The sequence below is a fragment of the Zonotrichia leucophrys genome, chromosome 6 (assembly GCF_028769735.1).
Source record: "Zonotrichia leucophrys gambelii isolate GWCS_2022_RI chromosome 6, RI_Zleu_2.0, whole genome shotgun sequence".
NCBI classification, from domain to species: domain Eukaryota; kingdom Metazoa; phylum Chordata; class Aves; order Passeriformes; family Passerellidae; genus Zonotrichia; species Zonotrichia leucophrys.
In genome coordinates this window covers 20,022,730-20,123,770 of record NC_088176.1, presented here as the reverse complement: position 1 = coordinate 20,123,770, position 101,041 = coordinate 20,022,730, and the positions used below count along the sequence as shown (strand labels likewise).

General features: G+C 39.5%; 1 protein-coding gene across 11 annotated transcripts; it reads left to right on the top strand.

Moving 5' to 3' along the window:
* Positions 1 to 1,575: 1,575 nt before the first annotated feature.
* On the top strand, positions 1,576 to 93,233 carry USP54 (ubiquitin specific peptidase 54). 11 transcript variants are annotated; one of them, XM_064717362.1, is made up of 24 exons: positions 23,174 to 23,285; positions 45,281 to 45,339; positions 46,218 to 47,065; positions 49,688 to 49,780; positions 59,588 to 59,722; positions 60,848 to 60,961; positions 61,124 to 61,206; positions 63,058 to 63,163; positions 65,053 to 65,199; positions 66,554 to 66,703; positions 67,945 to 68,113; positions 69,379 to 69,549; positions 73,528 to 73,659; positions 73,958 to 74,338; positions 75,357 to 75,591; positions 76,350 to 76,489; positions 77,476 to 77,649; positions 80,611 to 80,730; positions 81,867 to 82,059; positions 84,279 to 85,732; positions 88,061 to 88,179; positions 89,308 to 89,448; positions 90,927 to 91,113; positions 91,824 to 93,233. In XM_064717362.1, the coding sequence occupies exons 3-24, from the start codon at positions 46,919 to 46,921 to the stop codon at positions 92,480 to 92,482; spliced, it is 5,250 nt and encodes a 1,749-aa protein (XP_064573432.1). In that variant the 5' UTR covers positions 23,174 to 23,285; positions 45,281 to 45,339; positions 46,218 to 46,918; the 3' UTR covers positions 92,483 to 93,233. The 11 variants fall into 11 exon arrangements, with proteins under 11 accessions (XP_064573431.1, XP_064573435.1, XP_064573438.1 ...); XM_064717361.1 differs by lacking the exons at positions 23,174 to 23,285; positions 45,281 to 45,339 and adding an exon at positions 1,576 to 1,897; XM_064717365.1 differs by lacking the exons at positions 23,174 to 23,285; positions 45,281 to 45,339 and adding an exon at positions 16,243 to 16,259.
* The last annotated feature ends 7,808 nt before the right edge of the window (positions 93,234 to 101,041 follow it).

Here is a 101,041-nt window from a genome sequence, read left to right as displayed (position 1 = left end):
CGAGCAACTTTCTGCTGGCCTGCCTAAGGACACGCCATGGGCCCTGTGGCATAGGACCCCCTGCTCACAGATGCTACACAAATTCAATTACACTGAGGAGTGCTTCAGTCAAACCCCACAGTGCTGGCTCAGACATGCAATTAGTTCCATATTCTATTACAAAAACAGCCATACTTTCATGGGCCTGAAGCTAGCACATATTCAGGGCTTCATTATATCTACTCTCTAACTGTTCCTCTTAATTATCTTTGGTCCCTAAGAGAGGCTTGAGGCCTTCCTCATCTGCTCTTTTTTCCATTATGGTTGGTTGGATTCCCAAAGCAAAAGACTGAAATGGGATGGGAAGACACAAGTAAACAAATATTCTCCCAAATGCACAAACTTATTCTTAGTGGTGTTAGAAATGCCATATTAACAGCAGCATGAACACTACTGCAGATGCATATTCACAGACTCTATGCTTTGTTTGCTGTAGGCAGAACCAACAACAGTCCCAGACCCCCAGGCACACTCTGTGCATCTGGAACACCACTACCAGGATACCTGAATTATCAGAAGCTGCAAATTCTGGCATACATCTTTTAGATACAGAACACTATGCATCAACTCACTTCTCTTATGTAAAAATGGGCTCAGCAATTAAATAGAAAGAACTTCCTGTACACTTACAGAGATGGTGGCACTTCTCTAAGCATTGTCACAGAAGTTCTATCTCTCAGATGCTGGGAACACTGGAAACAAAAGAGCAGAAAAGAAAATGTATTAACCCTCGTCTTCACGTTTCTGTCTGAGTAATTACTATTGTTGTTTATCCATGTGCCACTGAGGTACCAACTGGTCATGGAAATGGTGCTTGCTGCAGTTATCCTCAGATTCTCACTACATACATGGTCCTGAATTCATAGGGAAACACCTATTTCTTTCAGTGGGCTTGAAAAGTGTTTCTTAGGTGTCACCAAGAGCACTATTACACCAGAGTTAATATTACCATCAGTCTGCACTGGTGACAGGAAAATCAGAGATTGCAATGTACAGTTGACACTGACAGTTGACAGTTCAGGGAACACGAGACTTATAATAATTTTACATATTGCCTAGTATTCAGAAAATCACACTACAAATTTCTAAAACACCTTAATCAATTTTCCCTCATCGTGAGATAGTCTAATTCACACCTGAAGTATGCACGGTGTTGAACACCCCACGTCTCGCCTCTAGCCTGTCAGCCAACTCAGCTCACACGAACTACAGGCAAACTTTTATTGGACACGAACTGTCTGTTTCCTCCAGCCGTTTCACGGCACCGAGCACTGCCCAGGTTTTGCAGCTGCGGACAACCCCGAGGTGTTTCCCGGCCGGCAGAGCCGTGCCCCAGCCGGCAGAGCCGTGCCCCTTCAGCAGCAGCAGCAGCGCCGCCGCCCCGCCCCGCGCTCCCTCAGCGCTCTCGCCACAGGAGGCGCCCGCCGCCGGCGCAGCCCGCGGCTCTCGCGGGAAGATGGCGGCTCTCGCGAGAGGCGGGCGGCGCGGCTGCCGGTAGCTATGGCAGCGAGGGATGAGCGCGCCCGGCGGGACCCGCGCGCGGAGACAGGTGGGGACTGAAGCCACTCCCGGAGTGCGGGGGATTCCTCTCATCTCCTTCCGTCCCGTCCCGTCCCGTGCCCTCGGAGGAGCCGCGGCCAGACCCAGCTGTTCACTGGTTGCTCGGCCGTGCGCGCGGAGCCTCGCCGGTGGCGACCCCCGCCCTGCGCTGTGGCGCAGCCCCCGCCCGCCTCGGCCGGGCCGCAGCGGGGTCCGTGCGGGACTCGGCCCGGCCCCAGTCCCGGCCCGGCCTCCGGCGGGGCTGGCCGTGAAAGGCCCCTCTGCCCTGCACGCCCGCAGAAGAGAGCAGGAGTAGCAGGTACGAGAAAAAGAGAATGCTATAGGCTAAAAAGGTATTTTATTAGCGGGGGTCTTTGAAATAATATGGGATGTTGTATTATCCTGGTTAATAACCCAGGCGTGATCGCTGCCGTCAAAAGTTAAACTTGCATGGGAGCTGCTGTTGGTTAGCAGAACCTCCTCAGTATTTAATTGACTGTGTTGGTCTGAGGTTGTTAAAACCATGTGCTTTCACCCCCTCTTTTAAAAGAAAGCAGAAGCTCTTTGCTTTGCCAGAGTCGGATTTCTCTTAAAATCTTTCTTTGAGTAGAAGGATTATAAGTGGACATTCATGAGGATTGCAGCCATAAATAGAAACCATAACAATATACACCCTCTGCTTTCAGAAAGTTGCAGGCACAATGGCATTCTGGTCTTTCAGCTACGCGAACTTCTTGTGGGTATTGTAATGGCTGATCGTGTGTTAAAAAAATTCAAAAAGCTTTTCAGATTTCAGAACAAATTCTGAAGGTTTTAATCATGGAAGAAAGATGCATATGAAAAGGGAGGGAAAATAGCTGTGTGTTTCTCATGCAGCTTGAAAGAAAGACGTGTGTACTGAAAAAAAAATTATCTGAGCTTGTGCTACTTTTCAGACTTGGAAAAAAATCTCCAACGGAAGGATTTTGTGCTGCAATATACTTGACACTGAGTAGCAGATTTGGAAAACAGCAGCAGCACAGATAGTCTTGTGTTTGCTTCAAGAGTGAGGGAAAGTACTGCTGTGCTGAGAACTCAGCTGGTGAGGTAACACATGACTTGAATATGACAGCTTTTAAAAATAATTAGAATAATGTATTATGAGCTGAAAAATATTTGTCAGCCTGTTGAAATCTGTTCTCATTTAGGAAGTGACGGGAATAGCAACAGTTAAATTAGATAGGATAGTCTGTAAGTTCTATTCCATCACCTAATCAAAACTATATCTAATCAAGCATGCTGCATATCATTCACACTGGATTAAATAGAAGCTTTATTTTTTGCTTGTTTGTTTCCTTCTCACCTGGTAATGTCACCTATGAAGTCTTTATGTTCTTGGGGTGCAGTGAGGAGTAAGGGTGTGCCAGATTTGTCCGGTGCATTTACAAATTTGCATTTATAAATTTACAGTTATCCCAGAGAATTTAGATGTTTTGGAAGCTCTAAAACATTTCAGTTCATTTCTTTCAGGCATTGCAGGTAAGAAATATGCCAGTTCTTCTCTCAGTTCTGGGTTAAGTGTCTATTTTGAGACTGTAGTCACAAGTTCGTTAAAAAGGATAATGGGAATTTAAATCCTTCTCTGTCTAGTCTTGGAGATGTTATTAGGGATTAAGCCTTCTTAGGCGAGTTTTCATGGACAGTACATAGAAGAGAAAGTGTGTTTATTTCCCAGTTTGTGGAGCTTCAAAAAGTTTGTTACCTTGAGAGGCTCATTGACAGAGGACTCTATGAACATATCTCTGTAAAAAACAGTTGTACCTGTCCAGAATCCCTTTTGGTCCAACTGTGCAAATTGCAACAGATGATATAAAAAAAAAAAAAGAGATAAGAGGATGAAAAAATAATAAAAAGTCTCAGCTATTGTTTGGGGTTTTTTTTTTGATCTGCTTGCCTAGCTTCAGAAGCAACAAAACTGTCTTGTAATTAGCATACCTGTTGATAACTGTAGAGCTTATAAGTATTCTCATTTTTTCTTATGCAGCCTTCTGAATACCTTACACATCCTTCAGTTTCCTGACATATGTTCCACAGACATTTATTCAAACAGTTTGTTTTAATTTGTTCTCTGAAATACTGCTTGTTTGCTTTTAAATTTCTTTATTCTGTCAATAATGGCTACAGGCACAATTCCAAAGCTTTTTTATATTCTGTCACTGACGGTCATTCCCTAGAAAAGATATGCAGTGCTTGATTGCAGAGAGAAACAGCATGAAATTTTATTAGTGACTGTCAAAGAATTTGGATTGGCTTGCTTGGATTCCTCTATTGGTCCTGTTAATTGCAGGTCAAGTAAGAGGCAATCCCCAGTCTTTAGGATTTTGCCTTCTTCCCTTCTGTAGGCAGCCCCATTGCCTAGGCTTATGCTGTGTGTGAGGCTGCTGGGAGGAGCCATCTCCTGGTGTAGTCTGGGCACTTTCTGAGACAAATGACACAGTGTGGTCAGTCTTATTGTGCCTCTTGACATACAAATTTAGTGTGCAGTTCATTTCTTTTTCTGTTATGTCACTTGATGCATGGGGTTTCTTGTTCTGGGACAGGGGAAGGTGGGTTTGGGTGCATGTCACCAGCCACTGTCTGTGGGACACTGTGGTTCTGATGTTTGGCCAGACTAGGATATGGCTGGGCTGTGCTACTCTGGTTTTATAGCAATAGGCTGTATATTGCTATAAAATATAGCAATATACAGCCTATTATATATATATAGCTCATATATAGCTCAGTTACTCAGCTTGCAGAACCTGTGTACAGTCATTCAGCTGGCAAGTTAACCTGTTGGGCCTTTCCTACAGTTACAGTAAGTGCTTTATAGCTGGAGTTATTGGAAAAGGAAGGAAAAACTTCAGTTTAGCAAAAACCAAGGAACCTGCAGGAGACTCTTTTTTGATACTTCCCAAGATTTGTGAGTTGTATGTGTTCTGTTGTAGTCTCCAATATTAGGAGTAATATTTCATGTTCACAGAGTGTAAAACTTTCAGTAGATTTTGTTGTCTAGCTTAAGTTCGTGATGTAAAGGTGATCTTAAAGGCACTGCATTAAAAGTTGGTGTGTCTATTCAGTCCTGTAGCAGTGATTGCTTAGCAAAATGGAGGACTGTGGTACCTACTGAGTGTTTCTTGTGATTGCTCCCAAGCTAGTAAAAGGCAAAGGAAAGGGCTGGATGTGGATTTGAGGCTTAACACCATTTCTGTTCAAATTAGGAAAGCATGTGGAAAATTATGTACTGTTATGTACTTTTTCTGTCTAACATGATTTTGAAGAAATACTGTAAAAATATGGCTTCTCTAGTATTACTCATGATAACTTGTAAATAAATCCATTTCTGAATTAAAACTTCAAGTAATAGAATATATTGTTGCTGCTGCAAGTGGTGTTTAAATATTTTGACTACAAAGGCATCATAACAACATACAAAGCAAATTTGATATTCTTTTTATAGAGTACTGTGACCATTTTCTTCAAAACCTTCAACCTCAAGGAACACACCTTTGAACAAGGTATCTGAAGAGATCTTTAAGCAAGACTATGAAGTTTCAGCTTTAAGACCTGCATATTGGTCTCTTCTTTATTAATGAAACCTCTGAAAGCTTTATATTTGTACAGAGGAAATTATAATTGGGTATCTGAGAGTCAGAAATAACCTTTATCCACAGAATGATGCATTGTGCTAGTGCTATAGTAGTGCTGTAATTTGCACTGTTCCTCTGGCACTCTCCAGAGGCTCTGGTCTGGAGATGCTATCTGAGGAGGAAGAGATTACTTCTGTTTGTTCATTTTTCTCTTCTGTTGCTGGTGTTGTTTTCAGAAAGGCAAATTGACGTTTTGAATTTTGAGTTTGATGGGAGCAGGACTGAGCCTGACAAATCAATTGGCAAAGGCCAGGGCTGTCAGATGGTAATAGCTTGCCTTCATTACCGACCAGTTTAGATTTGAACCAATGACCTAGAGGTGAAAAGCTCAGCATTGTATTATGAATCCTCTGATCTATCCCTATGTTCTCTTGTTTGAGGTCCCTGTAGTCCTCTTAAGCAGAACATGCAGTAAATATTGAGCATCGTTTGCACTTGTACATATTAGAGCAGTGTCCATTCCAGTTGTCTGCTGTGCGTGTGAGGACACTGCAGTTAAATATAGTAACAATTTCTTACACTCTCTGGCTTTTCATGAGAAACCCTCATACAAATCCAACCATATGGCAAAACCCAGCATTATCCTAAAACCATTAACAAAGAACCTTTTGCTGCCATTAATGGGAAAATGAATCTACAGCTCTAAGTAGCCTACTGGGAGTTATTAACAACGTCAGGGCACTGCTAAGAAAATGAACTTAAATAAAATATCATTAGGATCTGAGTCATCCCACCAACACTTCTGCATGTTGTATCCAAGTTGGTATTTATCTATGAAAGCCTTTTCAGAGTATATTATCTTTATTACTCCTCTACTTTTTTCTTCATTGAGTATCTTTAATGCTGTAAAAAAGCACAATGGAAAACCATTTGCATGGATTTCATAAAATAGATTCAAAAAGTATTTGGAATGTCCAGACGGCTCATAAACTATTTTCCCATTCACTCTGAGGTAAGATGTTCCTAGGCAACCTAGTGAGCAGGAGGACGTCAACAAATGTAAATACTTGGGCAAGTGATTGTTAGTTTCTAAAGCTGTTAAGTTACTGTCTACAAGTCACAGATTCTGTGAGCTACAGAAATAATAAAATTAACATTTGTATGTGTTTGGATTGTCTTTTTATCTCCTTATCCCTTCTCCTCCAATCCTTAATCTCATTCGACTTCATATCAACAGACACTGCTGTCTCTGTATGGATTGATCTGCTGCCAAATCAAATATAAAGAGGTAAATTTCCTACTGTCCCCTCACTATGAGAGCAAATTAGGTCTTTTTCCACTCCCCGACCATTAATTTTCATGTGGTTTAGAGGAACATAAGTTATTTTTGAGATCTCTGGGGGTTTTATTTGAAAATGTTGAAAATTGGCCAACTGATTCAAAAGGTATTGGTAGAAAACCTGTTTTGGTCATATGCTTCTGTGGGCAACAACAACAAAAAAAAAGCTTACTGCCAAGTTACTAGTGAAACAAGATATATGATTATGCTGTGTGATGTATCCTTGGTGCAATTTGTTTTCTCCCTCTAGAGAGTATCAGCTAGAGCATCCCTCTTGGGGCAGTATTTTCCTTTTTGCATAGCAATTTCTAGTAGAGAGGACATGAGCTGTATCTATTTTGTAATTTTACCCCCTCTCCTTTGATAGCACTGAACTCATCTTCAAGATTTCTATTGTTGAAAGCAAAAAATCTCAATCCTTGGAGGCTTTTGAGAATTGTAGAAATTAGGGTTTCAAAACTCATAGATAGAATTTATTTCCCTCTTTCAAATATCTCTCCAAACCTGAAACTATGCTTTTTTTTGTTTGTTTTGTTTCCTTTGGGTGTTTTTGTTTTGTTTTTGTTTTGTGGTTTTTGTTTTTTTTTAATGCAGATCAGACTTCATTGAATTGTGGTTGTCTGTAAAAGTGAGACAGAACATGAACCCTGGTGATCTTTTAATTATTTTGCAATAAAATCTGACTTTTTACATTCTGCCATAATTGATTTGATGTGTGCATTTGATCAAGCATGCAGTCCTTGAATTTGAAGGGTAGGAGTCTGGCTTTTGGAATTGCTTTTCCCTTTTGTCTTTTACAGCTCTGAAAATTCAGGCAGTTAAACTTCAGCTGCTCTCTCATCCTATTTAAATTGAAGCAGTGAGTGTGGGTTTATTGTGGATACCTGTTTTTAGAATGTAGTCAAGCTTGCTAGATGGTATAAACAATTTAGTGCCATAAACTGGCACAAAAGGGCAGGTTTGAATGTGTACCTAACAAATAAGCACTAACTACTGGTGCAAAGGTAGAAGCAGGTAGGATGAACTGTCATAACCAATGGTCACATGTTAGTGTCTTGACTAGAATGCTTTTCTTATGGAACAGTGTGGCTCACCAAAATTTATGCAGAGATACGTGCTGCATGTCCTGTGTGTGGTGGGAGCAGTTTGTATACGAGGAGCCTGCAGGGAATCAAGGGGAAATTAGCTTTATTTTTTTTATCCTACCTGCTTGTTTATTTCTCATACTTGGTAAATGTAAATCGGTATTTGTAGTAGATATTGTTTGGTGGATGTAATTAATATGATTTAGTTTTAAAAAAAAGATATGTGGTTTATTACATTTTGAATTTTGAAATTAATGAATGGACTACAAATGTGTAAGAGTGATTCAGATGTGGGAGACTGTTTGAAGAGGAGGAATCTTCTGTAAGTATTTCCACAAAACATGGAAATAAATGTGTTCTGGGAAGTAGTTAATCAGTAAAGTGTGTCACAAAGCAGAGGATAGCAAAAGACTTTATAATCCTCCAGTTTGTATTCCCATTACAGTGAACTTATAAATGGATCAATAAACAACAGCTAATGCCTCTCAGCGTGTTGATACATGGGCTGTCACTGTGACATGGAAACAGGTTAATGTCCTCAGTAGATCTGCATGTTATTCAAGAAAATAGGTCATGGTGTAGGGGAAGGGGAGGAAAAATAAAAGAGAAAAAAAAAAGGTTGATTTTTCTTTTTTACTCTTCCTGTTCATTAAAACTTTTTCATTATGCTGCATCTGAAGTGTTCTAATGAATAGACAGCAAAACTTCATAAACATTGGGATAGTAAACTGTGATGTCTGTTTTGGACAGTTACCACAACAATCCATGCAGTGCTTGTAACAGATGATATCTGGGGAGTTTGTGTAAGTACTGTTGAAGGATGTTACAAAAAGGCGTTGCCAGCAAAAACTTTAGGGTTCTTTGATTATGGATGCTTGATAGATTTTAAATAGAGATTTTTTTTTATTTTTCTCAAAGCAAATCAGGAAAAAATGCTGTGGTGTGAGTTTGGCAATGTTGCAGTTTTCATTTAAGTGGTGTTTTTATGATATTCCTAATTTGTTTAAATTCTTGAAGACAGACAACTTCCACAGATTTTTCAGGGAAGCTTTTCAAAACTTCACTTTAGGTACTTCTCTTAAAATGCATTGCTTCAGGAGAGCATGGAGAAGGAGAGAATCTCTTTCCTGTTAGCAAAAACTAGCTGGGTTTAAGGCTGTAGTTTTATTATGGAAATAGTCATCTTTTAAGAAATATCTTCTGTTGTGCAAATGTGTTTTCTTTAAGGGCTCTTCATTTTTGGGAGAGATAGAAAGGAGTTTAATAATTTAGTAATGTATCTCTTCAATCAGTCCACATACTGTTGTTAATAATTGTAGCAGTGATAGTCAGCTGTATAATTACCACATAAATGAAGATATTTACCACTTTCCCATTATGTTTTCCTCTGTTCCCTGTCTGCATGTGATGGATTCTCCTCTGCATGTTTGTCTGATATTGCAGCTGCAATAGCTGGAAGGTATTGCTGGAATTGCCCAGCTGGAAAGGTAGCAGCAACCACAGGCAGAAGATGGTAGAGTCTTGTTATCTCCACTAGAACAGAGCATTTTTCAGGCTCAGGGATAGAGAGGGATGTTTTCAAATTGAAGTTGCTTTTTCTGATGGCATAGCTGCATAAGCATTTCTAGACAAAAGCGACAGTACTGGGAAAATCTTATTTTTCCGGATTATTCTGCAAAGGAACACTTGAGATTATTATTCAATAAAACAATTGAAATACTGTTCTTGAGGTGAATTCTGAGAATTCTCAGTGGCATTTTCTTGTTTTCTGCATACTAAATTTTCACTCTTTCTGTGTAATGCCAGCCTATTGAGCTGATATGGGATTGCCAATATGTCTCTACTTTAAATAGGACATAAAAATGTCTTTACTTGTTCAGTCAAACTAATGTTCTCATTTGGTTTGTGAAAATCACTCATAAATATGACATAGGAACTTTCCTTGGGAAGCATGTGACGTCCATTATCAATTTATGGACATAAATTAAAATAGGAAAGGTTCTGACTGGTGGTAAGGAAGATTTTTCCCCACTCCATTGACAGCTGTGCATTTGAATGAGAGGCAATCCAGTCTACATCCCTAGAGGATTTAAGTCCCAACTGGATAAAGCCCAGAGCCACCTGATCTGACCTCTTAGTCATGCTTTTGGTGTGAGGTTAGGTGATAAACCTCCTCTGGCATCCTTTCTAGCCTCAGTTATTCTGTGGCTCTGATGTACTTGTTGATCACACTCATTTTCAGCATTCTTTCTTCCTAATTGTGTGAGCTGTTCATTTGGAGTGTTCACTAAATTCCTTTGGTAAGAATGGCATCCCATGAGACTGGAGAATTTGAGGCACCAGCTCAGGGGGAAAGGGAGCAGCAAATTGCTGTCCAACTGTCTTGATAAGCAGCTGTGGCTGCGGTCAGATTAACTCCTGCCTTAAAGAATGTTTCTGTCAAGATTTAGTCTAGATTAAGCCATTTTCCTAAGAGGACTTAACCAAACGATGAAATTCTTTGTTCTAAATTTGAATAAATTATGCAGGACCTTGACTAAACAAACATTAATTTTTGTACAAGAAATAGATGGTTCTCAGACATTATATAATATTCAGAACAAGTTCTAATTGTGAGTAGGACATAGCGTAACTTGAATATTATGCAGGCAAGAAGAAATAGAGCAAGGGAGCCAGCACATTTTTTCTTCTAATAAAACAGACAGAATTTCAGAAGAGTTTAGTAGGGTTCCTAAGGAGGAAGTCAGTGAGGCATTGTATAATTCCTCACTGTTGCTGAGATAGTTGCTGCAACTAAATGACTAAATGTGTTTGGTTTCCTTTTTTTCTTCTTTTGTTACTGATATAAACAAAGAAGAAGGCCAAAAAGAAATTTTGTTAAATTGCTGTCAGCTGTTGAGCAGACTGAACTGCATAAATGTTTTTCAAGAATAACATTGTCAGTTACTTTTGATTCTTTGATAAGACAGGAAAGATGTATTTAGGTTTAAAAACTAATCTCTTTGGGAGATTTTTTTTGAGACTATGAAAAATCCTTTTGTCTTCAGAGTCGGCTTTGTCATAAGATAGGAAAAAATATAGACACATTCATAATTTATGCCTCTAAGTATAACTAATAGCATTTTATGAAGAGGTTAACACCTGATTTAAGTTACAACGTGGAGGAAGAAGTCTTATTTCTCTATCTAATAGTAATATTTTTTTTATAAAACTGGTCCTAGACTTTAATTGGGTCACTTTTGTTTTAAATACCTGCTTGTGATTCTAGTGTTATCTTTTGGTGTGGGATGAGGATTAAATAGTTGATTTTCATGTGCATGTTTTAAGGAGATCTCCAGGTTGAGGGCCTGCCTGCCCCAGCAGAGCTGCTGGTACCACACGGGATGTTCTGCATTGCTGCTCTGCTTTGCCAGATCACTTGCACAGAAAGAGGTGATGGCAATGCTTTCTGGTGTGAATGCCAAAGTGGGACCCACCTGCTTGTTTTGGACTGCACACAGGTGGTACAAACTGAAAAACAGTTAAAAAATATCTTTCCCCTTACTTTCCCCAATAATGATCCGATATCTGTCCTCCCACATGATGACTATAGGCAATAAATAGAATTTTAGCACATAAATTAGTGTTTTTCTTCCTCTGCCCACTCCCATTATTTAGGTTTGTAGTCATGCAGTTTTAATTCTGCCAACATTCTTTTTTCTTAAAAAATAAAAATCCAAACAGCTACTGAACATAGAGGAAAATGGTGTCAAATGAAACAAAGGACCTTCAATTCTCCCCTTTTTTTATTAATATCAACCGGTTTGGTTTGTGTGGGTTTTAAAATATGTTTATTTTTTCTTTGTCAGGGTGGGGAGAAGTTGCCTTGGCTGCTTACCAAAGGAATTTTCCATCTACTGATAATATTCCACATAAATGAGAAGCAGTGATCATGATTTTGAATCCGTTAAGAAGTAGTGAAGGCCAACTCTGGGCTGCTCTAAAGAGGTTGTGGAAAAATTCTTGAATTTAATAAACCCTCAGTCTCTTTTAATGAAGGCCAGCATTTTTATGTTGTTATCCCTGGGTGCCCTAACTCAGGACAGCATGAAGACTCTTAATTACTAGTGCTGTCCTTGATAATGCTGTCCTTAACTCTTCCTCTCATAAGCAGTTTACCTCCTCAGAAGAAATAGAAAAGGTAGCACAATGATCACTCCTTGAACAAAAAGTGTGTTTGCAACAGTAGCTGGTATCTAGGTCTTTCTTGTGGTTTTCCAATCAGCTTTCACAAAGGATTTTATTATTGATCTGAGAGAAACATAATAATATGAATGTAACACTACATAGATAAGTCTAGACAAAGCCAATCACTGGAATTCTGGCTTTTGAAACACTTGTAACTTTGGACACTTGTAACTTTTTATGTTAGTCAGAACTTCCCAAAAAAGCTAATTGTCAAACAGGTGTTTGTGTCAACTTTTTTCTCCTGTTTGGGCTTTACAAAATAAATGGCAGACCTGCAAAGTCTAATTACTTAGTAGTTCCTTCAAGTGTTTAGCACTACTTGCAGGGTATAATTATCCAGCTGACTTTAGAGCAAGAAAATAATGTTCTTTGCCTCAAAGGCATTCACTTAAATGTCTTGGTTTCTGAATTTGAGGACAGAGGGTGAAGCATGTGTGTGTGTTTGCCTGTCATCTCCATGTTCTTTGGGAAATGCAAAGCCAAATCCAGTGCCTTCTTTAAACTTACCTGGACTTAATGTCATAACATATTCCATTTGCAGATTGAGATCTTTGAAATCATGGTTTTGAAAATTGAAAGTTGAAGTAGGAAAATTATCACAGCCAAAAATCCATTTGACATTTTTATAAAGAAACCTGTGCTGGAGGAAATACTTCATGTATTTTCAGGGCAGAATTGTTTTGGAGATTCTTTAAAAGGGTTGTTAGGGGAACTTTTCCTCTGTTGCACTAAGACTTTTAAATGCATGCTGGCGCTGCCAAAATTATTTGGAATTTAGACTAAGATAATGTATAGCAGGATTGTCTCCTCTTTAATGATGTCAGTTCTGCTTCCACAACTAGAGCAGCCTCTTTCTTGCAGACAGAAGTTTCTACCAGGAGGGAATTGTTGTGATTTCAGTGGCTGTTGCTGCCTTAGGCAGCAACCCATACTGGAATTACAGATGTATTTACAACTGGAATCAGTCCTGCTTTCTTAGATTGTTTTAATTTCAGCCTTGTAAGCTTTTTATTCCTATTGAATGGTATAACAGGAAGATATGTTTACTGGTACTTTTGGATTTCAAGATACAGCCAGGATACCAACACTAAAAGCTTTGTGTTATGAATGACATAAATTTTATATGTCACTTCATTGTATGTTTAGTTATGTTTTAATTAGAAATATAATTCTGCCTAGCAGATAATCAAGTAGGATTGCTAGGCAAAGTATTAGAATGCCTGTTTAAAATGGTGTATATTTGCAAGATATAATAACAAAAAGCAACAATATCTATTATGTGAGTAATTGGGAAATAAATTGATGTGCATTGCATCTTTACACTTTATGCAATTTCTACCTCTTTTGTGAAGTGCAGTGACATCACTTGCTTACTCAGCTCTTCTGTATCCTTTGCAGTAAGGAGAATTAGAATAGGAAAATTCAGAACTTGAGTCAGGTGTTTTGATTTCAGACATTTGTGAGCCTTAATACCGAGTTTGCTCATTGCAGGTTTTGCAACCAGTTTTTAAGTTGCCAAGCTGTTCATCTATCATAGGGGAAGCATATACAAAGGAGAGGAGGTTGGTGGACTGGTAAATACTTAGGAAAGGAGTATGCACAATTTCTTTTGCTTCAGTGCTGTCTTTAGGTTTAGCTTATTCATTCAAGTAGTAACTGTTGGTGGGCTGGTACTGTGGAAAAGATGATGACAGTTAACATTTCAGAGGAACGAGAACCAGGCCTGCAGTAGTTTCTGCTCAGTGCTTATTGCATCAGCATCCATTCCAGCCTTCCCTGTCAAATTGTACCTAGCTGTTACCCAGGCATGGTGATGCATGTGTTGTAGTCAGGGTCAGCTGCTTTTTATGGCACCACTCCTTTGCTGCTTGGGAGGGATGTCCACAAACAAGGCTTCCTCTGACAAGCAAGGAGTTGAAGATTTGTTTCTTGTCTTTGCTGCATAAGCAGGCAGAATTCTTTTTACTGTTTGAAAATTCAAATTAATTTCAAAAACTCACTTCTGGGCATGTTTTCCAGCTTTTCTTTTTTACTGGAATTCTGTTTGGAGTCTTTCAATGCAGATATTTCAACAAAATTAACTTTGGCATCGTATCAGAAGTAGCCAGAATTGATGGGCACAGAGGCTTGGCTTGTCAGAAGATGTTAGTGTAGAACTCAGAATAAAATTTGGGTGTTCTGGCTGTTCCGGTGCTGTCACATTCCCAGTTCAGTGAGAAGAGGAACCAGATCTTGAACTGTCTGTCTTCTTACAGAAATAGTTCTAAAATCTGTTACATTCTACTGGGGTGGAAATTCTTGGAGGATATGTGAAGTAGCATAATGAAACATTACAATAAAATCTTTTGAGTTAGCAAACGTTTTTGCTAGTGTAACTTGTACATGTACAAGTACATATCTATACACAAGAGACAAAAATTGGATTTCATTACAGAGATCACCTTCACAGAACAGGCTTTCTCTGGACAGTAATCAGCAGTAATTATTTCTTGTTATGGGTCCTGACCATATAGAAAGGATGCAACAGAGCTTGCAGCTAAAACTAACCATAAACAAGCACTGTAAATACAGACTGTACTAACTGTTCAAATTATGTTAAATGAATTTTCAAACTAAATATGTGTTTGTATTGAATTCCAGTGTGAATGTGAATAGAGCAGATGTGTTATATTCACATACTATCATGTATCAGACAGTGAACTAAATAGGGAGAGACTTCTTACTTCTTTTCAAGTTTAAAGGTAATATTAGGAGGCTGCATCAATGTGATTTTTTTTTCCTGTCAGTAGCTGTCACATATATGAGGCAGTAGTAAAACTCTGCAAGATGTGCCTCTTATTATGAAAATTTTCCTAAAGACATTAAGTTCTTGATCTCTGAGTTGAAATAATTTATGGGAACTAGTAATCAATCAACTTCATGTGAAAGAAAAATCAAATAGTTAGTATGTAATATCTGTTCCAAAATATACTGAATGCCAGCCCACTTCAAATTGTTATCTCATTGGTGATTTAGTTGTGATTAGTGATTAATATTAGTGTTCAAGATTAATATAATTTGTAATATTTTTAATACCTTCCAAACATTAACCCTTTAGTGTGCCTATAGCAAAAAAGCAAATAAGCAAACAAACAAAATCCTTCTCCAAAATCCCACCAGTTGAAATCTGAATATTTGTCCTTGTAAATTACTTTATCTCATCAGGAAAAAATGTGATAAGATGTAAAATAGTGACTGACCAGTTTCAGTGTAAGTTTTCTTTTGTTATGTTGTCTGAGATTTCACTGAGAATATATATGGTTAATTCACTAGTGGTTTATACTAAGTTGTTTTGCTTCTCAGGGTAATTGGACTAGAAATGCATTAGTTGGTTAATGCAGTTCAGCTGGTGGTCAGTATCTTGTTAAGTCATGATAAATCAGTGTTTTAGCCTTTTCCTTCTGTCAGGGATAAAGCAGGCATGTCAGGTATTTTTTCCCCTTCAAAAACATTTGTTTTTGCACTCTTAATGAAATAAAGTCAGATACTTCCACAACAGCTAAGCATTCATTTGCTACATTCACCTACACAAATAGTATTTTTATTATTTTTCTTCTAATGTTAAACTTGTTAGATTTTGCTCTGCTGTTTTATAAAGTATTGCCATAAAATTATACAATGTGTCAGATTAATGTCGGATAATCTTAGGGGAACTAATTAGTTTTGTAGATACTTTTGCATCCTAAGTATTTCTATTATTTTACAATTGTATTACACTATCTTACTTTTAGTCTCTGATATTTTTGGGAAGATTAAACTTCAATGAAGGGAAGGGCCAGAAGGCTATGAGTATGCTTACTGTACACGAAAGATAATGAGCAGTTTTTCAGTTTTATGTAACCATTGTATAATTCTTGTGAAAAGGAAATAAACAATTTGGGTGCATGGTGAATAACCTGCAATATGCTTAAGAAAACAGGAATTAGTTATCTTTAACTCATGTATTTTAAACTTCTTTCTTCCTGTTCTTTGTTACTATGTTAAAATAACGCAATCAAATATTTACATTAATATAGTACATGCCGCATATACATGTACTATAATAAGGGTATTATTATGCAGTTTAATTTTGGGCAAGGACAGCAAGTTACTAACGTTTTAAAAGTAATAGTACAACAATGTAGGAATGTACAGAAGGGTTGTTGAGTTTGTGTGCTATCAACACTGTGAGAGCCATCGTATCTGCAGGATCATTTGTGTCAGGCTTAATCCTGTTTTGTTTGTTTTTAATCTGCAATCCCTTTTTCAGTGTATATGCATGAATTTTGTGAACAAAGTACTGTGTGTGTGTCCCATCCAAGCCAGCTCCGTCTGCCCGGCTGGCTGTAGAGACGGATTTCATAATGGCCGCAGAAACGACGCTAATACGCTGCAAACGATCTGGTAATTGTTCTCCCTTGCTGGTGTGATTGCTGAGTGGATCGCAGAGCTCTGGTTCTGTTCCCGCCTCAGTGCGGCTCTGCTGGGTTGGCATTGCCCTAGGGGTGGCCGCCCCAGTGGGAAGGGTCCCGTCCTTCTGCAGGGCCCTGTCCTGACCTTGCCGGGGCTGCAGGGCCTGGGTCTGCCCTCCGAGCTGCGCTCACCGCAGTGCCCTCCGGCAGCCACAGAGCCGTGGCTCTTCGTAGGCAGCACGGTTTGTAAGATGGACTAGAAGTAAGAACTATGAAAATACTCTTAAGAGGAGTATAAATGAGCAGCAGTTAGCACAGGAAGGAAATAAAACACATACTTTTTAGTATGCAAAACCTACTGGGGTAGGTTATTTATTAGGCTGGATCCTGATGACATGCGTCCTTTGACTGGTTAAGGAAAAAAAAGTGATGGAAGCTATCTCAGTACAGCTGGCTGCCCTTTGAGATGCTTTAACACTTGAAAATGCAAAGAGGGTGGGTAAAGAGAGGAAAGGTCTATAATTTCCTGTATCCTGTCTTCCACATTTTGAACAAATTCTTGCAGAAAGCATAAGCCTCAGGGAGACAACGGGAACGTGAGGCACAAGTATGATGAATTTAGGAAGAGTAAATAGTCCTGCCAGTCTTAACAGTCCTTACAGTTTCTTCTGTAACATGGCAATAAGGCCAGCAAATTGACAGGAAAAGTGTGACTGTTAGTATTTTTCATGTTAGTGAGTTCTCTGGCAGTGTTTCTTGCTATAATATTGCAAACAAGGGAAGAAATGTGACCTGAAAGAAACTCTTGTAGAGTAGGAGCAAGACTTGGTGGATGACTGTGCCTGGTAGGTGGTTACTAATGATCGTCTGTCAGAATGAAATGGTTCTATTGAATGCGGATCTGCCACGGTCTGTTGGGTCTGTACTCATTCTGCTTCATTTCAATCTTCTTGTTAATGACCTTGATGATAGAATAGAGAATGTGCTTACAAAATTGATTCACTGAAAATGCCCCTAGAACTTGGAGGGAATATATATATGACACAATTTTCTGAGCACCACATTGTTTTGAGAAATTTAAAAAAATCTAAGGAGATAAATAGTGACAGATTGAAGTTTTACACCTAACAGAAATCATGAATACACAATTAGACTGTAGGGAACAAGTAGTTAGATTATAATTCTCCAGAATTTCTGATGTAAAAGGTCAAATGTTATACCAGGAGGGATAAAAAGATACAGAACAGTCTTTTTTTGTTGTTTTTTTTTTTTTTTTTTTAATCCATGGGTAAGTCCTCTCTTGAAGTTTTGCATCTCACAAGGGCATATGCCCTAAGGAAATAGAGGTCACCTGAGCAGAGTTTGGGAGAAGAGTAATCAAATAATTTGAGGTCTGGAAAATGAGGCCTAATTGGAAAGACTGAAATAATTGGAACTGGGGAGAGGAGTGAGTGTGCAAGTGCCAAAAAGAGAACCAGAAGGAATAATTTTGTGTGTATGTGGTAGGCAATTTCAGGAAGGTAGGAAGTTGTTTGGTATAAAGCCCATCTATGAGAAAAAAGGAAATCAGCAATCTTAAAATGTTACAAAAACCATAGCTTAGGTCTCTCATGAACAAAGGACTGGTTGCTGAGATAGCTGACTGTTCTTTCTCCTTAAGAATTTTATTTAGCTGGTTTTTTGAGCAACATCATTATTTTAAGATTGATCAACAGTACATATAGCTTTTTGGAATGTTACTGAGTAAAAAATTAACACTTTGTACGTGGCGACAATTTACCCTGTGACAGTATCCACTTGACAAAATTGTGATGCAATCAGTCTCCATATTGTCAGTCCTTTGAGTTCTAACAGCCTCTAACTCAGTAGCCTCATCGTTTTTTTGTTGCTATCTCACTATGCAAGTAAGAGTTGTACCACACAAGATTTTCAGCTCTTTTTTCCTTTTCAAGGGCCCTTAACAAGCCTGTCAGTAGTTAACTGTTATTTCTTTATCATTTTCATAATGACTTCAGTTGTTTCTCCAGCACTCTGGGTACTGGACGTGTTATTAGGCTATGAAAACAAGGAGTGTACTGTTGGTGATTGTTTTGTTTATAAAATCTTTCTCAGTTTCCATTGTCTGTTTCTCCACTAAGAAATGAAGATAGCTTCAGTTACCTGGGGGTGTAACATATGTTGTTAGTATACTTTGAGTCTGTATTTGCATCGTTCTACCCTGGAATATGTGTCTTTAATCATTGCAGTTGGAAATTACCTTACTTAGCATTTTTAGTTTCTGTTTGCTTAGAGAGGTTTTGTGAGTCAAAGCCAACAGCCTGTGTACAGTGTAGCCAGCCAAACCTGAATTTTGCGCCTGAGAATGGAATTTGTCACAGCTCCAAGCAATTTTTAATGGAGCTTCTTGTTAAAGTAAATGTGAAGGAAATACCAGCATTTCAGTATTCCTTATCTCTAATAACTTATTAAAGCTCCATTCAATGCCTACTATTTCCCTTCCTTTCTCCTATGAGCAGTTTTTACACACAGTCTGGTATGGAAGCATTAGGAGTTCAGCATCCTGCAGGGAGACACTGGAGCTTTTAAGAGGTAGAGGTTTTTGCATGTTACAGAAAGGATCAGGGTGACTTGAAAATATTTGTTTTGGTTTGGAGGGGATCTTTTGAACTCCTCTCTCTCTCTCCTCTGCTACTATTTTGCTTCTCCATCACATAGAGAATTTGGGCTAAGTGCTGTAAATTCTATTATTTTTACTGCATCACATATCTTGCTTTCCTAAGTTTGTGTTCATATTGTCTGCAAGAAAAGTTACTATTGACATTGATTATTTAAATATTGATAATAAGCTTTCAAATTTCCAGACAAATCTATGTGGAAAACTCACAGGTTGGTGCTTTTTCAAGCTCTGGCCACATTTTAATGATATTATTTTTAGCCAACAGAGCCAGAAACTCTTGCTTTAAAGTAGAAAATGTAGAGTTAGTTGTATGAATCTAGTAGGTGATATCAATACTAGGAATAAATAGGAGGACCCTTACTGTAGTGGAATGCAAAGTAAGACACTTATTGTCCATGAAGACTCAGTGAAATAATTTTTGAAAAATATGGCCCAAATACTAAGCCTCAGAGAGAATGCCAATAGCATCTGCCACTGGAACGGGAGGGTAAGACTGCTACGTAGGAGGAGTGTGTAATAAAGAAATGCTGTAGTATGGAACTTGCAGGATGTTGCAGCCTCATCAACCAGCTCTAAGTACTGGGTGTAGGAGGCCAAACCAGCATTTAGTGTGATTCAAATGATGCACTTAAGAAGGCCTGGGGTTTGGGAGTGCTGTGATGCTGCTGAGCTGGGAGCTGAGCTGATGCCAGTGCCCGAGGTTGGGGCACTACAGCTGCTTTTCCCTTGCACGGTTGCAATGAAATTTACAGCAGCAAACGGCTGCTTATCAATGGATAATTTCATTTTGTGTCTTATCTATTGTTTTTAAAAGCCATAGTAGATCAGAAAACTCATGGCTTTATTTTTTCTTAGACTTGGAATGTAGATGCCTTAAATAATGTAGGTTTCTGGAACTGGAGTTCCTTGTTTAGCTGCATTTGCAAATCTACTGAGGAAGCACAGACCTGTCTTACCTACTGTTTATGTTGCATCATGTCGTACTTTCTGTGCTCGACTTAATGAAGATAATTAACTTTGGGCCAACAAAAATTCCTTTTGCTTTGCTTTATTTGGTGGAGGAAGAATGCTGCTCATTGTGGAATGCTGGATTAGGCTAATGGATGTTATAGTGCCTAGTATTTGTCTGTCTCTTTGTAGGATAACATTAAAAAGCATAATAGAGGCTTTATTTATAAGCATAAAGTGCGGTGTTATGAAGACTCTGTAGCAGAATTACAACTCAGACTTGAAATTTAGTGAGACAGCTGCAGCCCCTTTCACTGTAGAGTGGAGTTTGAATTATCTTGTTGCAACAGAAGTAAATGAAATTCATGTTACATTAGAAACTTAGTAGCTAAATGATCCTAAGTGACATCAATTTATTTAGAGGACTAAAAGAACACTGAATTTATTTAAGCTAGTGAAATGTGGGTAAAAATCCTATGTTTATTTTATGCTCCATACATAAAATAAAGTCCAGAAGTGATTTTGTCATGATTTCACTGTGCAAGACAGAACTGAGCTGTAAGTTTACTTACTGAACTAAGTCTTGCTTATTCAACACAGGATAGCTGTGTTGGATGGTAATATGTGTAAATATGTTGGTTTAATTTAATAGTTCTAGAGGAAGGCAACAGGAAGGCAACACAATAGTCTGGATAAGCAATAGCACTGCCAACATGTGGCAGACAATAGTCGATCTGTCAGCTGTGAAGAGCTGACTTCCAGGCTCCATCTCTCTAAGGGTGGGAGCTCAGTGATCAAACAGACACCAAACAGGATGGATAACAATCTAACAAGGGATTATTTTTTTTAATGTGACATTTTAAACTGATTAAAACTACTTTTATTTAGGGAAAAGTGTATTTGAGTGTATTTAAGTTCCACATTTATTGTTTTCAATAATTAAATCTGTTCTGAATATACTTTAAAATAAAATGCCACTACGTTTGCCACTAAAATTTTAGCAAATAAGGTGCTGAACTGAAACTAGCACTAATGAACTGGAGGCCTAGCTTTTGACAATAAGTAGAGTTTTTTAATTATAGTGTAGTATAACTGTTTTGATTGTTCCACACACTTTCTCACCTTAGAATGAAAGATAAAAAAGCAAAAAATGTTCACATTTAAATAATAGCCTAGGGAGTGCAGGGGATGAGGTGCCTTAGTCTAGAAGCATTAAGCATTTACTTTTTTTTTAAGTACCTAAATAAAATAAGATTGTATAACTTCTGTCCACATGCAATCTGAGATTAGTATGAAAGGGAAATTCTGTTTTAGAAAACATGCCGTATCACATTCATCATTTTCTAGAAAATAGACCGGATTATTTAGTATAGTAATCTTAGGCAACTAAGCTCACTAAAGCAGAAACACAGATTTTATAAGTACTCAGGGAAATGGGGGTGGGGGAAAGAAAGGGTCTAAACATAAAGAAAATGTTTTTGGACATCTGGGTGCCTGCAAATGTCATGGGAGGGGGGAGCTGTAATCTCTTTAAGGGAAAACAAGAGTTGAATGGAATTGAAGTATCAGATTATGTATGTATTTATGGTATCTCCTTATTAACAAAGCAAGAAGCAAAAGCTTATGTATGAGGTTATAATATATTTTGTTGCAGTACAATTCAGCCTGTTCCCATATGCACAGCAGAATTGTCTCTCCTCTTCTCTGAATGCTGCACTTCCAATGGCCAACGTAGTTTTTGATGAGTGCTGGTGTAATTGATGATGGAACCCATACACAGAAACAAAGAAAAAAGGGAAATTTTGCAGAGTCAAATAATTATTTAGGAACAGCTGTAGAAGGTTAAATAAAAGCTTTTTGATAGTAGTTGGAGGATGAGTGACACTGTGCTCTATTTTTACTTCATCTGTGATATCTACAAGGAGGAACTATCCCTGGGAGCATGTGTGAGAATTAGGATAGTGTCATTTGTCCATTTTACAGATGAGGAATTGGAGCAGACAGAGATGAATTCATTTGCATGAAGTTGCTCTGAAAGTTGGAAGACATGATGGTTAATCCTGCTAGTCTGTCTAGACTGGTGGTTGATAACAGCAGTGAGAGAATTCAAAATGTGACTGCACCTTGAGATTCCCAGCATCCTCCCTGGGGTTTAGGTGACAGTGAAATATTTTCATGTCTGGCTGTGTAAGAATAGTGTTTTTCTGTATGGATTAGATATAAATAGGATATAAATAGATGTAGGTAGATAGAAATAAGAAGGATGACAGTATAGAAGCTGCCATGTTTCTGTTTAAATTTGGGTTTTGAATAGGAACTTTTAGTATTTGTATCTTCCATTTCATTATCCTCTCTTCCCCATTTCATGTTATTTGTCTGTCTTGAGTTGAAGTGATGCAGATACTGATTTAAAGGTCTTTTGTCCTCCAGCAAATTTCCTTAGTACAGAGGATCACTGAGCAGGGTAAGAGGACAATTGATTTTGATTAGGGAAGAGCATAGTGATAAGTTTGATTTGCCCCAATTGCATTTTGAGTGTCTTGTTTGTTGATGAAACAAACTAAGTGGTTATCAGTTTTGTACCATGTTACATCAGCTGGTTTCTTCTGGCAGAAATACAGCAGTTCTCGTTCTGTGTCTGATTCTGAACATGGTGCTGGGAATGGTCAAGCTGTGCTTTACCGATGGGCAGGCTGCTATTGTGGTTCTGGGGTAAAAGAGGAAAGCTGTGGCCCTCAAGTTCTTAGCAACTGTAGCTATTTGGATTCTTGGATAGGAAGAATCAGAGAGGCACATCCTACTATGGCCACGGCCGCCTCTTAAAAAGAGCTGTGGAAAGAACGGGAAAGGATTTGATGCGTGTTGCGAAAATCCACCAGGTGAGTGGTTTGCTCGCCCAGGTGATTTCCATACTCGGCACCCTGGGGAGTTCTTTCCGGGGAGGAGGGCTGCGGGCGTGCGAGGGCAGGGCGCGGCTGCCGGGCGTCTCGGCGGTGCCGGGAGGTGGCGGAGAGGCGCTGGAAGCCGTGGGGCGGCCCGGCGTGCCCCGCGGGGGAAGCGGGCTGTTACCGGAGCGCGGCCGTGGCTGCTGCCCGCCCTCCCCGCCGGGCTGAGGCGCAGCGGCCCCTTTAAGGCGCGACCTGCCGGGGATCAGGTGCGCGGCCGGAGCGATGACGTCATGGGGCGGGGCCGCGGCTCCCGTTCGCGCTGCCCGCGCCGCGGGACGGGGCGGCGGCGGCTGCGCACGTGCGCGGGGCGGCGGAGAGCGCGCGGGGCCGCCGAGCCGGGGCGGCGGGAGCGGGGCCGCAGCAGCAGCAGGTGCCGGCTCGGTGCGTGTGGCGCTGCCTGCCCGCCCTGTGAGCACGTGAGAGGTTTTCTCCTGCAGCAGGCTAGGTGGGAAAAATGTGCTGTGTGCAGCGTGTTTAATTCTTTGCAAACTTAATTGATGTTTTGGGGTTTTTTCTGTGATACAGCCATCCATCGTGTTGTATGTTTTATTTGTGTTTACTTGTTGAAGCGGTTGCTTAGGTAGTAAGTGAACAGCAGGCAGTGCCTCAGTTGATTGTGTTTTCCATGATGATGAATTGTGCTGTGTACCTGCTGTCCTTGATAGAAAGTGCTGCGTGAAATTTGACTCTTTATGCTTGGCTAAACTAAGGCAAATCCCAGCGCTAAGGTTTGGACTAGAGGAGGGATGTCAGATGTCTTCCTCCCTTGCCAGTGGAGGATTGTATCCCCCCTGAATGAAAAGAGACTAGACCTTTTGCCAGCTAGGTGGGAATGTGTAAGCCCATGTGGAATTTACACCGCCTAAATATTTGTATGCACAGGAGTTGTGTTTGCTGGTTCTGGAGAAGAAAGGCAAGGGATTGTTTGTAGCTTTTTTTGGGGCTTTTCTTTTTGTATTTTTTATTGGTTGGGTTTTTTTTTTTTCTTTGTAAGGTGAGGGGAGGCATTGAAATCTTTCTTTGAACATTCATTTAATCTTCATGGTAAACAGACTTCTATATTTGTAGTTCTAATTTCTGGCTAATAGGTTCACTTTTCACCAGATAAGTTAAAATTGGCAGAAAAAAATAAAAAAAATCCCTGCTCAGGGAAATCATCATGTGAAGATAAAGTTGGCAGGAGGACCTCTGTAATTTTCTGGGTGGCAGAAGGATATGACCAAGTAAAACATGGCTTTAGCAGGCTTGGTTCTTAAGACTAGAGAAAAGTCTCTTGGGCATTGTTATGCTAAAAATGTAGGCTAAGAGTTTCCTTTGAAGTCCTGATTTGGAAATGCCCATGTCTACCACATATAATTTTTTGCATTAGATTCCAAAGTCGATTTAGTCTCTTCTAATCTTGCAGAGCAGGGTTCTGGAGTAGGTCTTTGTTTAAATAAACAAAAATACTTGTATGAATGTATGTATATGCTCAGAAATGTGCTATTTTTGCTTTTGAATGCACACCTCTGAAGCCATCATTCTGCAGGTTTCTTTTTTCTATTGTCTTGATCGCATTTCAGTCTAATCAGTATTCAATGGGTGATGTTTTTGCTCTCTAAATTTAGCTGCTGATGTTTATATACTGCTTGGTATTCTGAATTGGTCTTTGTAGAGGGCATCCTGCATAGATAGATCAGCCCCAACAGCCTTTGTCCTGGAAAATGCATCATCCCAGATGACATATTAACAGTGGGCTGTTTAAAGGGATGGATATGTTAATCTGGCATCCCTTAAGACCAGTGCAGTCTTTAGGTCTGTTCGTGTATACTTGCTCTGTATCTTGTTAATGTATCCTTGTGCCTTCCACCTCGGGGAGGGGAAAGGGAGTGAATGACACATTTTGCAAGTGTTTACTACTCCTTTTTCTTTTTCTTCTCCCATATTTATGCAGACAGTATGGGTGTTGTGTCAGAAGCAGGTTTGTAGTCCAGGGAGACATTCCAACCATGGGACACCAGGCTGAGGTGAGCAAGTAGGTAATCCAGGGCATAGCAGGATTAGTCCACAGGGTGAAATCCAGTCAATTACTTTTCTACCTTAAAATCTCTTTAACTTTTAAGTATATTTTTTCATTACAGCACCTATTACTGTGACAGATGTGACTTTCCATAGATTTTTGGCAAGTGGCTTACAGTTTCCTCTCGATGTCATCACCTATTTCTTCCCCTTCTTGTTTGTATTTAGCATCTTAAGCCAGTTTAATTTCACTGGCTGTGAAATAAACAATAGTCATCATAAGATGTGATTGTGTATACTGTTGAAAAAGTCACTGAAATGTAAGCATCTGCAACAGCTTTTGTAGGTCCATAAAATTTTAAGAAGTAATGGCTGTTCTAATGAAATTATCAGAAAATATTTCAAGGTGAAAAGAAAGCTGATTCAAGAATTGTTTTTACTTCCCCTCTTCTTTCTAATGGCACATTTTCATAGAGGACTTAGTTTTATGAATTGCAAATAAAAGTTTGTTTAGGATACTAATTCCCCCATTGTGATTGGGAGGATTCCTGGAATCATGTGTGACATTGACTTTTATTTTCAACTCTTCAGTATTGTAGCATGGATTTAAATGCTCTTGGGAGTTCCATGCTATATATGTACATCCTGACTGCATATCAGTCTGCCAAGGTTCAGTCATAGGACAAAAATAAAACAGAACAGAAAATAATTAATGCAGAATGTGGAATTGTGGAAGAGAATATTTTATGAGTCTCATTACCTTCTCTATTACTATGGCTTTGTGATCTTGTTTTTTCTGTTAAATTAAGTGATACAAAAATAAAGTCAAACAGCCAGGCTTACTTTCATTTGGGTTTCACAATGATGCAAGATATTTTCCAAAGTGAATCTTACACCTTCAACCTGTCATCTCCTTTTTATGTCAGATAAGAGGCTGAAAAGCACTGGTTTTATTTGATGCAGGCATGTCAAACCAACTTGCACAATTTCCTTTCTCAAGATTTCTTGCAAGCCTTTTGTCAGGTACCAAAACATTGCTAAGATTCAAGGTTTACAGGTTGTGTGCTGTAATTTAGGGTCACAAAATTATGTAAGTTCTTGACTAGTGTAGGAAAAATGGATACAGATTTATCACTCCAGTTATGCTGGTTCTGTGCCATATGTGTGCTTTATGTAGGAAAAGTTGTTTCCTGACTTAATCAAACTATAAATTAATTCCTCAATAACGTGTGATCATATTTAAACCACAGGAAATGATTTTGTACCATGCATCTCAAGGCATTAAACTCTGTGTATGTGTGTCTTTCCCAGCTGCAGAGGTGACAGGCGACTTGTCTTTGGCTTTCAACACAGCATGGCATCACAGTCACTCAAAGAATGTGCTCATGCTTTGACCAAGAAATTTAATTTAGTGCTTTGCTTGATTAACAGGCATCTATAACCTGGTGTCTTACTTGCAGTCAAGAAGACCTTTTGCCCTCTCTTTTTGATAGGATATTTATAAAACATTCTTTGGCTTGGGTGCACTTACTGAGGTGGAAGTTACAAAAAGCAGGATGGATTAAATGCATTGCGCTGTGTTTGGCAGTCACTGGAAGGAAGTACGCAATAGAATTGCTTTTCTTATTTTTGTGGTGGTTTTGGGAGGGTAGTAGAAACAAGAAGTGCAGTAATTTGTGGTATTTGTGGTGTTAACCTCTGTGGTAAAGAGTGGTATTTAGATTCTTGCTTGTCTTTGGTAACTTGTAAACCCTGGCTTTTGTAGTCTTAGAGACTTCCCAGTGCTACAGGTAAAACTAGTTTGAGTCACTCTTAAGAGTTCCTAGATGTAGAAAGTCAAATTGCTAGCAGGATATGTTCATAGTAATGTGCTGAGGGTATTAGCACTTTGTTTTTCTCCCAGTATTTATTTTTTGGTTTTTGAGTCATCTGCCAAAAGAAAAACTAGTTTCGATGAGGAGCACTCTGCCTTCTAGCACACAAACATAAGAAATAAAATATCTTTTATCAATTAAGGGGAAAATATTGAGGGTATATACCAACTTTATACTCTTAAGATTATAAATGAGCGAGATTCATTTGTCAAGTATAAGGCTGTAATGGAATTATGACAATAGTACTCCTGATAGCGATGACTGGCCATCACCTATGAAGGAATTGTTTCCACTTTGATGCTATCAAGCTTGTTTTTGAACTAGTTTAGATTTTATTTGAGCAGATGTAGTCTAAACTAATTTAACTGTTTCTAGCACCCCAAGTTGCTCCACACAAAATACTTGTGGAGGCTATATAGGGAACACTGAGGAACAGATCTGACTTCAAACCACCCTGGCCTGTCTTTCCACCTGGCTGCTGTTTACCCTGACCAGGTTGTTGTGTTGCTGTGTTGAAGGGTTGCACAAGGATGAGAATGAGCAGTTGGGAGGCTGAAGGAAAATGGGGGCATAAAAGCTCTGTCCTCACTTTAGTCAGTGTCTGAGTATTGAAAAATATTTCTGACTCTCTTTTGGTAGCTATTACAACAGCTTGGTTTGGTTATTCTTTTACATGAGAAAAGGCAAAAAAAGATTTTTGTTCATCTTATAATTTAGAAGCTATTTGAATAGCTCTGGGTTACCTGACTTTAATAAAAAACCAAGTAACTGGGTTGGTAAGACAAAACAGAATGGATTTTTTTTTTTCAATATGAGTCCATTTGATTCTAAGGCTATGCTGATGAAGTAAAAGCAAGATTTTGCTGTGCCTCCCCACTCCCCAGACCTTATTTAAACAGTTGTCTTGCCATGTGGAAAAGGTCAGCTGAGTACAGCATATGTATTTGCCCAATATGTTTGAGCACATTGCCCTAAAGTTTGTTAAGACTGTTGTTAGATTTTTTTGGGTTTTTTCCATCCTCTTGAAAATTGCCCTGCTGATGTGGCAACATGAGTTTATCTTTCTTCACCCTCCTCATACCCTAAAAAAGAAATTATAGATGGTCATTGCTTTCTAGCCACAGAATTAACTTTTTTGACCTCAGAGATTTTCAGTGAAGAGGGCAAACATCTGTTTTCAGACTTCTTGAAAGTCCGGGGGGGGATGCATTCTCCAAGTTCAAACTTGAGTCCCAGAAGAACGTACTTACTTAAATGAAGGAGGCTAGAAAAGGTTAACCAGGGGGGTTAATTTGCACCAGTTGTTTTGAACTGATGTCTCCTGGAGTGCAGCTTTACTGTGGCTGCTTAAGGACAGGGCAGGGCAGGTGGCTGGGTCTGGAGTGGGTGCTCCTGCTCTCTCCTTGTTCAGCTCTCAGTGGAAGTGGCTCTTGGAAGTGGCTCACAGCTCAGTGCAGTTCTTGGAAGCAGTGGGAGCGTGAGGCTGGGGAAAGTACACAGAGTGACACAGTCTGCTGTTTCCTCAGTGCAGCAAAACTGCGCCTTCCGTCTGTGCTCCGGCTGCTGCTCAGCCTTCTGACTGCAGATGGAGGGGCAGCTTTGGTAGCTGGGTAGGAGGATCTAACTACAGGCCACTGTCAAGAAGCATTGTTCACTCGGCCTACTTTCCTGCTTTTGAGTGAGAAAGCTAATGAAAAAATAAAATTTCCATTGGTAGAGTTGTTTTTTGCCAACTGTTTTTTGCTGTCCTGTTTGTTATACGTCATTTTGCAAACTTACCACTGTTAGCATAAGGGGAGTGGAAGGGGCATGTGATGGTGAACAGACCCACCCTGGTAGCAGCTGTCAGCTTGGCACAGCTGTATCATAAAGCATACTGTAAGCTACCTGTGCTAGAAATTAGTGACTAGTACATCTGCATGGTGTCTTGACTTTGGTGGCAAAGCTCATAAAGAAGCTGCTGTAATTACTGTTTCTCTGCTCTGTAGTTTGCTGGTCTATGTTGTGCCACTTAAAAGTGCATACTGCAGGACTACTCTGTATTTTGAATAACTGAAATTTTAAAAGTAGCCCAACTTCATACTTCTATCTTCTGGTTATTTTCAACCTACATTATTTTCATGATTTGTAATGTGGTCCTACACTGACTGCCACTTGCAGAACAGAGCATCAGATGAGAATAGTAAGAATTGATCTGTGGAAGTCTGGCAGGATCTTCTGCAACCAGCTTCTTTGTTGCCAGTCAAGAAACTTCATCTTTACCATGTAGCATTTATTCCTGACAAACTTCTCCATGTAGACAAACTTAGGGTATTTAAACTGTACTAAGTGTGCTGACATTTACAGCTCGATGAGTGGGAGTGCTGTAGTGGATAATTATGTGAAGGTGAAGGGAAGGGCTAGCATAGCCTTTGCTAGGTAGGAAGCTAAAAGATATGCAAAAGCAGAAGGAAGCCAAAATCATGTGACTCTGCAGACATTTGGAAAATAACTCTTTTCAGTCGTAAGAGAATGGTTATTTCAGCTCTGTCATCTATACTTTGTTTCTTCAGGGTTTTTTTTAACTTTTGTTTTTGTAGTTTTTCTTGGCTATCTCTCTTTGTCTTGCCAGCTGTGAAGGTATGCTGTTGGCATGCATGCTTCTAACAGATGGGGTTATTTGCAAATACATTTGCTTCATATTGCTGTGTCTGAACCAAAGCAAAAAAGCAAGGAAGGCAGAGATTTCGGGCTCGTCTCTGTTGGTTTAGTCTGCCTGGCTTTCCTGCCTCATTGCTGAGGTAGCTGTGTGGATGGCTGTATAATTGCTACCATTGCTCTCCCAGTTGCCCTGAGGGCTGCAGTACTTGACCAGAACAGTTTGAGGGTTGCTGTGCTGTACTAATTTAGATGAAATGTTAGAAGAGTTGAAATGATTTCCACCCCCCCACCCCTTTCTTCCTGTTCTGTGCAGAAGTGTGGTAATTGCTCTGAGTTCTGTCATAGTTTGGTGGCAGTGAGTCAGATTCTTAGCTGGTATGTTTGGCCAAGTTTTCTTTTGCGAGTGCAGTAGCACTGTTGTTCCTCAGCTGGGGACCTGTCCCCCTGCTTCTGCTCAAGGCACGGGGCCCTGCTCGCTGTTTGAACTGTCAGACCCTCATCGGCACAGAGTGAACTCATATTTTCTGTCAAATGCAGAGGGATTTGTTTCAGTAGTAAAACACTATTGTCCTTTGCTGCTGTATGATTCTAAAAAGTTTTAATTATAGGTGTGATGGAAGCAGAACTGATCTTGCTTTCAAGAGAGCATTTAGAAATAATTTTCATGCTTTCATCAAGCACTGAAGTGTTGAAGAACTGGTTATTGTTTAGACAGGTAACTGGTAGTCTCCACTATCCACATGCTGAGGGACTGTGCAAAATGATGTCAAAACAGGTGTTTGAAAATGTCCAGTTGGATCCAATTGCCATTGGATCCATATTCCTTGCAGTTACTCAGGTATGTGTGGACTCCTGAAGCACTTTATCAAAAAGCTGAAATTGAGTTCCAAAATTATGGAAACTAAGGCAGAAGCAAATAGGAATTTGCAAACATCAATACCACAAAACTCTTGATGTAAGTGATTTAGATGCTTTTCCCCTTTTGTGAGCATTGGCCAGCATCACCTCATCAAGGAAGTCAGTGGAGTCATGGGGGATGCATGTGCTCTTTGTGTCTGAGGAGGAAAGGCAAATGCTTTGTGCCTTGGAAGGAGGAGGACTAAAGGAGTGTAGACGCCAGTGTTTTCTCTGCAAGAGTGCTTACCAACCTTGGGTTGTTGTTTTGTGGAAATAATGCCACTGTACTCTTGGTAAAATTCTACAGATATTTGAGAGTAAACATGCAGATCCAAGAAATAGGGTGAGACACCTGGAAGACTTGGTCACTCTTTCTGTATTTGGCATATTGCTTTTGCCTGGCAAAAGTCTGTGTTGGTGTTGCAAACTGTGTTTTTAAGTGATTTGGCTTCCTTGAAACAAGCTGTTTGAGGGAAGAGTGCTACAGACTTAACATGCTGTTTTAACCACGCACAGCTGTGGAGGAGGTTTGGAGCCCAGCATGATTACTGAACATTGGACTGGTTTTTGTTCACAATTATGGCACTGTCAGTGCACTTTAAAAAATTACTTTATTTGAAATTTGCTTACACTGAATCTTAAAAACAAAGTTGTGTAGAAGCATCATGAGGTAAAAGTGCTTGGAGTATTGTGCTTTTGCTGTATTTTTTCCTTTCTTGTTCTCCTATTTTTGTCCCTCCAAAAGTCTATCATTATGGAAAGACATAGTTAAAACTTGGCTCAGCCCCTTCTATCCTGCAAGACTAAATTGTTCTTAAGGCAAACCAATTTAATTATATTCCAAATGCTTCCTTTTTGCATTGTTTGTTTCTGTTAGGTAAATGGTCCCAGTAGGGATAGTGTCTTCAATTCCTTGTATGTCCAAAGCATTATTATGTTTCAATCTGATTCTGTTAGCAGTATATTGTGCTGGGGCAGCAAGACAATGGTGTGCATTGCTTTGGGGTTTTTTTTGTAACATAACCAAAGTTTTCTCTACAACTATTTTGGTCTTGGATGTACAGTAAGTCTCCCTGTCTGTGCTCGAAACGTGACTGTGTTAGAAGAACAAATTGATGCTGAATGCAGATGGCAGCCCTGTCCTGGAGCTGTAGTGTAGGAGTGTCTGGGAATAATTGTGTAGTAATGCTAATGCTGAGCTTATGGGAGGTTTTGGGCATAGGAAGCCGTTTTTTCTGAACAAATTTCTTTTTTCCGTGATCTGTATCACTGGCTTTGGGGATGGTTCCAGGAAGTGTCCTGCAGTAATTGTTCTTTGAAAAACTGCTCTTAAGTTTGTATTGCAACTGCAGGGCTGTAAACTGAGGGACCAAAACTGAATCTATCTTTCGAGTCCTTTCCATTTTTTTCTGTTAAATGGTGACATGTTGCTCCTGGTTATCAATTTCTTCTACAAGAAAACAATCCTTGACATTTAACTGCAGAGTCTGCAGGAGCCTCTCCAGTTCACTTGTCACACTGAGGGGAGCCCTGCCTTGCACAGGCAGGCTGCTGCTGTAAAATGAAGTCATCCCTTGCAGCCCTATCTCCCTCTCCTCTGCCCCCAGTCGGGTCTCTTTTATAAAAGGGTTTAGAAAACTCCTCCTTGCCTGGCCCTGTGTCCAGGGGAGAGAGCAGGGCTGGGCCTCTGGCCTTATCTCTGTTGTCAGAGCTGCCTGCCTGGTAGGTGGCAGCGGGGGCAATGCTTTTCAAATGAGACTTTCCTGTGCTTAGGGAGGCCCTTGTTTTTTTGTTTTAACAGCTTCCTATTGTTTGAAACAGCAGGTTATCCCCTCCCATGCTATTCTAGCTCTTTCCTGCTCCCTTAAATAATTTTTCTGTGCAAGTATTAATCAGAGCAGTTACTGTCACAGTGAGTCCTCAGTTTTCCTAACTCACTCTGATGTCCGGCTTCTGTTGTGATACCAGTGTGGAGTCCACACAATAAACAGAAAGCAGCTTCTGAAGGTAGGTCTTTCTGATTTTTAATTCAGCATCACCACCACTGTGTTGTGACTGTTTTGATTGAATTCAGGTTGTCATAGGAATTCTCTCCTACATATGGTACCGAAAGATAGAAAATTCTGCTTTTCAGTGTGGCTGACTTTTGTTTCTAAGATACAAAGAAAGAGTATTGCTTCACTTAGTTAATAGTTTGCTTTTCAGTGTTCCAGTCCTGCTAGCTAGTGGTGTTTCATGTGTACACTTTGTTTATGATTTTCTATCTCTGTGAAAAGTACTTTCTAAGGCATAAGCTGCCTCTGGTCTACCATACCATAACTTTTCTAATGGTATCCATGATAAATTTGAAGATAAAACCCATCAGAATCTCTTCTCACCATATCAATTGTTACAGCTGGAAAGGATGTTGGCAGTTCATTTCCCATCCCACTTATTGTACAGTTTAAGAATTACTTAGTCAGAAGCGCTCCAGACTGCTTTTTTGATAAGTTAGATGTGGTTTTCCTTCCCTCTACTTGTTGGATCCTGTGTAAGAAAGTTGCTAATGAAATGAGGTACTAAACATATGAGCTTTTCTATTATTTTAATGTACTGATTTGTAAAAGTAAACTTGCTTTATCTGTTTTCCTGATCCCCTGCCTTCTATCGAGTGTCTTGTTTCCAAAAATAGTAATAGTTTTGTGATTGTTTGAAGTCTGTCACTACTGTTTCATACTTTTTGCAGTTCAGCTTAGCAAAAAGTATGTATTTGTTTAAATTTCTAGATTGTAAAAAAAGAAACAAAAGCCCTCACAGTATTTTGATATATTTGGTTACACTAAGCAGAAGTTCTAATTCCACAAAATTATAAGTCCAGTTCTAGACTTTGTCATCAGAGAGGGTGAAGGAGGGGGAATAATCTATGTATCAGTTCCCATACTTGGCATTCAGTATAATAAACATTCTGCCTGTTCTAATGCATTCCAGATTGTTTTGAAGGAATGACTTCTCAGGCAGCCCAAAACAGACAAGAATTACAGAGACATTGATTATAATCTTCAGAGGCAGGATTCATCTGATCCGTACCTGGAAGATGAAGTCCCAATGTCCTTGCCCTAACTATAACTTCTTGATAAGCTGATTCAGGTCACTAACCTAGTAGGAAATAAAGCAAACCCCCTCCTCCTCTCTTGCCATCTCTCCAAATGTGCTAATCTTGTGAGCTGAATTTGCTTCTGTGAGCCCAAGTGTGAACTGCCTGCCCCAGAGCAGTCATGGAGGGATAAGTGCCCTCTTCACACTACTCTGGTGGCCCCAAGATTTTGGCTTCATTTGGTTATTTAATAAGGTTCCTCTCAGAGGCTGTTTGAGATTATACATCCTCTTTCTAGAACACTGTATTTCATGGGAGTTGGGAAGCCGTAGGCTTTTTCATTGCTATTATTATAACTGACAGTTCAGAAACCTCTTGGGGTTTTTTGATGGAGAAGTGCTGCAGTGGATATACAGAAGTTTGTGTTTTCTGAAGTTGTTAATTTATGATGTAGTTATGCCTATAGGTTATGACAGTGGTCTCAAGAGTTTTAGGTATCTTAAAATCCCAAACAGGATGATTCCAGGTTAAAGAGTTGTCTGTTTAAGGCCAGAGAAACATGACAAACAGCCTGAGGAGTGAAGGAAGCAGACTGTGGTGGCTGTCAGGTTGAACAATGGTTTTGGCACACCTGCTGCTTTGCTGCTGAGCTTCTCTGTGTGCTTGGCAGGAAAGGAGTGATTTGGAGGATAACCAGATAGTTTTGTAGATGTTTTTGGTATGTTTCCATCTTCTCTGAGGGAGAGAAAACAGAAGCACTTGCTTTATAATGTAACTAATGGTTGGTTGAAGACTGGAACCATAAACTTTTGGGGCAGGATTTAATAATGCACTTAGAAATGTGGAAGTCAACATTTTGCTAAACTTGAGGACCCTTAGAAGGGAGTGCAGGGAAACTGATTTACCATGGGAATAGTTGGATATAGTCAAAGCAATGTGTTAGAGAAATTTATACTCGTACTGCCCCTCTGAGTAGACATAAATATAATCAAGAAGAAAATTAAGAGAGCTGAAACAAATGCATTTGGAAGATGTTTTACCAGTATGACAGTTTTTCAACTCCACCATGTTCCAACTGATATTGTTCCCTTGATGCTTCTCCTAGAAGTTGACACAGATGTAAGCTGTGAGACCAGATTACCAGATTACAGTCATATTAATGGTCTTTTTAAGTGACTGAAAAAGCTGGAGAAATTTCCTTTTAGTCTAGCAAAGAAAATGCCTCTAATACTGTACCTGTTTGCTCAAGTTCAGAGCAGTTTAACATCAAATTGAGTGAGCTCAGTTCTGATGGATGAGAAATGTAAGATTTTTCCAGATCATCCACTTACTGGCACGTGTGCATGCACACGTGTGCATGATTTATTTTATTTTCTTAATTACAGAGGAAGGATGCATAGACTCTTAATCTGGATAAAATATTCTTATTTTTTCCTGTTTCCCTTACAGGTGTGTGTATAAGGAAGTGTTGTATGAGACTTGTAATGCTGGTTAAGCAAGGGATAATAATTATAGTAACAGTGTTTCTGAATGCTTTTGTCTAGTATTGAAGGAAGATTTTGTAAATTATTTCTCAAAACAGTATTTATCTTGGTGTAATAACATAACTGAAAATACCATTGTGGTGTGGTAACCCTTGATAAGGATAGCTGTTACAGATGTTGCTTTCCCAGATGTCAGGTGATTGTTCCTTGAAGCCCAGTTATTCTAATGGGAGAGGACTTCTAAACAGGACAGTGTTTGGTTTTGTCCTTTTGTTGCCTTGCTGGTGCTCTGGATCTGAATTGTTTTCTGCCCCAAGTTGCTAATGCAACAGTTGCATCTCTTCAGCAGCTTCTTATGTTGCCAGCATATTGTCTGGGGAATTCTGGGGAAAACAAGTTCTATTGTACAGCCTTACAATGCCTGTAGATGCGAGCCTGGAGCAATATCAGCTGCTCTGGCGCTAACAGAATTTGGCAAGAGAAGGTGTGGGCAACATGTGACTGCTTTGCAACTGGAAGGTGAAGATCCTGTCCTGTGACCAGCTCTAGGGGATCCCAGTGTAGGGAGTGGTGGCTGTGTAACCTGTACAGGAGGCTGCAGGAAGAGGCAAGCCTTAGGGACCATTTTGGATTGCCATGGCAGGATATGGAGTCCTCCACAGTGTTTGAGATGGATGTGCCTAGCCCTTCTGCTGTGGTGAATTCCCAAAAGACTGACAGGATTTTAACATCAGAAAAGCCGTATTTTATTTAAATAGTAATAGAAATGTTACTTTTTTAAAAAGAAGAAGTTTAAAAAAATCTAGAGAATACAAAATGGAAATAGGCTCGTGTGCAAGTTTCTTGTTACCAACTATGTCTTGCTTGCCCAGCCTGTCAGTCACTGAGTGGTCCCAAATGTCTTACAGGAAATTTTGTGCTAAAAGTAGCCATAGCACACAATCCCTGGAGCTTTCATCTTTGAACAGCCTTGGTATCTCCCCAGGAGGGCAGGATAGGACTCTGCCCCTGCCCCCTGGGGTGCTGCATGGCATAGCCACACTCTTATTAAAGTATGGCACCCATAATTAAAAGCCAGAAACCAAATGCTTACATAAATGTTATCATCCTGAGACCCAGTTAGTTTCCTGTGTCCTGCTGTGTGTGCTGGAGTGGAAGAACCCCTAAAGCTCCTGTTGTCTCTTGCCTGAAACCTTTCCCCAAAGCTTCTCTGTGCTCCAGTGCTGTTCCCTGAGGTGCTTTGCTTAGGGAGTGGCACACATCATTGTAGGCTGGGCATTTTTTCTCTGTGGTGGAAGAAAAAAGATGAACCACGTACAAAGAATATAAGACACGAGTTTAGGAAGCTGTGCTTTCTAAATTTCATGTGTTCTGTGCTGGACTAAGCCAGAAGCTGCTTAATCCTTTGTGCTTAACATTGCAGCACTCCTGGGAGTCCCTATTTAAAGGGTATGTGCGTTGTCTTTAGTTTCACATGTGATTTCAGCCAGTGTAAGATCAGATTTGGGAGAGCAACAGAAGTAGCTGCTTGCTTTTTTTGTAGAGCTCAAACCCACAGAAACATTGAAAAAGTTAAATTACTGCTGAAAGGAATTAAACTGAATCTGTAAAGTAAAATCATACTTTTTTTTTTAACAATGCAGGTTGAAATCTTATTGTCTGATGTTGAGCTAGACTGCAGTTTTCTCTAGATACTTTTTCAGTGTTGAAATTAGTAGCTTTGACATTTGTTGTTGGCTGGGTACTTTGCAGTGCTGTCAGAACAGGCCTCCTTTTTGTGTATGAAAGCAGGTGTACATATCCTTAAATTTGCTCCTTGTCAGTCTGTTTTAAAATAACAACAGCAAGAGCTTTCATTAGAGGTGTTTTCCTTTCCACATGTACTAGTTGGTTAAATGTATTACAACTTTCCTGGGCACCTTCAGAATAGTTTTAATTATATCTTTAACAGGTTTCTTCAGTTGCTAAGAAAAGAGCTCTTGTGACCTACCTCTTCATGGTCTTTTTCTGCCAATGAGCAACCCACAAATAATCTGGAAAGGCCCCTTTCAGGGTATATAACTTCCTCTTGAGTGCTTTCTGGGGCTTGGGGTTTTTTTCTGGCTGGGAGATGTTTTGGTTTTTTTGGAGAGGTAAGGCGATTTGGGTTTTTTGTTTATATGAGTTTGGGGTTTTTTGGTGGGTTTTTTGTAGGGAGGTTCTGTTGCCACTCAGTTGGGTCATTTTATTGCCAGGCAGAGAAAAAAAAAAAAATCAAAGCTGTTGACATCATTCTTCTTTTTCTTACCCCAACACCCAACTGATCTGTTCAGTTTGTATTATACTGCATTTGCACAGCTTCTGCTTCTGTGACCCATTAGGACAGAGGCTGCTTGTGCTTAACAAGAGTCTCTTTCATGCTTTGTGGATCTCTCCAGGCCACAGCAGGACACAAAATAATCCCTTTTGCATTTGGTGGTTTCACAGTACTTTTCTGGTGAAGACAAAATAACATTTCTGAATGAAAACAATAGCATCATCTCCATAAGCCTGGTTTTGATAGAAGGAAATTGTTATTGTTTCTGCATCTTATAAAATGAACAACAGTTTGTTTGGGTTTTCCTTCCTCAACCCATTACTTACAGATTTTAATATTTTAAAATCTTGGAAAGAGTGTTAAAAGTTTTTTAAGTCAGTATGTAATTACGGTAATGTCTGTTAAGACTTAGACAACCAGTTTTTTTGAATCCTAACTTAAAAATTTGTATTTGTATTTTGAATTCAGTGAGGCCAGATTTTGTGAAAGTTCATATGCAATCTCATGGCTTCACCTTATTATTAGTTCTAACATAAAAGATACTTATTTCAGAAAACATGTTTGTACAACAACCTGCACACATGAAGCTTTCATTTTTGTATACTAGGCATATATTATCTAATGTTTGACCAAGTATCCTTTGTCTATTTTAGCCATCTACTCCAGCTTTCCCATTGTGAGATCTGTTAAACTTGACTGTAAGGCTTTTTTTTACTATCTTTCAGAAGATGTTTTATGCCAGAAGAATTCAAGCAATTTATCTATTTGTAAGGGGCTTCTCAAAGAAAGTAAAATTTCGAGTAATGGAGGTAGCTGAACATCCTGTTATAAAAGGGTTCCTTCCCTGTGTTTGTAGAAACCATTTCATGACTTCACCTATGTTTGATGTTTAGCTCTGAGTTCAGGATTGTTGTGCATTAAGTTGTTATTATCCTCTTTTTTCAAAACTCACAGAGACCTGTGAAATGGCTCTTTAGTTTTTAAGGTCTGTGGTGGACTGAGTCTGCAGCTGGGCAGAGGCACAGCATGCCCTTGGCTGTTGGTTCAGCCACCGATGGACTGGTTGGCAAGGTCTGCTCTGGGGCTGCAGGAGCCACAGGGAGGCCATGGCAGCATAATCCAAACACTTTATTTGCTACTTGGGGTTGAAAAGTCTTGAGGTATGGTCGTGTCTATTTGCTTTATATTCAGGAAAGGATAGGACCCAGCTCATCAGCTTGCAGAGACAGTCTTTCCTCTGATTTCCCTCAATGCATTGGTCAGATGTTTTCTTCTGCTGGCCTCCTACTTGTTCAGTTCCACTACCCCTGCTTGTCTGTTCCAGGTTGTTGGTGAGGTGTTTGGTGCCACTGCATATTTTCCCCAACCTGTTTGTTTTACTCTTCCATATGCTATTAAGTGCTGTTGGATATGGGATGTTCTGATTAAGTAAGCTTTTTCTTGTGGTGTGTGCAAGTGTTTTTCCTACTAAAGTTCCAAAGTCTTCATTGAGTTTCACAGCAAATGCTTCTCTATACAGAGCCAAACGAAGCAAAAATGAGTTTCCCTGTTCTTATTAGTTATACTTATTCTTCTAAGACTACATAGTAATGATCTTAAACTCAGCTTATGCATGCGTGTGCACACTCGTGATTCTGCTGAAATGTTATTTATAGCTATACAGCACAGATGATTGCTTAAAAAAGAAGAATAATCAGCATGTTGTGCATGCTGAGAGCATTTGCTTTATATCTTTATGTGAAGTATGAACCTATATAATGTTCTGCAGTGCAGCAGTGCTCCTTCTGCCTGTCAGTTTTAGTAAAACAGGAAAAAAATGATGTAAGCATTTAATACTGGGAGCCAGCAAAGGCACTATAAACTGCTGCTCACTCTGCCTTTACTCTGTTTTTGTGAGTTCCCCTATACTACTTTAATTTTGCACCTTGGTGTGTTATTAGTCTGTCAAGAACCTGAGAGTTACAATCTGTCTTGGTACATGATAATGAGGGTATAGATAAAACACAAAATACAATGAACTAATACTTTCATCTAGAACTATTATTTTAATACCAAATACTGTCCTGAGCAAAGAAGGAGGGAATAAATGCATTTATGGCACTAACAAATGCATTATCTGGCCCCAGCTGTTGATCACAAGGAAGGTGGGAATTGTCAGTGGAAGTTTTCACTAGCCAGTGTTATCCAAAGGTCCATTATGTGCATATGTTGAGGAAACTGATTTCTGCCCTGGATGTCATCTTTCCCCTTGAGCACTACCAGGAGAGAACAGTGCATTGCAGATTTTGACTTTGAGATTCTTAGCACATCAGCAGAAAGACCTGTTTTTCCACCCAAACGCTGTCCATCTGTTTGATCACAGTTTGTTGCTACTCTCAATGTGTTGCTGCCTTGGCTTAATCTTTGTTGTGTTTCCTTTGAAACAAAAAGTACTAATGGAGCCAGACTTCTTCTGTTTGCCTGTTTTCCTGCAAAATCTGTTTCTTGTGTGGTTGTTAATCTGTATGGATATGTGTGTATTTCCACATTCAAACAGATCAGAAATCATTGGTTTATAATAGAGTTCAATAGAACAGAGGGGTTTGGGGTGCTGTAATGTGAACAGTGTATGATTTAGGAGTTGATTGCTACTGACTTCTGCTTAAAGCAAAAAAAGGTGTGAAGATTGACAGAACTCACAGTTACAACAAGGTAGCAGTTACAGATGAAAATCTGCAAGGTCAGGAAAAGAATGGCAGCAGGATTTTAGGATTTAAAAAGCTACCAGTCATTAAGCCATATGTTGTTGAATACTGCTGACTACTTCTGGAATCCTTTAGGGCTTTAAGTCATTGTTGGACTGGAATTCACAAGCCAGAGTGCAAATCTCTTGGTTTTTTGGACCAGTGCTGTTATCAGTGGAAGAGAGATGAGTTCATTTGTTAATAAGGTGCCATATGAAAATGGGCCTTGAAAGCTTTTGGCAATAGCTGATGGCTGTAAAATACAGAATTTTGCAATCCAAGTGTTTATATCTGGAGACTGAATCAAATACTAAATTAATCTTGAAGCTTTGGTTTGGAAAGTCAAGGTAAAGATTTGGAAAGAGAGTAACTGGTAGCAAGAGGCTGACTGAGCTCTTGCTTGAGTCAAACCAGAACCTTCCATTTCACCAGAGGGTTGACAGCTGCCTATTTTTCATGTTTTCCTGTGTTACACAGGATTGATTAGTGATATTTAACTACTTTTGAGCAATTGCATAACATTTGAAGCTGCTGTGTTTTTCCATTTATCCAAATTCCACAAGTTCCATGCAGAGTGGGATGAAAAGCTGATTTCACTCTACCCTTGTTCCTTGAGAAATGTCTAGCACCAGCCTGGGGTAAGGTAGAGTGTTTTTTAAATATAGGCCTGGGAGAATAAAGTTATATTTCATATAGAAAGAAATAGAAAACTTGAGGATAAGCACTTTGGAAATCCAAGTGAGTTAAAATGTAGGCTTTTATTATCATGTACAGCGATCTTATAGCTGAACAACTGTGAAGGGTAGATCTGAAGGGAATGTAGATGGTTTTGAAAGGATTTGAGTTTACTTAGGATTGGGCAGATTTTCTTAATTTTATATATATTCTTTGCCTCTCCAACTATCAGAGAAAAGTTGCTGATACAAAAGGGTTGTGTAACATAAAGGTGGCTGCTGCTTCCAAAGGATTTTGGAATTAAAACCAGTGGGCTCATCTGCCTCCATTCCCTGTAACCTCCACAGCCAATTCATCTGCTGAAAGTACCATGATGCATGAGATCAATGGTTATTAATATACTGCTTTTTCTGTCAGTAGAACCATTGTCTGGGGAGCAAAATGTGTTTTGTTAGTTAGGCCCACAGAAAGTAAATTATGTTGCATTTGCATCTCTTTAAGTCTGACCTCCACTCTCTCATTGTTTGCCTTTGAACAGACAATAGCAGTCTTTAAGAAGATATGCTTTACTTTAGAAACTTCTAGATCATCTTACAGGTTAAGTAATTGTTGATCAGAAAAGGCTGTAATGCTGGCTTTAGATATTGAGAATTGCATTTGGGCTTTTAATTTATTTCTTAATTATAATTTGCCTTTGAATGTTGTGCTGGAGCTCCTTACCAGATAGGTTTTAATAGCTTTTCCCATTATTTGAGAGGCAGCTGGATATTTTGAGTCTTCTTAACTGTTTTATGAAAGTCTGGACACAGCTACCTTACCGTCTCAATAGCTGTATAGAAAAGTGACATACTTTTCCATTATTCTGAACAGAAGTCTGTGTGGTTGTCAGCACAGAACACAGGTGATGTTTATCAGCTGATGTCCTTATTTCAGAAAGGGCTACAGAAAAGGCTGCTAAAACTGTAACCCTGGAGGAGAATCTTCTGTATTTCAAAGCCAGTGGCTTTCTGGCTTTCTTCTGGGTTTTGGTGGTTGGGGTTTTTTTTTTTTCCTTAACTGTGAAAGATGCTCTTTAAATAGATTTGGCTGACTGTCAGGCTTAAAATCAAATGATTCAGATTAGGTAAGTGTTTGCAAGATTTCATTACACTTCTTTAAGGGGCAGTCCACCAGAGTTTTATAAAACCTACTAGCATTTTGGATGAGGAAGTTGGAGAATGTTTTGCTGTAAAAAGAATGTTTTCATGCAGTATAAAGCTGTACTTGACCCCAGCAGTTTACAGGGTCTCACTTTGGAGTGTTTCTGCAGAATGTGATCTCTCCATGCCTCTTGTTGGTCTGAGCAGTTAACAGGAATGTTGAGTGGGTTGGTGTTCATGGTTTATTGGTTGTTGGTTTTGAAAGTTGGTATAAAAACATATTTTTTCTTCATAAAATTGTTCAGTTTTTTTCCTTCCCATGACTTTAGAAGCATTAAGTTGTCTATAGAAATGGCAACATTGCTGCATTGGGGAAATGCATTCCTAAAAAGTGATTGACCCATCAGGATTTTGGCTACAGTTTCTTCTCTTGGTTGATAGGCTGTATAAATACAGTGGTAATGACCAAAAATAATGTTTGTTATGCTAGATTTGTTTGTTATTCTGTCTAGTCTTATCCATTTTTGTTTGCATTATCTTGAGGTGATCTCTCAGAAATGGCCTCACTGTGTCTTCTGGAGAAACCTGTGGTGTTAGATCAGGTTGCTGTATCAGTACTCTCTGCAGAAGCACACCCATGGGTTTTGGGAAGCATGTTTTTAGTTTTCAAGATCATTTTGATTGTCTTCATCAGTTACTTTTAGCCAGACATTTGGATAATTTGCTTCTAGTAGATGGAAGGATATCTTTGGTGTCTGAAAGAGTATTTATCATAACCTTAGCAAACTCTGTTTTCCAGAAAGGCTCTGGGAAGTTAGCCTAAGGTCCCTGGTACTCAAAGCTTTGTCTCTACAACGCTTCAGGGACTGAGAATTGTGCAATAGCACATGGGAAACAAGGAAGAGCAGCATGAGTCTGTTGGGGGCACCGGTGGCACTGTGAGGTGCTGTCAGTTGCAGTTCCTGGTTCCTCCCAGTTGGCACACATAGCACAGAGCCAGGTAATCAGGTTGTTCATGTAAGAGAAGACTGACAGATGGGTGCAAGCTTGACAGCAAAAGTATTACAGACTCTTCCCTGCCCCTTTCTCCCAGCAGAGCCATCAAGGCTGAGAAATGCATGCATAAAGCAGAATTTTTTTCCCCTCTGTTGTCCCATTTGTACTGTGAAAAAATTCTTGGCAACAGAGATGAATGTAAATCTACCTTTTTGTAGTTGCACTTTATTGTCTAGGTGAGCAAATACATCTGTCTCGTATTTCTGGCTAGCTAACAATCTCAAAAAGAAGACACATCCTCAAGAGGAGGAAATCATCTGCTTTTGCTTCTGTCAGGTCATTGCCCCCTCTTCACTCTTTTCTTCATCCAGCCTCATGGTTATTTGGTATTGGGAAGTTTTCCACCCCTCTGTTTTATTTCATTACCTTCAAGATTGAATTTAAACTGACTTGCAAAGCTACTATCTTTTGGGATGTCTAAACTAAATTAAGACTTTAATATTGATATCTCTGCAATTAAATATAATTTAATCCATGCAGAAATTCACAAACACTCTCATCATTGCAGGTACATGGAGAAAGTGTGTTCTCAAGCCTCTATTTCTACTAACTTTCCATCTAGCTGAGAACAGCCATGGGATTGTTCTTGTGCCTCTTCACTGAGTCAGGAGCCATCTGGGTGAAAACTTTCATCAAAATCCATTGTCTTGGACAAGTCTGTCTTTTTTTGTTATCAAAAGATCTTGATTTCAAAGCTGTTTCTCACCTCTTTGCGTTGCAGCATGTGAAGGCATGATTTGCCCTCGACACCATTAATCTACTCCCATCAGAATAGGTGGTAGGATACTGGGGGAAAGGAGTCTCTTCTCTAAAATCAGACACATTCACACATTGAAGCATTTACTTTGTTCTGTGTTTTGAAAGGTTTTTTTCAGAAATATAAGTAATAAACACTAAATTTCAGACATCTTCTCTTATTTAATAGTCTGATAAATGCTTAATTGGTGGTTTCAGCCACGCCTAGTGCTCTATGGAAGCATCTTTGTTCCTAAACAGGGTTGTTCTAATTCACCCACATGCTTGGATTGAGAGTTGAAGCAATAAAATATTTGGCTACATGAGACTGCAGCGGGAGAGGGGTGTTACATTCCACACACCCTTCCTCCTCCCCCCCAAAAATGAACAATGATAGTGAGCCCTTGCCAGAGAATAAAGGATGCAACTTGAGATGTTACATTTCTGTGTGATTGATTTAGCAAGGGAATATGGGGATAAACAGGGTCTTGAAATCTTCTGTGGTACATCTTGTAGAGTGTTGTGCTCTGCTGTCAAAGGACAGACTCTGGTTTCTTCAGGCCAGAATTGTGTGCTGAGCCATGGCCAGCTTTGCTCTGGGGCTGTGTTGCTGCAGTGCCCCGTGCCTGTCTCGGTGGCTGGGAGCCCTCCTGCCTTCCCAAAGGAAGCTGCTACAAAGCAGCAGGAAGATCTACAATGTTGGGTTGGATTTTTCTGTTATATGTTATCTATTATAATTTTATTTACTCTTCATTAAAGAATTTGTATAATGTTTATTTAATATGAGGAGTTGTATGTCACTGGCTAGGTTTTTTGAGGTTGGCAGAGTGCAAAGCTGTGATCTGGAGACCTGATTTTGTCCTAACTGGGTAGTTTACCAGCTTTAAGTGTTTTTTGCTTGTTCTTAGCTTTGCAAAGGCCATGTAGCCAAATGAGCAAACTGGATGTGCTCCTGTGAGCAGTCATGGTGGTAAGAAGTCAGTTCTGCTAAGCCTGAGCAGAAGCAGTGCAGGTACTGAGCTTACATGGCTACTGTAAGGATGCAGGCCAGTTTGAAGTAGTCTTGCTGCAGTGGCAGAGCTGCAAAGCCTCTAGTCCTGAATTTTGTTCCAAAACAATAAAAATAAACTGACACAAAAATGTAATCACTTTGTCATATCTGATGTAGCTTTGCTCAAAAATTGTTCAAAAGTTAGTTTTACAGCCCATTTTGAGAGCAGAGCATGTTTTGAACTTGAAGTCCACTGAATAGGTGCAGCTCTTAGCTGTGTGTCTTGGGCATGTTTTGGATTGGTTTTTTTTTGTTTGTTTGTAGGTGCTTTGGAAAGAAGACCAGGTGTTTGGCTCAGTGGTTTTTGTGAGGCAGCACAGAGCCTGCCTGTCTCAGTTTGTTACACTCAGCGCTGCTCTGTGACACACTGTCTTAGCCACTGCCTCTATTGCTGGTAGTGTTGCTTTACAGAGATCCCTAAATTGATCCCTCAGTAGCTCACACAGTGTGGTTGGCTCATGGTTCACTAAGGGGTTGAGCAAAGAAAGGGGGCTGAGGCTGAAATTGCTTTGAAATGACTCCTGTGTAAGTTCAGCACTCAGGAATGTTGTGTGACGGGCACGGCAATGGTCTGTGCCTGCAGGCTTGCAGACATGTCTGAAATTTTGCATGGCACACTGGCAACCAGGACTACTCATCTGTGAGAAGATATTTGCCTGCCTTACAGCAATGCTGAGACTTCATTAATATTTGCAGAATGAGTTTAACAGAAATACATATGAAGTATTAGTAGAAGGGAATGTGTTAGGCTGCTGTAACACATTTGGAGGTCTTTAGGAAGTTCTGTGTGTTTTGACAGGAGATGAAGAATTTATAATTGTGTGGAAGATGAAGAACATGCCTTTGGAGATAGCCAAGGTATCTTTGTAGGGTATTATAGTCTCGGTTAATTTTTGCTGATGTACAAACCGTGCATGTCTCTATTTGGTAGTGACTTCATGCTGCAATTAACACTTAAATACATTTGGATTAGGGTTATCTTGCTCATACTATCCCTAATAGGTAATTTCAATTGTTGTTATGTGTATCAAAATTGGTAGAATTCTAGATGTTGTTGGGAATGTCCCTGGAAAATACTATGCAAGTTCCTTTAAATATAGGTGGACTACACTTAAGAGAATTAAAAAAAAATAAATCTGTGTTTTCATGAATCTTGTCATTCCTGTTTCCGTGCCTTTTATAAGACATCATCTATCCCATGTACCTAGATTAAGGAGAGGTACACATAGTTTCTGATGAGGGAAATTTGGAGACTTTTCCCTGGAGAATGCAGTGGGTTGCCAAGTCAGGGATGAGCTTTGTGCCTTCCATGTTCAGTGCAAAATCCCAGTTCTAGGGTGGAGAACGTGCTAGCATGTTTTCATGGAACCACAAATCCTCGTGTAACTGTTTGAATGAATAAGATAGTATTAAAAAAAAAAGGCAATACAAGATTGTAAAGGATATGTTTGACTACTGCCATGGGGTTTACTTGAATGTTGTGGTTTATTTTTTTAATCTAGTTTCCTTCTTAACCTTGCCAGCATACTCCAAACTTCCTTGCTGTTACATGCTTTTCTCAGAATCCTCTGTGCTTTTCCACATTATTTTTTGGGTGGAGGAACTTTTATATTTTTTGCTTTGTCTCTGAAGATTTAGTGTGTTGTGGGAGGTGAGGCAACACTGGTCTTGGCAGAACACCACAAAACCAAGAGTAATTAAATGACGCAAGCCTTTGATTATTTTTCTCTCTCAAGCTTTCTGGCACGGCCGGGCATTCCGATTGCAAAAGGAGGATTGGGAGAAGAAGTTTCTAAAGACTGCCTGCGGAATTAGAAGAGCTGTGTCGGAGACGTCTCGCTGCTAGAGAGCTCTTCGCTCTCCAGTTCTGGAGTTACTTCTTTTTCCCCTGTGAGGCTGATGTCTCTTTCATCACCCAAGATACATGTAACTGAAAGAGAGCTGCCAAGGTTGTGTTTTGGTTTCTTTGCACCCCTACTAATTGGATTTTTCCCGTGTTCTTCTGGAGGATTATAGAAGGATTACAGAAGCTGTGTTTTTGGGGGTGCGGGAGGAAGTTGTTGTTTTTCTCGTCTTGAGTCTGGGACCTCCTTGATTTGCCATTTGTTCTCTGAAGTTGCTGCCTATTTGGAAAAGGGAGAAGCAGCTTAACATGAACTTGCACAACCATGGATTCAATCCCTTTGCAAATGTTCTATGTGGCTGCTTTTAAAGGAGGTTTTTGCATGCATAAGCAGCAAATGAAGAATAGCATCCCGGGCTGGATTTAAAGGAAGCAAGCTCCTTGAGGCCTGACAAAAGGCTAAATACTATATTTAAACTATATTTTAAGGAAGACTGGTGGTGTTTCAGTTTCAAATTTTTTGAAAGGAAGCATCTGATCACGTCAAATATTCTGCCAGCCTAAACCTGCATTTTCTGCAGCTGAGACTGGAAGATGTCTTGGAAAAGAAATTACTTTTCTGTGGGTCGGGGCAATGTACAGGGCATGTTTACTCCACGAAATACCACCTCCATAGCACCCAGTAAAGGTCTCAGCAATGAACCGGGACAGAACAGCTGCTTCCTGAATAGTGCGCTACAGGTAAGAGCACAGAATAAAGAATGTTCCTGGTTTTGCCCTCTGTCTGTTGCACTGTTTTCTTAGGCACTGTGCAATGTAGCCAAACTCGAGTACATAACTGTTGGTGGGCCTAGGTAGAATAAAGCTACATTTGGAAAAGCAGATTGAGTTGTTGAACAGCTTTTTAATTTTCAAGTTTCCCTAGTGAATTCAATAGCATTTACACAGTCATCATTTTCTTGTATGTGTAAGCTTCTAGAATGTCAACCCATGCTAAAAATATACATAGAAATTGTATTTTAAAATAATAGGATATTGCATAGCTTGCAGAATGCATACTCCTTAAAAGTAAACTTTTTTTGTTGAACCAGTCAAGGTTTGATAATAACTGTACAAGATCCACTTTATGTAGTTCAGTTTTCTTTCTGGCTGCTGCTTTGTAGCTTAGTTTAAATGGCTGAGTGTTTGCCTTTTGATTTAGAAGAATTAGAAGAAAAACCTTTTCTAGTGCCGAATTTAGTGGAATGGTATGGCTGCTATAGAGATGTTGTCACCATTTAGATGCTTCAAATATCTGATGGTTGAGGTTCAGTAATTTTGGCAGCAGGGCTTAAAACCCCTTCACATCAGTTTCCATCCCTTCATATGACTTGTCTGTGCAGAACAGACTGTATCACTGTAGGTTTGACTTCTGTTGAGTTTTTTTTCCATGGGCACAATCAGGTTCTTGGCTGCAGGCTTCCATATACCCCTAGTGCAAATAATACATATTTGTATAACTATGACCCTCAATAGGCTTCATATGTTAGGAATGACAGGGCAAAGAGAAGTTTCTAATGATGTTCTGTATCAATTACCTTTATTAAGCTGTAAGGTGTAATGACCAGCTGCTTCCTAATATTGAGTTAGTGAACCTAGGTCTGGACTAAGTAGATCTTAATACCAGCTGCATACCATTCATGAAGATGAAAGCATATGACCTGGTCTTTAATCTGCTACAGAAACCCTTTTCTTCTAAAGCTGAAGAGAAACAGGACACTGAAAGTACTTAGAATCAGAGCTGAATGAAAAAAAAAAAGGCAAGATGGTAATCATTTCATAAAATACATACCTCTGGAGTATATCTTAATTTTTAAACACTTAATCTGAAATGCTCTTGAATGTTTGTTGCTCCTCACTCTTACAACTTTATCTAAACATTCAAGCTAAACTCCAGAGGCAATTACATAAAAAATTGGACTCATCTCTAAATAGGATTTTTTGTCCTTTTGTAAAGTCTGCAGTAGTTCTTCAGGAATGTTTGTCTGTAATCAAATGTTTTCAAGGCTTATATTTCCTCCCAGGCCCTTAAGTACAGGGATAGTTCGAGTATAAACATAGCCCTGGCAATTATGAATTTTTGGGAAACTTACAGATTATATTTAAAAATGTGTTTACTGAATATTACACATTAGTATGGTTTAAATAACAAATCGTTCCCATTGAAAACACTTCTTGAAACCTGCACAAATTTTGCCAGGGTGCTAAATTTTTTTCTAGCCAATTACTTGAGGCAAATTCATCAGAAATAAGAAGTTTGGTTCCTCTGTTTGTGCTAATGAAGCATTTAGCCAGTCACATGTCAGCCTGGACCTTGCTGCTCTGTCCGGAACCTGGTAGGACGTGATTTAGGTCAGGGCTTCTTTCAGTGCAGGCTTCTGCCTTCAGGAAGGCTGGTGACTGAAGTTTGCAGGAAAGTTAGTTTGAGCTGAAATAGCCAGTCCTGACCACATTTATACATAAAGAGCTCATTGTAGAACACCTCAGAGGTGGATATTGTTGCTATTTTATGGATACAAATTTGAATAATTTCCCAAGAGCGTACAGGTTTAGTGGTAAAGCTGAAGAATGAAAACCCATGGTGCTGTTAGAGCAGATGTCACCTCTCACTGTTGCTAGCGGAACATGTGAATGCCCGCTTGCTTTTCTGTGCTATGACCCTGCCTAGTCACACACCTGGTATTACCACCATAATAATTCTCCTGAGAGAAAGCTGTAACTGCCCTAGCAGGCTGGGGTTAGTAATCATGGCCTGTCAGGACACTTAGGAATGATAATATTGGGCATAACGGATTTTAGCATTCTGCTGTTTCCTCTCCATGAATTCGTTTATGTATATGCTGTTGGTGCTCTGTGTCTTCATAATCTGGGCTTTCTGCTCAGAACAAGAAAGCTGTGTGGCATTGGAAGAAAGGAAGAGTTTCATCTCCATCAGTCCTGGGGGTGTCCTCAGCAGCTCTGCTCAGCTTCGTGGTGCAGTTGCCCTGTGGCTGGCCCTGGTGCCAGCCCAGCAGAGCAGTCAGAGCAGGTGCTGTTTAAGCCAGCACTGCCACATGAATGGAGAAGTGAGTTTTCCAATCTTAAAGCATAAGGCAATAAATTCAGAGGAAGGTCATACTGTAAATGAGCATGTGAAGGTTACAGCTAAAGAAGAAAGTTGAAAACATCAACTTGCAGTTAGATAAAAGGCATCCCTTTGAAGGTGATCACTGCTGACATTGGCATACTTCTTGGATTATTCAGCATATGCAATTTAATCAGAAGCTTATGCAATATTTAATGTTATATATTCATAGAATTGGCTGTGCCCCTTTTCTGTTTCAGGTTCTGTGGCACCTGGACATTTTTCGCCGCAGTTTCCGGCAGATCACAACGCACAAATGTATGGGTGATTCTTGCATCTTCTGTGCTCTTAAGGTAAAAGTTAGAAATGCATTGAAAGCCATTCTTTAAAAATTTGAGCAGAAATATTTATGATATTTAATTGATATTTATAATCAAACTTGCACCTGAAAATACATGAGAACAAGGTAAAAAAGATAGCTAGTGGTCCAGGGTCCAGTTTCTAAAACGTGTTCAAATGTGTTGGTAAGGTTTCAGTCACAAAGGACTCTTCTTAATGGTGTGCAGGTCATTGGGAGTCTCCATTAGTTCAGACAGTAAAATACAAGTTTGCTTTATTTCTTCTGATTTGTCATTTGGTATACAAATAAAATACTGTATGCAGTCAGTGTGCTCATCACCATTTACCTTTCCCTTCAGAGTTACTTTAAATGTCAGGATAGGGAAGGCCATTTAGCTAAGCCTTTCTTCAAACAGTTCAAAACTGTTGATTATGTAAGACTAAAAGGCTATTTTCTACTGTAAATATTGATGTCTGTATTAAATGGCTCAGCTCTTTGTAGTCTCTGTTTTAAAAAACATCAATTCTGTTTGTAGCTGCAGATTCAATAACTGACTGTCATAGAGGCTGCCTGGACAGTAAGATCTAGATGTTAGCTCTGATTTGGAGTACTGCTATGTACTTGAGTAAATTGTGCAATCCTGTGTCTCTGTTTGTCTCTATCAATTAATTTGTTGCATTCTGGGGGTTTTTTGTGACCCCCTTTCTAAATTTTGCTAGCTCAAACCCCTGGCTTTTTATGGGAGAAATGCATATGATGCAAACATGATGAAAATACCTAGCTTTAATCTTCCTGAGCAGTGATTTTCCTTTCTGAACTTGAGACTTAAACATCATCTTTGATCACAAATGCGTTGTAAAATCCAACTAAATATATAAACTAATTGTAGAGAATTTGTGTCATGAATTCTATGTACAGTAATAAAAATGGCAGACACTGTGTCTTATAAAAATGGTAAAATAGGGAGTGCAGGGTTAAATTAAGATCATCTGACTTCCCAGGCAATATTTATGATATAACAGCTGTCTTGCTGCTGTTAAGTAATGTCACAGGTGCTCTGGTAGAGAACAGGCTTGAAATGAATTATGTAGGGAGCTTTTGGGCTGTTGTTGAGGAGTTTTCCCTGGCAAATGAACACTAAAGGGGAGACTATTAAGGCATGAAGTGAGAGAATTTATCTATTTTTGAGGGGAAATTTGTCTCAAGACATATCTATTGAAATGATGAGACAGGAGGATATTTACAGCAGTATCATCGGAAGAGGATGTAACAGTGGGTTAGGAGCAAGGTAGTGCATCCAAAGTGAGATACAGCTCTTCAGACACAGAAAAGATGGAATATTAAATATATCCCCTTCCTTAAAGGGAAATGACAAGACTTAGTCATGATCTGGTTTGAGTTCATTAAGTTCAGTGGGATAATTTAAAGGTATCTTTTGGATCATGCCCTTGAGTAGTGTCAAGTGCTTGTTGGTATTCTTTGTTAGCCAAGATGAGGTCAGAAAGAAAGGGATTTAGGAATTTACCATCAATGTAAGCTTTTGCCGTTCTGGGGTTTAACTGAAAAACATGATCAAGGAAATGCCAGGAGATCAGACAGGTTCTGCCATGAATGAAAGTAGACTCTCAACTCTGCACTTGAGGCCAGGTTTTAATATGGAGATAATAGTTAAAAGCCTTTCTGTATAGAATACTGAAAAAAGAGGGAGAGGGATGTGAAAGAATATTGCAGGAAGAAGGAGAGGATGAACCTTTGTGTTACTGATCTTGAAAGATAAACTGCAGACAAAGATACATGTGGATTAGCAGTGCTGGTGTGAGAGGGAAAGCACTACAGGAAAACTGGAAAATGACAGGATCTCTGAAATATATGTACTAAAAGCAGACATTGGGTCAAATAATGTTTAGTTTTGTTGGTACAATCCTTGGTTTTGATGTCTTGAATTGTGTAGTGTGCTATTATAAACTAGGAAATGACAGGTGGTGTGACGGAATTCACAAATTCTATGCATGCAGCCGTGTGTCTATTTTTTAATAAGCAGCTTTTGAAAACTTTGTTGCTGTCTCTTCACTCTCAGATACCTGCAAAGATTTTATGTGTGTGTGTTTTTGGTTTTGTTTGGCTTTTTTTTTTGACCTGAAGTTCTCAGCAATAATGTTCCTAGGTGGCAGTTTTTACAACCCTGAATTTCCAGTAAAACAGTAATATTGCACCAAATCCTCTACTACTTTTGCACATTTTGGCAAACTTGTGTCTGGTTGTGTGCAGAATTCCTAGAGCTCACAAAAACCCTAAAGAACACATAAGCAATTGAGGAATTACCCAGACAATTATTTATGAAAGTGGACAGTAACCAAAACTTGAAAAATAGATTCCGACTGGATCCACATCAAAAAGTTTGCATATACTCTATGTGCAGTCTGTTCTTCATGGGACATTGCTCTGCATCCTACCAAAGCCTGTTCCAGAAACTCTTTCTCTGGGTGATCTTGTGCCAAGCTTTCACTTTTATTATCTTTTGTAAAATGTTGATGTGTGTTCATAAGTATTTGAAAATTCCCCCCTCCCCCTTTTTGTGCTGCTGTCAAGTCAAATACCATTATAAAGGTGAGTTATAAGGGCTGTCACTTGACTCTAAGTGAAACTGGGGGTGACCAGACCTCCCCTCAACTCCTAAAAAAACCTCTGGGCACCAGAAACGTAAGCTGTCTTGCTTGAAAGCAGCTGAAAAGGTAGGGATATTCACAAGGGACAGCCCCAAACCATGGAGATGGTCCCATTCATCTTCATGTTCTCCTTAAGCAGGCAGTAGAAGGGGGGAAAAGGCTGTTCAAGGTGTTTACTCGTTCTCTGCTGCCCTCTGGATCAGTGTTTTCAAATTGCTCTATTTTCTTCCTCCTGTAAAGTCTGTCTGGTACATGTTATGTGTAAACTTCTGTAAGACAAGTGGGATTATGTGCTCAATGTGCACCTAATGCTGCAAGCATCACCAAGAGCATGTTTTGTGTTCCAGGGCAGCAGGGTCATCCCCTCCCTTCTGTGCCCATCTCTTCCCCTGCCCCAGCTCTCCTTTCTGCTCTGGAAGCCTTTAACTATTGTCCTGCCAGAGGATAATGCTGGATTAGCTTCCAGGTCTTTGACAACCTCTTTTTCTTGAATCTTGCCTTAGGCTTTGCTAAGATGAGGGAGAAGAAGTGGCTGGATCCAGTGGGAACACCAGAATTTGGAGCTCTATACCATGCGAAAATCTCCTATTAGGGTCTGGGGAGAGGTAATTAGCCTTGCATGCTGCCAGGTGGATCTGCCCAAAACACTTGTCCAGACCAGGCAAGGTGGAGGCAGGACATGTTTACCCTTCTTCGGAGCATGCTGGTATGTTCAGATTCCAGCCTGGCCTGGGAAAGGGACAGTACTTGTGGAGAGGAGCCTATGTCATGTTCCCCTACTTCACTTCAGGGTCCTTTCACAGCATACCTGACACCAGCTGTGTTGTATAGAGATGCTTCATGCTCTTCTCCTGCTCTAAAATGTTGCTCTGGAGGTGACATCCTCTTTCTTTTGGCTCTAGAGGAAGATAGTCTTCTCTAAGCTAAATCTAAATTTAGCCATGGAATAACACTGAAGAAGTTGTATTTTTTCCACACTTTCTTGGCTTGTTGCAACTGTTTCTAGGAATTTGGATGTCATGCACTGTATTTACTGTAATTGCTCAGTTAGCTCTCTAAATATTACTTGTAATTTCAAATATGGGATCACAGGACAGTGATGTCATACCTGATCAAATCACATTTTATATTTGTACCATGTTGAAGACTTCCCATTTCACAAATTCTTGAAGTCATTTTAAAACTTGATGTGCTCCCTGTGTTTATGTAGCTAGAAAATAAACCTTGATATCATTCCAGATATGCTCCTTGGTTATTTGGAAGTTACCTTGCATCAACAGCTATAAAAAGGGAGAGTTGCAGACTCTGTGCTGGAGCCCCAAACGCTGCCCCTTAAAATGTGGCATTATTTAAGTATTTTTTTCAATATACCAGCTGTCCTTACCACTATGTGGTTTGCCTGCCATAACACTGGAACAGCTTTTTGATTTATTATTTATGATGAAGTCTACTATGATTTGGTTTATTTTCCTTTTTTATCCAGCATGACTTTGCTTTGGTGTTTATCACAGCTGGAAGAGGGTAGGAAAGGGGAAATCCGTGCACTGTACTGAGCATGCCACAGAGAGTTTGTTCTCCTTCCAGGGATTGTACTGAGAGCTCCATAGTGCCAGGATACGGCACTGAGTGTTTTTTGTAGGTCACAAAGAAGAATGTTCTATTGATTGATACATTCTAATAGGGCTGGTCTTTTCTGTTGTTTTGTCATGTGCAACAAAAGCAGGAAGAATGTGAATTTTCTGTGTAGAGATGATGTTGTTTAAGATGAAAATGGAGAACAGTAGGATTTTACAGCACTTTAAAAAAGTGGAATGACTACAGTGGGTTCTCATAAGCCACTTGCTTGAAATTGAGTGATTTATTATGAAATGTTCATCATGTGGTTGAGACCATAATAAGTTGGTTGCAAAGATTACATCCTCTTTTTTATGCTCTTTTTCTAATGACAGTAGTATTTCAGGTAGAATAGTAGTCAAAACACATAAAATGATTACTTTTATTGTTTGAATGTTTTCCATCAGTTGGCACTTGCAGTTAACTGCCTGCCAAATAAACTAGCAGCAAGTACAGTTCCCTGAGTTAATAAACTGGTAATTGAAGCTTCCAAATAACAATTGGCTGCTTTGATCTTGATGAAGCAGTTAATGAATTGTTACCTAGTAGATGTGCACATTCTATGATTTGAATTTCTTTTCCTGCCACCTTCATAAACAAGACTTGTGGAAAGTATTATTTTTACTTGATTTTGGTAGTAGCCAGAAGTGCCTGACTTGATAGTCTCTGCTGGGGACCTGATCTTAATATTCAGGGTACAGTGTAAGCACAAATGGAAGGTACATAAAAAGAAGGGAATGAATGGAAATCTAGCTTGATTGTCACCAGACTTAGAAGTTTGAAAAGAGATCAAAAGACACAAAACCAAATAGACATAGAATTTGTTGCAACCTTGAAGGTGAATATAACACGAGGAAATGTGGGGAAGAAATTGAGCAAGTGAAAATACTGTGGGTATGGGAGGCTGTTGAGTTTGGATAGGAGAAAAATGATTTTTAGCAGCCATTTGAAACAGATTATTGTACTGAGTATGAGGCTTCAGTGGGAGAGTGTGATGTTCTGAATGAGAGATTAGGTACTACGGGCAAGAAAAAAAGGTGCCCTGAGCAGGATGAGAAAGACGTGCTACTGGAATGGAGAGAAAGCTTAAAAAATTATGCAAGCAAAAATCCCATCACCAAAACCCAGAAACAATTGATTAGTGTGGGGAATACTAAGGTGAGGGGAACATGTTTTGTTCTTTGAAATACCATACCACTAGAGCTGCAGTGATATCCCTATTCAGAAGAAGCTTCTATATAATTCTGGAAGGGTTAGTTCCCAGAAAGCTGCCAAGGACACAACTCAAAATTACAGTGCATAAACACTGTTCTGATTCAGTAGCTGTTCCCTATTGTCTTCACCCATCAATTTATTCTTATGTCAGCCTACTTTTGCATGCTTGATTAGAAAGTCGCATGTGAATGTGTATCAAATTTGGTTTGTTTCATCAGTATGGTTAGTTACACACTGCAGATGTCACTTTACCCCAAATAAATGGAATACTTCTTTCCTAGGGAGGAAGTTGATTCCAAACACTATTAAAGATAATTGGGAGCAGATCTTGTAAGCTATAGGAGGGGGGTTGCAGTTATTGCAACTTTCAGATCTTTAAAAGAACTCCCAAGAATGCCTGTCAAGCCCATGGATTACCTAAAAGAGTACTTGTTATCTTTAATCAGTAAACCAGGTGAAAAAAACTTGGGTTATGACCATGCATGTGAATTTTAGTGTTCTGAAATGTCTTCAAGGTTTCTTGAAGAGCTGTATGATAAATATACATGGTCTCAAAACTTAGGTTGTTTTCCTTTATTTGATCCTTCCTTGTACATCTAGGAAGTTCATAGTGATCCCCACTCCCAAGTTCCCAGAGTGGAGGACATTATTTTGGAAGCCCACTGACTGCAAGGCTTTGTTCTGATGGGTGCCAGGGGCCCAGCTGTGTAGTAGTAGAAAGGATATGAAGCCTTCAGTTTAAAAACTATGAAAAAGCCTGCTGAGTAGTAAAAAAATGGAGTAAGGCCCTACAGTTGATAGTGTAAGATGGTTAAGGAAGTTAGAGGTTTGGACCCATCTGAGAGCAAGCTGGTGAAAGATAACAATGTAGTTGGGAGTTGATCTTAGTATTTAGGGAAGGTCTATATGCAACTAGATGGACGTAGCGAATTTATTGGTCTTAAAGAGCACATGCACATCCAAATTTTATTCTCTGCTAGCATTTCCAGACTTATGAAGAGCTGTAGGGAAGGGGATGTGAAGGGAGATGGGCTTCTTTTCCATATAGAGCTCTCATAGGAATGCAGTATAACCAGAACACAGACTTGCTATCTGAAAAATCCCTTGTTCACACTGTTCTGTCTTAGCTTGTAGACGGGCCAACATGCCAGGAACCATCTCCTCAGTGTAGAAATCAAAGTACTGCTATTAATACAGTATTAATAATTCTTAGATTTTATGTTAAGGTAATTTTTTTTTTTTATTGCCTCCTTGATTTTAGTTACTGGAAACAGGAAAAATAGAAGAAACTTAGCATTTTATGGGGCTTTTAGCTGTGTTCATTCTTACTGTTGCCACTGCCTGTTTGTGTTGGAACGTAGGCATTGAAAGAGATCATCAGTACCGTGAGTGCACTGATGGGATTTCCATCATCTTCAGTTTCAGAAGAAGTTGAAGGCGTTTTTGGAGGAGAATGAAGTTTGAATGTTTCATTTATGAAGTTCTCATGTTGCACGGTCCCTTGGAAGAAAGGTGCCATGAGAACTCCTGGGGCAGAACGAGGAGTGCTTTCCTGGTCTGCACCCAGCTGGCTTCCGTACCTCTGTAGGGAACCAGTGTTTGAGCATTTAACAGTATTGCTCACAGGCAAGACATTAAATTAAGGAGGGAGATCGGACTTAGATAATGTGAAGTGATGAAATTGCAGGAAATGCCACACCTGTCCGTCTAAGCTGAGAGACAAGATAGACTTGTTCTGAAGGGGAGCAAAGAACCTATCTTGGAAAAGAAAGGGGAATTAACCCCAACAACCCCATATCCCTCCCCAAAACCCCAATCCAACCCCAGTGACTGAAACCTAAGAAAAAACAAACTCCCCTGTGTTCCAGAGTACTTTTGACTCCATTTGAGGTGCTTTTGGGACTTCCTACGTGCTCTAAACTGCATTGTGAAATACCATAATAAGATTTGATCTTTATTAAATTAAAATGCACAATTACTCACCGGTTTTAAGTTTTTGTTCCTCTTTTGTAATCTAAATAGGACTATATACCATTGTGTGCTATGTCATTACAAATTTGAGGAAGCATTCTTCCATGTAATATTGGAATCTGTTACATACTGATTTTTGCATTCTTCACAGAATTGACATTGCTTAATTATTTTTTGTTCCGTGGTAAGTATACTGTTTCTTTAAAGATAGAAGTTTAGACGAAGAGTTTCAGCTTCCTTGTTTGCTTCTCTTTTTACCTAGTTTAAGCCTGCATTGTTTCTCACCCCTCAGGAGTGCAAAGCCATTTCAGGGCTCTCATTGAAGCAAACCAGATCCTGCCCATCGGCTCATGGCAGTGAGGTTGTTGACCAGTTGCTAGACAAGTGTCAGATCTATGAAGTGAGATTGAATAAATAGAATAAACACATTTCTGAAGCACAGTTGTGAATATTTTGGAGTGCTCTTAAATGATTTAATGCAAAATGTGAAGCAGGGTGGAGTTGTGTTTCACTGCCTTTTTTTTTTTTAAGGGTCACTGAAATGAGAAAATTCACTAATGAAACATGACACTTGCTCAGTTATCAGAGGGACAGAAGTGGCAATCAAGTTTAAGTGCAGAGACTTTGTTGTTGTTTCTGTTTTATGTCTATATATATAGAAGATAACTGAGGGGGGTATTGTCTGTAGTTCATGAAGTATAATACTGCCTCATGGCTTTCTTTTCATTACCCTTTTCTCATGATTCTGTGATACTCTAATAAAGACAATAATAGAAGAGCTGTGAGCTTCAGCACCATGGGCTATTTTCCATCAATGAGCACCTTGAGAACCCCCAAAATAAAATTTGCAGTAAAGAGATATAGGCATATTACATCTATTTTAGATTATGTCAGCACTGTAAATTGTACCATTCCTATGGGCAGAAATGGCAGGGGTGTGGAGGGTAGTTTGCTGCCTGTACAGTGACAGCTGTGCTTGGCACTTTTTCCAGCTTCCTCAAAACAGACAAGATTGTTCCATTTGGCAAACCTCCCAGCTTACCTTCCCATTTCCTGATGAGAAACAAGTAAAAATAGTTAAAGGAGAGAAAGATTTAGATGACTTCCAATTACTGTAGATCCTAAGTATGTTGGGGAGAAGGTTTCTGTAATTAAAGGAAGAATTATGAATCACTGCAGATTAATATAGATTTGAAAGAATATCAAGCAGGCAAAACAGTTTGATTTTTGTTTTCCTCGTTTTACTAAGTTTAGAATGCAGAAATGCAGACTGGTGATCCCTTTTTCCTCTCTTGCAGTATGAATTGAGCTTTTCCACTGTCTTTAGAAAAATTATGAGGACAGTTTTATAGGAAAAGACAGGCAGAATTTTGAGATTGACACTGATGAAGATGGTTTCTTGTCATATGAAATGAGGTAGAAAGTAGAGCACAGTGGTGATGGAGAGTTGTCTTGTATTAAAATAAGGACTAGAAGTTTTTTACTTAGACTGAATATCTTGCATACAGAATTATGTTCCTGTTTTTGTAGGAAGGGAACAGTGAAAGTTAACTGTTCAGATGATGTTTTGTATATTTCACACACATGTGCACGCAAACACACAAAATAAATGTGGGTGTTTAATCAGTTGGAAATATGTAGAGAACTTCCATGCATATAACCCGCATTTCACAAAATAATGTGTCTTCTTAGAATTGCTTATCCTTGCAAATGGTTGTTACCCAGGTGATGTGTGAGTTACAGTTGTGAAAATGCAGGTTTATGGCAGCAAATGAACAGCTGGCTGTACGTGGGAACTGCTGTTCCTATTCACATCCTGCCTTTTCCCTCCTGCATGCTGATACAGAAATCATCTAATTCTTACCCACTTGGACTTAGGAAGGGCAAATTTCTTCAAGTGTGCAAGTATCAAGTTGTGGCTGTTTAAGAGCTAGAGATGTTTGGAAAGAGTTGCTTAAAAGAGGGAGCAAGCTGGCATGGGTAAGCTGGAAGTGAGAAAGTTAAATGGAGAGGGAGAGATGGAAATAAAAAGCACGATGTTTTGGTGTTCATTGCTTCAGGAATCAGATTTGGAGAAAGACAAATAGATCCAGGGGGGATTGACACTGAGGGAATTTTTATCCTAAATTGCTAACCCTCCCTTGTATCTGTGAAAGAAAAGGAAGAGATACACAAAGGTGCGTATGATTTCAAAGGAGGAACTCCTGGGATTTGTTCTTGTAGTCTGTGTACTGTACAAGTATCTGTGTGTTGCTGGATCCAAACAACTTAAATGTTTGCTGTTTGTTTTCATACAAATTGAGTCATATTTTGAAAAATACAGTAACTTAAGTGTCTTTCTGTTTTTTTGCTAGGGTATATTCAACCAGTTTCAGTGTAGCAGTGAGAAGGTGCTGCCTTCCGATGCCCTGCGCACTGCTCTTGCAAAGACATTTCAGGATGAGCAACGCTTCCAGCTGGGCATCATGGATGATGCTGCTGAATGTTTTGTGAGTATAACTGAAAGGTGGTTTGTCAGGCAGAGATGTGGCCCACCACTACCCAATCTTCCCTGATTTTTTTTTTTCCCCTTAATTTTTTCCCCACTATTTTTTCTTTCCCCAAATTGCAACAGACTTTGCATGTCTGGCCTGGAAAAGTGCACAGAGGGATCCTCAGACTAATGATTTGGAAATGGTAATAGCATCGGTAACTGTTTTTACAGTTTCTTTTGCATGTGTGCTGCTTGCCCTCTGCAGTGTGCTTTAGATGTGAATTGTGAAAAAGTTGCACTAAAAGAATGATCCAGGATTCTAGTTTTAAGGATCTCCTCAAAAGGGTGAAAGGACATTTTGTTTGCCAGTTTTTCTGAAACTGCATTTCCACAGGAAAATTTTTCAAGGGAAGTTGTACAATGTTAGAGATGTTTTGCCAAGTAATTAATCTTGACCTGTTCATTGCAGGCCTATAAACCACCCAGGCAGCTAGTAGTGTTAGTGAAAAGTGTTCTGCTGGAAGAGTTGCCAAGAGATTTCTGGCACCCACAGATTAATGTTGGCAACAGTGGGAGGAGAGAAGGTCTTGGGACAAGGATTCCTGGAAACTTTAAAACAGATGCGATTGTATTAATTAGTATCTAGGAAATGTTTGGTCCTTTTGTTTCATACAGAATTTAGTCTGCCTCTTCATTTGTTAGTTCTCCCCCTTTTTGATAGAATATAGTTGATGTGGCAAATTTCAAAGCTCTCATGGAATGTAGAAGTTGATTTATTTTGTGTTGATGAGAAGTTAGTGTCAATCCAGTGATTTTTAAAACTGCATAGGTACTGTGTTACATTTGGTCATATCCATGGATGCTTGAGAACTGGACAGAAAAATCAGCAGCAGTCTTCAGCAGTGCTATTAAATGAAATAAATGGTTGCCTGATCCAGCCATTCAGATCAGAAGTGGAGGGCATTTCCTTTTTTTATCCAAGAAATACCAACTTCTTTGTTTTTGAAGTAACTTTCATGAATTTGCAGGAGCCTTCTGTCGTTAACATTATTGCATCTGGCATGCTTTTGTGATTTGTATCTTAACTTTTGTCTGCAGTTGAAATTATCTAATGCATTTTTTCCTTTTTTCCTTTGGCTAGGAAAACCTGTTAATGCGAATTCACTTCCACATTGCAGATGAGACAAAGGAAGACATTTGCACTGCACCACATTGTGTCTCCCACCAGAAGTTTGCAATGACTTTATTTGAACAGGTGAGGTAAAGATATGTGCTTTATGCCAAGGACCAGTTGTCAAGTTTTATGTTTTCATTCCTAAAACATGCATTGCCACAGTAAAGAAATGTACAGGCAGAAGTGTTGCAGTGGAAATACCTGTTTCATCTTGTTCAATGTATTATATTTTCTTTTCTTTAGTGTGTTTGTACCAGTTGTGGTGCCACCTCTGACCCATTACCTTTCATCCAGATGGTACATTATATTTCCACAACTTCACTCTGGTGAGTTGAGTTTTTCACAGGTATCCCCCTCCTCTGCCCCCCCCCCCCCACCTTTTTCTTTCTTTTTTTTCCTCCTCCCACCCTGGTATTGCAGTTGGATCTTTATGATCTTTATTGATTAAATGCCTAGAACATGATTTGTTCAAAGTTGGCAGAGCTTTGATAACTCTGATAAAGAACATGAGGATTTAGTGAAGCAGAAGATGGTAGTTTAGGCATGGATCAGTGTGTCTGCTTGTTTATGATTCTGAATCTTGACAACTGTAGTAGCAAGGACTCATGTACATTTGAAAGACTGTAATGTCTGAGCAAGTGATTTAAGAAGACAGATAAGAAAAACAACAAAAAAATTAGGTTCAAAAGGACCTTTGGACATCTACTCTATCCTCCTGTTGAAAGCAGGGCAAACTTCAAAGCTAAATCAGGCTGCTTGGGGTTGTGTGTAGCTGAGTTTTGAAAGTGCTTAAAGGACAAAAATTCCATGACTTCTCTGGGCTCTCTGTTTCAGTTCTGAACTGTAAGGTTTTTTCCTCCTTCATGGTCACCAGGACAGTTTCTCAATAACTAGGGGAAGATGCAGAAAGGGAAGTTCTCACTGGAGACATGGTTTGTCCTTGGTAAACCTGTGCTGACTGCCCTGGCTCACCTTATCCTTCACATGCATGGGGTTGATTTCCAAGGGGATTGATTTAGTCTGTCATGGGCCCAGGTGGTGGAGTGAGACTGACCAGCCTGTAGTTCTCAAATCCTCTTTTCTTGGATGAATATATAGCTCCTGGTTAATCTAGTTAAGGGGGAACTTCCCTGGTTACTGTGACCTTTCTTTAAAGGTGCTGCACAGAGCATGAGCTGAAGTCTGTAGCAGATTGTTTGAGCTAATGCTGGAGAAGTCTTGTTTGAGTATATGGCTGCTCGGTTAGAAGGTTTTTAAATCTGATTAAGGCCGGAATCTGTTATTTGTTTCTGTCTTGAAATCTTTATTGGGATTAATAACTTTTCTTTGTTTTATGTCTGGCATGTGAGATACATAGGTTCAGTGATATCTATAGTTACAGAAAAAATTGTCATGAAAACTGCTAGGTATTCTTCACATGCAGATCTCCTAAAAGTACCACTTCACCTCTATAGCAAGAGTACTGTAAAGCATCCCCCTTGTGGCTGATGCCTGCTGTTCCATCAAGCTGCAGATTTTCATTAGGTTCCAGCAGGCACCGTATATGAGAATATTATTTGTTAGAAAAGGGGCAAAATAGTTATGTAAATGGTATTCAGTATTTTTAGGAAATATCACAATAGATCTTAAGTCATGCATTTTTTTAGAATTCCTATGCATGCTAATATATTTATTCATCTCTGAAACCATTTTAAGCTGGAACATGCTTTGAGCACTAATACTCTTGTGTACATATCTTTCTTTCAACTTGGGCAGTGAAGTCAATTGGGTACCATGCTATTTTTTGTTTGTAGTTTTATTCAGAGTGTGTCTTTCTGTGCTACTTTACTATAATTGTGCTTATTGAAGGAGGCACATTTTGAAGCAAATATTTAGTTTTGAAACCAAGTATTTATCAATTGCTTAAATTTTCTTTTAAGATACAAAATTTAAACAAAGCAATCTATTTCTATTTTCAGTTCTACTTGTTTTCTTTGTGCAGTATTTTTGTGGAAGATGTAGTAATTCACAATTAACTATGTGGTTTTTTTTCCTGTACTACAATGTTAAATATAAAGTGTTCTGTATTTAAAGTTTCTTAATTTAATAAAAAAATTAGGTGAAATATATACTAGATTAGTGTGGGTTTGTGGTTTTATTATTAAACTTTTGTTTTCCATGCTTTGTCTATACTGAAGCAATCAAGCTATTTGTATGCTGGAGAGGCGGGAGAAGCCAACTCCAGATATGTTTGGAGAGCTGCTGCAGAATGCCAGCACCATGGGGGACCTGAGGAACTGCCCAGTGAGTAGCCTTGCTTCTCTTTGGGTGTGAATTCAGTGTCTCACAGGTACTCCGTGAAGGAAGGGAAAACTTAGTGATGATGGGTGCTGCTTTGAGTAGCCACAAGCATTAAAACAAGAACAGATACTGATTTTTTTATGTCTAGCATAAGTGCTAGATTTCTAAAGTAAGAGTTCAATATCTTGTTCTGCCTTTTAATAAATATGCAAAAAGAGTTATCATCAAACATTTTTTACATATTGATTAATAGATAGGGCAGGAAACAGCTGCAGAGTTGCTGCTTCATGTAATGCTACTGTTAGGTGCATTACCTTTAACATGAGGTCTTGTGTACCTGGTCCCTGGGGTCAGTGTAAGTATTTCCATTTTATACCTGATTCCCCTCCCAGTTTATAACTCTGAAACCTTCAGTAAAAGTCTCCATTGAAATAAATACTTTTTAATATTGGCAAGTGGTGGCTACTTATCTAAGTAAAAGAAATTAAGATATTTTATTGTCGTTTAAAAGGTGCATATGAGTCCATCTATTTAATAACCAAAGAATGTGAAATTTAATAGAAAAACATTCTTGGTCAGGGCAAACTGCTCTTTGTGAAATCATCAGTTGAATAAAATTGCATACCGGCATTTGCTGCTCCTTTCTTTTTATACTCAAAAAAAATTTTCTGTTGAGGTTTAGCTGAGTGTGGCCTCAAAGTTATGGTAAGGAAGCTTTTTATCAGGATGCCGTGTTCCTGCTGTCATGCTGAAAATGCTGAAGCGAAGAAGACAATGTGAGAGTAAGATAGGTTGGGAGGTAATAAACAGAATTGCCTGTACTTTAAAAGAACCTTTCAAAATACATGTGAAAAAAGTCATCCTAATGTTAAGACCTCATATCAATATTTAAACATCAGAGTCCTCTGCAGTTTCTTTCTTTTTTTTTTTAATTTTTCATTTTTGTCTCTCAGTGATGTTTGGGACTGAAATTCTGATGAAATTTTCTAGATTGCTGTGGGTAAGAGGTGCTTTGTGATATCTTCCCTGGTTTTAGTGTCAGAAATTATTATATCCTGTTGTGAAACTGGACTCTGTAGACAAGAGAAATGATTCTCAGCATGAAATTTTTTTTTTTCTTACAATTTTCTAGGGGTACCTTTGTCATGTGCCACAGGGGAGAAAAGGAATGTTGTGAATGCACTTTGTCATAGCTTTTGTCATGTTCTCCTCCTCACTCCATTGCATCATTGACACCCCTCTCCCCTGCAAAGTGCACTGGTACTTATTTTAAAAGTGAAAAATGGGAAGAAAAATCAAGACAGGAAATAAGAATTGTAGAACTCATTTGAGTTATTAAAACAACTCTTAATCTCTTCATCTTTCAGCTACTGTTCTCGTGTTTATACAAATACAGACCTAACTATACTGTCTAAGATGGGGTGTTTGAGGTACCCTATAGAAACACTCAAATTTAACAGCAAAGCAGAAAATTTTTCCTGATGCTGTCATATAAAGCATCAGTCTCTGTAGATACAATTTTTAATCTGAGATTCTGATCAAAAGTGACCTTTCTGTCCAATTCCTAAGAATGTTACTAGGATCTTCCATGTATGTTTGCTTATCTTGTTCTAAATAAGCTTCATTTTGTGCTCTTATGTTTTAATCATTATCAATAGCAGGAGGAAGGATTGGCAGTGTTCCTTCAAAGCTTGAGAATGCAGGATAGTCCTGATAGCACATCTCATCTCTGACATGAGAAGCTCCTACCTTGGCACTGAGTGTTTCTGCTGTGTTTCACCACCTCCTCTTTGGAAGCTGTAATTCTGAGACTTATACTTGTTAGTGCCTTGCCCCAACATTGTAACAAGTGAAGAATTGAATTCAGTGTCTTGTTTTATTTATCCGCTCAGAGTAACTGTGGGGAGAAGATCCGTATTCGTCGTGTGCTGATGAACTCGCCACAGATCATCACCATTGGCTTGGTTTGGGACTCAGACCATTCTGATCTGGCTGAGGATGTGATTCACAGTCTGGGAACTTGCCTTAAACTGGGAGATGTGAGTTTGTTTTTTTATTTTGGCACTACTTACAAAGGCTGTCTTTTTTGTGGTAGTCTACAGTAGCAAATGGAAAAAATATAAAGTCACCAGCTCCACCTTTTTGGTGTCCATAAAAAGAGGAGTAGAGGGTAGAACCAAGGATGTGACCTGTCTCTGAAAGCCTTAGAAAAACCTGTGAATTCTATATCCTTGAGTTTCTGAAATGTCTGAAACTGCAAAAATACTTTCAAGTGAAAGGAAATTCTGGATCATGGTTGTGCTATTTCTATAAAAATACATATGTGCTCTTTCATTTTAAAGAACAGAAGTTTATTTCTATTTCTTCTGAAGACAAAAAGTAGTTTAGTGGTCTTTGGGATTTTTGTTGGTTTTTTTTTTTTTTTACCTTTAGCTCCTCTTTTTGGTGAAATGTGTGGTCATAACACTGAAGAGTTACTTGTGACTGAACAGTCTCTAAGAGATGGTGGCTGGCACTGTGTGATTGAATGACAGACTGAATTAAATAGGATTCCCTGGAGGATTCACTTATTCTGCACTAACTGATGCTTTAGAGCTGAATTATTGGTGTACCAAACTGTAGCTGTGTCTTATTGCAGCATTGAGATACTACATAAAATAGTTAATATATAAATACACATGATGTTTAAAGAAAAAAAGCATTGTCCAGTGCACAATGTACCAGAATCAGTGTGAGTTGATGGAAATGTGGTTATGAAACAGTGTGGTCTTTGTGTAGTAAAGCAGTAATGCACTAAAACATGAGACCTGTGCAATTCAAACTAACAAAATTCAATTAAAGAGACAAGATTTTTTTTTTCTTGTGTGCTGAATTATTTTGATCTGCTGATGTCTTCAGTTGATCTTCTAAGTGTTAGCATCATAAATTAGTCTGTCTATATTCTGGATAGCCCTTGATCAAGTCAGAATAAATGCCAGCTGTTTACTGTCCAAACCACCTTGTTTCTGCAAAAAGGAATGAATGTTTTAAACAGTATTTGATATAATCAGCAAGCATGACACAGAATACAAATTTTCGGAATAGAACCACATTCAAATTATGTAACAGGTATTTTATCTTTGTTGTAAATGTCTTCCCTTCAAGTGTACACATACTCCAAGTCTAACTCAATTTAGAGCATCTCGTGAGTTGGTCAGAATCCATTTCTGGTCTGTGTCTCTGAGTTTGCTTAAACATTGCATGATTACTTATTGCCTTGTTTTCTCTATCTTTTGAAATAAAAGCCTGACACCTCTCTATAGTACTTGGAGGTCTTTGAATATAAAGCAGTATGTAAAATTCTGAGCACTTTATTAATTTCTCTTTCTCTTTTTCTTGCCTCCCTTCTTGAAGCTCTTCTTCAGAGTAACTGATGACAGAGCAAAACACTCGGAGCTGTATTTGGTGGGAATGATCTGTTACTATGGAAAACACTATTCAACCTTCTTCTTCCAGACTAAAATCCGCAAGTGGATGTACTTTGATGATGCTCATGTCAAAGAGGTGAGAAAAAAATGTTTAGGAAAACACTCTTTGGGAAATTTGTTAGCTACTTGTGTGTAAATCCATTCTATTTTCTACAGATTTTGAGAGGGTTTTTCGCTGGTTTTCCCCTCACAAATTTGTTCCTCTTTTTTTCTCAGCAAAGTGAAATATTTTTTTAAAAAAGCATACCAGAAATCTCAGAAGCCCTATTCTTAGTTCTGTTCTGTTGACTCCTAGTCTTGTTTTTATGCTGTTTGAAAATGTACAGTTGCTTGTGCATACAGCTAACACCCATGTCTTTCCCTTGCTGACAAGCAGTATAGCTATTTAGTGCCTGTTGTTGAACTCTGCTTGAGTGTCTGCATGCCAGTCTTCTCCAGTGCTTGCTGCCAACAACAAATTTTCCGCTCTTCTGTTAGTGCTTTTTTTTAGCTTTTTCACCAAGCATGAGGTCCTTGACATTAAAGGCACCAGTGCTGGGATCTTGGTAGGACATTATAACCCATTAGATTGCTTGGCATTATTTCATGCCACTCTCCTTTTTTCCTTCTAGTCATGGAATCATAAAGGTGAGAGAGGAAAATTTTCTCCTGTAGACATGCCAAACATAGTCTCAATGAGTGAAAACCTCTTAATGCATATATTCAGTCATACTTCTTAGCAGAAAAATTTGCAAGGATAGGTACTGCAGTGCTTTAGTGGAATACTCATGTAAAGAGCAAATTTGTTGGAGTAAATGTTCAGTCTGTCAGGTGAAACCTGGGAGATGAGTATTACTATGTGAATTAGTTGCCTGGCCTATCAGTGCTTGCAGAGGTTCTGTCACAGCAGAAAGATTTGCACACCTGAAGTATTTAGCTTTGAATGAATTTACTGTCTTGGTATCTTTTATTGTTCATTTTGTTCATTAAAAATTCTTCTGCCTTTTGGTTGATGCAAAGTTAGAACATTCCAGAGGATGAAAAGTTACAGAAAAAAATCTGAAAGGGAATTACTATTTTTGTAGTTGTATTTTTAGCAGGAATTGTAATCAATTTAGCCATAGGATGATGAATACCTGGATTTTAATTAGGTTGGCTCAGGAGCTTTCTTGCTGAGTCCATGTCAATGCTGGCTATAAAAGAGTTAAAGTATGTCAGTAGAAAATCAAACTCTGAAATAATTGTGATGGGGGGAAAAGAGAACTTATTAGAGAAAACAATGACAGAAAACCTTAATTTTCTTTTTTCTTTTTTTTTTCCCTCTTGTTGTCAATTCAGATTGGTCCAAAATGGAAAGATGTTGTGACAAAGTGCATTAAGGGTCACTATCAGCCTTTGCTGCTGCTCTATGCAGATCCAAGAGGAACTCCAGTGTCAACGCAAGACTTGCCCCCTCAGGTGGATTTACAGCAATATAGCAGGACTTGCTATGACAGTGAGGACTCAGGTAAGCAGTGTGGGCTCTGGGCCTTGTGCCTTCGCACTGAAATGTGGCATGTGGAATGTTTTCCTTCTTTGGAGTGTATTATTGTCAGCAGGGGTCCTTGTTGCTTGTTAAAGCTGATCAAGAATTCTGAAGAGGATTTCCAGTGTTTTATCTGTGAACCTCTCTCTTGGTCTAAGACTGTTGATTGTTTGGATAGCAATTTTTTCCAAAAAACTTTGGAGAAAGAAACTGGGGGATGGGGTAAGTGAAGGACCTGGTATGATTTGGATGTAGAGAGAAACACTAGCTGATGACTTCAATAACTGCAGTTTCTGACTTCAAAAGATCTGAACTGTCCTTAAATAGGACATTTACTGCAGGGCTTATTCTAACCAAAAATACAAAGTGCTTTCAAGGTCAGCGTTTTCAGTTAAACATAAGAATAACTTCCTTCTTTATTGTATTTTTTCTTTTTTAATTTCTCTTTGGAGAAATGAGTATGAAACTAATATCCTGTGTATTAAGGAGTGTATATATCACATATGTAAAATTACCAATAGTCTTCAAACTGTTTAGATTTTTTACTTGTAATTACTTTTTTTAAGTTTTATTCACTGAAAAGTGGAGGGAGGAGATTGCCCTTCTCATCTCCACTAATGAGTTCAAGTATTATTGTATTGAAACTGAATCATGATACTTCATACTTTTCAGTAGGGCATCAATGCTGGCTTCTTGAGAAGGAGCAGGTTGCTTTGGATAAAAGTATTTCAGTACAAAGTTTATACCAGATAGCTTTTGAGTCTTAGTAGATGAAACCTGTGAGTTATTATAACATGATGTTCTTGTTGCACTTATTAATAGTTTTGTACTTGAGTAATTTTTTTTTGCTTTCCCCAAAGCAGTGTTTCATATTGTAGTTGCACTCAACATTTTCAACAGTGTTGAAAATGAGCAATAATTTCAGTATGGTACTAATGTGTACTTTGCAGTCCAGTGGATGTAGTTTAATTTTGCATATTAAAAAGATTTGGTAAACTTGTACTTATAAAAGAGGAAGAAAGAAATGGGGTTTCAGAAGGAATGACACTGTCTACCTGCTTCCAAAGGAGCAAACTTTTCCCATAATCTCTGGTGTTCTTGAATCTGAGTTGGTATCTTTGGTATTCTGTTTATCTCTTAACTTCTGTATAGTTGCCCCTGCTCTCTTTTCTTAGTCTTTCTTGATTTTTAGAGCAGAAAAAGATTGAAATTTGACATTGCTTCCTTGACATTACTTTTTTCTCCAGGGAGAGAACCTTCCATCTCCAGTGATACCCGGACAGATTCCTCTACAGACAGCTATCCTTACAAACAGGCACACCACGAGTCTGTGGTCAGTCACTTCTCCTCTGACTCCCAGGGGACAGTCATCTACAATGTGGAGAATGATGCCGCTTCACAAAGCAGCAGGGACACAGGTAGCAGATACCATTACATCTGTGTGTGATCATGGTCACTAGATAAGATGACTGCAGTGGATTCCAGTTGAAAATATCTCTATATATACACACAACTTGTAATAGAATATAGCAAACAGTGATTAATATGCTGAGTTTTTGGTTTGTAATGAACAGTTGGCATTCACCAAAAAAACCCCATTATTAAAAGTCTTGTTGGCTTCTGTAGACCTGTGTCTAGCCAGACAAGCATTTAGAGATTTGTTTTTCTGTTATCCACAATACTGCCTGCTCTGTTATGTAATTCTTGAGTTGGAGTCTGCATGGCCCCGTTGTAGGATTTGGTAATTGTGTGAGCGACTTTCTCATGTCCGGGCAGTTACTTCATTTCAGGAGTTGCAGCTGTCTGGAAAAGGTGCTTTCATCACCAGTGTCCCTCATACTTGGGAACTAAAGACTTTGTTTAAGTGCTGGTAGTATTTACTGCACCAGTGAGGAGCATAAGATAATTTCCTGCCTGTGCATGGAAGCAAGTTAAGCCGGAGTATCCAGTGAGAAGATAGTCTGTATATATGTTCCTTTGGGCAGCTGAACAGTCTGCCTCACACTCCCTAGTTGAAAAGAGGTTAACTGGAAGTCTAAAGACTTGATCTCCTCGATTATTGATGGCCAGTGTCCACAGTCAGCCTGTTTCTGCATGCAGTAACTTTCAACATCACTTCTAAAAAAGTAGTGCATAAGTTAAGGTCGGACTTCTGCAGCATCAGAAATAGGATCTGCTATTTCTGTTTGAAAAGTTACTTTAATGTTCCCTAAATAGATTTTCTAAGAAGACCCAAGAGTAGAATCAGCAGTTGTTAGGTTGCACCAGAGTGTCAAAGCTGTCAGACTGCTTTGTCCTTTTTTTGTAAAGTTGTTCCTCTTTTGTATTGTAATTGGTTCATTTGTAGAATTGATGGTACATCAAAATCTGAAAAAAATGTTTCAAGTTCATTTTATTTAGTATTCTGTCATTCTTCATCAGAGGCCCGAGTAACTGTAATACCCAGGTTAAGATAGCCCAACAATCCTTGCAGTGTTTTCGCAAATACCTAATGCTGTAGGGACCAGTCATAGCCTTAGGGTAGGGTGTGAGAAAGAAAGAAAAGAAAGTTGGAGCAGAAATTGAGTGATGTGAAAAAATGTATGTTTGTCTTTGGAGTACAAAGAAGACAACGTTGAAAGAGATAGTGGTATACTTTTTAAGTAGTCTGCAAAAATGGCACAGAGTTTATTGGGTTAGGTTCCTGCCTGCAAAACTTGCCATGCAGAAGTTGGCAGAAAAAGTAAGGGGGATGGTCGCAAACATGTAAGCATGAAGTTCAGCATGTAACCTTTTGTTCTGTCATTTTTAGTGACTTTGTCCTTTTCTTTTTCTTTCTTCTCCTATTGATTCTATCCTGTGTTATTCCCTTCAGCTTAGCCCATTTCTCCACCTAAATTCAGTTGTCCTTATCTTCCCTGATTCAGCCTTAGCCATAGTCAGTCCATCCCCTTAGCTAACCACTTGTCTGGGCATTTCCCCTCTTTTTTTACCTACCCACTACCTTTCCAAAAAAAGTCAGTCTGCCAACTAATACAACTGCTCTGTCATCAAATGGCGATCCGTGGGGCTGTAAAGAGGCCATCCACACTGACCTGTCAACTGAATCATTCTGGGCAAGAGCAGGATTCTTCATTTAATGGCCATTTACCCACTACTCCAGCCCAGAAAGTTATGGACCCCATCCCACATCATCTTCCAGGGAAGCTCCACCATTGGGTTGCATGACCTCAGGCTCCTGGGTACTTCAGAATGGGGGCAGAGGAGTGGGGCACGAGCCCTCTCCTTGCTCCTGCCCACCTGTGCTGCTGAGAAAAATGTGCGTATTCTGGCTGCCCTATTCATGCAACTGAGATTTCAGGGGGAGGGAGTAGAGGGTATTCTGTCTTAACCCATTTGATTTAATTTCCTTCTCTGACATGCTCTTAGACACACATGGAACTCCTGTGAAACCAAACTTTTCCTTTGAATATTACTGTTTGCTTGTAAAGCCATCCTAAGTCTAGAGGATGAGGTGTTTAAGCGATACATCCATCAAGACACAACTTTTAAGCATTGCTAGGCACTGAAAAGTCTTGGATGGTTGTTTTAGTGAATTTTAAAAAATGAGTGTTAAATGCTAGTTTATATCCTTGGGATTTTAATTCCTATATTAATGCATTATATTGGATTTAGTCTTTGTTTCTGTGTCCCAATAAAGACAACAAAGCCTGTGTCCTAAAGACTTCTGATTCTTGACATCTCCTCCATGGCAATTAGATGTCTGGTGACAATGGGACAATATTTGCAGTCTTTGAAAGGAGAAGAAAATATTAATGCAAAGCCAGCAGCCTTCATTCTAAAAGACTGAGCTGGGCTTTATTCACTGCAAACCCTCAGCTAGTGCTAATAGCACTAAATACTGTCAAATAGTTTCTCTCATGGTAGTTAAGGATGCCTACCAAACAATCTTTATCAGATTGGAATGTTTAACTAGAGAAGCTGTGCATGCTGAAGTGAAACATCACTCTCTTCTGTCTTGGGGAGGCCACTACAAGGATAATTCTGTTCTTGGAGTTCCTGGAAGATATGTGGCAGTCCATGCTGTGAAGGGGAAAAAAATCCATCAAAGCACAGACTTATGTACCAAAATGCTACACATCTTTTATTTTCATTGCCAACATTTCTCTTTTGCTTCCTTAATTTCTTTTCTTTTATGTAGTCTGCTTGCTTCTAAAAAAATTCGCCACAAAATGACTCTTTCCTTTGCAAATGAAAAGTGAACCTTGTGTAGCTTGCTTTTTATTGTTTGGATTCCTTCCTGCTCATTTTTTGTAATATCTTTGTAGCAATTGTAGTTGCAGTGAATTGGTTTTTTAACTGTTGCAGGTACAATTTTATATGTAGAATCTGCTTTTAATGTTGTTGATTTTGGTGCTAATCTCTAGAGCAGGGAGAAGGCTCAGGAGGGCCAGCTATCCACTCTGGGGGCTGTTAGACCACTATTTGCTATTAGGGACTTTGATTTCCTATCATCCTATGAGGGGTAAAAGTTTGTGATATAAAGGCTAGAAAAAAGTCTTTGTAGCTTATCATAAATTCCCTTCTTATCCTGCATCTCTGCTTGGGACTGCTCACGTGAGTAAAGCCATGCCTGTGTTTGTGCTTGCAGGTTTAGGACTGTGACTGTGTGAGAACCATAGAATTGAGCAAAGGCAATACAGAAAACCTGTGATGTCAAATTGTCTTAATTCCCATTTGATATGAGGAAATGGGGAGTAAATTGTGTTGAAGAGAAAATACTGGCATTCAGACACAAGCTGTAGTAAGGGAGTGTTGTGTGTCAGCTGATCCATGTTCGTAGTTTGTGGGTGTGCTCTTAGCTTGTGGCAGATGTGAATTGGCTGGCTTGGCCCTTGAGAGCCAAGTGAGGCTTCTTCACTGTAGACTAGGCTAACTCAGATTACTTAGTGTTTGCTACAGGCAAAGAGATGAATAGTTAGTGCAGAGCAGCTGGTGATGTGCAGTCATTTATTATTAGATGGTAATTTGTTCTTGTGTTTGAGTCTTTGTTCAACAGAGTAATGTCTGGCAAGCTGTCCTCAGGAGTTTCATGTTCATAGTCATTAAAACTGACAGCAAAAAAGTGGTGTCCTTAGACTGTTAGAAGACAAAGCAGAGTCAACATTTTCCTTGGCACTTGGATAAGCTGTCATTAACCAGAATCGTTGGAGGGGTTGTATTGTTGTTTTATGACTTTAAAAATGGAACGTCCTCTCCAAGACAAACCAAAAACTTACAGATACAAAAACCTAAACTTGCCAGTTAGTGCTGGAGTGTCTGTGGTTCCTAAGGAGCAAGAGTCCTGCTGCTCTTAGCACAGTGAACACTTGATCTGAAGGCTCTTGTCATCTCCGCTGTGTTCTTCCTTCTTCCAGGCCACCTGACTGACAGTGAGTGCAATCAGAGGCATGTTTCAAAGAAGGGCTCGCTGGCAGACCGCAAGAGGAGTTCTAGCCGGTCTAGGCGGAAAGGAGATGAGGCTCAGTCATCAGGATACCACAGTGAAGGCAAGAGATGTTACTTTATTTTAAGTATCAGTATCTTTCTGAATGTTTTTAATGTTCTCAGTGTGTAAGTGCATTTCCCTCATTGTTTCTTCCATCTTTGTCATTATTTAGTCCTCTCTTTGCTTTTGATATTTAGGTCTGTTTTGGTTGGATGTTTGTTTAGGGAGTGTTGGATTTTGTATTACAATTTTGTTGTTTTGGATTGTACTTCTCAAAGTCTGCATGAAGATGCTGCAAGTAGGGCTGCTAGCTTAATTGAAGTTATTTTTGTGGCTTTTGCTGTCTCTACAAACTGCAGGGGAAACCTTGAAGGAGAAACAAGCCCCCAGAACTGCCCCCAAACCATCCAGCAGCACCAGCAGGCTGAGGGAATTTAAAGAGACAGTGAGCAATATGATCCACAGCAGACCACAGCAGATTTCCCAAACCATGCAGAATTCCCCTCGCGGAGGGAACACCGTGGATCAGGCAGAAACACGACCCTCAAAAAGCCTTTCTGCGCACACCCGCGACTGGGAAGCGGAGAGTACCAGTAGTGAATCTAAGTCCAGTTCATCTAGCAGGTACCGGCCAACGTGGAGACCCAAAAGAGAGTCTCTGAATATAGACAGCATCTTCAGTAAAGACAAGAGGAAGCATTGTGGCTACACTCAGCTTAGCCCTTTCTCTGAAGAAGCAGGTAAGAGTTTGAGAAGATTTACTTCAGAATGTGTGGGAAGTGAAATTTTGAGCATGGAATTCAGGTCAGTGGTGAGTCATGTCTGTGAAGACTGAATCCTGTGTGGGTATTCATATTGCATGTGTGGTAGTTCTGTTTGATTTCTGTGTCCTGCGTTTCCTGTCTAAGGGAAAATTAAGGGAGACTATACCATCTACCCTGCTTGAATGGACACAAGCTGTATTACTGAGTGTGCCAAGTTTGTCCTTTGGAGCAAGCTTTTGTATTGCTCTGGTTTTTCCTCTGGCTCATCATGGTATTTTTACTTGATGGCTCAGAGTATGGTGCAGAAAGTACCTTGTGTATCAGTGCAGAGGTCTTGTTGTGAAGATAAGAGCGTGGAAGCCAGTGATGATTTATCTGGAAAGATTTTATAGCTATGCAGCTTGTACATGGAGACTTTGCTGGTTTTGACAATTGAAAATAATTGGGAAGCATAAAGAGATATGTAAAGGGAAGGGGAAGAGAACACACTGCCAGGGAAGGAAGGGACGCAAACAAGAATTAAGTGGAAAGACTGTGAAATGTATAAGGGAGAATTAAAAAAAACCCCAAGTTTTCCTGTCCTCTGTATAAGCCACAACAAATCATAAATAGTAAAATAAACAGTGTAAAAAATGAGAGCATCTAAAGTAGGTATGACAGAGTATTGGAAATGCAATTAGATATACTGTAAAATTATCTTGTACAAATAAAAATTATTTTGGGGAAGAAAGGATTTTCATTCCAGACATAATTGTTACCTCAGGGGAAATATGCTAAGTTATACTGAAGAAAGACTCAAAGATAAATTTGTGAACAGGTTATTGCTTAAAATTGCTAGGAAAGCTGTAAAAGTATTGCGTTTTTCTTGTTTAATATTGCAGGGTTTACACAAAACTAAGGATGGTGATTTAAACATATTTGAGAAGCTAACATGTATGGATGTTTTGCTGGTATTGAAGCTTATGTCTTCTACCAAGCTGTGTTATCTCAACAGGTAAAGAACTTACTGAGAATGAGGTGAAGGAGCATGCTGTTCACGAAACAAGGTCAAGCCAGTCAAATGTGAGATACAAGCGTGGTGTGCTGGGCCGGGGCACCCAGCACCACATGGTGGATCAACATCCTCACCTAATACAGAGGATGGAGTCTGGCTATGAAAGCAGTGAGCGCAACAGCAACAGCCCAGTTAGTCTGGACATGCCCTTGTCTGAAAGTTCAAATACTCACAGGTACATTTCAACAAAATTCTTGTTTGGAATGATTGAAGTCTTGATTGTTTTTGTCGTTACATAATGGTGTAGAACATTTTGCAAAACAGTGGTCCTAGTTTTAAATATAGCTGTATTGGAACAGGGGAGAAATAGTAGGGAAATGGGAGCCTATTCTTCTCAGTATATTGATAACTTCCTGCTGGTGAGCAGAGAAAAAAACGGGGATTGAGTGAGCGAGAAATACAGCCTAAAATGATGCATCTGAAATAGCTGTGCCTTTAGTCTACGATTTAAAAACTTGTACTTTGAGTAACTCATAGTGCTTTTTGTTTGCATTAGACCATTGATTCATAGACACCTTGTACAAAATCAGAAATCAGTAGCCTTGTATAGAAATCTTTGTTTTCTGACATACTTGTAATATTTGTATGTAAAAATAGACAGCACAATGTGTTTCTTTCCTTGACTTAGTAAGCTTTAGGTAATCACAAATTGGCACTGTTTATGGCCAATAAACAATATGTAAGAATCTGTTCTGAACAACTCCTGGACCACAGTTTAATATGAAATGCATCATCTTACGGAGGGGAATAGAATTACTGTCTTCCTTGTTAACGTTCTCTTCCCCTGTTTCTTCCAAGATTTTCTTATGGTGGACTTCTTTAAAAATGAGATTAAAATGCAAGTATGTATTTGTGTGGTTACAAAAAAGGTAGATACAATTTCTCCTGGAGAAATTAGTCAAATGGTAAACTATAATTACTCTCTTCTTGGAGGGATGTTCATATGAAGAGAGGAAGTGCCTTTGTTCCTGCATGGCGTAACATCCCAAAGTCTCACAGCAGCAGCATCTTGGAAATGGATTCAGCTTCATCAATTGGGAGCTGGACAAACAGCCCACACACCATGGGAAATGGTAAGGTACACTTTGTAGGGGTGGTTATGGAAGGTAAAATGTATTGAGCTGTTCTTTGCTTTCTGGATGTTTATGTTCACAGGGAAAGTATAGGGAAAGGGAGAAGCAACTTTGAAGAACATAACAGTTTTATAAGAAATAATTCTAAGATTTACCAAAGGGGATTGCGAAAAACTTGTTGGAATATTCCTTTGATCATGTTGCTCTGGCATGTCTTTTTGTGTATTGACTTAAATGATAAAATAAAACTCTTTTTTCCTATTCTTTCTTATAATTCAATATTCTGCCATCAAAAAAACCTTACCAAGCATAGCTCATAACTTAGTAGAGTTCTGAAAACCAGCTTGTAATTCTATACAAAATTCAAAACTGTTAAAACTGTGAATGTTCTTTTACAAGCTGTTTGGGCTGAGGCTAAGCTTTTCTGCTTATATATCATTCTAAGGAAATACTTTTTTCCAGAGAGGGAAGGGAAAGGCAGCAGGGGAGACACTTTGTGAATACCAGTAATAGTTGGAGTGGGAATGAGAACTGATGGATTTCTGTTGTGTAGGATATTGAGGTGCTTTATTTTCCTCCCGTTTTCATCCACTTCATGCAGTTAGATGAAAAACATCTCATTGGAATCCATTTAACTTCCACGAGCTAGTGATCTGGCTAATTTGACATAGCTTTATTTACAAGTTATAAACGCAGCAAGAAGCCTCAAGATTTCATCATCAGCTTAGGGTCATTTCTTCCAATGGTTCTTTCTGTTCTATATGCTGTTTGTGTGAGTCAGTGAATCCATAGGCTGTGCTGCAGGGGAGCTTGAAGAACTGCTGTATTTTTATAAATAAAACTAAACAAAATTTATGTTCTGCAATTCTGTGGTCTCAGACTCTTATTACCTAATATTAATTTTATTCTCCAATAATATCGCCTTGTCTTTCAAGGGATACTTTAAGAGATGTAGCTATCAAAAACGTTGCTTGTTTGTTTTGAAGGTGGAGACATCTTTGTTCCTTTAAAGAGTGAGCTGGATGAATTGCAAGAAGAGGTGGCAAGGAGAGCACATGAGCAAGAGCTACGCAGAAAAAGAGAAAAGGAAATGGAGGCAGCAATGGGCTTTAATCCCCGTCCCAGCAGGTTTATGGATCTAGATGAACTGCAGAATCAGGGTAACCTTTGAATGCAGTATATTTTGCAAGATGGTAGTGCTGAAGTTTTTTTAACCTTTGAATGTCGTTTCCTGATTTGTCTGTGTGTGTGTCTATAGCCACATCCACCCCCCATTACAGACATATGCCTTCAGGAAGTAAAATACTGTCCATTTCAAACCTGTAGAGAGTAAAAAAACTGTTTAGTATTTTGACCAAATTTCTTCTTAAATGAAAAAGCAAAATAATGTAGAGATATTCTTAGTATATCTGCATTTTTCCAATTTTTTAGTGATACACACTGTTGATAGTATTGATACCTTGATTTAGCTGTAAGCCTTTAACCAGCATCTTGGAATGGGCAGGGCTGTTTTTACCTTTCAGGCACCTCAGCTTCATGTGCAGCAGAGGTGGTTAATATAAACCATCATTCTGCTTCTGCTTGATTTTAGTACCTTTGCAGCCCTGAGCTATTCTGCTTGTTCTGCCCTTGTGCTTTGCAGTGTTTCTCCCTGCCTGGCTGTGGGCCCATGGCACAGGTGTTGGGACAAGTACTCTGGCTGGATCTAATTGAAAATCTGAGCTGGGTTTAGTTGCCTGTCTTTTCTAGAGAAAAAGAATTTTTAAAAAATCAAAAACCAAATACGAAGTTTGATTGTCTTTTCCATGACTCCTCATCTTTCTGGGAGGAGATGGCAGCAAAACAGGTTTAATTGGAAGGATGCAGCTGGAACAGAGGGAACATGACAGGATTCACATGTAATACTTTGTTTTAGCCCTGAATCTCCATCTGCCAGTAAGGGGCTTCAGGAGAAATGTGGGATAAAGTGCACTGACCCAGTCAAGAGTGAACCTTGAAACCTGCTGGAACACTTAGCTGGGGGTTGTTGGAGGGTGAGCAGGGCCAAGAAGAGTGAGCACCTGGGCTCTGGTCTAACTAATGTATATGATCAGGGCAGTCCTGCTGTGGTAACCTGTGCTGCCAGGCCTCCTGGCATCCCTGTGCTGCTTCCTCCAACCTGATGTAGAAGGGAGTTGAGGTTGCTGGTTTGCTGCTCAAGGAGAGGAAGGAGAGGGGCAGCCCACAGCAGTGCCAGTTTTGGACACGATCCCACCTGTGCTTTGCAACCTACAGCCATGCCAACTGCTCAGCAGGCAGAATGACACTGTGCCAGTGACAGCTGAACAATATGATCTCCATGAGAATGTCTGACTGGGAATGTGTGTATAATTTTTACTGACCATCAGTTATACTTTACAGTCCTGCTATGGTCTGCTGGTAACCAGGTCAAAAATTCTGATGTACCAGAGTAGATAAATATATTTTTCTATTAATATAGTGGGGTTTTTTTGTAATATAAATGCCAGTGGTTTAAAAACTGAAAAGTAAACCTCTGTTGCTGAGCATGTTGTCTTCTCTGCTTCTCCTGCATGAAAGAAAACAGCATATTCTCCAGTACTTTACCCCTCTTTTTGATCTATTCTATTAGTTGATGAAAGCAAATATTACTTAGCTTTTCTTTGTTGAAAAGAAAGTAAATTAGACTAATGCTTAATCAAAAAAAGAATTTAGTGGAATGTTTGAGGAGTCCAGATGCATTGACTTGAGATCTAGGGAGGCCTTTGTTTATTCCTTTTCAGCCTTTCCCCACCCCAGTCAGAGATATAATAGCTGCACAGACTGCTGGACTGCCTGGAAGGCTTGCTTGTATGCAGAACTCCAGAACACTTGTGACTCATTTTCCCCTCAAGTAAACTGCTAAATTCATGCAAAGAAAGCTAACTTTAGTGTTCTGCCCTTGATTACAAGCCTCAGTTGCCTTGATTTTGAAACTGAAGGTGCTGCTTGATTAACTTACTGCTCTAACAACTCACTTCTCTCTCCAGTACTAGCTTTTAATGCAGATTCTTTGGGGTTTATGGTAAAAGAGTTTGTATTTAGATCTGTGCACAGCGATGTTAGGGAGCAGGTCAGGCCACAGCATGTGTTATGCAGATTGAGAGAAGGAAATTTATTGTTGGCTGATCAAGGTTCTCACATTCTCTGCCACAATGACAGAGACGTTCCATTAAAAAGACCCACCCCGAACAGAGTAAAAGTCAAGTTTTATTTTCTATTTTCCCTGCCTAATTTGAATGTTTACATTTTAGTGTATAATTTGCATAATGCCTAATAGGTGACACAAAATAGTTTGGGCATTTCTTCCTCTCAGAAATGGATATTATGATGCCAGGACACAGTTTCTTTTTGTGTCCAAAATTATTTATCCTTCTCCAGCACTGTTTTCCAAATTGTTACAAAAGGAATTCTTGACAGTTGTCCCCTTCTTCTCAGCTTCCACCACCTTGTTTTTCAAGTTGCAAGACTGTTGGGTTTTTATATTCTGACTTACAGCAATTAAGGTGTATGCACTAAACTCATTTATGGAAGTATTTCATGCAGGCATTTATGTTCACACTCAACTCCTGAATTTTCTTTCCCAGACATGTTGATTGTTTCAGTTTGTTTCCATTTTGATGAAGAAGAGGCAGATGGATTTTGTCAGGAAACTTAAGATACAATGAAAAAACCCTAATCTGCTGTATTTCTTTTACTGATACATTTTGGTTTAGATTTGGTTCTAAATTTAGTTTAATTCCTTCTTGACAGAAGTCATTTGAACTGACTCTGTTTTATGTCTGTACCATCTTTTATACTGACTTAAAGTGTTGAAAATAGTAGAATAAGCTGGTACAACTCTCTCAGCTAAAGAAAACTTGACGGAAAAATCCCTTTCATGTTGTTTTGCTGTATGGATGTCAAGCATATGAGGGTGCTCAAGATGTACCTCTGCTTAGAGAGGGTTAGGTGGTGCAGTCTGGAATATGCACAGCCTCTACAAGAATCCGCGTGTGGAAGGATTTGGTGATCACAAATGGGATGAGGGTAAGTGAGGGTTCTGCAATAATGAAACCAAAATGAAGGGTGCTGCCCATTTGCAGGGAGGAGTGATGGCTTTGAGAAGTCGATGCAGGAGGCAGACTCAATCTTTGAAGAGTCGCTGAATCAGGAGCAGAAGGGGGATTGTGCTGCAGCTTTGGCTCTCTGTAACGAAGCTATATGTAAGTAACCGTAACCACCTGAGCTACTGCGCTTTGACAGTTACTAATACACAATAGAGGCTGAAACACCGCATCACAGTAAGTGGTCAGGTTGTGATAGGGGGTCCAGCTGCTCTTTAGGAACATGCAGGTGGAGAGAATTTTTCATTTTTATAAGCATTTTCATTTGTACGTTTTAGTCCTATTCCTCTTCATCTCTGTTTTTTTCATGTTTACATTCATTTTGTTGTTCTCTCCAGTGCTAAGGCTGTAACAGCACTGGGGTGCTGATGTGCCCTTTTTGGTGCTGTTATGTTTCAGCAAGCACCTGCTAGGTGGTTCCCCTTCCCACTCAATCCTCACAATTTTTCTCTCCATTGTCAGGCCGAACTGCAAAGGCCGTTAAGCTGCCCTGTTTTTCATGGAGGGTGTAGCATAGGAAGAAAATGGTAGCCCACTCTAGACTCTTCTGGATTAGCAGAAGTGAACTATGCTGTACTTTAACTTTCATGAAGAAAAAAGCATTAGGACATTGAAATGCTTAAATGCATTGTGACCTTTGAGAATGTGTGCTATGTGATTTCATTTTAATTTTGGTGTTTTTCCATTATGACTGGCTGGCTGTCTCACCCCATGCTCCCCTCTGTCTGTGTAGAATGGCTGCAGACAGGGTGAGTAGCTCCTGTGCTGTTTTCATTTAGAAATTGGCTTTTATGGACTGCAGAATAAAGGGTGCAGCATACAGTTGTAGTGACAGCTCTATTAGCTTTCTTTCCAGCAAGGAATCTCAAATCCCAGCTGGGTATTCCTGCGCACAAAGGGAGTCCCAGGTGTGGAGGATGCAGGAGAAGAGTACATGACAGATTGAAGCATCATTGTAGTAGAGCTGGAAAGAGCCTGTGTGAAGGGATGAGAAATTGGGCTAAAACAACGATATTTTTATTTTATTTTGGTTTAGTTTCAATTAATGTGTTTGTACACCTGGCTAAGCTGAATGTGCATTAATGAAACAGTAGCATCCTTGTGAATTCTTTTGTGGCAGTATTTGCATGGTCCATGTTTTTTGTTCCTGCTGCATCTTTTTTCTTTTTTTTTTCTTTTTCAATTTTATTCCTTTTTTCTGTTTGTTTTCTGCTATGTTTTCTTTTGCATTTTAGCTAAACTAAGACTTGCCATGCATGATGCCAGCGCTAGCACTCACAGCAGAGCCCTAGTCGATAAGAAGCTGCAAATCAGTATCCGAAAAGCCCGGAGCCTCCAGGATCGCATGCAGCACCAACAGCCACCGCAGCCGCTGCCTCCGCCGGCCTGCCACCCACCCCAGGGCGGCACCATGGCCCAGTCTACCAGGTAGTGCCAGTACCTCGCCTGGGCACCACCCGGGCTGCCTCTGTGAGCAGTGCAGTCTGGAAAGAAATAGCAAACTATGTCTATTCCCTGGATGGTCCAAGTCCTACTGTGTTACACCTACTCTTCTCTTCTCTAGGTTCAATCCTATTGTAAAACAGTCAACTACCCCATTTTTCCCCTCCCCACCACCCTTTCTCCCAGTCGTTATAGAACAGTCCAATGTGCATGTGTTCAGAATGTGATCTGTGACACAGAATTGTAGCAGTCAGTGCCTGGCAGCATTGATGTCTCATGCACCAAGGGAAAAAATACAATAGACAATAATCTGGCTAAAAAAAGTGGGGATACGTTAGGATAAAATGGGACTGTTTATAATCAGGAGCAATTTCAGGACTCAGTCAGTAAAAGACTGTACTGCAGTCAAAATTTTGCTGTAGTTGCTTTTATGTTGGGAATATTAGCCAGTATGCTTAGTGCTCTGTAGTTTGAAAACTGTTGAGTACACTGATCTTTCTAGTCCACTTCTCTCGTGGTGCACTGGTACAACTCTTGAATCCAGATCCTGATCCTGTCACCTTGACTACTCCATCATTCTTCATTTTCTTTCTGTGCTTCTCAGCATCCTGTAGCCTGGCTTACCAGCCCTCCTCAGTGTCTCTTCATGATTCTTTCTTCCATACTGACTTTAACTACAGCATAATTAACTCTCTGCTATAACTGATCCCTTCTTCCTACTGTCTTTAGCATGCAGCTTAATCCTTCTTTCTTCCCATGCCATTCCCTCCTAGCACTAGACCATCTCTATCCAATTTCCAGGCTATTTCTTGAACTGTTACTTTTTTTCCCCTCTCCCCTTCCTAACATGTTGTATTACCAGAAGCTTAGGTAAAATCTCAGATGAGAATCATTTTTCTGTTCCTTTCTGTAAAATGCCGGGTACAGCTATATCCAAACCCAGTTAATTTGCGCACCTGCAAGGCTATAGTTCTTAACATTCTTTTCTTTTCCTGCAGTACCTGAATTACATGTAATGAAAGCTGATCTTGTTGTCAATCAGGAGTCCATTATATTCTCTCTTACAGGAGAAATGCAGAGCTCAAATTAGGCATGTGGCATATTCTAAGAAAATGAAAAGCACTTTAACTAGTTTTGCTAATGCTAAACTCTCTCATGGCTGCTCTGTGAAAAGAGCGTTACTTTTGCAAAGTGTTATATCCAACTGAATGTTAATATTTCAGTCAAAGAGAAAGAAACCCTGTTCGTAGCCAGAGTTCTGTACTCCAGCTTTGATATAAGTAACATTGTAGACAGTACAAAGTTTTTAATTCCTCACAAATAGTATTCTATTGCTACACGCGTCAACTAGGTCTTCATGATAACTTTCATTCCATGCATCTCAAGGAGGAAACAAAGCAGTAATTTTACAGTTGCCTTAAGTTTTCTGCTGGAGCTGATGTAGCCTATCATTTTCTCATGGGCTGTGGACGTACTACTGTTTGTTCTGTCTGTATATTAAAATGCTAACTAAATGCAGAAAAATGCCACTCAAGAATATAACTGTCTTGTTTTGGTACTTAAAAGAATTGACATTATTTTCTAGAAGTATGCTTAGGGTACAAATTATTGCAGAGTAATAGTTATGCATTTAACTTGAACTTTATTTAATGTTTTAGATCAATATCTCAAAGAATTAGACTATAAAAATGATATGAAAAAAATTCCAACCTGTTCTTCCACTTTTCAAGTCATTCTTCATGAAGAATGAGAGAGGGAATCTTACAGAAATACTGTCGGTTCATGTTCAGATCACAAACATGCCCAAAGTATTTTAAAAGCTATCTAAGATGTTACTGTTGAAAACAGTTATTTTATTTTATATAAATGCTGTTCCTACTCTTCTTACAGTTATCCCTTCTCACGTACTCAGTGTACTGGTTGAAATGCCTCTGGTGCTGTGCAAGAATACTTCATATAAAGCCTAATAGTAGCAAAATACTCTTAAAAACATGAAATTGATTCAGTTAGACTGTTAAAGTAGGAAAACAAAGTTAGAAGCAAAGGACTAGCACAAATGTGTCTAGTAAATTAATGCAAAATCTTCATCAGAATAGATTGAGGAGAGTGTGTTGAGCTGTATGTCAGCTAGTGCAGGGTCTGTACCCTGGAGATAAACATAAGCAATGACTGCTGCTAATCATTTACTCTTCTGTGTGTTTTAGTGAACAGACTGGCCCGCTCCAAGTACTGCTGAGCCAGGAGGTACCACTGGAACCCAACAAAGAAGTGGAATTTGGGTCCAGTTCTTTCTTCCACCCACCTGCTTCCTGCCATGAATTGCACTCATCATTATATCCAGAGTCTTCCTCCTTGCCCCCTTCTGAAAGCAATCCATCCAACAGGATCTCTCCAAACTTCCAGTCTGCTTCTGCTGATTTTCATGACCAAGTTCCCTCTTTTCCTTATAGGCAAGGGTTGGCAGAGAGGTCTGCAAGAACTGAGAATGAAGCCCACAAGAGTGGGGAATTTGCTGACACGACAGCCACAGGGCTAAAAGACTATAGGGATTGCTGCAGTAGCAGCGCGTTAGAAGAGGTTCGTAACATAACGCCTGTTCTCACACCTCAGTACCAATCCAAGGCTAACACAGTAAACTCTGGGTCTTTGCCTACATTGTTTCCCTGTCCACATCCACCACAAGCAGCATCTCCTGAAAAGGACAGCCAGCACAGTCCTTGTTCCAAACTTGCAAGCTCTCCAGTGCGGCCCAGCATTGATCTTTTAGGGGCCTATCATGCAATGACCCCTGCAACTTCATCCCCTACACAGCAGTGCTCCTCGGATCCTTTGCAGAAAAATAAGTACTGCACAGCAAACAGCCAGGAGATTTTATTTCCCTCACAGGGTGAATATGGCACAGCAGATGGTTCTAAATCTGAGGCTTTTAGTACAAAGGGACACGTTCGCTCCTTGGCAGAGCAGTTTCAGAAAATGCATGCAGTCTCCCAGAGAAAAGGTACTCGTGAAAAAGACTGGATTACTGCAGTGTGTCAGGATGAGAAGTCTCCAAAGTTCACACAAAAATCTTTCATCAACCATTCATCTTCCGGTTACAGACAGCTAATCCATCAAAACCAAGAAAATAAAACCCAGTCTTCTGAAAAATTACACTCAACTGTGGATATTAGGGACGGGGTAGTTTCTTTGAAGGGTTTTAGTGCCCAACATGTTGCTTCTGTGAGTTTTTGTTCTCACAGTGAAGAACTGTGTAGAAGAGGTGGACAGAATATGGCAGACCCTGTGCCCTACATGGAAAGGCACTGTCATGATGGAGGAATGAAAGAGGTGGATGATGGAGCTGCTAGTAGCATGGTTGCCTCTATGCCTGTGGACCGTTGGGTGAATAATGTTTCTAGGTGTTACAGTTCTCAGAAGGCTAATAAGAATACTGAATGGCTTCCTGTACCTGGGAGGAGTCCACTCCTTTCTGATCAGAGAGCTGTTGGAGATGACTTGAGCAGGATCCCAGTACACCTGCATCCACAGTGGAATCAAGACACAGAACAGGAGCTCTCAGAACTGGAATCCCTCTATCAGACTAGTCTGCAGGCATCTCAGGCCACTAGGCCTTTCTTGGGAAGACAGGACAGTGCTAGGTATCCATTTGACCAATCAGGTAAGAATGCTGCAGTTGTTTTTCTTGGTTGACCTGCCTGTGTACTCCAGTGTAGGTGAAGATGCGTTTTCCAGTCGATTTAGTTAAACGGGTATTAATTTGTGCACAGATGCAGAAAAATTCAGGTTGTAGACTCTGGAAACTTTCCAGCTAACTAGAGAAAGCAGTGTCATAGCACTGCCTGGGGTGGCTGCAGAGTAGCTGTTGATCATGGCAAACATCTGTTAAGAGTAAAACAGAAATAATTGATCCTGTTTTCAAGTAGAGAGCTAGCTGCTTGTGTCAGGCGAATGATTTTTGCTGTTTAAAAGTCCTGCACCCCCTCTGGAATTTATTAAACTGTTTCTGTCCCTGATGCTAATGTTCTCCACATTGGTGAATTCTAACTGACTGTGTTGTAATTGAGAATTTGGTCTGTATCTGGTTGAGGGAAATAACTTTTAAAAGTTTATCAAGATTTGAGAGTTGAACCTGTGTTTTGCTAAGGACTGCCTGCTTTAAGTTCTGCAAAGTTACTTGTGAAAGCAGCACTGAGGGTACATGAGGATCTGTGAGACCTTGTGGATTAGTAGATGACGAAAGGAAACGAAGAGATTCCATCAGTGAGGACATCCAGCTGTTGCTGGAGACATTCAATTAGAGCCTGATGACAGCAATCTGGTTCCACTTAAACTGATCTAATCTCCTGCCTGAGATAGGGCAACCTTGTTTCTCTGCTTCACAAGTGAAGCAAATTTCTTTATAATCTGTGTCATAGCATTAAATGAATTTTCTGGTTAAATGCAAGGCAGCCTGAAATTGGATGCGTACCAAGGTGACACAGATATAGCTGTACACATATGATGTATATTGCAATGAATACATACACAGGACAGGTTCTCCCCTGCCCTGCAGCCGTGGCAGTGGAGCCCCCATCATTCCTGACAATGTCAGACCTGGCTGTGACCAGAGCGAGTACTGCAGTAAAGTCTTGAGCAGATTTTTGTTGAACAGCCTGAGTTTTCTCTAGAACTCTTGTGTCTTGCAGTCTGCTCACAGACCACTTAAGACATCAAAATGTGGCCATTTACCATTTGTTGTCCTGTTGGTTTACTTTCAGAGTTAGGCAGGATCTGACTTCCCAACTTAGCAGATCCTGTTATGCATGGGCTTGAATCAGAAGGTCTTATAAATTCCTACTTAGCTGATTTTGGAAGTTCTTTCTGGAAATCTACCAGCATAAAGCCCAGTTGCTTTAGTGGTAGCTGGAGTTTCAGAGTTCTGTCATCAAATGACCCATTTCTTATGCTGACTTTTCTTGCCTATTTTCCCACCACATATTTGATATGAGATAGGGATATTCTTCTAAAGTGAAGTTTGTATTTGAGATCATCTGGTTGCTGTAACTTTCAGTTGTTTTTCTAAGTTCTGCAAATTCTGTGTAAAACTGAGAAGTTTGAACCAGTGCATCTACTGTGATGAACTGGATGAAAATCGCCTGATTTTTTTTATTTTTTATTTAGACCTAGTCCTAGGTCTAGGACTGCTCTTTCTTTCTCTTGACTTGGATTACATATAAATTTTCAAATGCTGTTGAGACTTTGACCCATATCCACTGGTTTTGTTAGACCTTTGCATTCAGAATCTTGGTGAAATGTCTGTTTCATTAGAGGGGCTTTACAGCACAGTTAAAGCCAAGCCAAATGCAACCACCTCAATGCAGGAAAGGTGTTGTTATCAGCATATCACCTTCCTTTCTTTTTAGAGGAACTTATTCCCTGTGACCAGTTTAAATTAGGCCATTGATCTGTCTGTTCCATGAGGAATTTTAGGATTGTAAGTGGTTGATGGGGATTGCACTGAAGTGAATTGTAGCAATCCTAGTTAAAAATAACACCTTTAAGTATTTAACCAGCCCAGCAAATGGCTGAGAAATGGTAGCGTTGAATGGGAAGGAGCAGGTGAATATGTGGGGAGGGAACCTGAGGCTGACTTTTTTATCCCAAATAACTTTAGGTAACAGTCCTTCTGGTAGCTGATCTTCTGTCTTTTTGGGCCCTTTAAGCAATCTCACCTCTGTGCCAGGCAAGTGTTGATGTGCAGTTAAATCATTTAAATCTTAAATAGTTCAATTAACTGCTCCCCTGAAGCCTGCAGGAGGGCCAGGGAAGTAGGCATAGTATCCTGATAGACTGTCTCCCCTTGAAATGTTGGGTGTTAGCTGATGTATTCATGTTCCCAAGGATCTGTGACTTCTTGTTCTGTGTGTATAGTCCCTCTGTCTTTGCTGGAGAAATGTGCCATAACATGCAATCAGGTGTTGAATTTAATCAGTGTTTTCCTTGCCAGTGCCTGTGAGCCCGGGTGTGAGGAAGCTGCCTGCTGCAGCTGGCATGGGGCTGTCCAAAACCCCAACGGCGGAGATCGAGCGCAGTCTGTGTGGATCCAGTGTCTCTTCTGTCTCCAAGGTGATATTTTGGTACTTAAGATGTACTAGAGGGGGAAGGGCTCTCCCTGTGCAAGAAAGAATTTACAGTAGGATAAGTGAAGTACATTATGGAAAAGATACTGGGGTCATTTTTATTAATGTTAGAAAGAATTTTAAAGTGCAGTCTAGCTCAGGATTAACCAGCTAAAATATGAGTGACTCATGCTGCATGCGCTGCATGCAGTCAAATGATCTAAATTCTGGCTTGGAGGAAGACACTCCTGAAAACACTAAGATCTAGTCTCTTTCAGCTTGGTGACATGAATTACCTTGCATCACAGCTGATGATAACTGCTTCTTAATTTTACCACTTGCAGGGGCACAGGCACTTTTTTTTTTTTACTGTGTCACTACATATTTTTAAAGCGGGTGATAATTTGGTATTTGCTACAGTTGGTAGTTAGTCACCTCAGAGTGGGAGAACATTCTTTCTCATTTTTTCCTGGGAAGAAACTGTTTAAATAACTGACAGTTACATGTCACTGCCTGTACATGAAGACATGGAAGTATTTTGAAGGGGAAATGACATTTCCTGTAATATCTGTGTACTTGTTAAAGGAAGCCCAAAGTCTGTTCCTTTACAGAACAAAAGAAAGGAAGGATGGAATAAACATTTTCCTTGCTAGCATAGGATTAACAAGTTTCCAGCATTCATCAAATAATCCTAGGTGGGTTTTTTTTGGTTATGAGAAGACTGTAGTGTTTTATCATAAGACAACTGTCAGCTGCAGCCATGATTATCTCTTCAGGGGCAGTGATGCCTGTAGCAGCAGTCAGTCCTTTAGGTGGATTCATCCCACTAAAGACATTTTGTCCTGGCTTTAGGTACTTATAAAAGAATGTATCTCATTTAGACAAATCAATCTGTGCATATTTACTAAGGTAAGAAATACAATAAGGAATAATACTTTTAATCAGCAGATCCAAACAGAACCATTTATCTTAAGTTTTCCAAGTAGTACCCAAATGAAGGATTTTAGGAAAGAAAAGGTCATTAAATATCATTGAAATATGCTCCATTATATTTCTATTCATCTGTTGCCTCTAATTATTATACAAAATTGATGTTATGAAAAACCTTGTCTGAAATGGGGAATATTGTCTGCAGGTCACATTTACCAGAGAACATAGCAGGGAACCAGAAGAGGAGGAAATCTACAGTGCAGAGAATTTCCGTCGCATTGCTCGCAGTCTCAGCGGGACAGTTATCTCTAACAGAGAAGAGACCTTGGTCTCTTCTCACAGTTTTGTAAGTAGAATGATGTGCAGCTTTCCAAAGAGCTATCATCTGTGTGTAGGGTTGGTGTTTTCTATGTCTTCATTTAGTAGCCAACAAACAAGACAGAAGACAACTCAATAATAAGCCATGATAAAAGCCTGTCTTTTTTGTTCTGTCTTTGGAAGAATGAACTTCTATATAAGTAGCAAAGCTGTCTTTTTCAGGTACCATTGCAGAGTGGTGACTGCTGCAGCTGATAGGCATGTCAGCTAACATTACTTGTCAGTATGCAGAAACAGCCAGTATAAACATTTTTCTCAGTTGACTTAAAGTATTTTTAAGAAAGCTTCTGATACACTTATAATTTCCAAAAAAAACCCCCACCAGTACCAATAGGAACATTTCTGCTCTCATGTGAGTTTTTTAAGCAAGTAGCATTTTTAGAGAGTAAAATTCAGCATTAAAGGGGAGACAATTCAAGAATTGGTGCAGACAGTTACATACAGAAAATAACTAAAAGTTAGGGGATTGATCTTTCCTTTGTCCTTTCTGTTAAGTAGTCTTCGATGCAATTTTAAAGTGTCAGAAAAACAGTAACAGAGTGTTTATTTAGCAACACAGCTAGATATAATGTCAAGTTTTGGCTTTGACTGAATTTTTTGCAAACTCTGCTCAAACTTTTATTTGAAACCAACTGTGTAACAGGTATAGAAGAGTCTCAGTTACAAAATCAGTTAGACAGGTTGCTCCAATTGCACCTCTCTGCTCTGTACCATAAACTAAGTATATGTCAACTTTGAAGAGTTTGCTTCTCAGCATGCTTTAGTTAAGGGCTCTGACATACCTGGAAGTGCTGACAGAAGCAATTACAAAGCTCTAGCTGTTCAAGACCTGCCCTTTATGTAAGGTTTCTATCCCCACAACATAAGTGGCCAGTAGAATGGTTGTCTATTTCAATTAAGTCACTGCACTCAAGTCTGTGATGGTTTGTTGTTGTGCCATTCAGCCATCCCTGCTTTTTGGGGTAGATATCTCCTAATAGAGGCAAATGGTACAGCACAGGTAAATATTTCAGCTGTGACAGGTAAATCTGTACACAGTCGGGAATCAGAGCTTTCAATAAAGCCTGGTAGAAAATAGAAAACAAGAATCAGCAATACTGTATTTGATGGCTTGTGTAGCATGCCATTTCCAATGCTGACTGGCCTGACTTGTTTGGTGTATTCAGTTTGTCAGCCAAACCCCCAGGAGTGGTTTGTGGTTTGTTTTGGCTTTTTCTTTTTGTTACAATTCCAGTCTAATGATCCTATGTAGCCCACCACTTCAGTAAGAGCCTTACTGGATTGATGCAATTTTTGTCTGTCTTTTTCACATACAGATGCATGTTTTTGTTCCAGTGACTCATCCCTTTCTTCCTTGGATCAACACCACCTTTGCTTGTTTCAACCCAACTCTGTGTTTACTCATCATTTTATGTTCTGTTCTTCTCCTTTCTCATTTTACAAAAGGAAGCACCAAATACGAGGAAAATGCCAGTGGACACCAGCCACCGTTCTTCCAGCTCCACTTCCCTTCCTTTCCCCCATGATCCTCCTGTATTTCCCTTTGATCCCCAGCACAACCCAAACCAGGTGCAGCACCCACCCCATGATGTACTGATGCCCAGCATGGTGGGCAAGGCACGTAAACTGTCAGGTAATAATCACAGGACTTTTCATCCTTCTTGGTGATCAGAAATGTTGCTGAAGTACAGCTCCTCAGTTCTTGTCTTTCATAATGGAGTTTCATTATCTGCCTGAATTCCTCCAGCAATCTGGAAGGACAAATCACGTTTCTTCTTCTCTGTCCTTCAGAATTTTTTTGTGGTTCTGTGCTAACTGTGCATAACCAAAGCCAATAACCCTAATGGAAACATTATGATGGCTATATACAAAGTCACATCAATATTTTTGAGTTATTTTCTTTAATGTTAAAGTAGTAGTAAGACCCACCACCTTGTTTCCATGTGTAAGAGTACTTCCACAAATTACTCATTCCCACGAATCACACATGTGCCAGTAGAAATAACTACTTCCTGCATGAGAATTATTTTCCTGTGACAGCATCAAAACCAGTTTGATCTGCCAGCCTTGGAATACTTTGTTGGGCTCCTCTATGATGAAACAAGGGGCTAGTAAAAAAATCTGTGACAGCAGCTGCAGTAGGATAGAAGAGGAAATGCAGTGAGGAAAATGAATGCTGGAAAAGGTACAGCTAGCTTTTATTCAGAATTGCATGTTAGTCAGTAACTGGATGTACTAGTGATTTCACTGTTCTTCTGTCACCTGCTGGCCACAGCTGATAGTTCAGAGAGGATGAAACAAAAATTGTAACTAAGCAAACCTTTTTTTAAAAATTTATTTCAGGAGATCAGAAGAACGTCATCCAGAAACTTCTGGTTGTGCCTGACAGGGGTGAAGCTTTCCAAGGTGAAGACTACCCAGGTGTGGCACTGAGCTATGGGAGTCTCCCTTGTGTACCCAAAGGCACCCTCTCCCAGGGGCAAAAGCCTCTTGTTAATTTGCATTTAGGAGGTGGAGCATTGAGAGTCTCTGGCCGTTTGCTGAACACAAATTATCCTGCTGCACAAACAGCCACGTTACCAGATAAGCGAACAGTGCTCTGGGGGAAACATGCTGGCCAGCCAGGCAAGAGTTTCCAAGAGGGCTTCCTCCAGCAGCCTTCACAACATCACATGCATGAATCTCATGCCATGGGTTGCAGAGTACCAGCCAGCACAGACTATAGCACTTTAAGAATACCACGTGAGCCTTCTTGGGATCCCGGTGCTTCTCAAGGCTGCCCTGTGCCCCCCTCTTGTGTTAAGGCCCCGGGCCCAAGGAGAGTGGACATGCCTCCAGAAGAAGACTGGCGAGAGAGCAGCTACACCCCTCAGCCTGGCAGAAGACGAATGCTGCCAGTGCATGTGAGGGATGGGACTTTTGCTTCTGCTTCTGAGACACACAGAAATATGCTGGCTCGAGCAGCAGCAGCTACTGGCACCTTGCAAAAGAACGGCTGGTGAGCTCCCATTCGCTCCATGTGCCCCAGTACACCACTCTGTGGACTATGGTTGTTGCCAGAGTGTGGATTGCATGGAGACAGGAAAGTCTTTCAAACACTATCTGTGCCAGTTTTGTCTTAAAATGTAGCTATACAGTATGTGGAAACTAATTGCACTGTATTTCGTTTCTGACACTACTGAACTGCTGTCTGGATGGGGAATCTTAACTGTTTTAGTCCTGGCCTCTCCTAGCAAACAAGTGCTATAGGAATGGTAATTTGCTTACGGGTAAGTTCAGAAGTGTGCACACATTTTGAAGGAAGATGGCAACTAACAAAAGGACATTTTTAAGGACTCTTTTTCATGAAATGTAGCTTTGGTAAATTCTTCACAAAAAGAAACCAATCCTTTTGTTTTCTTCTCCTTCCCCTCTCCTGTTCCTTCCTAGGGAAAAAAAAAACTGATCCACCTTCCAGGTTCCAGTAAATCTGCCCTTGGCAGGTGGTAGTTAGTAAAGCAAGCACGGTTTTCAATGTTCTGCGATCTCATACGGAGATCACAGCAGAGGAAGTGACAGGAAGACATTGTTCACAGTAAACCCCAATTTTCTCCACTTCTTTAAAGCAAACTAATGATGCTTCAAACAGAAAAGACTGTTAATGCTGCACGCTTAACTACACCAATGTAAACACAGAATAAGTTTAACTATTTTAGTGTCAAGCATACTTGCTTTTGTAAGTATTTTTCAAATAAATCTATGAAAATAGTTCTATTTACCTGTCTGTGTTTGAGCTTTCTTTTCTGTTTAGCTTTACTTTTCACTTAGATGGAAACGTCTAATTAATTTTCTTACACGTGAACAAACGTAATTAAGTTGTTTATTCTAGTTCATTAACAAGGTTTATGCAATAAAGACTTAGATTGGAGGACATGCCAAATTTTGACTCAGGACTTCATGTGTTTCATTACTACTCAGCACTTAAGTTTCTCCTCATGATGGACAATAATTGTCTTTCAAAAAAGTATTTTGAGACTGACTGCTTATTTAAGGAAAACTACTACATTTAAGCAGGATGGTAGTGTATGCAGATCTACAGAAAAATCATTAGAAATTATTGGTGTGGAGAGAAGTGTCATTTTAATCATGCTTGTTCTCCTGCTCCTGCAGATGCTTTCAGGTGTGATGGTTGTGAGGTGTTCAGAAGCATGGGGGGGTTCTGTTCCATGCTTGTCCTGGTACAGGGTTCTGTTGGGAACAGGGCTGGAGCTGTGGTGATGCCACTACTGCTGGAAGGGCTGCCCTGCCCTGCCCCATTGCTGCCCTGGGAATGACAGGATCATCTAAGACAACAAGCTGCCAAAGTAAAGTACAAAGTCATCACTTCAAGAATTCAATATAAAGTATGAAACTTCTGCAACTGAAGACAATGTGCATGCTTTAGCTTTCTTATGTCGTTGTGACCAGGAAAGAATGGAAGTATACTTACATAAAGCTCTGCAGAATAATTCTGAGTTGATGAATTTTTTAAAAATAATCAGTAGTAACCAAGTGGGTTTTTTTAAGAGAAGGTTATGTTTATTCCATTACAGTTCTAGCTACCAAGTTTTAAAACTGTTTTTAAATGTCCTTTGTATATCAGTTTCTTTGTATGAAGTTAATCAGAGGCCTGAAAAGGAAAAACTGGGTCCATACCAAGCAGTATATTAGTACATCTGAAGAGAAATAAACTGAAGTACTTTCAACAATATATTTAACATGGGAGGAAACGTGAGGCTGGAAAAATACCGTTGCTTCAGTTTGTGTCTGCAAATTTTAGTAAGGTCAGTAGGATAATATTTACTTTGTAATTCTTTTGACTAACTTGTCTTTTTAGTGACATTTATACCATACAAAAATCAATTACGTAGTAGTTTAATAGCTTGTTAAAGTTCAGTGTTGCTATAGGAAGGATGAGGAGGAGGTTCCCACAGGAGTTCAGCAGCTATTGAGAATTCTTAAAGAGTTAACAGTTTGTCAGCTTTGATACAATATAACCTTTTCTTTGTCCCTGGCTGAAGAGTATGTTATTGGATGGAATTAAATGAAATGACTGCCATACACACTTAAGTTCACCTTTTTAAAATAAGTGCCAGTTCTTGTAAATATAAAATTCTTACTCCCTGTATTTCTATGATCACTCATTGTGTTTGTAATATGCATTTAGACCTTGTGTTGGGAGCAAAAGAAGGCAAAAATAAAATGAAGAGTAATTTGCTGTCCTACAGTAGCGAAATTATGTAAGTATGATCCTTCTGTGTTTGGAAAAGAAACTGCCTAGCACAGTTCCTTCTCTCAAAGGCAACCAAGTTTGTACCTGCTGTTTGTGGAAGTCATATTTAGACCTGCTGAGCAGCACATGTGCTCAAATGGAGCGTGCAGCACTTGGGAGTTAACCAGAATGTGCTCTGCTTTAGAGAAGGGAAATGCCCATTCCTTTTTAACAAAGGTTACTGCACCCACATTAAGATGGGGGAATTTGGGAAGAGGGAAGGAACTGTTTACTGATAATTTCCCCTGATTGTTAACATTGCTGGAATGGACTTACCAGTGATGGTTGGGTAGGACATAGAAAGTACAGGCAGCTTTCCAGAATACTGGAATTCTCAAAGGGTTTGGATCTAATGTTCTATAGGGAGAGGGGTAGGGCGGAGGTTCAGGGTGAGGAAAAGGAGCAAAGCAAAAGAAATGGTGGATTGGAATAGGAAGGAACAGATGGATAGGTGAAAAAGGCAGAATGAAAGGAAATGTGTGCATATCTTCGCTCAGATGTGTCTCTTTTTAAGGAACACTCAGTAATCAGTCTAAATTTTCCTTCCTTCTTTCAGTGGATAGATTCCTGTACAGAGATGGTCCTCAGCAGCAGTGGGGTGCTGAAGCTTTTGAGAAAGGAAGATTGACGGATGGGGAGAGTAGGCAATGTTCTTTGTAGCAGTCTTTGGTTATGTTACTGCTGTGCTAAATGAAACTGTGCAGAAGCACTTAGGTACTGCTGCTATATGTATAAATAGACTTTGGACAAACAGTGTAGGACAAGTCAGTGTTTGTGCGAGCTTGGACCAAGATAAAAAGGTGCTTGGGATTTACAAACACCTCACTGAAGTTAGCTGTGTTCTGCAGTCTCCAGCCACTGTGCTGTCTCTTGTTCAGTGCTGTGGCTGGTAAAAAACAAAAGTATATTTTCATCCATCTGTGCTTGCTGCCTCTAGCATTTTATCACTTCATAATCTTTTCAAGGCTACTTATATATCTGTACAGCCTTTCAAAGGCTAATTGTTCACCATTGCTATTGCAGATGGAATTACCTTTAAAGTTTCAGAAAATGTTTTAGAAAAAGCATGTTAGAGTCATTATTTTGTAATTCTCTTGCTATCTGCATTATTCTTCTAGTACATTGAAAAATTTTTTATCCTTTAAAACCAAAGCAATGTAGCTTGGAAAGGTTTTTAAGATTGCTTTTTCATTAATGGAAAAATGTGAAGACCAGCTGTGGAGTCACTTGAGAGCACTGATATTTTCACTAGCATGTCTGTGGAAGCAGATACAAGTGAAAGAGTTCTACTCAAGAAACAAACTTCCTTATTGACATCAATAGAATTGTTTTAATAATAATTCTTGAGTGAGTAAACACTGAATATACTCATGAATAAGAAGGTCAAGTGTCTGTTTGTAAACTAACTTAAATTACATTTGTTGAAAGAGCATTATCTTAAGTTTTGCCTGGCCCAGTCCCAGATGATTCACCAGTTAATCATAGGCTTGGGAAGTTTTATGTGTGTTTATATCACTAATCAAAATAATTTAAAATAGGAACACATGAGAAAAGTGGATACAATAAGCTATACTTCAATAATAACTGTAAGAATAATTTAATATTGCTAAATTTTAACTTCTTCACTACTCAGGCAAAATTATTTTGATGGCATTTTAGGGTTAGCTATCCTTCCAGGGTTTTACTCACAGTTTATACCAGTTAATAATTATGTGACTGTCAATTGAGGGAGCTCCAAGCATAGAACTTGTGCTGCTTACAAAAAAAGAAACAAACCCATTCAAGGTTGCCTTAAATTACTGAAAGCACCTTAAAGCATGAGCACGTTAACAGACAGTATCTCTGTGAAGGTTCAGACTGACTTTTGTTTAAGATCTAAAATATGTCCGTCAAATGGAAGTTAATCTTATATTACTGTTAACTCAGCTACAAATTTTCAGAAATCAGATATGTATTTAAAAGTACATTTAAGAAGAAATAACCAGTTGTTCATGGCAGTATGTATTAATTGTTCCTAACAGGATGAAATAATGCATGCATTCCCTTTGTTTTGGAATTCAGTTGGTTTCTCCAGATAGATTAAAAAAACTCAGTTGACATTAAACAACCATTTCAGTGCTGTGGACTGGTTTTGGATAACTGTCCTTACAGGCGTAAAAGAAGCTATTTAATGTAGCAGATGAGTCAAGCCAGGTTTTTGACACCATACTCGTCTGAAGAGAGAGAAGAAGGTATGTGTGTGGGAGTCTTGACTGATCAGTAAGCTGCTGATTTGAACACAAGGTTGTAATTCATGGGAAGAGCACAGTGGTACAGATGAGAAAATAAAATTGTAATGACTTCTCATGGAATGACCTCTCATGGTGGGTTGGGGGGAAGCCCACATCTCTCCAGTAGTTTCAGAATTGTCTATTAGCTTAGGAATTTACGGGGACAGAATGCAGCGTAGAAGAGCTTTTAAATGTTTATGTGGGTGATTTTGATATTTCCTTGAGATATCCTTTTCTGCATTCATTTTTTCATGACCTCAGCGTTGCCCAGTTACGAAGGTCATTTTTGTTAAACCCTTTCTTCAACCCTATCCAATCCTAATGTAACAGTTAATTCTTATTAGTACTTCATGGTGTTTGGTCTCAAAGATGCAGAGAGATAAGCTGAAAGCATAGTTGCACTTTCCCCTCATAGTCATGATGGTCAGATGCATTTGTGAGAAAAGAGTGCATGAACTCTTCAGCAACTGAGTTGTCATATCTGCTTTTTGTGGGTTTGTTGCCCGAACACTTTGCTTTAAAATTCATTAATGGGATTTCTCTGATCTGTAGGACATTGTGTTCATGGATCAACAAAGTTTAAAAAAATAGTAAAACATATCTCACACTGTTTTCTATCATAGTTCCTGTTACAGAGCAGTAGTAAGTTCAGGAGGTTTTTGCAGGCTCCTATACATAGACGTGCTTACCTTGAGTACTTTGTCAGTTAAGTCTTTGCTTGTGGAGGCGCTGAGGAAACGAGAGAACACAAAGGAGGGCAGCAAAAAGCAGAGTGAACTCAATTTTTAGAGTGAGTAGAGGTGACTATTAATAGTCTATTAATATCATTAAGGTAGTAAGATAAATGAAGAGAGGGAATTGGTTGGTCTCAGATGGTAGGAGAAAGAGCAATTGCTTAAGGCTAAGGAAGGGAAAGTTTGAACTAGATAATAAGGGCAGGGGAAGGAATGCTTTAAGCAGAGAAAGTGATGCTTTGAGGAACCTAAGGAAGGGTTAGAGGTACCATCACTCTAGAGGTGTGAAATTTAAATCAGATATGTATCTGGTGGGGCTTGATATGTGAAAGTTACCTAAATTCTGGAGTCGGGTTGCTTTAGCATGTTTTTTACAGTTCTGGTATGATGCAAGTAATGCCTGTGGCCTTGACTAACTTTTTAATGTAGTCTGTACTTCCTCAGCTCGTTCACAGGGTTTATCAGGCAATGAGGGAAATGTGTGCTGGGAGGGAGTGGGACAGGATACACTGTAGTAGTTAAGTAGCTTGTCATTTTATACCAGCACTATCTAATATATATATATACTATCTAATAATTTGGTTTTGGTTATTCTCTTTTGAAGTCAGTGCAGCGTCTCAGTACTGGATGACATTGGGAGCTGGAGTATTGCACTGATAATGACTTTATAATGCTGGAGAAAATGGCTTAAGACAATGCTTTCAACCTTTCTGAAAAATGCCTCTGTGTTACAGATAATAAGATTTGTCATAAAATAGCTGACTTAGGACAGCAGGGAAACCTTGTGCCCTCTAAAAAAGAAAACTTTGAAATATTGATATTGAAATTCAGTGTAGCAGTATGTCAAAATATATTTAAAATAATATGTGCCTTGTTTTGAGGCAGTTTATACCAACCTCAGTATCATTTCTGGCATTTAAGTAAGTATAGCTTCAAACAGTGACTAGTGAGAGTCAATGAAATGGAACACCTTCTTAAAAGTTTTGTCTTCATCTTACTCTCCTGCTCATATCACGTCTTCCCCTCAGACCTGGTTTATCTTCACAAGATTTGTTCTGTGCATCTTTCTCTTGGGATCTGGAATATATCTCTCTCTCCTGTGAATCAATTTCCTTCTTAGTTTTCAAAAAGTTCTTGTCGGGTAATTAGATGATTCTGGGACATTGTGCCAGTTTCTAAGGTATGTCGTTGTTAGAGTCAGAAGATACTGTTCTGGTATCTGCCCTGCTGCTACAAAATTTCACAATAATTTGCTTGAAATTCAATAAACAACACTTGTCTCAGGCAATGATTAACTGAAATGTAGTTGCTACTATACTTTGCACCCCTCCGTCAGGGGAGGTGTCAGAACAGCCAAGGTTTTAACATAGCACCTTTTTGTTTAAATGGCTCTTGCATGTTGCTTGAGCAGGTACTGCCTTGAGATGGAGCAGAAGGAAAGCAGGTATCTGCATCCCAAATGGTCCCATTCCCCGTGGTACAGAAGAAGATGGATTGGTTTGGGGATTCCATCTGTTTCTCCTGCTGAACTGTTTTTTCCTCATGAAAGCAAGTTGTTCAGAAAGCAGTCCAGTGCTAGCAGCTAGGTAATGGTTTGGAATATCCCATCAGAATAGGACTTGATCAGATTCTTTTTCTCTTTTCTCCTTTCCCTATCCCTTTCCTTCCCATTCCATTCCTTGGAATGGAATGGCCACTTGGTGGCAAAGCTGAACAGGAAGTAAAACATGACTTTGCTTTTCAGATTTGTCTGGCACTTGTGGGAAACTCATAGGACTATAAAGGCGCACTGCCTTCTACCTGCAAGGCTGTATTTCTGTTTGTAATTGTATTCCAAAGTTCCTACAATGATAATGCTGCGTGTGGTGCTGGTGGAAGATGTTTGATTTGTTGAACACAGGATGGATCAAATCAATCATCTTCGCCTTCGCCATGAGTTTGCCAAATTGGGACAATGTAAATGTCCCTTCCAGAGTCGGTAGCAGATTTAGAGCCAATACCACATGGAAAAGCTTCAATAAAGGGCTTAGGGAGAGACACTACTACATATTTCTGCCTAATGAAGATTTTTATATTGTCCTAATGAGAATCAAGCATGCTCGGCATTTTAATGGAGTAATATAGAATATGTCAGAAAAGTGACAGTAAAATGCCAAGGTAACTATGCTAGTCAACTTACTTTTCTAGCTGTTTTTATCAATGAAAGTGGTAAGATAATTATTTTAATGTTTTTTGGATGTGTCATTTGTGGGAGACATAATACCATTTTTCATATCAACCTGGTATTGGGGGAGCAAAGCCAGCAAGATTTCATCCATATGTGCCTTTTCTTCAGGTAATGCCTGGATGTAACTGGAAGCGTTTCAGCCTGCAGGGCACTAGGTGTACTGCCTGGAGGCTGATAACGTCCCTTTCTGGTACAGCATCATAACAAAATAACATTATGCTGTGCTTTTTCCTCAATGAGCATTCTGACTGCATCAGCACCTTTTACTTCACACCCCAGGGAACATGGCTGCAGGCTCCTGGGAGAAGAGAACCATTGAAATAAGTAAGGCATCTCTCTTGCAACTGCATTCCAGGTGAGGTGGAGGAGATTCCTGACAACACTCAGCAAGGTCTCTGGTTCCCTGTGTGTTTGGAAATGCATGGATAAATGAATTTCTTTATAATATGGGATTCTCTGCTGTTTCATGCTGTCAAAAATTCAAACTGCATTTATTACTGGACTCCTCTTGATTTTAAATACAAGACTGAATTCATTCCCCCTGCTTCTTATTTCAGCAGATCTCCTTTAAGCTAACATTAAAATCAGGAGTGACATCTACTTACTGCCCTTCCTGTCCTGTGCTCCCCCTGCATACTCTGAATTGTTACACATCCTTGCTGTTGAAGGAAATGAGCTTTTGTTCCATTTAAAAACCAGGCCCTTTAAATTGATTGTACAATGACAGACATTTGCAGAACATGTGGTATAAAGTAGTAATTCTTGCTGCTGGAAAGCTTAGCAATTAAATCTAAAGTAGTCATCCAGGACTTTTTTCCATGATACTCTAATGTATCCCAGCTCTCTTTTTGCATGCATGCACACATTTTACTTGTGGGCATGGAATTACTAGAACTCTGGTTTTCCAAAACTTTGGAGTCTTGCAAATTCCCCAAGGGTTTATAATTCTTACACTCAAAATTTTCATTTGCTTCCCTGAGTGTTTTTATGTGTTTCATTCAAAGTTTCTTGCTTGTACTGTCTTGGCTGTAAAATAGAAA

Excerpts from the sequence above, each read along its gene's own strand:
- USP54 (XM_064717361.1), top strand. The coding sequence starts at position 46,919 with ATGTCTTGGAAAAGAAATTACTTTTCTGTGGGTCGGGGCAATGTACAG. Across the intron at positions 75,592-76,349 it reads GAAAGTTCAAATACTCACAG|GGATGTTCATATGAAGAGAG; the intron begins GTACATTTCAAC and ends CTCTTCTTGGAG. Across the intron at positions 85,733-88,060 it reads GTATCCATTTGACCAATCAG|TGCCTGTGAGCCCGGGTGTG; the intron begins GTAAGAATGCTG and ends TTTCCTTGCCAG.